The 144,179-nt window shown below is 33.4% G+C and overlaps 3 protein-coding genes across 7 annotated transcripts; all 3 read left to right on the top strand.

The window, feature by feature from the left end:
- Nucleotides 1-2,641: 2,641 nt before the first annotated feature.
- LOC114335449 (tyrosine-protein kinase SYK) lies at nt 2,642-27,539 on the top strand. Its single transcript, XM_028285689.2, has 8 exons — nt 2,642-2,797; nt 6,523-6,917; nt 13,204-13,289; nt 13,389-13,460; nt 22,015-22,250; nt 25,763-25,963; nt 26,095-26,273; nt 27,358-27,539. Exons 1-8 carry the CDS (start codon nt 2,768-2,770, stop codon nt 27,479-27,481), a joined length of 1,323 nt encoding a protein of 440 aa, XP_028141490.2. The 5' UTR covers nt 2,642-2,767; the 3' UTR covers nt 27,482-27,539.
- Nucleotides 27,540-29,645: 2,106 nt separating this feature from the next.
- LOC114335444 (synaptic vesicle glycoprotein 2B) lies at nt 29,646-69,132 on the top strand. Of its 2 annotated transcripts, none has more exons than XM_050654150.1 (10): nt 29,646-29,957; nt 32,906-33,109; nt 33,651-33,813; nt 41,213-41,388; nt 47,390-47,738; nt 51,629-51,779; nt 57,262-57,376; nt 64,551-64,710; nt 68,276-68,403; nt 69,011-69,132. In XM_050654150.1, exons 1-10 carry the CDS (start codon nt 29,873-29,875, stop codon nt 69,064-69,066), a joined length of 1,587 nt encoding a protein of 528 aa, XP_050510107.1. In that variant the 5' UTR covers nt 29,646-29,872; the 3' UTR covers nt 69,067-69,132. The 2 variants fall into 2 exon arrangements, with proteins under 2 accessions (XP_050510107.1, XP_050510113.1); XM_050654156.1 differs by having other exon boundaries at nt 29,699-29,957; nt 32,909-33,109.
- Nucleotides 69,133-69,572: 440 nt separating this feature from the next.
- Nucleotides 69,573-94,709, top strand: LOC114335447 (uncharacterized). 4 transcript variants are annotated; one of them, XM_050654074.1, is made up of 7 exons: nt 69,573-69,727; nt 74,551-74,645; nt 76,921-77,061; nt 78,407-79,848; nt 82,205-82,412; nt 84,600-84,772; nt 90,244-94,709. In XM_050654074.1, the coding sequence occupies exons 2-7, from the start codon at nt 74,591-74,593 to the stop codon at nt 91,135-91,137; spliced, it is 2,913 nt and encodes a 970-aa protein (XP_050510031.1). In that variant the 5' UTR covers nt 69,573-69,727; nt 74,551-74,590; the 3' UTR covers nt 91,138-94,709. The 4 variants fall into 4 exon arrangements, with proteins under 4 accessions (XP_050510031.1, XP_028141486.1, XP_028141488.1 ...); XM_028285685.2 differs by having other exon boundaries at nt 69,706-69,849; XM_028285687.2 differs by lacking the exon at nt 69,573-69,727 and adding an exon at nt 69,868-69,923.
- Nucleotides 94,710-144,179: the final 49,470 nt, after the last annotated feature.

Below are 144,179 nucleotides of genomic sequence, written 5' to 3'. Positions count from 1 at the left end.
GGCCCCGGGGCAAACATGATCTGGAGACCCCCTACCGGAGGGTTTGGGGGTCTTCCGTTGGGGGCCCCCTACCGAGGGCTTTACCCCCAGCTAAAGGGGGCTCGGGAAAAAAGCAGTGGCGGCTCGTATGACTTTAAGTAGGTAGTGCCAGAATTCGGGCAGCTGCCTAAATTTTTAGTGACGGGTTCACGATATTGTCAAAAACGGTATAAAATAGAAATTTAAAAAAATAGGTACGGATACTTTTACATTATGTAGGTATATATTATACCATTTCTGGGGTGTCAAGAAATTTAGACATTTAACATGCATTCAGTGATTGATTTGACATCATGTCCATCTAGCAAGTAAAATCTCCAAAATCTCTCAACTTATCGCCCTTTACACAAATATATGAAAACTATAACTAACTGAAATTCACCAGGGACGCGACGTCTGTCGTTTCATCGGAAATCACTGCAACACAAAGATAATGTTCAATTTCTTTCCTTATTTCCTCGTGATAAACATCTAACATGCACCTGAAGGAGTTCATTTTATGTTGTTTTGAGGTACATACTTTTAAAAGATTTGGAACTTTGAATATGAACCTATGCCGTTGTTTAATTCTTCTAACATTGAACAGTTCCATAAAGATGCCTCTATTTTCCAAATTTTTCTTTTCGTCGTGATTTCTCAAAACTAACTCGAAAGCTCCACAAAACCATATAGATAAAATCTTTAATTTGATTCAAAACATCGATTCTTATCCACTTCTTGTTCATTGTGTTTAATTAGACTATAACGATAAGCTGAATTTAACTGGGGTTTTATTAAAAATTAAAAATTTTAAAATTATTTAAAACTTTATTATTATATTATTTACTATGATTTTAGTAAAAAATATTAGATCTTCCTTGTTGAGCCAGGCACGAATAGTCTCATTTAAACGTGTATTAAAAGTGCAGTATAGCTCTATCTCTGTCACTTACATAGAATGCCCGTAAAATCTTTCTCTTTTCAGGCGAGCCATCTAAGATTTTGGTACTAAGATTTCAGGCGCTGTGAGTGGCGAGGGTTGTATTACACTACACAGTTGCCAGATTTTATATAATTTATAAAGAGAAAAGAAATACGCACAAACAAATGGACGGGCATTAAAACGGTTTAAAGATAAAAAAAATAAGTTTCTGCATAAAAATAAGGTAGTGCCATGGCTCCATGGCACTACCTCACCGGCCGCAACTGGAAAAATGTTTGATATTTAACCCCTTGAAAACGCATTTTAATGCATTCCATGACTGAAGTGTCTAAAGACATACCCATAGAAACTGATGTTACAAATTTTTTAGAAAATGTTCTTACATCTGTTGGCAAATCTGAAACAAAAATGTTATATGGAATGGGCGATTAAATACTCCCCTGAGGCATTCCTTCCTGGACTTGTTGTATCCTGGACATTATTATATCTTTACGAATGGTATCGGGGTCCCCAGCTTAGCCCGGGCCCCTCTTCCAATGACATTTTAGGTTTTATTACGCCGAAATAACTAATTTCCTAAGTAATAATTTAAATTTTTATTGTAGTAAAGAAAGAAAGACGTTTTCACAAACAATTTATTCCCCGTTATTTATTTCACTTATTCCCCGTTAGAGGGCGTTCTAACCATACTGCGGTATAAATAGTTTTATTTTATACCGAGAAACTACGGACGTGTTGGTGTAAATTTGTCTTCTGCAAAGCCTTCTCGACAACAGGTAGACCTAGAAATAGTACTATCGGGGGATGGCAGGAGACAAATTTAAATCAAAAACGAAATCGTAGATTTTTTATTTTTAATTTATTTTACAACTGACGACCGGTTTCGCTGTCTACAATTTGCACAGAATCCTCAGGTCCCGGTTAAAGTAAAATTAAATGCTACAAACAATAAAAAAATCTTATTTTTTTTTTAATTTTCTTATTTACTTTTTTTATTGTTTGTAGCATTTAATTTTACTTTACGGGACCTGAGGATTCTGTGCAAATTGTAGACAGCGAATCCGGTTGTCAGTTGCAAAATAAATTGTTTGTGAGAAGGTCTTTCTTTCTTTGCTACAATAGTATGGACTCACACATGCAACAAATTCATTATTTAAATTTTTATATTAAGGTCTCGGGAGGGACCCAGCTTAGCTCAACCCTCAGTGGCCCCTGCTCTGTTCCAATTTTAGTCGAAAAACTTATTTCCCCAGTGAAAAATTAAAACTTTATGTTGAGGTCTAGGGTGTCCTGTAGGTCTTTTTAAAATTGTGTCATTTGAAAATATTTCGTTTTTCGTTGGAATCGGCTTTTAAAATACATATTTTTATTTTCCTCGTTAAAATCTATGCACGGTCAAACAAACCAGGACCCCTGCGGGGCCCCCTTTGTCCGGGGGCCCCGGGGCACTGCCCCGGTTGCCCCAATGGTAGTTACGGCCCTGTTTGTCGCTCGTGGCACCGTGGGACCCATTTTCGCGCTTCATTTTGATGCTCTTACAGCGCCGTAAATTATCGCTTGTCTGGCCGTAGCCTAAGAGTCCAGTCTAGTGGGAATCACTCACTAAAATGTGTGACTCCCCAATATGCCTAGTGAATTTTAACTCGGATATTTTATTTATAAGATAATCTAGATAGCTGATATATACTCGTATATAAATAGGGAATCTACATCTACATAGGTACCTAGTGCATAATTGATAAACTTTGTCTACATAAATATATAAAAAATTGTTTTAGTGTGTAGCCCCATAGACCCATAGATGAGATGGCTCCAAAGAACAACAAACGTCGTCTGGTAAGATATTATTTGATTAGATTTAAATTTCCTTTTTATTTTCTCTAAATATTCTTATATTTATTACTTTATTTTTACACCATTTCATGCATTTAGCTTTCATTACTAAATCAATCAGTTTCGATTCGTTCTAATTTTTGTAATCACTTCTTCTCCTATGGCACTACAGCCCAAATTGAGCCTTGGCCTCCTTTGTTTTTTGCCTCCACCCTTGCTTGTCTGTGGCTGCTCTTCTCCATACACGGACTCCTAAAAGAGTTTGTGAGTCGCTGTTTACTGCATCTTCCCACCGCTTTCTTGGCTTTCCAACCCGTCTCTTTCCCTGCATTCTAGCGTTCAGTGCTCTTTTTAGTAGCCTATCCTCTTCCATTCTTATCACATGTCCGGTCCATTGCAATCTTTGTATTCTAATGAAGTTTGATAGGGGTGATTCCTTATAAAGTTGATAAAATTTTTGTGAGTTTTCCCTCACAGGTCCTAATGTTCTCCTTTCGAATGTGTCGAGTTTGTTATTGGATGTTTCTTTCAGAACCCATGCTTTACTGACATAGCATGATATTGGTCGAATTAAGGTTTTATAGATCCTCATCTTTGGATCTAGGACGTTTCATCGCCGCCGTTTCGATGCCGCCAGTTCGATGCCGGCCGATTCATCGTCAGTCAATTAATCGCTATCTGATATATTTCCGAATTTTCGACAGTTACAATTATTAGTTATTTTTAGTATTAATTAGGAATTCTAGGAAATGCGAGATATGACGGCGATGAAATGGACTGGCGATGAACCGGCGGCATCGAAACGGCCGGCGATGAACCGGCGGCATCGAAACGTCCCATTTCGCTCATCTTTGTATTTCAGTGAACACTTTTATACCGAAATATATGAGAGCAACGGCGGATCCAGCAACCTTGCAAGGAGGGGGCAATGAAATAAAAATTTTCTCGTCACTCGCGTACGCAGGATTCTTTTTCGGTATGGGCTGTTACCTTATTTTTCTTCATGTACCACGTCCTTTCAGAACGTTGGTTACTATCATAGCTATCTTAATTTTATTCACTGCCACCATAAATCAACCACGGAGTGCTTTTTCGTCCTGGACTGCGTTTGCCTTCTATTTTCACTTTCATAATATTTTGTAGCAACCTATTTAAAACTTCTCATTACATGTCCAGAATACTCCACTTTTCTCTTCTTGATGCCTTCTATAAGCTCAGTAGTCTTGCTGAGACGTTATATTATTGTGGAGTTTTGAATCTTCTTCACCCAAGATACTTTTAAAATTCTTCTATAGAACCACATTTCGAAAGCTTCAAGACGATTTAGGTAAGTAGATCGATTTTATGCACAGTCCAAGACTCGACACCATACAGTAAGACCGAGAACACGTACTTTGGAGAAGGAATTCTGTTTTATGTTTCATTTCGTTATTCAGTTGTCAACAGGACACAAAACTCACTATTTATTTTCAATCGTAATTATCTCTTTCTTAAAAAAAGGCGACACCAGGCGAAGTCTCAAGGAGGGGGCAATTGACCCCATTGGATCCGCGCCTGTATGAGAGAGGGCATAATAAGCTCTGTTTGCATGCGTTATTCTCTTCCGTATTTCTCCATCTTCTGATGCGTCGGCATATACTTATTTCTATTCCCAGGTATGTAAACTTTCCAACCGTTTCAATGTCATCTTCATGTATAATGTTTTTTGAGACTAGATTTCTTCTCGTCTGTATTATTATTTTTATTTTTTCTGTGTTAATTTCCAGATCTAGCCTTTGCGTTTGCGTTTTCAACTCTGCGTATGTTTCCTGTGCTCCTGTTGATTCTTCTTCTTCGTCTAGCCATTCACGTCCACATCTGAACATAAGCCTTTTCAAATCTTCCTTTCCATTGTTTTTTGTTGTACGCTACTTGTAGCCAATTTTTCCCGGCAGTTCGTTTCAGATCATCTGTCCATCTCATAGGAGGTCTGCCTCTGGGTCTTTTATATTGGTATGGTTTCCAGATTAGAATTGTTCTGTGCCATTTGTTTAGATCGCTCCTAGCTACATGTCCAGCGTATTCCCATTTCAATTTTAATGATTTTTGTACCACATCGGTGACTTTGATTGCCTACTCATAATATTAATATCATCGGCATAAGCGGCCAGTTGAACCGTTCGGTACTCCAGTGCCAGGTTAAACAATGTTGGGGCCAACCCATCTCCCTGCTTCAGTCCCTGCGAAAAGTGCTGTAAGCACTTGGCATTTATATTTATTTATATCCGTTTTTCGCGTGTGATCACTCCGCATCTTCTTTGTTTTCTTGTTCTCTTTTTGACCCCCTTCACAGATTTTTGACATTGCTGTGTGATGTCGGCCGATTGGTGATTAAGCTACATTCCTTTTTATTTTCTATTTTAGTTCTTCTGCTAGGTATCTTCATTCTGTTATCTTCTCTGACCTGATTTTTTAAAAGCACTTTTGGTCTCCAGCAATTGTTGATTTCAGTTTTTTTTAATCGATGGATCCAGTGCTTTGTTAAATAGTGTTGCAGACAGGCTGTCACCTTGTGGAACTCCTATTTCTATATTGATATTTCTGGATTCCCCTCGTCTGTTATGGCTTCTGCTAGAGGGTTTTTCATTGTCATTTTCGCTAGTTTAATCAGTTTTGCTGGTGTATTGGATATTCTATGTATACCTACCTATAGGTAGTTATTCGTTTACCTGAAAAATATTCTAGTAAGGAGGTATTCAAACAATGATCAAAGACAAAATCTTGGTCCAATGCTATTTAAATGCATTAATTTTTTTCGAATACTGAGAAAACTAATAAATATTTTTGAAAAATTTAAACGCAGAATAAAAGATAACATTATTACCGATGCCTGAAAGTCCCTTAGAAGAAACCAAAAACTTTCTTTTGAATGAAATATTTGAAATTAAAAATCACACTAAATTTTCTCTTTTATTTTCGCCCCTGTAACTTATTAAAATAAACCTTATAGAAGTTTTCAGGGACTTTCGGCCCTCGCTAATAATGTAATATTTCATTCTACGTTTAAATTTTTCAAAAATATTCATTAGTTTTCTCACGAGTCGAAAAAAAATGCATTTAAATAGCATTGAACCCAGATTTTGCGCCTACTCCTTAAGCGGTATTTAATAACCCAAAATCTTTTGGTTTTTTTGCTTTCACCTAGTTTGGTGAGCACATAATATAATGGTAAACATTCTCCATCATTCATTTGTGAAATATGTTTTATTTTGAAGCACCGATATACTTGCATATGGACACCCATACCGAGCCTCGCTTGTTGTGATTCAGTTGCATGTGTATTCATATTTTCCTTTGTAAATCCCTCAAAATATATTGACTTAATACAATGAATATTTTTTACCTATTTCCAAACAATTGATTTTCTAAATTGTTGTCTCTTTTATCTTATCTTTATAATTTTGTGAATAAAGTAGAAGACATTTTTGAGAGAAGTCATAAACAGATTTTAAGATAAAACGAAGAACAGTTTGTCACGTTTTATTTCGGTGTTTTGATATACAGGGTGTGTCATAAGTAAGGGGACGGTCAAATATTTCTCGAAACAAACATCGGATCGAAAGCTGAAAAGCACTTGTTTAATATTTGTTAAAAATCTATCGAATGCCACCAAACACGACTTCTCACTCCACCCCTTAGGGTGGATACTTTTATGAGTTTTCTTCTTAATTTTATCATTTTATTTGTAGAAAACCAAATCGGTAAATCGGCAAAATACGGTGTCCCAGTGTAACGTCATACGTACGCAGATTATAGATGAAGATAAGATGAAAATGAATACACAAGAAGGTCCTTTTCCAAGGGAAAAATTGGTAAACCAGCAAAGTGACGTTTCACAATCTGGTATCACGAATAATCAAATTATTGATAGAGAAAACAATAAACTTAAGACCTCTAACGAACTAGATTACCAACATGATCTTATTTCTAAAAGGGTGGAAGAACCACACCAAGGAAAGGATGAAGCGGGGATGAAAGATCTTGAACAAGTTGAAAAAACTGAACCTATGAAGACGGATAAGGACTCTGTATTGATCATGCAAAAAATATTAAATATTTGCAACGACTCCAACCAGCTAAAAAGGTACGTATGCAAAAGTTGTTAATCAGTATTCTCTTCACCCTTATTCTTTTGTCGAGTTGGCTTTATTCCTCTATATGTCTCTACCTTGATTCAAGAAATTACACTAAGCGCCAAAATTAACGCACCACCTTAAAAATGGGACATTTTTGATGTCTTGTATTTCCTAAACCTGTTGTCCGATTTTCGTGATTTTTTTAATATGTTATAGTTTTATTCTTCAATAATATCGATGTAATAATATTGTTCTTAAACAGATGTCCTTGTATACCGGGTGTAACAATGATAGTGTGTTTTTTCCTCAAAGTTTGGAACACCCTGTGGAATATTATAGCGTATATAAAATATTGAAATTACAACTCAACTGTAACCTTATAGCCCAGTAAATGAACGGGAAATTCGGCGATACCGTGTAATTTTCAGGGGCAACTCCGAATTGCATGAAAATTTGGATTTAGGTTCTACTTACCATCCACTTCAAAGTTGAAATTGTGCCGTTGGTTGCTTTTACTTGGGGGGTGACAGTCACCCCTTCTCGGGGGTGAAAAAACATACGTTCAAGATAAGACCGGAAATGGATAAATTTTAAGATTTTAAGCAACTTTTGTTCTATAGAGTTTTTTACTTAAGTCAATACTTTTCCGAGTTATTTGCCATTGAAAATGTTGATTTTTAGACAAAAAAACTACGTTTTCAGACGGTTTTTCGCAAATAACTCAAAAAGTAAATATTTTATCGAAAAAAATATCCTTAGCAAAAGTGTAGCTTATAAAAAACCCCAAAAAATGGTGTACCAGTAAAGTCTATCAATCAAATAAAAACAAAGTTGTAGCTCATGAAAAATACGTTCTTATTCGTCTAATTCCAAATCGAATATTTCAAGGTGAAATCACCGAAAAATTAAGCACTTTTCGGGAAAAACCCATTTCAACTTTTTTAAAGTGTTTATAAAAAGCTTTGTTTTAATTTCTAAACAAAAGTTTTAGCATTAAAAATAAGCGAGTTACGCTCAAAAAAAAGTTGGCCCCCTTTTTTTGTAAAACATCATGAAAATATCGCCGTGTTTAGCTCCCCAAATGAAATTAATTGCTATCGCTTTACAAACAATTTACCTACCTATCTATTTTTTATATGATCTGTCAGTCTCACCGGTTTAAATTGTTTATTTTTGAAAGGGTTTAAATTGAGAAAGCTTGAATGGGTCACTAATCACGAGTGTATGCAAATTTTGAACAGCCATATCTTAACAAATTTTTGTCTTACGGAGAAACAAAATAAAACTAGCATATTTATAATAGTAAAATCTACCTTTTAGGTATTTTTGACACTAGATTTATTCTAGTACTAAACGGTACTCCTGCTTTAAGTCAGTAGGATGCACGGTTTTCTGGAAAAATCCATTTTAAAATTTTTCGTTTGTTGAATTTGAAATTTTTTTTTTAAATTAAAAAAAAGCGGTGTATTTGCCGACTTAAAGCAAGAGTAACTTTTAGTACTGGAATACCTCATAATTTAATACTCTACTCTCAAAAATGTCTAAAAATTTAAAGACCAATAAGTTATGAGATAAAATATCCGTTGATCTACCCAAGACGGATGCCTATGACCAGTACTAGAAATTCACAATTGATAAAATCGATTCATCTCTGGAAGAGAAATAAACGTAGCAGTTTTCGTTTTCCTAAATATAATTTTTCTAAATTCTTTTAAACTCAAAAAATCAAAAAACGAAAAATTTTTCAAATCGATTTTTCTAGAACACTGCGTATTCTTCTGAGTTAAAGCAAAAGTACCTTTTAGTACAAAACTATCCCAGAATTTAATAATCCAGTGTCAGAAATGCTTAAAAGTTAGACAGAAAAGTTATTCGATAAAATATCCGTTTCCGTACCCAAAACGGACCCCTATGACCGGTACTAAAAATTGACGATTGATAATTGACATTTGACAATTGACCTCTGGAAGATAAATAAGTGTACCAGTTTTCATTTTTCCAAATAAAAGCGTTCTGCAGCTATTTTAAAGAAACTAATTACAAGACTTCGATATGCTTCTTCTAGACGAAGCATATCGAAGTAGAGGTCGATGCAGACAGCACAGGACATAAATGCATGGAGAAGTCTGAGGGAGGCCTATATCCAGCATTGGATAGATCCGGGTTGAATTATGACGATGATGAATTACAAGACGCCATCTTTAAAGAGCTCTAGCTTTCCACGGAAGCATTTTTGAACTAGGTGAATTGAGTTAAATTTTCTTAAAATTATCTGAGGAATCTCCGGTTTTCGTTTGTTATGAGAGCTTCTGGACACCCTGTATAATATAATGGGTAGGTAAATTCCCTACTATAACCAATAAATTCTAAAAATTGTTTATTTACTTTTATTGCGTTTACTTAGATAAAAATATGACCTAATCACTTAAAATAAAGATGTTACAGTTTGCTATTAGACTTGAAAAGTATGTAAAAATTCCGAGACATTATTCAGGAAAATAATATTTAATAGGATTCGATTGTTTTAATGATATACAAATTAATTTTTTGTATTATTCATCGTTGCGGTTATCCTGCCAAGTTGTAAACGGTTTTAAATTAGTGTTTTTTAAGCATACTCGACATGGTATGACTCAGAAAATTGTGCTGATATGAATATGATTGTATAACACCCTGAAAAAATTTTACAGACACACAATTTAATTTTTTTATACGAAATAACTATACAACCATCCTGCCTCTTTGAAAATAGATTTATAATAACCTTCTTGAGATATGTGCGAAATGGCATGACTTAGAAAATCGTGTAATTTTCCACGAATTTTCTTACAAATTTTTTAACTATATATAGTAAAAAAGGTGTAAGTAAACAACCTGCTATTTTGAATAATGTCTACTGAAATTATTTATTTTATAACAAAATTTATTTTATGACTTAGAAAATCACGGAACCAGAGTGAACATTTTATACAGAATTTTCCAAGAAACAAGTGCAGTTAAACATTAGGTGACGTCATGCCAACATTTTTTTGGACATTTTGAAATAAATATGATTAATTTATTAAGTTGGCAGGACTTAGAAAATTATGAAAATTTCATTATTTTCATTACATGTTTGTATATCTGTATACTCCCTTAGTCCTTTTGCAACCGTCCTGCCCAAAAAATTTTCTTCATAAAATAGATAGTATCCTGTTATTCTATGGATATGGCAGGACTTAAAAATTCATCGCAACTCCCAATTTTTTTTCTCATGGAAAATCTAATTTTCACAAGAAAATGTCACAGGAAACCCGTGGATTTTTCCACAAATTGTAAGTACCTTCTCTAACCTTCCAGTATTGCAAAGGGCAGGACTTAGAAAATCGTGGTTGAACTTCTGTTAATATCTCCCGGTTTAAGTAGCTGGCTGTGTACCATAATTAAAAAATCAAACAGAGGTAAAAAACTTCGTTTGTATAATGATATAACAAGTTTATTAAAAAACTATTAAACTGTCATCCAAAAGGATTCGCAATACTTTTTCGATCTAGATCAGATCATCTTCAGTGCGTTCTGCTTAGTAGATGAAACTAGCACACTATTAAAATTAGTAACATCGAGATATATGATTTACATGTTAATATTATGATAAATATAGCGACTGCAAGTCGATATTAAAAGATTATATTATGTTAATAGTGCTCAAAGGGCAATATGGTTCCCTGCTCAAATAGAACGTGTGGTTCTTGCCAGTTCAGTGGACACAGATCAACCTAAAATATTTATTAGTACTTTTTTGTAGAATGAACAGTTTTCTCAGAAACAATGCTTGAAGCGACCAACGATTTTGAGTAACAGTTTGGCGCGCGGAATCAATGTTTTAAATAAAATTTGTATCAAATCGACGGTTAAACTTCAATATCTTTTAATCAGAGTTTCCTATCGACAAAAATCAAGATGCGTTTTAACGACGTTCTACACTTTCGGCAAAGAATTAAGGATTTGCATGAAATTTTAGTATGTTATAGTTTACTTCAAAAAACTAAAATTTGATTTTTTTAAAATTGTTTTATCTACGACTGATACATAATATATGTATTATACTTGTGGTGTTTGCAATATAATGCCATATAATAATCCCTTAGGGATTAATAATGCGGGATTAATAGCTATTAATCCCTCTGGCACAACAATCACAAAATTCACCACGGAAACAAAATAATCAACCTCAAAAAGTGTCACTGTCAAACGAATAGTATTTTTGACAGTTTGTGTTGAGATGGACGAAAATGAAGAATCTTTTAATTGTACACCACCAGAAATTGTAGAACTAGCTACAGCAACAGCATCTACCTTAATACCTGAAACATCGAAATCCATTTATAATAAAACGTACGCAACCTTCAACGAATGGCGTGTTCGAAACAACGCGAAATCATTTTCCGAAAATGTTCTGCTGGCCTATTTCGCTGAATTAAGTGCAACATATAAACCGTCTTCATTATGGTCATTCTATTCAATGATTAAATCTATGTTGAGAATAAACAATGACGTTGATCTGGAAAAATACGGCAAACTAAGAGCGTTTCTAAAGAGAAAATCGGAAGGATTTCAAGCAAAAAAGTCTTCCACTCTAACCCCAGAGCAAATTAGGAAATTTATTGACAAAGCTCCTGATGAAATCTATCTTTTACATAAGGTAAATATACATATTTAATTTGATTTATTCAAAAACTCATATGCTTATTTGCTTCAGGTAATATTGATCATTGGAATTATGGGTGCATGCCGCTCAAACGAACTTTATCAAATGAATATACAAGACGTGAAGGATCTCCAAACAGATTTATTAATAACAATCCCCAAGTCTAAAACCAAAATTGTACGAAAATTTACCATAAACAGTACGTTTTACAATATTGTGAAGAAATACATCGATCTCCGTCCGTCACATGTGAAAATAAATTCATTCTTTCTAAATTATCAAAAATCTAAATGTACAATACAACGTATAGGAAAGAACAAATTTGCAGATATTGGTAGGCAGATTGCCAAATATTTAAACTTGCCAAATCCTCAAAGTTATACCGGCCATTGTTATCGCAAATCGCAGATCATCTGCCACTCTGTATATTGATGGAGGAGGCGATTTAACTGGATTAAAGCGTCATGGGGGCTGGAAGTCAACACAGGTAGCTGAAGGATACATTGATCAGTCTATGAGAAACAAGGCAACTACAGCAGATACTATCGCTAAAGAGATAAACAGTAATGTACCATCTTCTTGTTCTACAGCAATCGAGATCCCAAATATTTGTATTAAAAACTCTACTTAAGTTAATGATGATTCTCAACCAATTCAGTTTATTAATTGTACTATTACTAATTTTAATGTTTTTAACAAATAAAGTTGTTCATTAAAAATCTTAAATTAATTAATTTGTCGTAGATAAAGTAGAGTATACTACTCGCAATAATGGCTCTCATTCCCTCGGAATGTTACTCCCTCGCCGCTAACGCGGCTCGGTTCGTAAATATTCCTCGGGAATAATAGCCATCATTATTGACTCGTGGTATAATCTACTATTACCGTGCCGTTTAATTACTATTAAGGGTCAAAGTTAAGTTTTAACATGGTCTCTTACGGGAATTCTTAAAAAGTTAATAACTTTTGACCCAAATTTACGATTTTTAATTATTTGTGCTTAAATTAAAGGTTTTTTTGTAAGGAATAACATATTAAAAAATAAGGATTGTTTACCGTACCATTTATTTTTAGTTTATTTATTATAATTAATTCCGTAACTTATTACGTAAATTCCGTAGTTTATTATAATTTATTTTTATAAAGTATTCAATAGTGAAACATATGATTTGAGTATTATGCTATAAATGCATTGTTACCAACTTTCGCTCGCATATAAGTTTCCCCCCTTTCCTCTGAGAGGCATACCCCGCAACGAAGGTGTAGAACGTCGTTAAAGGTGAAGAGTGCCGCTTTTGTTTACATTATTTTCATTTTAAGTTCAGCGAACACGAGAGTGTAGAGAGGTACTTCATGCGACTTTGCTTCGCCTCGGGCTACTTCCATTCTGTGTCGGTTTTTGCGACCGGGTCAAGTTAGTTTCTCCCCGCGCGAATGTGTTCCTCGAAGTTAAACAAGTGTGTAGAGATGCACTTCGGACAACTTTTCCTAGTACTTCGTCGAAGAATTTCGCGAAAGTGTAGAGCTGGTTTATATTTTTCTTTCCTATTAACCATTTTTTTAGAAATAGAATAAATCTCTATAGTTTCCATTTTTTTTGGTTTTAGGGAACTATTAAGTACATTTTCACAATATCTTGAGGATATTGGAGATGATAAATGTGAGCTCTCGTTTGTATCAAAAATATTATCTGGTAAGTAACAATTATTGGCAACTGTGTGTTCTTTATAGACTTAGATAAATAGCAAGAAAAACGAAAATTAATTCTTTGTTATTACTATACCATTTTCAGAACATCTGTTACCAAAGGAGCTTCTTAAACTCATCAATAGAAAATACAAAATAACGGAAAAGCGGCAATGTGGTAAGTTGATCCGAATATTAAATTTTTTCATATTTAATATTAAGATTCAACAGTAGCGATCAACAGGTAGCAACAAACGCCTGATTGACGCCAAACAAGATTGCGCCTGTAATTTTGAATATTTTTGAATTTGAGAAATATATTAGAATGTGTAAATTACTCTGTAATTAAATACAATATTAAAAAAAGGAGCCTGTACCGCCATTAAGAAAAACAAAAAAATAAACTTTCTTCAAATAAACTTTTTTATCCCATGCCTAGATTTTGTGTCATATTGGACCTGGACCTAGTTAAAATTTTTATCTCTAACAAGAAATCGAATATATGTATTATATTTAAATAACTGGTTGTCAATAAAGAGAAAGTGTCACTGTCATTTTGACAAACCTGCGTCAGATTTCTGTTCTGTTATCTAAATAGGAATTACGAACACTCTACGGCGCTAGGGTAAAACAAATGCGTAGACAGTGTGTCATTCAGAGCGAAGTGACGCCACCATCTTTTTTATTTAGATTAGTGCTGTTTCACTCTTACGCATAGTGAAGCTGCTACAGTTGTCCTCCCCTTCCGTGCCTACATTCACACTTAACGGCATTTTAGTTTCTCGATACAATGTGTTAGAAAGAGATGCCGCAAACCAGTCCATGAGATCGTGTCGTCAGGAAGCGCGGAAGGTAGGCTCACTCTATGTTAATATATACCTCTATGGATACGATTCGTATCGAGTGTTCGTAATCCCTATGCAGATAACAGAACAGAAGTTTATTTTTTTGTTCTTCTTAATGGCGGTACAGGCCTCTTTTTTGCAATATTTTATATAGTTATAGAGTAATTTCCACATACTAATAAACATATTTCTCAAATTGGGCTCTGTCCCGCCATTCTTTATTATATAACGAATATGTGTGCCAAATATCTCGACAAAATATTCAAAATTACAGCCGCAATCTTGGACCGCGTTTGTTGCTACCTGTTGATCGCTACTGTTGCCTCTTAAAAGGAATATATTCCTCAACCGTTAATTTGAGTGACGAAATAAGAATATGTTTTATAGTTGCCGTTGCAAGTAGAGAATGGGTTCTGAAATTTATTAGAACGTTATGTTAGTTGGAAGAATGAGATATCCCAACCTTCTCCCATTTTCCTCTTAAGGAGTCTATTAGTCTTGGAGAAAAATTGAAGAAAAATCTTCTGCGTAAAAGATATATTTATTTTAAAAACCCCAAAAAAAGGGCTACAAATACAATACAGAATGTTTTCGCTCCAAAGAGAGCATCATCAGTGTTCTTTGCAAGTTCTACATGCTAAGCCACCAAAAATACATGGGTTAAAACACTTAAAATGTCGTCTAAATGTCTTACATTAAAATATTAAATGCTAAATCCTGACAATGGATGAAATTACTAAGGATCTACCCTAAGGCATTATACAGGGTGATTCATGAGGAACTGTACATACTCCTACCTCGTATAGAGGCTCCTATGGGGAATAACAAATGACCATTAAAAAGTGTCTGCTCCCATTGTTTAATAATATACAGGGCGAGTTTCGCATTTTGACAGAAATTTGTATTCGTCATAATTTTTGAACGGTCAGATCGATGTGATTCTTATTTTGGTCAATCGTTACACTATTATCACCCAATCAACTGATTTAGTCAAACTAGAAAAAATCAGGTCCGGCTTTAAAAAATTAGTTCGTTTGGGTCTTAGAAAAAATTTCACCCTGTATACGCTTTTTGAAAACTCTTATATGAATTTTACAAATTAGACAAATAGACAACTAAAATGGCATTTTTATTTTTTCCCCACACGATTACTTAATTTTTTATAAAAAAATCAAATTTGACTATGAATTAAAAGTTTGGTAAAGTGAACCATAGATTTAAAAAAAATAACTTTTATTACAAAAATTAATTTTTTTTAAACAAATATTTAATTTATGTTACCACCCAATCAACTGATTTATTTAAACCAGAAAAAAATCAGGTCCGGCTTTAAAAAATTAGTTCGTTTGGGACTTAGAAAAAATTTCACCCTGTATACGCTTTTTGAAAACTCCGATATAAATTTTACAAATTAGACAAATAGGCAATTAATATGGCATATTTATTTTTTCCCCACACGATTACTTAATTTTTTTTTATAAAAAAATCAAATTTGACTATGAATAATTATTAAAAGTTTGGTAAAGTGAACCATAGATTTAAAAAAATTAACTTTTATTACAAAAATTAATTTTTTTTTAAAATATTTAATTTATGTTACCACCCAATCAACTGATTTATTCAAACTAGAAAAAAAATCAGGCCCGGATTTAAAAAATTAGTTCGTTTTGTAACGGAAAAGACGAGGTTTGACAGTTGAAATGTGTAGTATGAGATATTACAAAAAGACTACCATCTTGGGATTCATCAATTTTTTAGTGGAAAATTTTTTGAATAAACAATCAAAACGTCAAACTTACTTTTTTGCTCATAACTTAAAAACTTGTTTATTTAGAAATTTGACGTCCACAGATAACTTTTTCAGAAAAAAAGATACATCGAATGAGATACGCTAAATGAAAATCGGTTAATAAACAAAAAAGTTATTGCAAAACGGAAGACAAAATCACTGTTTTTGAATATTGTTAATAACAATTTTATTGCTTATTAGAATATGTTTTAATATAACTAAAATTGAGGGCATTATGGTGTTTGAATGGTGTGCAAAAAATGGTCCAGATCTGTTAAATAGTTTTCGCAAAATTGAATTTGTTTATAAAATTTTTTGAAAAACGAGCTAATTTCTGAGGCTGGTCCAGTTAATATGGCTGAATGTATCTCAATAATCCGGGGCTCATTTCCTTCGTTAAGATGTATACTAACAGCCTATGAAAAAAAAATTTAAAAAAATACATATACGTACACAAAATTATTTGTTAATAAATAGCAATTTTTAAGCTTATAAACAATTACAATAATTTCGTAGACATTAGATCAAATTAAATGGCAATAAAAAATACGGAAAGCTGGTTAAAATACACAACTTGTAAAAAAAAATTTTAGGTCGTACGACCCTTGGGGTCTGAGATAGCCCCTTTTTTTTGAAAAAATCACTGTTACGTTAATTAACAACACTAAGATCTGAAATTAACCAATATTTTATAAGAAAAGTCAAAGTTTTTAACAAAGTTTTTAGCAAGAAAAAATGTTAAAAATTGTTTAAACAGTAGTGTTATAAACAAAAGATATTTTGCGTTCCGACTAAAGTAAAAAATAGCGGGCGTAGTCGACTGACTGAATAGTGGGCGCGGTTGGCGACCGGCAACAACTCCTAAAATTACGTTATACCGACCACAAAAATCAACTTAAAAGTGAATAACAAATTTTCGTCATTCCTTATGTTTTCGAGGTCTCCGAATCCGAATATGGAGTTTATTTTTTTCTAGAATTAGTGGAACATGTTCAAAAATCAAATTTTATGCCAAAATGCGATAAATCAATTTTGATGATTTTTCAATTTTAACTCACTGTATTTTTGGTCGCTGAAAATATTTCCTTTTGAAAATTTTACTGTGTTATGTTTGAAGCATTTAGATAACAATGAGATTTGTCCAAAATGATTAAACACATTAAAAGAGAAGTTGTTAATTTTTAAACATTTTGTCGTCAGATTTCGTTAGTTTCATGCTTAGGTACTTAAAAAAGTTGAGTGACAAACTTTTTAGTTTATAATTTTAACTAACACAGAAATAAAGAAAGTTTTCCAAAAAAATTTAATTTAAAATATGCAATAGGAAAAATGTTATGTGACTTTATAGGCGAGCGGCACACTGGCACACCCCAAAAAAAGCTTATTTCTCGAGATACTGATACTAATTTTGGTAATAGGTACTTTATATTTTTGATGGTGCTGAAAACGAAAATTAGGGTTGTTTTGAATTTTACGTGGGGGAACATTATCAAAATCGCAACTTTACCCTAAAAATAAAAATCACGTTTTTTGCGTTTAACTTGCTACAACTCAGTTCCATTGTAATATTTTTTTCTGAAATTTTTATAGTATATATTTCTCACCATTCTGAAGACAATGGGACCTGCTTCAATATTTCTGTCTTGCTATAAAGAAAGTTATAAATTGTTTGAAGTAAAAGGTGCAGATTCTTGAATTGCAAAGTTTAATCGCAAAAGTTGAGTGACAAAATTTGAAATTTAGCTGTTTAATTAATTTTATGTTAAAATCTAGAGTACAGAGAACAAAATGTTTTATAGAAAAAAGGTGGTGTAACTTTTAATTTTAAGAAAAACGTGATTTCATTTTTTTTATTTTTAGGGTCAAATTTCGATTTTGACAATGTTTCCAAATCTAAAATTCAAAATAAAACTCATTTTCGTTTTCAGCACCATCAAAAACATAAAGTAAGACCAAAATTAGCCATTCACCACAGTGTGGCTGATATCTCGAGAAATGAGCGTTTTCTTTTTTTGGGGAGTACCACTGGTCTATAAGGTCGCGTAACTTTTTTCCGTTGCATATTTTGACTTGAAATTTTCCAGAAAACTTCATTAGGACCTATGTTTTAATGCTGCGTTGATTAAAATTATAAACTAAACAGTTTGTCACCCAACTAAGTTAACAGAAAACTAATGAAAAAATTGTTTAAACAATTTTCCGGCCGCGGTAGCTCTTGGTACCCTTTGGATTTGTTATAAGGAAATTTTTTTTGAGTAAGTTTGTGCAAAAAATAAGAATCGGAATAATTTACCTAACGGGGTCGACGATACAGCCTGGACTACACACGGATTCAAAATAGAGAATAAAAAATGGCCTATGCCTACCAATCGGGTTCTACTGTACCAACTTTACTATTTTTTTTATCTATGGTACCACATTAAAATAATAATGTTTATCTTATTTTCATTGCAAAATTATCCAAAACAAAGCAGCTAATGGGATGTATAAACCTTTTTTAAGTGGCCTTTTTATTGTCATTTTTTAAATTTATTTATTTAAAATATAATTTTACTAAATAAATGTGCAAGATAATAATATTCATAAAATGCAAGTTTCTACCAAAATATATAAATATAATATTAAGCTTCAAATCCGGTATACTATCAATGTTAAAAATGGGCTGCAACGGTCTAGCGCTAGCGAATGGTAGTCCGCGAATTTATTCTCATTCGGCTACGCCCATTATTTTTTTTTTACTTTAGTCGCAACGCAAAATACTTTTTGTTTATAACACTACCGTTTTAACAATTTTTAACATTTTTTCTTGCTAAAAACTTTGTTAAAAACTTTGACTTTTCTTATAAAATATTGGTTAATTTCAGATCTTAGTGTTGTTAATTAACGTAACAGTAATTTTTTCAAAAAAAGGGGCATTTTTTCAAAACAACCCTAATTTTCGTTTTCAGCACCATCAAAAATATAAAGTATTACCAAAATTAGTATCAGTATCTCGAGAAATAAGCTTTTTTTGGGGTGTGCCAGTGTGCCGCTCGTCTATAAAGTCACATAACATTTTTCCTATTGCATATTTTAAATCAAATTTTTTTGGAAAACTTCTTCATGAATTATATTTTATTTCTGTGTTAGTTAAAATTATAAACTTAAAAGTTTGTCACTCAACTTTTTTAAGTAAGCATGAAACTAACGAAATCTGACGACAAAATATTTAAAAATTAACAACTTCTCTTTTAATGTGTTTAATCATTTTGGACAAATCTCATTGTTATCTAATTGCTTCAAAGATAGTACAGTAAAATTTTCAAAAGGAAATATTTACAGCGACCAAAAATACAGTGAGTTAAAATTGAAAAATCATCAAAATTGATTTATCGCGTTTTGGCATAAAATTTGATTTTTGAACATGTTCCACTAATTCTAGAAAAAAATAAACTCCATATTCGGATTTGGAGACCTCGAAAACATAAGGAATGACGAAAATTTGTTATTCACTTTAAAGTTGATTTTTGTGGTCGGTATAACGTAATTTTAGGAGTTGCTGCCGGTCGCCAACGCGCCCCTATTCAGTCAGTCGACTACGCCCGCTATTTTTTACTTTAGTCGGAACGCAAAATATCTTTTGTTTATAACACTACTGTTTAAACAATTTTTAACATTTTTTCTTGCTAAAAACTTTGTTAAAAACTTTGACTTTTCTTATAAAATATTGGTTAATTTCAGATCTTAGTGTTGTTAATTAACGTAACAGTGATTTTTTCAAAAAAAGGGGCTATCTCAGACCCCAAGGGTCGTACGACCTAAAATTTTTTTTAGAAGTTGTGTATTTTAACCAGCTTTCCGTATTTTTATTGCCATTTAATTTGATCTAATTTCTACGAAATTATTGTAATTGTTTATAAGCTTAAAAACTGCTATTTATTAACAAATAATTTTGTGTACGTATATGTAATTTTTTTTACTTTTTTTTTCATAGGCTGTTAGTATACATCTTAACGAAGGAAATGAGCTCCGGATTATTAAGATACATTCAGCTATATTAACTGGACCAGCCTCAGAAATTAGCTCGTTTTTCAAAAAAATTTATAAACAAATTCAATTTTGCGAAAACTATTAAACAGATCTGGACCATTTTTTGCACACCATTCAAACACCATAATGCCCTCAAGTTTAGGTATATTTAAACATATTCTAATAAACAGTAAAATTGTTATTAACAATATTAAAAAACAATGATTTTGTCGTCTGTTTTGCAATAACTTTTTTGTTTATTAATCGATTTTCATTTAGCGTATCTCATTCGATGTATCTTTTTATTCTAAAAAAGTTACCTGTAAACGTCAAATCTCTAAATAAACAAGTTTTTAAGTTATGAGCACAAAACTAAGTTTGACGTTTTGATCGTTTATTTAAAAATTGTTCCACTAAAAAATTGATGAATCCCAAGATGGTAGCCCTTTTGTAATATCTCATACTACATATTTCAACTGTCAAACCTCGTCTTTTCAATTATGTCGAAAAACGGCTTATTTTTTACTAACTTGATTGGTCTATATTTATTTTTTTCCCCACACGATTACTTAATTTTTTATTAAAAAATAAAATTTGTCAAAATCGGAATTTTAACCTAAAAATGAAAAAAAAAAATGAAATCACGGTAACTCGCTACAACTCTGTTCAATTTTAATATTTTTTTTCTGAAATTTTTACAGCACATATCTCCTACCATTGTGAAGACTATGAAAATTGTTGTAGACTTTCAGTCTTCTTCTCGTAAAAGTTATGAATTTTTAAAAATAAAAGGTGCAGATTCGTGAATTGCAAAGTTAAATCGCAAAAATTAAGTGAAAAAATTTAAATTTATCTATTTGATCACGTCTGTGTTAAACTATAGAGTCCAAAGAGAAGTGTATGGGGAGTTTTAGATCTAGATGTGTTATAGAAAAAAAAATGGTGAAACTTTTAATTTTAAGAAAAACGTTGTTTAATTTTTTTTATTTTTATGGTAAAATTGCGATTTTGACAAATTTGATTTTTTAATAAAAAATTAAGTAATCGTGTGGGGAAAAATAAATATGCCATTTTAATTGCCTATTTGTTTAATTTGTAAAATTCATATTAAAGTTTTCAAAAAGCGTATACACGGTGAATTTTTTTTAAGACCAAAGCGAACTAATTTTTTAAATCCGGGCCTGATTTTTCTCTAGTTTCAATAAATAAGTTGATTGGATGGTAACATAAATTAAATATTTGTTCAAAAAAATTAATTTTTGTAATAAAACTTAATTTTTTTAAATCTATGGTTCACTTTCCCAAACTTTTAATTCGTAGTCAAATTGATTTTTTTATAAAAAATTAAGTAATTGTGTGCGGAAAAAAATAAATATGCCATTTTAATTGCCTATTTGTCTAATTTGTAAAATTCATATTAGAGTTTTCAAAAAGCGTATACAGGGTGAAATTTTTTCTAAGAACAAAACAAACTAATTTTTTAAAGCCGGACCTGATTTTTTTCTAGTTTGACTAAATCAGTTGATTAGGTGGTAATAGTGTAACGATTGACCAAAATAAGAGACACATCGATCTGACCGTTCAAAAATTATGACGAATACAAATTTCTGTCAAAATGCGAAACTCGCCCTGTATATTATTAAACAATGGGAGCAGACACTTTTTAATGGTCATTTGTTATTCCCCATAGGGGCCTCTATACGAGGTAGGAGTATGTACAGTTCCTCATGACTCACCCTGTATGAGCTTCCACGAAGCACGTGGGTTGTTAAGTTGAATTCTGTCTTCACACATAGAGAAAGGTAAAAGCCAACTAGGGGCAAACCTACCTTTCTGCATGCTGACAACATACACTTCAGATGGTAAGGTGTTTTTGACCTTACCATGATCAAATCTTTGTAATCTGTAATGTAATTTAGCAACTAACTTCAGACTGTTGCTTTTTCCTGTCTGTGTGCGCGTGCATCCTAAAAATTTACTCTTAACATTTTCCCAATCTCGCCAAAAGAAATATAACTTCAATAAATAGTAAGTCAATTGTAAGTCTTTTCTTTTCTTTTTTACTTATTTAATATGTTTTAACTTTACAGGTGCAGGAGGTTTTGGAGTTATATATCTAGGAAAACTTCGAGAAAGTGGTGGACCTAGAATGGATGTTATCGTAAAAGGTGCTTTACCAAAAAAGGAGAAATACCTAAAATCCGAGGCGATAATTTTAAGCCCGATGGATCACAAAAATATCGTCAAAATGATCTCTTTTATTACAGAACCAATGGAAATCGTGATGGAGTATATGGAATATGGAAGCCTAGATCGATGTTTAGAAGTAAGAAAATAACCTAACTTTAACAATCGTTCTTCTGGTTTATCATCCTGACATTCTTCATCATCCTGGTATTCGCGTTCTTCCTGATTCCTATGTCCTTGTATCTTCCCTTGCTGATCGTAGAGATATCAAAGTGTTTCTTTTTACATTTATTTGAGCATACAAAGGTACCAACTTATTTATAGCAATAACACCATCTTCAAATGAGTATTAAAGATATTTTTTTACATGTTTCTTCAAAAGCCTAATAGTGGTGTTTGTGCCTTTAGGACATCAAATTCTGATTATTTTGTGTGTTTTTTGTTGTCTGTGCAAAGTGTTGTAGCTCCATGATGGCTGGCATGATACATTCAGTTTGTTCAAAATAATTTTGTTGCTTGAGCAACTTCAAACTTCATAGTTTGCTATTTTTATCTTTTGATCTCTTGTAATCGTCTCCAATATTTTTATCTTCATTCCTTCAAAATATTTATACAATGAGCCAGAGCCGGATTTAAGCCTATGGGGGCCTCTGGGCAGAATTGGTGTGGGGGCCCTACCTCCTACCATTAAAAAATATTGATCTACTTTTATAAATATAATTTTAAATAATAAAAATTAACAAGAGCTGTAACAGGAGTTGTAAGAGATATTTTAATTAAAAAATTTCTTGATTATGTGGGACATAAGTTGCATTTAGACATCGTGGCCAATGCTCATTGAAGAGAGATGAGTCTAACACTCTTGGCTCATCATAAACCGAAGTCGATTTTTAATTAACTTAAATTTTAAGAATGATCTCTAACCACTGCAGTTAGTTAGCATCAGACCTAAATATTAACAAAGTGTCACCTCAACATTTGGAAAAGCATCATTCATATTCTTTTTTTTTTTAGCAGTTGGTACATTTGAAATTCTTTGCTTATATTGGATGAGCTGATTTCCTCTTTAAATGAATTAAAGAATCTTACAATCTGTACCAGATGGACACATAAGTTTTCATCTAAATCATTGCTATAAATGTTGGTAAGCTTTAGTGAGTGAGCTTTAATTTCATTCAGAGTTAAATTTTCCAATTTTCCAAAATGATGTAAAAATCCAAAATTGGAATGGATGGAATCCTATGCAGAAAGCCTCTGACTTATACGTAATCTATAATACCGATAAAATTTTGAGTTCTAAACTTCCCCGATGTTCTCATATCTTTCGAAATTGTCACGTCTTGACTGTAAAATTTGTATAAGTGATCTAAGTGCTGCCACTCCTGAATTAAGGTCAATATCCTCTCTGTTTCCAGTAAACACATTCGATTATAGGTACAACAAACCATTTGCAATGAGTTTTAGATTGTTGCTCACAGTCTTCCGAAATTTTGGATATTGCTCCTTTAATCTGAATATAACCTTTAACTAGTTCTTTTGCGGCATCACCTCGATGACCATCTAGTAGTATTTGCTCTTTTAGGAACAATAATATTTTTGGCACGGTCTGTATTGCTGTCGCTTTAAGATGCAGCTTTAAAACATTCTGTTAAGTTGTATCTATATGTAGAGGAAGTGAAAAATATATACTTATAAGCTAGTTCTTCTAAAAAATTAAAGAATGCGGTGCTATGCTAATGCATGATAACACTCAATTGCAGCTTTTGAAACTAAATTTAGAGAGTGAGCGACACAAGGAATCCACAACTCCAAGATGTTAAGGTAGGTATCCATACGTGGGTGCTCCGTGCTCGGTGTAGCAGCTCCACATAGTAGATACGTTGGTGATCGTCAACCAGTGATTTAACCGGTTTGCTGTTTATATGTAGGGGAGCGCATGCCGTATCCATTTAAGCAGATACACCGAGCACGGAGCACCCACGTATGGATATGTACCTTTTTGTTCTATCATTTCAGCCTGAACACCATTGTATTTTCCATTGATATCTGACGCATTAACGTAGAACGGTCTCCTGCAGTTTTTCAGATCGATATCATGTTCTTGCAAAAATGTCATTAGATAATTAAATATATCTTCTGCTTTATGACGGCGATTTGGCAAAAATATGGTAAACCTTTCAACAGGAGTGAAACGTTCTATGTAACGAAATGTCACAGTTAATTGATTTGTATGAACTGAATAATATTTTGATTTCTTAATCCTTGAAACTACTTCATTTAATACGTTTTGACCCATCAGATGTACAATTTCCTCACATATGGTTGATGAAAAATAGTTGACATGTCCGCTTCCAGGATTTGAATATTTATTAAAATATGGTGCTTCAAAAATTGATCATATTCAGCTAATAACTGGAGTATTTTCAAATAATTTTCATTCTGTGATGAACTCGACAACTCCTTTTCGCTGCGAAATGCTAAATCTCGTTCACAAATAAACTTTATAAATCTAAAATTAGTAAAATCAATGGGAAAATCCCAATAGTTGGCTGTATACCATAGTTTAAAAAAAACCTATACAGAGGTAAAAACTTCAAATTGTATTTTGGTATAAAATCGTTTATTTAAAAACTATCTAACAGTCATCCACATGGATTGCAAAACGTTTTCGTTCTGAACAGAACATCTTCAGTGCATTCCGCAAAGTAGTTGTAACTAGCACACCAATGAAGGTGGTAACTTCATAATATATGGCTTACATTATAAATTTTGATAAAATATTGTGACTACAAGTCGATGTTACAAGATTAAATTATGTATGTGCCTAAAGAGCAACATGCTTCCCTGCTCGAAGTACCTTAAGTACCTAGTTTTTTCGAGCAGGGAAGCATGTTGCTCTTTAGGCACATACATAATTTAATCTTGTAACATCGACTTGTAGTCACAATATTTTATCAAAATTTATAATGTAAGCCATATATTATGAAGTTACCTTCATTGGTGTGCTAGTTACAACTACTTTGCGGAATGCACTGAAGATGTTCTGTTCAGAACGAAAACGTTTTGCAATCCATGTGGATGACTTTTAGATAGTTTTTAAATAAACGATTTTATACCAAAATACAATTTGAAGTTTTTACTTCTGTATAGGTTTTTTTTTCTAAAATTAGTGTTTGAGTTAACATTTTCCAATAATTCTTTATTTCTTCGGTCTGTTTTGCTACTTCAGTATCAATACGCCCAATTCTTTCGTGTGCTTTAGACATTTCGTGATCCATAAGCCTACTATCTGCATCTACATGTTTCCTATCACAAAATTCTCTTCTCATCACTTCATGAGAATTTACAAACGAAGCAATACACCCACCCGGTGGAAGGTCAAAAACATAACCATGAACAATGCAATATTATCACTCCTTCGCTCCTTCATTTTATACTTGTCATACATTGTTCCTGTATCTCCTGCCAATATATGTTTAAATGAATCTCTTATGTTTGGGACTTTGTGGGGGCCCCCGAAATGTGGGGGCCTCGGGCAGCTGCCCAGCCTGCCCTCCCTTAAATCCGGCCCTGCAATGAGCCAGTAAATAGAACAAAATAAAGCCTTCTTTGTTCAATTATTATATCAAAAATATATTTTTGTGTTTTTAGCAAAGAGAGGTATCCGAAGAAGTACTTTACGTAATGATAATAGACATTATAACCGGTATGGAATATTTGGAAAAAAATAAAATTGTCCACAGAGATCTGGTACTAAGAAATATTTTTGTGAGTTCAAAGTTTCAGTGTAAAATTGGAGATTTTGGTTTGGCTGTCAAAATTACTAGGCATGATGGAATCTACAAAGAAGAGGTAATTATATTAAAGGCTGTTTTTATAAACACCTATTACACTTTACCGTTGAAGTACAAATTGTATACCATATTTAAAAATACCATATATACCATTTTTAAAATCAGCTAAATCTTTTAAATAATTTTCAGGTCGCACCGATATCAGGATACCATATACCACCAAATGTTTTAATAAGTCAAGAATATTCTAAAAGATCTGATATTTGGGCTTTCGGTTTAATATTATGGCAAATGCACTATATGCAAGATGGTGGTCTTTTGTTTGTATTATATGGTCCTATATTAGATAGATTTAGAATCTTGGGAGAGTGAGTACCTATATCTTACATACTAAATCACCTTATATACCTTCCAAGTCAAAGGTCAAAATCATTTTCTCGGCACAAATTTCCGAAAATAATCAAATTAATATTACTTACAATTAAACTATTTAAAGAATAAAAGTTCTTTTAAGAGATACCGCTCCTTACCTTATTTCCCACATCTAACTGACACACTTAAGAAAATGTTTAAACTGTTATGTTTGGGAGAAATGTATTGTAATTTATAATACGCCAAGTAAATACTGCCATTGGAAATATATTGGTCAAACAAAGACAAACATAAAAGGGCGTATGATTTCCCATAAACGTGATATTAGATGCAATAAGAATTATTGTGCCCTCAGCTCACATTCCCTTACTCTTAATAATCAAATTGATTTTGATAACATTAAATCCTTAGTTTCAGAAACTAATTTCTATAAGACATATTCTTCCTAGAAATGTGTCACATCTTAAGAGAGAAAAGCTTTATGAATAAAAGTACTGATATAGGCAATCTTAGCATTATACAGTAATGAGCGCGCTAATAACCGGCAAAACAGCTCAAAAGAAGGAAAACATAATACATTGCGAAACAAAAAGAGATGAAACTAGTGGAGGTGGAAATTATCGTTATAAACGTCTAAAATAACATTACATTACATAGTTTCCCACCTTTAGACCTATCAGAGGAGTATGACAACTGTCACTGTGACAGTAGAATTTTATAAAATACTCCTGTCACAGACGTCTAAAGGTGGGAAACTATGTAATGTATTGTTAATTAATACGTTTACAACGATAATTTACACCTCCACTAGTTTCATCTCTTTTTGTTTCGCAATGTATTATGTTTTCCATCTTTTGAGCTATTTTGCCGGTTATTAGCGTGTTCAGCACTGGATATCACTCTGTACTTTTAAACAATCCTTAATTTCATTCAGTTATTAAATTTCAATTTCATGTTTCATAAATGAATCCGTTCAAGTCATGGCAGAAAATTTTCGTTTTTACCTTCATCCAAAAATCTATTTACCTAACTTTACCCGTATCATATATTATAAATAATGTATACTGTTTGTTTTTTTAGGTTACCAGGTATACCATCTCTTTCGTCAGAAGTGACAAGCTGCATAAATAAACTGTTCAACATCTACTTATCAAAAAGACCATCCTGTTCAAAAATCAAGAAACACATTCAAAATATTTATTGAAGATATGTAAGATTTTTTAGCTCAATTAAAATTTTAAATACAAAATATTTTAAAATTATTTCCAGTATTTATTAGATAGATATTTATTTGAAGTAGGCAAAACCTAATATACTCGTACATAAATTTAAGAATACCCCCGCCTGGAATGACTGTTAGGTTAATCGAGCTGCTTAACAGTAATTCCAGTCCCAATCCCGGATAAAGGAAAAGGGTTCAGGAAGGCTACCAACCTGCCCTTGCAAAAAAACAGCCTGTTATGAAAACTGCCTATGTTATGAAAAACTGCCTATGAAAGAAATAGAACAGCGGGCAATAGAAACAGCTGAGTACAAACCCAAACTTTGGCTTAGATACGTGGATGACACTTTTATCATCTGAACCCACGGAGAATAAAAACTAAAGGTAGTTTTAGACCACATCAACAATATCCACCATAAAATTCAGTTTACTATGGAACTGGAAGAAAACGATCAAATACCATTCTTAGATGTGTTAATAATAAAGAAACAAGACGGACACATAGACCGTAAAGTGTATCGGAAACGCGACACATACCGACAGATATCTAAATGCTGCTTCACATCACCATCCTGCACAATACATTCAGTCATCAAAACCTTGATTGCAAGTTTCGAGAGACTGACAGACCAAGAACATCAAAATGAATAAATAAATGCATAATGTCAAAACAGCGTTAAGAAAAAATGGATTCTCAACATACACAATCGAAAAACATTAATATATGATGGAAGAAGAATTAAGAACCCAACAGAAGACGAAAAACCGATTGGCAAAACCATTCTGCCATATGTGAAGGCTACAACAAAGAAAATAGGGAGAGTGCTGTGAAAACACAAAATAGAAACGATATTTAACACGGAAAGAAAAATCTTACTATTTTACCAATAGCAAAAACCAAAATATCGTTAGAAAATCAAGGAATATATGAGATTCCATGTGGGGATTGTGAAAAGTCGTACATCGGGCACACCAACCGAAGAATCCATGTTAAACGAGAAGAACACCGAAATGCCATCGAAAAGAGAGAAACAACGTCATCTCTTGCACAACATGTCACAAATACAGGACATACAATAAACCTGAACCAAACGACGATAGAAAATAACCTAAACCTAACATAGAAATCAAAAGAAAACGTGAAATCAGAGAATCGGCAGAAATAGGAAAAAATCCTAATATTCTAAACCAAAGAGACGATGTTCAAAGGCTTCCTACAACATGGAAAACGGTACTGAAGAAAAAGACCAAAATAAATCAGGCAACGACATCGACGCGTATCACCCCTCCTGCCCCTCCAACATATACAGTGCAAATAACAAGAGCTAGGAACCGCGCGTGCGGAGGAATCGCATTACGATTTACTATATAGGTGACTTGACCTGACTTGACAATGGAAAGTGAGACATAACCAAAATTATTCAACGCGGAGTCAAACCCGGAAAACTACAAAAAACATATCTTATTATATAAAGCATATATATTTTTTTACATGTGCTTTTGATATAAAATGTAGTAACAATGCAATATACTGAGACATATTCGCTAAGCAAAAATGAAATATTCTGGTGGTGATGTTGACGGAATTGATTGAAATGAATGTAACAAAACGAACGGTAAATATTTTATTTATTTTGGTAACAAAAAGGTATTGCGCTTAGGTTTCAGAAAAGGGCCGAACGATTGGTGTGTGAATCGTTCACCAGCTGTGTCGTGACTGAAAAGAAAACCACAACGATAATCTGTTTACGTTACTTCCCTCTGACCAGATGACAATAAATCATTTAGGTCTGGCTTATACTTTTGCAGTTTTAAGAAAACGCCCTTGAATACATTAGTGAGTTGTTGACACAATTGTCTGATATAGTACTTAATTTATGAGGGTGCAGTTTGTTACACCGCACAAACTAAAAACAGATGGTGAAGGATACATTCCGTTTTTATTTACATGTTAATTTTGAATGACTAACGTCGTTTCGATTTTGAGAAAAAATAATTAAAAATTAAGAAAAAAATAAAATTAGCAGAAATAGTAATTATAGCGTAAGGCTATAGAAATATTTCCTGCACTATTTTTTAATATGTTAAATCATTACGCGTATCGAAGTCTGACGTTAAATAGTTGAATAATCCAACAATCGAAATAAACATTCTCATTCTACGATTATTGTATCACACACGATTAGTATTAACGAAATAAATGGTATAGTTGCAAAATCATGAATTGATAGAAATCACGCCGTAGCGCACTTTATCTCCCGTTATTGAGTGCTCTACTTCTTATCATCAATATAATTAGTGAATTAATTATATTAATTATCAAAGTTAATGATATTGAGAGTATCGATTCGATTTAGATGATAATGACACAAAATGGATTCAGGTGAAACTAAAATATCTCTCAAAGACGCGGAAGATGAAGAAAAGGAACAGTTTAAGTTATTACATAAATATGAAGGTACGTACATGAATTAAAATTATCTTCCTTTATTTTAGATATATTTTACAAATTATATTCAAGTTAATCCGTCTTTCCATTTCTTTATTGATTTTGCGATGTGTTTAATTTTTCTGTCTTGTCTTCCAGGAACATACCATCTTTATTTCTGCAAAACATTGTGTTTTGTTTTTGTGTCACTTGTGTCTATTTTACTCCCTGATAAAAATTTCCAATTTCTTTTTGGACATAGTTGTCTTCAGTTGACATATTATTTCTAGTTACTTTTTCAGTAATTCTCTCTTCTTTTGTCTGCATAATCCTTTAACTGCTCTCCTTTTGGTTTTATAATGCTCTTTACCTTTTTCTGTATTGTTTCTAATATTTTCCATTTTTGGGTTGTTCTTCTGCGCTAGGATTCTTTTGCATTCCTATCAAACCAGTGTTTTCACTTCTTTTTATGCTTTTCCAATGCTAAGGTCTGCCGCTTCTATCCTGGCTGTTTATTATTTTTCATTCCTCTATGTTTCCCGTCGTGATTCTTCTCAATCTTTTATTTATTTCTTCCTCTGTTCTTTTTGGTACCTCTTTATTTTGGAGCTACTCCAATTGGTATTTTTTCCGTTATTTTCCTTTTCATGGTTGTTTTGAAATTTCTTGCTTTGAAAGTTTGACTATTGTTAATATATTTATGATCACTGTTAATATTTGCTCCTCTGTGGCTTGTACAATCAGTCACGGATCTATTGAGATTTCTTTCAATGAGTACATGGTCTATTTGGTTTCTCGTTTTCCCATCAGGAGAGATCCAAATTATTTTATGTACATCTTTATGATCAAATTGTATACTTGCTATAGTTTTTTCCATTGTCATTACTTTATATTTTCTCTTCGAAGATATCATCTACATCTCGAAAATGGGTCTAGGATATAATTTCTCCCAGGTACCAACAGATTGGGAGATACTACGGTAGCCTATCCTAGAGATATTCAATACCCTGTAATTTTTTATTCTACTCCATCATGCGATATTTTTTAAATTTTACTAGATTTGAATTGAACATGTTGAATCGACATTTTTCTATAAATAAAAAATAATCTACAATCTTTTTAAAAGATAGCCTTGGATATTATGCAATTACATGAGCACTTGAATAATAGATTATTGATTTAACTCAATGATATAAACCACATTAAAAAAGAATTATTATAGCCTATGTCAGCGTTGTTGAGAATAATTCTTGAATTTAAGACAAAATAATTTTTTCTGTGAAAAAGGACACTGCTATACCTCTATTAAAATAAAAAAAATTATCTTACATGCTACTTATAGACCGGAACTGACACTTTGTGATTTCCATTAATGAATAATTTATTAATTAAACGCTTATCTAAATGTTTAAGGTAATAAAAAAAGAATGTGTGTACTTTGTAGGTACGCACGTAAGAAGTTACACTTCTATTATATGATTTCAACGAAATAAATATGCTTTAAACAGTTTATTTTTATTTTATTTAAATATTAAACTAACTTTAATGCTTACCACTTTCCAAAAAAAAAAGGATAGGAATGGTCCGAATTTGAACCCAAGACCTCTCGATCTCTAGCCGAATGCTATACCAATAACGCTACGAGCTCTCTATTTACATAGTCTCGGACATAATGACAATGACAATGCACGGTAACAAACAGACGAAGTGAAGTATAATAAACAAGAATAAAAAACCGCTAAATGCCGTAAAAATGAGTGGCGCATACAATATTCCAGCTACAAAAGATCTGATATGAATATTAAGTACGTGGCGCGAAAATGTATTTTCATTTTGATGCAAAATAAAATTTTAGTTTTATTTTAAACGATTTTTCCATAATATTTGCACAAAAGAGTAACTTTGATACAGTTTGAATTTTGAAACTCTTTTGTGGCGCGTTTACTTCAAATTTAGCAAATATTATGGAAATATCGTTTAAAATAAAACTAAAATTTTATTTTGCATCAAAATGAAAATACATTTTTGCGCCAACTAATATTCATATCAGATCTTTTGTAGCTGGAATATTGTATGCGCCACTCATTTTTACGGCATTTAGCGGTTTTTTATTCTTGTATCAGGAGTTTTTCAAAGTCTTTTATAAATTAAATATATGAAGTTGAATGCAATTTTTCTCGATTACACGTTAAGCTTTATAAATGGTCGCATTATCTCCCAAATGATCTAGTGTCCATCGAATGTACACTAGATTTTTTTCTATTCGAAATAGATTGAAAAAAAAATACTGGGATGACCGGTTAATGAACTCGGATTGCCCGCTGCCAGATCAAATTTAGCGTCGTAACCACTACAACTACATAAACCATTTCGGGAATAATCGTTAATTTTATTATACTTTTGTAGCTTAATAACTTCTAAACAGCTTAACCGATTTTGATCACTAAACATGAGTTTGAAACGTATTGACAAGTAGTATCTGATGCATCTAAGGTCAAGTATGATAACTGAAGCTATTACACGAATTATTGAGCTTGAAAAACCGTTTTCCCATAGGAAATAGATTTGATCATAATTATGAAACCAATAACTTAAAAATTCGAATTTTCCCGGATGTGAGGTATACACCGTCAGATTCGTCTAGAGTCCTTCTACAAACGCTCAGTTATTGGCGCAATTCGTAGATTGAAATTTTGAGTTAATTGAGGAATTAACATGAACAACTCTGAATCGAAACGAAATGAAGCTGTCCATTTAAGCTGAATTATGAAAATAATTCTGCCATGTTTGAAATTCCTTCATTGATTATTTATCATCATTATTTTTCCTGAGTACCAACACGTAGTTAGGTTTAAAGCCTCCCTTTTCTTGCAAAATGCTCGACTATTGGACTGTTGTCTATTCCTTTCCATTTCTTCATATTGCTGTTGTTTATATTATATGTCTAAATGCTTTACTACAGTTATCTTGCTTTATAGCAGAAGTTCCGAAAACTTTTGAAGAAGCCATTTCCGAAACTGGATTTGGTAGGTTCAACTACACACTGTTGGTAGTGATCTTATTTCCATGTGCCACACAAATGGTTGAAACCGTAGGAATGACCTATATAGTACCAGTCGCAGAGTGCGATTTACACCTTACTATTGAAGATAAGGGTCTTCTGAATGGAGTTACTTTTGCAGGTAAGGTACGCTTTTTATTTTAAAATAATATCGTTGGTATTTACAACTTGTCAAAAATAGCTTGACACTTGGTCTTTTTAAATTGGTCTTGGTCTTGGTCAAATAGATCTTCGCAGATCACACTACTAGACAAATAGACTATTGATCTTGGTTAAATAGAGCTTCGCATATCACACTGCTACACAGAAAAACCAACATTGAAACGACATATTTCAACATTGGAGTCCTTATAAAGGTAGAGAACCAAGAGGAAGACCATTGATGAAATGGGTATTAGCTGACGTTAAAGAAATAGCAAGAACACATTGGAAGTACCTATGTTGCTCAGGATAGTGATCCATGGTAGGACTCGGGTGAGGCTTACGTCCAAAAATGGACGATAGAAAGCTAAGAAGACGAAGGAAAACCTATGTTGTACCAAGTTTTAAGACTCTAGGATTTTTCACTCAAGAGTAATTGCGCAGACGGACAGACTGATAATGACAATCATTAAGGACCTATTATGTCCTTAGTAAAGAGAAAAATAGTATTATTATTTCAGGTATGATTTCTAGTGGATTATTTTGGGGCTACCTTTGCGATGCCCTTGGGAGGAAAAAGATCATTGTCTACGGTTACCTGGTGACTGGATTTTTCTCTGTAATGGCAGCTATGTCCACCAGCAAAGGCATGTTGATGGGGGCCAAATTTATGTCTGGGCTAATGTGAGTATATGTACTTTATATTCCTTAAAATTCCTATAAATATACAAGGTAGTTAAAAAGTATGGAAACACGGTAATTTCTCGGAAACAGCTAGAACGATTTTTATAGATTTTGATGGATAAGCTTCTTCTAGTAAGGCCGATACTATAGTGCTAATTACATTGTTGTCAAATCTTCCGTTTTTCTGGAAATCTAATGAACTTTCTTATTTCAAATAGCACACCCTATACAGGGTGAGGCAAATAAAGGGCCTAAAATACAATGTGTTCCATTTAAGAAAACTCAGAAAATATTCATTCCGAGTTTCGACCAACCCTGTATACTAAAATTAAAAATTAGCTGTACTAATGATTTTTAACAATAGTACACTACATTAAAAATCACTTGAACGTAAGCAGAGTTTTTAACCTCAAACTATTACAATTCTACAGGGTGTGAATATTGTTACGAAATTAATAAAAAAACGTAAATATCTTTTAAAATACCCTGTATAATATTACAAAACCTCATTTTTTAAGAAAGAAGATATTGAGGAGAATCCAAAAATGTAAAAAAATACAGGGTGTTCCATTTAAAAAAGCGAAGTTATAAGCAACTTCCGGTATAACCGGAAGTTGAAAATAGATGAAAATATTTTCATTTAATAGATCACCCTTCGAAACCCCTTTATTCCAATTTTCATGATTCTGTTGCCTTTAGTTCTCGAGATATTTCTAATAGGCCAGTTATCTGCCTCACCCTATATATTTTTTGGGTTTTGAAGTCTTTAAGATATACTGATTATTTTCGTTATATTCCCTATACATATATTATGTCATAATTTTGGAGTTATTTCTAGATTTATTAAAAAAAATTTTAACAAATTATAAAAATAAATTTTTTCAACTCGGATAGATATTACTTTAGGTTCTTTGGATCATTGGAACAAAAAAGGTCTGTTGTAATTTTTCTCTACAGTTAATCGTTTCCGAGTTATAAACAATTTATCAATTTAAAACTGAAAAAATCGAAAAATGATGATTTTCAAGGTTTAAAAACACAAGTAAAAAAATAATATTTGAAATTACGAAGTACCCAAAATTCAAGGTCAAACCTTCTTCTATCAGCTTCCGATAAAAATTTTTGACACGTTTTACTCTAAAACATTTTTTTTTAATTGTTAATGAAGCGCATATGTAAGGACGGGAGACCGGGCTGCATTAACAACTAAAAAAACAGTGGTTTAAAATTAAATAAGCGCAAATTACTTATCCGTAGCTGATGAAACAAGGTTTAAACTTGAATTTAGGCCCTTCGTAGTTTCAAACATGATATTTTTTACTTGTGTTTTTGAACCTAGAAAATCGTCATTTTTCGATTTTTTTTAGTTTTAAATTGTTTATAGCTCGGAAACTATTAACTTTAGAGAAATATTACAAAAGACCTTTTTTGTTCTCAATGATCCAAAGAACCTAAAATAATGTCTACTCGGGCCGATAAAATTGATTTTTATAATTTGTTTTTAAATTTTTTTAATAAATATGTGAATAATCAGTATTTCTTAAAGACGTCAAAAAGAAAAAAATATACAGAGTGTTCCATTTGAAATAAGAAAGTTCATTAGATTTCAAGAAAAACGGAAGATTTGACAACAATGTAATTACCACTATATCGGCCGCATTAGAAGACCCTTACCCACCAAAATCTATAAAAAATCGTTCTAGCGGTTTCCGAGAAATTACCGTGTTTCAATACATTTTCGCTACCCTGTGTATTGGTAATAACACCACTTTTATATGTAGAGAAAATACACACTAATCACAGAAAATATCGCATAATTTTTGAAACAGAAAAAAAGTTTAAAAAGAATTTTTAATATTTAGCAGAATGTTAAAATACTCTCACAATAAAACACTGAAAACTTTTGTTTTATATGCTTCCACAAAATTTATTATTTACAACTATGTGACTACAGCTGTTTCGGCAGAGTGCCTTTCTCAAGTGATATAATTTACAATGTGTTTGCCTTTTTAAGTCTCTAACTGAATAGGTTGAGCAGTGGGGAGCTGTTTGTCTCGAGTTGGTCATTCAGAATTATATCTGTATTTTTCAGTTTATTAATTTCCATAGATTCTAAAAAAGATAGCTTAAGGCCTTTATTTTGGATATGCAGAATTTGAAACTCTTCATTGAAAGAATGATTATGATCTAGAAGGTGAAGTGCGTATGTAGAAGTGTCTGTTTTTCTATTGTTGAAAGCCCTTTTGTGTTCTGCTATCCGTTTGTCAAAAGTTCTGTCAGTTTGACCGATGTACGTTTTCGGACAGTCACCACAAGTTAGTTTGTACACACCACTCTGTAGTTGCTTTCTCTTTCGGCTTTTATTGTTCTTAATATATTTGCTTAAGTTGTTGTTATTTCTGAAAGCTGGTATTATTCCTTTCTTTTTTATGTATCTGACTATTTTTGTTGTTATCTTGCCAGTATATGTGAGAGAGCAGAAGGTACTGGGTTCTTTCTGTGGTGGTGGATACACTAATTTCAGGGCTTTCTTATGGAGTTTTTGATTTAAAATTTTGTTAACTGTTTGTTCGTTATAGCCGTTGTTTACGACTATTAGCCGTTGTCCGAAAAAGGTTGCCGACCCCTGATTTAAACAATGTTCCGGACCTTTTTGAGTGGGAGGATAACTCAATCATTATTATATGAGTTAAGTAACGTTTACACGTATCCAGTAACTGGCGCCAATCTCACTGGAATGCGAGTGCTTGACTAAGACAGCGCTGGATAGGTTCGTTTACACGTATCCAGTAACTGGCGCCAATCTCACTGGCACTCTTATTAAAAATCCTAATACGGCCACTGAAACCACAGGTACGACAGCGCCAGCGACTGGAACGCTGTGTTTACACGTGTCTACAACCACTGGCACGGGGTTAGAGGGGACGCGGACGAGTGCCACTGGCACGAAAAATAGACCAGCCTTCTATTCGAGACAGCGCTGGCAGACAGCGCTGGACTGGAACAAAAAAGCGTTTACATGATGCCAGCACTGTCGTTCCAGTGCGACTGGCGCCAGTTACTGGATACATGTAAACGCGCCTTAAATCCAAGCAATTTCTGCAAAAAAAAAATATGAGTCACCTCTCAACATCCATCTCAAAACAAATGCGCCCTGGACTAGTAGACATATGCACAGATCAAATTCTCGAACACAAATACCCAAAATAAATATTCTCCTTTAACAACGTTTTGTTTACTGTTTGTTTTTTCAGCAAAAACACGCTTCAACTTGAAATGTTATTGGTTTGTGGACCAAAATCGTCTATCGTCTCCTAAAGGAGACGATAGACGAGTATTATAACATTTTGCTGAGTAAAATTAAAAATTATTTTAAACTTTTTTTCTGTTTCAAAAATTATGCAATACTTTTTGTGATTAGTGTATTTTTTTTGTGTTTCCAAGATCATGGATTGAACTTGTTTAATTTTAAACAGTTTATTATTCTGGAATTTCCGATTGAAGAAAAAACAATGCAATGAAAAACACTAATTTAAAAACCGCATGGATTTTCCTGACAGTTAAAAACAACTAAATAAAAGGAATTAGAAATCCAAGAAATTTAAATAGATGTTTTTAATGAGTCACGGATTAGATTATTTTAAAGGCATTAATGTCAAAAAAAATTCCCACTGATAACCTGGTAGAGGTGTTAAAGTAATTTTCTGATAACTCGCCAGATAGGTCTGGATCCCGCGTATGAAAAAAAAGTTGATTAATAGCAAGCTGAAAATTTGTTAATAGCTTAAGGGTGTCTAGTCGAATAAACTTTGATATATGGGAACACTGAAACAGGGGTAGTTTTAATTGTGGAACAGGTTAAAAATTTGGAACGGTCACAGCACGAAAACGGCACATTTATTTTGTCCGACAGAACAGACTTAAACTCTCCGAACAGAGATTAAACTCTCTTGAAAAAATCAGACTGCTATTTATTACCTGTCATAATTCCTGTCATTTGACATATTCTACATGTTCCACTCATTAAAACGCCCATTTGGTGATAAATAGCAGTCTGATTTTTGCATGAGAGTTTAATCTCTGTTCGAAGAGTTTAAGTCTGTTCTGTCGGACAAAATAAATGTGCCGTTTTCGTGCTGTGACCGTTCCAAATTTTTAACCTGTTCCACAATTAAAACTACCCCTATTCCAGTGTTCACACATATCAAAGTTTATTCGACTAGACACCCTTAAGCTATTAACAAATTTTCAGCTTGTCACCCATTGCGACATACACTGCGGTGCAAAAAAATCGATCCACTAAAAATTTGGTCATTTTTAAAGTTTCGAATTTCCTAAACCTGTTGTTGGATTTAAGTGATTTTTTACCACGTTATAGCCTTATTCATTGACAATATCGCTCATAATAATATTGTTGCTAGACAATCAAACTGTCATTGTATGCCGGGTGTACGAATCAAACTGTGCCTTTTTCTCAAAGTTCGCATCACCCTGTGGACTATTCTGGCATTTATAAAATACTGAAATTAAAACCTAACTATAGCCCCAGGTTTTCTTAACATTTTGTCTTTCGATTCATTCGCTTATATTGGATAATTTTATTTTATTTAGCGTATGGACTTTTTCAGTACGATAAATACACAAATATAATATATATTATTCAAACACCAAAACATAATGAATGAATCTAAATATTAATGTCCAATTTACATAGCCATTCAATTGCATCTGGGGAGCATTCCACAAAGTCCTGGAGGTTTCCACGGTAGGCACGATTTAGGCAATCTGAAACACAATGACTTATGGTCTGTCTAGGCGATCCACAATCACACTGTGGACTTTCTGCACGACCCCATTTGAACAGAGAATCAGCACATTTACCATGTCCGGTACGTATGCGATTAAGCCTCGCCCAGGTGGGCCGGGGCAGACCCGATCCGATGAAACCCTGGGTTGGGATGGATATCTGAATATAGTCTGCTGCTATTGTTGGCATCCATCTTGTGGACCATTGCCTTTGTATATCATAGGAATCACCAATTGTTCGGGCAGTTCTGATTGGAGGATTTCTAGACCTCAGTCGCTGGTGCTCTTTTGAGATGTCTGGTATGTCTTGATGGATTGATAATTTTATGTTGGCTACAATTTTCTGATACTCTCTCACTAATGCTGCTGTACGGCGTAGATCTGGTGGAACAATATTGCTCAAAGTAGGCAGCCATCTCACTGGGGTTGATTTTATTGTTCCAGTGATTATTCTCATGGTTTGATTAAGTTGGACATCGATTTTGTTTGTATGTGCACTATTTAACCATACTGGTGCACAATATTCTGCCACTGAAAAAACCAAAGCTAGAGCAGAGGTCCGAAGAGTATCTGCAGAAGCACCCCAAGTTGTTCCAGCAAGTTTTGTTATTATATTGTTTCTTGTTCTCAGTTTACCGGCTGCGTTTGTAAGATGGCTTTTGAAGGTGAGTGTTCTATCAAGTGTGATGCCTAGATATTTGGGGTTGTTGTTATGTTTGATAGCTGCATCATTTAGAGTTACATTGAGGGTATCGCCCGCAAGTTGATTCGACAGGTGAAAGAGACAGGTTTCAGTTTTGCTTGTGTTAGGACGTAAGCGCCAGTTCTTAAAGTAGTTACTAAGTGTAGTTAGGTCCTCGTTTAGAGCTCGTTCTCCAGCTTCCTTACTATTATCTTGGAAGCCAATGGCCAGGTCGTCTGCATAAGCGAATTTTCTCGATTTTGTTTCAGGTATATCCGCCGTATAAAGGTTAAATAATAAAGGAGCTAGCACTGAGCCTTGAGGTAAGCCGTTGTTAAGTTTTCTAACGCTACTTCGTGCATCATTTATATATACCTGAAACAGTCTGTTAGTTAGTAGATTGTTTATCAGCTGGCAAGTTTTGAGACAGGGTATGATTTTCATCAACTTATAAATAAGACCCTCTCTCCACACAGTGTCATAGGCAGCCGTAAGGTCTATAAATGTTATGGCAGATTTTTCACGTCTTTCAAAGTCAGCTTCGATGAATGTAGTTAAGGACAGCACTTGGTCACAACAGCTTCACAACAGTTATATTGGATAATGAAAAAGTTAGGTAACTTTAACAACTGGCCATGTTCGTCATCAGTACAGGATGTTTCTAAATAAGTGTGACAAACTTTAGGGGATAATTTTACATGAGGAAATAATCACAATTTGCTTTATAATCATAATGTCCGCAATCGCTTCGATTCCGAGATACGGGATGTTCAATATTTTTTTTACAAACTGACGATTTATTTATTGCTTTAAAACCAGTTGAGATATGCAAATCAAATTTGGTGGGTTTTAAGAAGTAGTTATTGCACATTTTTTGACATACAATTAAAAATTTTATATTCACCATTGGCGAGCAAACGGGTATTGTATTATGACCCATAATATTACCCGTACGCACGCCAGTGGTGAATATAAAATTCTTAATAATTGTATGTCAAAAAATGTGCAATAACTACGTCTTAAAACCCACCAAATTTGATTTGCATATCTCAACTGGTTTTAAAGCAATAAATAAATTGTTAGTTTGTAAAAAAATATTGAACATCCCGTAACTCGGAAACAAAGTGTTTGCGGACATATGATTATTACCCCTTAAAGTTTGCCCCATTTATTTCAAAAAAACCCTGTACTGATGACGAACATGGCCATTTGTTAAAGTACCTAACTTTTTTATTATTCAACATAAGCGAATGAATTGAAAGAAAAAATGTTAAGAAAACCTGAGGCTATAGTTAGGTTTTAATTTCAGTATTTTATAAGTGCTAGAATAGTCCACAAGGTGATGCGAACTTTGAGAAAAAACACAGTTTGATTCGTACACTCAGTATACAATGACAGTTTGACTGTCTAGCAACAATATTATTACAGTGATATTGTCAATGAATAAGGCTATAACGTGGAAAAAATCACTTAAATCAAACAACGAGTTTAGGAATTTCGAAACTTCAAAAATGACCAAATTTTTAGTGGATCGATTTTTTTGCATCGCAGTGTATCTCTCCCACTAAAAATACGGCTGCTAAAATGTTATATATTTCCAGTCTTGCTGTATGGTGCAGAGACCTGGAAATAACGGAACCATTAATGAAAAAGCTAGAGGCATTCGAAATGTGGGTATACCGACGTATCCTCAAAATATCCTGGACGACTCACACCACCAAATCGCATTTTCAACCATTTCAGTCCTTAGCATTTTTGTCTTTTTCTTCTTCTTCATGTGCATTGTCCGTTGCGGACGTTGGCTATCTTCGTAGTAATTTTTATTTTGATCATGATCTGATTAACTTGACATATTTGGTCATGACTTGATCATTATTCATACATAAATATTCATTAATTTTTTTTTTTCAGTTTGAATGGTCCATACTCAGCTACCACTACACACATCACCGAATTCCACTCGTCCAAATACAGAGGGACCGTTCACATGATAAGAGGAATCTTCTTCAGCGTGATAAATCTTTTTTTACCAGTGTTAGCGTGGGCCATTCTACCGAGGAAGATTAACATAACAATCTTTGGTTTTGGTAAAGTATAAAATACGTAAATAAGGATATATTATATAAGAAAAGATACGAAATAATTCTGATGAAAATTCTCTATGTCTAAATTTAAAAGTCGCTCACTTGGTGTTATTAATGCCTAGTTGCGCCAACAAATCTTAAGTTCCAGCTTAGCCTAGCGCAGCTTATTGATAAGGCTGCTTTAAGTCTTACGTTACACCATAATTTTCTTATCTATGCACGTTGTAACTGAAACCAAGTTTAAGATGCAATCCACGTGGCAATTAATTGTGGCAAGCTGAAAATTTTGAGCCTAACGCACCTCTTAAGCTTAAGATCTGTTGTTGCAACCAGGCATAAAACGTAATAATTAGCAGGTTGTTATATAATGTCTTAATTGAAAAAGAGTGATAACCGCGTAAAATCCAAAAGTACACAAATATTGGATCTCAGAAGAAACCTTAAAATTATTGAAAGAAGAAGAGTTACGCTACAACATACTACAAAAATAGGAAACAACACTCAAGAAATAGCGGACGTCAGCAGGAAAGGCTCAAGGCCATAATGCAGAAGTAAAATCCGACGTAGAGAGCATTGCAGAGAGCTAAAAAATTACTGCTCAGGATGATACAAAGGCACTTTAAAAGATTTATCAGCCTGAAAATACAAGAAACATGCAATCAGAGAGGCAGAACCAGTCATTTTACGAGCAGAAGTGTAGAAGGCTCTCAACCAACTAAGAAACAAAAAAATCCAGGAATCGATGACATACTAGCGGAAAATATATAATTGGCGAGATTTAATGCAGTAATGAACGTAGAATATTGGCTGTTATGGACTGGGCGATAGAAATGAAAGGGGAGACTATTTCGCAGATTTTTGCAAAAAACATAATCTATGTATAATGAATACCTTTTTCAAATTACCTAAAAGGAGATTATATACGTGGAAATCTCCAGCAGATACCCCCAATAATATCGTAAGAAACCAAATTGACTACATAACCATCAGTGAGCGTTACAGAAATGCAGTTAAGTCTGTAAAAACCTATCCTGGCGCCGATGTGCCATCTGATCACAATCTATTGTTAGCCGAAATAAAATTAAAACTTAAACGGATAAAACAACAACGATCCTCTAACAAACTGGATACCGATTTTATTAGAAACAACAGTCAGGGTATTTCAAACAATTTAGAGAGCAATTTTGAGAATAGCGAACAACAATAATCCATCGAGGATCATTGGAACCAAATCAAAACGATTATAAGCAACTCAACTCCAAACTTCAAAGAGAAAAATCAAAAGAAGCAACAGTGGATGAACGATGAGATTTTGAATTTGATGGAAAAAAGACGCAAATTTAAGAATCAAAACATCGAAATGTATAAACGCATTAATAAAGAGATAAGGACTAAAATACGAGAGGCAAAAGAAACATACTTTGAAAAAAAATGTTTAGAAATTGAAGAGTTGCAGAGAAAACATGATTCATTTAATATGTATAAAAAAATAAAAGAACTCACCGGTCAGAACAAAAAACATGCAAATAACATCGTTGATAGAGACGGAAAACTGATTATCACTGAATTGGATAAAATAGACAGATGGAAAGAATACATTGAGGAACTGTTTAATGATGAAAGGCCCGAGCTTGAAATTAACGAAGTAGTTACAGGACCTGACATAACTATGGACGAAATTGAACAAGCAATAAGATTAGCAAAGACCAGAAAAGCGACGGGACCAGACGAAATACCGAATGAAATAATAAAGCTCTTCGAAAATTCAGGTAAAAGATCTCTCCTTCATCTTTTTAATAAAGTTTATCAAACTGGCTATATACCAACGGATTGGCCGCTGTCGACTTTTGTGACGATACCTAAAAAAGCAAACGCGAAAAGATGTAGTGACTACCGAACCATTAGCTTGATGAGTCATGTTTTAAAGATATTTCTACGAATTTTGCACTCTAGGATATACGCTTGGTGATACACAGTTTGGATTCCGCAATAACCTTGGGACCAGAGAGGCACTGTTTAGTATTCAGGTTATGGTACAGAGATGCAGAGATGTCGGACATCCGGTTTATATGTGTTTCATTGACTTTGAGAAGGCCTTTGATCGGGTAAAACATACGGAAATGATTGCTATTCTTCAGAAAGTGGGTATTGATGATAAAGACCTACGCATTATCAAAAATCTTTACTGGCATCAACGTGCAAACATCAGGATTGGCTGGGACACGTCTGAAGAACTTCAAATACGAAGAGGAGTAAGGCAGGGCTGCATTTTGTTCCCACTAATATTTAACATCTATTCTGAGTTTGTTTTCAATAAAGCAGTGGATAATGCTCAATGTGGTATCAAAATGAATGGCGTCAATATTAATAATTTGAGATATGCGGATGACACGGTGTTAATTGCGAGCAATTATGAAGAACTTCAACATCTGATTAATAGGATTACCACAACGTGTGATGAATATGGACTCAAGCTAAACACCGCAAAGACCAAGGTGATGGTTGTCAGTAAGACGCCAATACAACCGGAAGTAGTAACAGCTTATGGTGAACAATTAGAGAGAACTAACAGTATCACCTACCTTGGTTGTAATCTAAATGAGAACTGGGACATGAGCAAAGAAATTAGAATACGTATAGAGAAGGCCAGAGCTGCATTCTTTAAGATAAAGAAACTTTTATGTGGAAACAACATTACTTTGAATCTTAAAATTAGATTAGTGAGATGTTATGTGTTCTCTACTCTTTTGTACGGTGTCGAAGGTTGGACTATAACCGATACTCTTCTCAAGAAATTGGAAGCCTTTGAAATTTGGGTATACAGAAGAATCCTACGAATAAGTTGGGTGGATAGAGTTCGCAACGAAGTTGTTTTGCACCGGATGGGAAAAGTCACAGAAGTCGTCAGAACAGTTAAAAATCGAAAACTTGAATAGTTTGGCCATGTTATGCGACACCCAGAGAGATATAATATACTCCATTTAATAATACAAGGCAAGGTAGACGAAAGAAGAGGGCCAGGTCGAAGAAGAACGTCATGGCTTAAAAACCTGAGAGAATGGTATCACAGATCCTCTGCATCCCTTTTCCGAGCTGCCGTTAATAAAATTGCTATAGCCAATTTGATAGCCAACGTTCGATAATCGAGCACGGCACATGAAGAAGAAGAAGAATGAACGTAGAAGGAAATGGAAAAGGTCAAAGACTAGGAGCAAGATTTTCAATACGATGGGCGGATCAAATGAAAACTCTGATAGGAAAATCTCTACATGTGGCGGTTTATCTGGCACAAGATCGCACCCAATCAGATAGAGACAGTAAGATAACAATATTTAAAGTGCCACCACGCCCTGACAAGGGCTCAAGGAACGAGGAGGAAGATTTGGAAGCAAGTATACTAATAAGTGCGAAACACTGACAAAATCGAAGGAACAGCGAAAGATGTGGACTGCTGCAACTAATCTTGCAAGGAAAAGTAGAAGGAAAGTGAGGACCAGGAAGGCGAAGGATTTCGTGGCTGAAAAATCTTCGTACGTGGTTCAACAAAACCACTACAAATATTTTTAGAGCAGCAGTGTGCAAAATACAGATTGCCATGATGGTCGCTACGCTAACATCCGAAACGGATAGGCACTACAAGATGAAGACAGAAAAGAGGATGTGGATAAGATGTTAATAAGAAGATAATTAAACAAGAGAAGAAAAGATATGATGAATAATAAAAAGAAATGAAAAATTTAGTAGGTACACCAAAAACTCGACTATTCGCATCGCATAGCTAATCAATATCAAAATTTTCTAAAAATTAGTATATTTAAAGGAATAATAATTTAATTATTAATAACTTGATTTAACTTTATTCTCCCTTTATAGAACCGATAATGGAAAATAAGTATAACTTGTTGCATATTTAAAGTCCGCCCCCCTAGATAATATTGTCGCAATATCCATTATTCAAGCACATTAAATTTGTGTAACTATTAACGAACTTTGTAGTAAACATAAAAAAATTTAATCAAAATAGATTAGATATTATTGTCGAAAAGAGTTTTTATTCATAGTCTAGTCAATGTAGGATTACTCCGGGTAATAAAGATATCGACGATATCATTTTTAGTACATATAAACGCTTTTGGACAGGGAAAGTGTGGGTTTTGAATTACTAAAATCATATAATACTTGTTCTTCTTCTTAAAGTGCCCTCTCCACGATGGAGGTTGGCTACTACAATTGCAAACTCTTCTCTGTCCTGTCTTCAGCTGTTCTTATTAGCTGTTCAAAATTTAGCCCTGTCCATTGTCGGATGTTTCTGAGCCACGATAGTCTTTTTCTTCCTAGTCCTCTCCTTCCTTCGATTTTTCCTTTCGCTATAAGTTGAGCATATTGGTACTTATTATTTCTCAATATGTGGCCTAGGTATGATGTTTTTCTAAATTTCACTGTGTTGAAAAGTTCTCTTGCCTTGCCTATTATATGCAGCACTTCTTCGTTTGAGGTATGCGATGCCCACGAAATTTTGAAGATTCTCCAGTAGATCCACATTTCAAAGGCCTAAAAGGGCCCATATCTCAATTGCTTAGAGAAAAGTCGACCAGACGTAGCATTTTAATAAACATAGTCGAATTTCTAGTTTTATTCGAGAATCACTAAGCAGTTTTTTTATTTTTTTCGAAAGATTTTCTGGCTTGTGCTATTCTTGATCTTATCTCTAGATCAATATTTACTCTACTATCGATCCCAGGTACTTAAATCTATTGACCTGTTCTAAAATGGGCCCATTTATTGTGCAAGGTTGAGGTACGTTTTGGTTTTTTCAGATTGACCTCACTTTGGTTTTTTAATGTTTATTTTCATACCAAATTACTCACAGGTCGAGTTGATCTTGTCGATGAGTCGTTGTAGACCCAAGTCGGTATTCGCAATCAACACCGTATCATCGGCGTATCTAATGCTGTTGATATTTACGCCATTCACCTTGACTCCATCCTTGGAATCCTCCAGTGTCTCTTTAAATAGAAACTCGGAGTAAAGATTAAATAGCCATGGTGACAGAACACATCCCTGTCTAACTCCCCTCATAATTTCTACTTCTGCGGATGTGAAACCTTCGATCCTAACTCTGGCATTTTGGTTCTAGTATAAGTTTTTTGCAAATTATTGCAAATGTTCTAATAGTAGGTTGTGTCTCACTCTATCAAATGCTTTTTCGAAGTTTATAAAGCATATACATATATCTTTCTGTTGATCGTAGCATTTTTGGGCGAGAACTAGTAAACTGAAGGGGGCTTCTCTCGTCCCCATGCCGGCTCTGAATCCAAACTGATCGTTTTCGATGATTGTTTCTTCATATAATAGGTACTAGAAGAAATAAAAACATCAACAGGATAAATGTTGCGTCCGATAAGAGATTAAATAATTATTTTCTCCTTCTTGGTTTGATCTTAAATAAGGTACGAAAGAACAATTCATAAACATCAGTTCAGCCTTTTGACGAGCCTCTCTGATGACGCGTAAACTTAGAAACACGTGTCAGAGAATGGCAAGAGACTCGAATTGAATCGAAATTCAACTGTCTATGTTTATTTTAATTCATAAATCCTGTGTATCACTACTTACCGTTACAGAGTCTTAAAGCGTTATATCAGCATATCCCTGCATAGTCAAAAACTCGGACTGGTACAAACTTGTAAATTTAGACAGCTCAAAAGTACAAAAAATGATTTTATCAAATCATGTTTCATTTATATCCATCAGAATAGATTGTACTTTTGGAGCTATCCATTTGAAGTAAGAAATAGCAAGAGACATTCCTTGGTTGGTTAGGTATGAGCTTGTATCAGCTCGAGTCTCTGATGATGAAGGGGTATACTGAAATAACGTTGTAAGGCTGTATTCATACTGAAGGTTTGATGCATTGTTCTCTTGTGCGATATATTTGGTTTAAATGCATCTAAGTAAAAGCAAAGCTGTGCTGACACCTATTATATTTTTTTCCTATTTGTAGAATTTCACGCATGGAACGTCTTCATGTTAATTTGTGCCTCTATGACCATAATCTCTGGTATCCTTTATATGTTTTTACCAGAAAGTCCGAAATACCTTATGAGTATGGGAAGGAACAGAGCAGCATTAGTAGTTATGAGGAAGGTTTATTCTAAAAATACCGGCAATCCTCAAGAAGACTTTCCAGTGAAAAAACTGGTTAACGAAGCAAAACAAAATTTCACCTCCAGTAGAGTTGAAATGGCGACAGCTCTAAAAAGCGGCTGGGAAGAAATGAAGACAATTTTACATAGGCCTCATATAAATAATATGATTTTGGCCTCTTTTAATGCATTTTCTGTTGTAATGAGGTAAGGGTTATGCTGTATTTTCATATATACATGTTAGCAAATTAGTATGAGTTGATTCATCATCATGATCATCCAACCAATTTACGTCCACTGCTGGACATAGGTTTTTCCCAACAGTTTTCGCACTTCACGGTTTTGTGCGGATTGTTGCCAGTTTTACTAATCCGCCTGATATTATCTGTTCATCGTGTAGGCGACCTTCCTCTACTACGTTTATCTTTTCTTGGTCTCCATTCCATTAACTTTCGTGTCCATCTTGAATCCTTCAGCCTGGCTACGTGTCCTGCCCAGTTCCGTTTGAGGTTGGTGACACGTTCTAATAACATCTGTGATACCTACCAGATTTTTGTCTCAGATCTTCATTTCTTATTTTATCCCGTAGAGTTACGCCTAGCATGGGTCTTTCCATATGCCTTTGAGCAACCCTCATTTTCTACTCTGTTGCCTTGGTTACAGTCAGTGTCTCTGCTCCATAAATGTCATTACCGGTAGCACACATTGATCAAACACTTGTCTTTCTAAATTGATTGGTATACTGCTCCTAAATATGTCTCTCAGCTGCCCAAGTAAGAGTTAATCTTCTTTTTAAATCGCTCTGAAAATTTTAATTTTATTACTTAAGTAAATGTATTTTTCCACTACACTCCAGGCTGTGGGTGAAAAAACGTGTTATAATTCAGGAATTTTTGAAACCTATCAGATGTTGTAAAGGACGATGCCAGGAATAACTTCTACTAAAATGTAACCAAAAATATTGTGCGCTTTTTTTTTTAATTGCGATTTTCATTTGTTAAATTTGCAATTTTTATTGATTTTTAATTTTGTAGCTTAGGATATTGATTTTAGAGAAAAACTTTTTAATAGAAAGTTGTAGTAAATTAAAAAACCTACAATCTGAGCTATGGTAAGTTTAATTTTGTTAATTGGTTATTGCAAAACAGCCTGCGAAAAGTCCAAAATGGCCGTTTTTTACAATTTCATTATTTATTGTACAAATAACTTTTTTTATTTTTTAAAGCTTTCAAATGAAGATCTTTCAATTCCAAACATAAAAAAAATTGTAAGGCCAGATTAACGAATTTGTTGCTTATATATTATAAATTGTTTATCCCAAGAGGTCAAATGTCGAAGGCTATAACTTTTTGAAAAAAAAATCGTAGAAAGTTGGTTAAACATCCAATCTCTTTCTAACGAGTTATATTTTCATATTCTGATGTAAATAAATGCGTAAAACATTTTTAAAGCTCGAATTTTTAAATTTGAAAATAAGTTGGGCAAATTTCGTTATAAACATTTAGAGCTGAAGCGGCCCTGTACATCCTATAAGTTTTTAACTTACATATTATTGTTGCTGAAGATGAAACGAAGATTTATAAAAAAATAAAAAATATCTACGACCAACTGAAGCCGAGATAATTTTTGGGTTTGAAAATAAGGGGGCAAATTTCGTTATAAACATTTAGAGCTGAAGCGGCCCTGTATATCCTATGAGTTTCTAACTTACAGATTATTGTTGCTAAAGACGAAACGAAGATTTATAAAAAAATTTAAATTTTCTACAACCAACTGAAGCCGAGATAATTGTTTTTTTTTTTCCTAAATCATAGTGCCTTTATTTATAACAATTAAGAAATTATTTTACAGTCATTGACTAAAGAAAGACTTATATTATCTTAAAATAAAAATTACTATAAAATATAATTACATTTATTTATTAAAAATTATTTTTTAAATCGGTGCTTTTGCAAGCGGCCGAATTTTGCAAATCGCCCGGCTCGCTTCAAATCCGCGCGCTCGGAAAATTTTTACTAACTTATATTAAATTTTGACAGAAAACAATTTAATAATATTACCATTATATACACTAATATACAGTCTATTTACCACTGTATTTGTTTTTCTTGATAAACGTTTATATGTGAAATCCAAAAAGAATAGTCACTACAAGAAGAAAAAGTTTTATATTGTATATTATAGTAAGAAGTAACATTATTATTATTATATTTATATAACAATGAAAAAATTAAAAATATTGTTATATATTTCATATATTATTATATGTATCATTTTTGTAATATTATTTCTTCAGAAATGAAATTTCACATATAAAAGTTTATCAAGAAAAACAAATACAGTGGTAAATAGACTGTATATTATAATGGTAATATTATTAAACTATTATTTTCTGTCAAAATTTAATACAAGTAACGTAAAAATTTTCCAACCGCGCGGATTTGAAGCGAGCCGGGCGATTTGCAAAATTCGGCCGCTCGCAAAAGCACCGATTTTAAAAATAATTTTTATAATTTTATAATAATTTTTATTTTAAGATAATATAAGTCTTTCTTAAGTCAATTACTGTAAAATAATTTCTTAATTGTTATAAATAAAGGCACGACGACTTAAGAAAAAAAACAATTATCTCGGCTTCAGTTGGTTGTAGAAAATTTTTATTTTTTTATAAATCTTCGTTTTGTCTTCAGCAACAATAATCTGTAAGTTAGAAACTCATAGAATGTACAGCGCCGCTTCAGCTCTAAATGTTTATAACGAAATTTGTCCCCTTATTTTCAAACCCAAAAATTATCTCGGCTTCAGTTGGTCGTAGAAATTTTTTATTTTTTTATAAATCTTTGTTTCATCTTCAGCAACAATAATCTGTAAGTTAAAAACTCATAGGATGTACAGGGCCGCTTCAGCTCTAGATGTTTATAACGAAATTTGCCCCCTTATTTTCAAACCCAAAAATTAGAGGTTTAAAATCTTTTACGTATTTATTTACATCATAATATGAAAATATAACTCTTTAGAAGGATATTAGATGTTTCACCAACTCTATACGATTTTTTTTCAAAAAGTTATAGCCTTCGACATTTGACCTTTTGGGATAAACAATTTATAATATCTAAGCAACAAATTCGTTAATCTGGCTTTACAATTTTTTTTATGTTTGGAATTGAAAGATCTTCATTTTAAAGCTTTAAAAAATAAAAAAAATTATTTGTACAATAGATAATGCAATTATAAAAAACGGCCATTTTGGACTTTCGCAGGCTGTTTTGCAATAACCAATTAACAAAATTAAACATACCATAGCTCAAATTGCAGGTTTTTTAATTTACTACAACTTTCTATTAAAAAGTTTTTTTCTAAAATCAATATCCTAAGCTACAAAATTAAAAATCAATAAAAATTGCAAATTTAACAAATGAAAATCACAATTAAAAAAAAAAGCGTACAATATTTTTGGTTACATTTTAGTAAAAGTTATTCCTGGCATCGTCATTTACAACACCTGATAGGTTTCAAAAACTCCTGAATTATATCCTGAAATCGACCTATTTTTCACCCACAGCCTGGGGTACTAGTTCTACTTCTTGTTCACGTATAATCAGCTGTCCGCTAGGAATCAGATTAGTCATAAATTTAGTTTTAGTAAAGTTCATTTTCAGGCTTATTTTCCAGCAGATAGCGTCTAACTCATTTAGCATTTCCTTTACTTCTCCTAGGTCATCAGTTATAAGGATTATGTCATCTGCAATGCGAAGATGATTTAACTTGTCTCTATCTATTGTGATCCCTTTATTGTCCCAGTTGAGCATCTTAAAAGCATATTCCTGAGGCATATGCATGAGTTGATTAGAGAAATAATATTTTAAATATATTTTTGATCATTATCATCAACCTGTACATGTCCACTGCTGGACATAGGTCTCCCTCACCTATTTCCATCTGTCTCTGTTTTATGCGGCTTACATCCAGTTACTGGTAGCCCACTTCGGGTCTTCAGTCCACCTGAGTCCATCTAGGACTATATTCATTTTAGTGGATGATATTTTATTTAAATGTTTGCTAAATTTATTATAATCTACACATAGTAAATTTTTCAGTTTAAACACGTTGAAGTTTTGGCTTCCGGGAATCTTCCAATCCATCAGTGACTACCAAAACAACCACAACGGTACCAGTAGCAGCATGTGTGTAATGTTAGGAGAGATGAGTAAACCAAAAAATATTACTTCTAGTCAAGAATGTTCAGTGGTAAGTAATGTTGATGTATGTAAATCTCTACTATCGGTTTCCAACGTACTCCGACGCCTTCCGATTCTTAACCGCCATTTTTCTCTATTTAACCATAGACGTGAAGGTTTTCTCTTTCCTCTATAAAAAAAATAGTTCTTTTTCAATTCCCTCCCTCCAGCTTCATCTCGGCTTTCCTATTTTTCTACTTCCTTGTGTCCACGTCAAAATCTGTTTAGGGATTCTCTGTACATGGTCCTACCATGCTAGTTGTTTTGTTTTTATGTCATCAATTATTGTATGTGTGACTCGCATCATTTCTCGTATTCTCTTATTTAGCATCTGATCTCTTCTTGATTTGCCTGCTGCTCTTCTCCAGAAGTCCATTTCTGTTACTAGTGTATGTAGTGATAATGGGGTCAAAAGGCAATCACAAAGTAGATGTGTGTGTTAAGGTTGCCAAGCCGCTTATCTAAAAAGGGCCCAGCTTATCTTCAAGGGTCCTATCACATTATTTGTTCCCTTTACTATCCTTTTTTTATATATTTTCTTCGTTTCGTCCTGTCCTAGTTAGTTTTATTCCCAGATATACATATTCATTTCAGCTTGCAATTGTCTCCTGTTCCAGGTTCATGTTCTCCGTTCCTTCAGTATCTATGTTGCACTCTTCATCTCTTAAATTTCTTATTGACATCGCCTTGGTGCTGTTTTTCATACATGCTGCGGTCCTAATACCCCAGGCTGTGGGTGAAAAAACGTGATATAATTCAGGAATTTTTGAAACCTATCAGGTGTTGTAAAGGACGATGCCAGGAATAACTTCTACTAAAATGTAACCAAAAATATTGTGCGCTTTTTTTTTTAATTGCGATTTTCATTTGTTAAATTTGCAATTTTTATTTATTTTTAATTTTGTAGCTTAGGATATTGATTTTAGAGAAAAACTATTTTATAGAAAGTTGTAGTAAATTAAAAAACCTACAATTTGAGCTATGGTAAGTTTAATTTCGTTAATTGGTTATCGCAAAACAGCCTGCGAAAAGTCCAAAATGGCCGTTTTTTACAATTGCATTATTTATTGTACAAATAATTTTTTTTATTTTTTAAAGTTTTAAAATGAAGATCTTTCAATTCCAAACATAAAAAAAATTGTAAAGCCAGATTACCGAATTTTTTGCTTAGATATTATAAATTATTTATCCCAAGAGGTCAAATGTCGAAGGCTATAACTTTTTGAAAAAAAATCGTAGAAAGTTGGTGAAACATCCAATCTCCTTCTAAAGAGTTATATTTTTATATTCTGATGTAAATAAATGCGTAAAACATTTTTAAACCTCTAATTTTTGGATTTGAAAATAAGGGGGCAAATTTCGTTATAATCATTTAGAGCTTAAGCGGCCCTGTACATCCTATGAGTTTTTAACTTACATATTATTGTTGCTGAAGATAAATCGAAGATTTATAAGAAAATAAAAAATTTCTACGACCAACTGAAGCCGAGATAATTTTTGGGTTTGAAAATAAGGTGGCAAATTTCGTTAAAAACATTTAGAGCTGAAGCGGCCCTGTATATCGTATGAGTTTCTAACTTACAGATTATTGTTGCTAAAGACGAAACGAAGATTTATAAAAAAAATAAAAATTTTTACAACCAACTGAAGCCAAGATAATTGTTTTTTTTTTCTTAAATCATAGTGCCTTTATTTATAACAATTAAGAAATTATTTTACAGTCATTGACTAAAGAAAGACTTATATTATCTTAAAATAAAAATGATTATAAAATATAATTACATTTAATTATTAAAAATTATTTTTTAAATCGGTGCTTTTGCAAGGGGCCGAATTTTGCAAATCGCCCGGCTCGCTTCAAATCCGCGCGCTCGGAAAATTTTTACGTAACTTGTATTAAATTTTGACAGAAAACAATTTAATATTACCATTATAATATACAGTCTATTTACCACTGTATTTGTTTTTCTTGATAAACTTTTATATGTGAAATCCAAAAAGAATAGTCACTACAAGAAGAAAAAGTTTTATATTGTATATTATAGTAACAAGTAACATTATTATTATTATATTTATATAACAATGAAAAAATTAAAAACATAGTTATACACGGTGTCCCGAAAAGATTGGTCATAAATTATACCAGACATTCTGGAGTCAAAAATAGTTCGATTGAACCTAAATTACCTTAGTACAAATGTGCTCATAAAAAAAGTTACAGCCCTTTCAGAGGTTTTTTATTGAAAATGGACATGTATCATTCTCATGGGAGGAGCATCTTAAAACAAAATTATAGTGAGATTTGTCCACCCCATAAAAATTTTATGGGGGTCTTGTTCCCTTAAACCACCCCAAACTTTTGTGTACGTTCCAATTAATTCATTATTGTGGTACCATTAGTTAAACACAACGTTTTTAAAACTTTTTTGCCTCTTAGTATTTTTTCTATAAGCGAGTTTTTATCGAGATGCGGCTTCTTTTTTAATATATTTATATACAAATTTTATGTGGGTTTTGTTCCTTTAAACCCCCCAAATGTTTGTGTACGTTCCAATTAAACTATTATTGTGGTACCATTAGTTAAACACAGTGTTGTTAAAACTTTTTTGCCTCTTAGTCTTTTTTTGATAAGTCACCTTTTATCGAGATGTGGCTTCTTTTTCAAAATATACCCAAAAATGTACATTATAAATAAATTTTCAGATTATAAAAGGTCTTTATAATCGTACTTAACCATATACAAATATGTGGTGGATTCGACAAATATTCAAAATATCTCGATAAACACTGGCTTATCGAAAAAGTACTAAGAGGCAAAAAAGTTTTAAAAACACTGTGTTTAACTAATGGTGCCACCATAATAATTTAATTGGAACGTACACAAAAGTTTGGGGCGGTTTAAGGGAACAAAACCCTCATAAAATTTTTATGGGGTGCACAAATTTCACTTTAATTTTTTTTTAAGATGTTGCTGCCATAAGAATGAAACATGTTCATTTTCAATAAAAAATCTCTAAGAACTTTCGATATATGAAAAAAAATCGATTTTCATTTTGTAACTTCAAAGGGCTGTAACTTTTTTTGTGTGCACTATTGTATATAGGTAAGTGAGGTTCAATCAACCTATTTTTGACCCCAGAATCGGTGGTATAATTTATGACGAATCTTTTCGGGACACCCTGTATATTTCATATATATGTATCATTTTTGTAATATTATTTCTTCAGAAATGAAATTTCACATATAAAAGTTTATCAAGAAAAATAAATAAAGTGGTAAATAGACTGTATATTATAATGGTAATATTATTAAATTGATTTCTGTCAAAATTTAATACAAGTTACGTAAAAATTTTCCGACCGCGCGGATTTCAAGCGAGCCGGGCGATTTGCAAAATTCGGCCGCTCGCAAAAGCACCGATTTAAAAATAATTTTTAATAATTAAATGTAATTATATTTTATAATAATTTTTATTTTAAGATAATATAAGTCTTTCTTTAGTCAATGACTGTAAAATAATTTCTTAATTGTTATAAATAAAGGCACTACGGCCTAAGAAAAAAAAAACAATTATCTCGGCTTCAGTTGGTTGTAGAAAATTTTTATTTTTTTATAAATCTTCGTTTTGTCTTCAGCAACAATAATCTGTAAGTTAGAAACTTATAGGTTGTACAGGGCCGCTTCAGCTCTAAATGTTTATAACGAAATTTGCCCCCTTATTTTCAAACCCAAAAATTATCTCGGCTTCAGTTGGTCGTAGAAATTTTTCATTTTTTTATAAATCTATGTTTCATCTTCAACAACAATAATCTGTAAGTTAAAAACTCATAGGATGTACAGAGCCGCTTCAGCTCTAAATGTTTATAACGAAATTTGCCCCCTTATTTTCAAACCCAAAAATTAGAGGTTTAAAAATGTTTTACGCATTTATTTACATCAGAATATGAAAGTATAACTCTTTAGAAGGAGAATAGATGTTTCACCAACTCTCTACAATTTTTTTTTAAAAGTTATAGCCTTCGACATTTGACCTCTTGGGATAAACAATTTATAATATCTAAGCAACAAATTCGTTAATCTGGCTTTACAATTTTTTTTACGTTTGGAATTGAAAGATCTTAATTTTAAAGCTTTAAAAAATAAAAAAAAATTATTTGTACAATAAATAATGCAATTGTAAAAAACGGCCATTTTGGACATTTCGCAGGCTCTTTTGCAATAACCAATTAACGAAATTAAACTTACCATAGCTCAAATTGTAGGTTTTTTAATTTACTACAACTTTCTATTAAAAAGCTTTTCTCTAAAATTAATATCCTAAGCTACAAAATCAAAAAATCAATAAAAATTGCAAATTTAACAAATGAAAATCGCAATTAAAAAAAAAGCGCACAATATTTTTGATTACATTTTAGTAGAAGTTATTCCTGTCATCGTCCTTTACAACACGTGATAGGTTTCAAAAATTCCTGAATTATATCCTGAAATCGACCTATTTTTCACCCACAGCATGGGGTATAAGCAAAAAGGCAATATCTCCACAAATGTAAGTTTACTAGTATAAGGTACTTACTGTCTTTTAACTAAGGAATGCCTAACAACAAGTTGAGTTACTGCAATTTTAATAGTATATCAGACCAAGGAATGAACGCTTACTGCTTTGTAACTTTGTTAGGTAGGTATATTAATAATTGTATAAGAACCCATATAAAAGGGCAAACTCAAAAATTTTAAAATTGGAGATACTGACTTACTTGGGACGGCAGCATGTGGTTGTTGTTGCATGGTCTTCTTCGTTTTCGATATGGCGTTTCATTCTAGCACTTTTTTGGGGATTCTTATTTCCTCCATTTGTCTTACGTGACCATACCATACTAACTATTGTCTTAACGATGTCATCTATGATTGTGTTCTTTCTATTCCAATTTGTTGTCTAATGGCGTCGTTTCTGATGTGTTTAGATTTCAGATCTTGCTGACCTCCTCAAAAAATTCATCTCGGTGACTAGTAATTTAGCGCTGTACTTCTTGGTAAATTGTTAGACTTCAGCTACATAAGTTAATACGTTAATTCTGGTTTTACTATTGTGTTGTAAATTCGATATTTTTATTTTCTGTTATTATAATTTTTTTGCCACAGTGCCGAATTCAGGGTTCCTATCACTTGTCTTTCCTTTACTATAATTTCTTTACTATTTTCTTAGTTTCGTCTTGTACTCGTTAGTTTCTTCCCAGATAAGTATACATATTTATTGCAGCTTGCAATTTTCTCCTGTTTCAAGTTCAGGTTCTCCCTTCCTTCCCTTCCTACGCATAGATATTGTGTTTTTTTGGTAACTACCTCCAGATCCCATTTTCTATAACCCTCTATTAGTTTCCTTGCATTATATTTTTAAAATCTTCCTTGTCCTGCGCAAGTACGATTAAAAATGTTAAAGATTTGATTAATTGCACCATTCGACATGTCGTATATAAAAAGCAATCTTTTTCCAGGATCTGGATAATTTTTCCGTATACCTTAGGACCTTTATTGTAGCATCTGCAAGAGTTGGAGTTTTTGTGGTAGCCGGAACTTTAGTCCGACTTGTAGGAGTAAAAAGACTGTGTAGTAAGTATTTGTTCAATGTGAAGTACCGCAAGATCTATTACAAGATTTATTCTAGATACTCTTCTAGACTTATAGGTTTATCAAAAATTAACAAATGGAAATAGTTTCTATGTCTCTTTGTAAAGACAATGAAGTCGACTTTTCAAAGTAACAGGACATTTACTCAACACACATTATACTATAATCTGATTGCTAAATCAACTGTTCCATGCCAATGGCCAATTAGTGTAGGAAACAGAGGTTGAACCTTGCAAAATGGACACAAGTCCGGTTTTATTTTTTTTCTGGCATATCAAGGGGTGCTTATTATAAGACTAACTTTTTCTGAAAAAATTTCGCCCCGGAACCCCCCTTTTCACCCCTTTAAAGGGGGTAATTTATGGTTTTTGCAGAACGTAGCCCTTCCTGTACCTTTTACAAAAAATTTCTTTTATAGAAATATGAAGAGGACTATATTTTCTACGATTTATTTTCGTCAGCATCTCTCTATCATCCACCGTTTAGCAAGGGTGGCGCCCCAAAGTTGACAAGTTTTTAAAAAAGATGTTTTTAAAAAAAATATATTTTTCCCTAACTGTAAAGGAGATTAAAAAGAAATGCTGCGGAAATTATTCACAAATAGATGATTGATTTTTTGGTATAGGTTTCACTTAAGGGTAATTGCCCTTTTTTTAATTACAGGGTGTTACATTTTAAAAAACCCCTTTTTATACCATCTGAACCGTTTATGCTAGAGTAAAAAGACTTTCAGCGATTACCCATGTACTGGTGTTATTTACAAATTTGTATAATGCACCCCCATTTTTTCCCCGGAACCACCCAAAAAAAGAAGAATTAATAAATAAAGTGATTTTCTTGGAATCCTTCACACACAATGCCCTTCATTAATATGCTTCATATATCATTTTGTGCAAGTTATTATTACCCATGCATGGACACTAAAAGCGATTTCCTAGTGCAACCCCTGTAGCCAAAAACATTAAATAAAATGGGGGGTTGAAAATTTTTTTTTGTTTTTTGCTTTTTGATCCATATGGGCATATGCTTCATCAATAGTGCTTTTCAAAAATATATATGGTTAATGCAACATCCCTGCGCAAACCACCCCTATCCTTGAAAATATACTGCAAAACTACTCCTATACCTTATCCAGCATGTTTTTACGATTTTCTCATTACCTATTCATTTTTTTTAAACAAAATTTATACAAGGTTAAAGACCACTATTTACTCTAAAAATTAGGTCGTATTCATTTTTTTCGTTTAAGCAACCGTTACGGCACAGTGGCGCCGTAAACCTCATATATGCTTTGACGGGCTCCAGTTTTTGTTTATTTTTTCGTCATCTGTTTGTTTTATTGATAAAGTACTTATGTAAAATAAAACAACACAGTGTAACCTACAAATCATGACCTATGCACATTTTACATTCTTTGCTCCCCAAAGCTACAGTGGTGGCCCAAAATAAATTTTTTCATATTTTCGCCACCTACACGCATTTTATTGCGTTAATGCTACCTTAATAGCAGAATATTCACCCCTAAGTGGTCGCTAAGCAGTGGCGGATCCAGGGAGGGGTGATGGGGGCGATCACCCCCACCCCTCTCAAACCAAGTGATATTATATTTGAAGATTATAAAAATATTCATTTATTTTTATAGAAATACCTATATTATATTAATATTATTTTTATAAGAATGACTTTTTATGCTTTAGCGACAGTGGCGGATCCAGCATCGTTAAGAGGGGGTGCCAATTGGTTAAATTTCTATAAAAATAAATGAATATTTTTATAATCTTTGACTATAATATCACTTGGTTTGAGAGGGAGGGAGGTGATCACCCCCATCACCCCTCCCTGGATCCGCCACTGCGTAGCGACCACCTAAGGGTAAATATTGTGCTGTTAAGGTAGCATTAATGCAATAAAATGCATGTAGGTGGAGAAAATATGCAAAAATTTATTTTGGGCCACCACTGTGGCTTTGGGGAGCAAAGAATGTAAAATGTACATAAGTCATAATGTGTAGGTTACACTGTGTTGTTTTATTTTGCATAAGTACTTTATCAATAAAACGAACAGATGACGAAAAAAAAAACAAAAACTGGAGCCCGCCAAAGCATATATGAGGTTTACGGCGCCACTGTGCCGTAACGGTTGCTTATACGAAAAAATGAATAGGACATAATTTTTAGAGTAAATAGTGGTCTTTAACCTTGTATAAGTTTTGTTTAAAAAGAATATATAGGTAATGAGAAAATCGTAAAAACATGCTCGCCAAGGGATAGGGGTAGTTTCTGCAGTATATTTTCAAGGATAGGGGTGGTTTTCGCAGAGATGTTGCAATAACCATATATATTTTTGAAAAGCACTATTGATGAAGCATATGCCCATATGGATCAAAAAGCAAAAAAACAAAAAAAAATTTTCAACCACCCATTTTATTTATTTTTTTTTGCTACAGGGGTTGCACTAGGAAATTGCTTTTGGTGTCCATGCATGGGTAATAATAACGTGCACAAAATGATATATGAAGCATATTAATAAAGGGCATTGTGTGTGAAGGATTCCAAGAAAATCAATTTATTTATTAATTCTTCTTTTTTTTTGGTGGTTCCGGGGAAAAAATGGGGGTGCATTATACAAATTTGTAAATAGCACCAGTACCTGGGTAATTGCTAAAAGTCTTTTTACTGTAGCGTAAACGGTTCAGATGGTATAAAAAGAGGTTTTTTAAAATGTAACACCCTGTAATTAAAAAAAGGGCAATTACCCTTAAGTGAAACCTATACCAAAAAATCAGTTAATTATTTGTGAATAATTGCCGCAGGATTTCTTCTTCATTTCCGTTACAGTTAGGGAAAAATATATTTTTTTTAAAAACATCTTTTTTAAAAACTTGTCAACTTTAGGGCGCCACCCCTACTAAACGGTGGATGATAGAGATATGGTGTCGGAAATAAATCGTAGAAAATATAGTCCTCTTCATATTTCTATAAAAGAAATTTTTCGTAAAAGTTACAGGAAGGGCTACGTTCCGCAAAAACCACAAATTACCCCCTTTAAAGGGGTGAAAAGGGAGGTTCCGGGGCGAAATTTTTTCAGAAAAAGTTAGTCTTATAATAAGCACCCCTTGATATAGCAGAAAAAAAATAAAACCGGACTTGTGTCCACTTTGCAAGGTTCAACCTTTGTTTCCTACACTAAATAGTTGTCGAGGCATTAAGCTAAATAAAAAAAATCTTAAAACATTTAAATTTTAAATGAAGTAAAGAAACACAGACTTACTCACAATCATTTAATAATACTTCGACGACCGGTTTCGATCTCTTCAATATTCAGATCATCTTCAGGTCGGCGTTACAAGTAGTTAAATGCTACAATTAAAGAAAGCCAAAGTTAGAACATTGGCTGGTTGTATCAAAATGCAAATAGAAAGCCCAAAAATTTTGAAAGGTATGTAACTGTTGACATTTCAGAACAGCAAACTGGTACATACGTATGCACACATATGAGAAACAGGTACTCATAAGCACGCATACGCACATAGATTCATGCTTTTTAGGACTATTTGTTAAATTAAGTTAAATTTTAAAATTATTAAAAATTTCCAAAAAACTAAAAAACTATATAATTAATTTTGATCCACTTACATGCCGTTACAATGGTTGCTTTGTAAGTTCATCGATAACATGTTTAAACGTCCAGATTATGCTAATAGGATAGCTAGGTGAGGGACTGGGTAAGCGGACATGCTTCGTAGGTCAAAACACAATGAATTTCTGCTTATCCAGTTCCTCACCTAGCTATCCTATTAGCATAATCTGGACGTTTAAACATGTTATCGATGAACTTACAAAGCAACCCTTGTAACGGCATGTAAGTGGATCAAAATTATATAGTTTTTTAGTTTTTTGGAAATTTTTAATAATTTTAAAATTTAACTTAATTTAACAAATAGTCATAAACCGCATGCATCTATGTGCGTATGCGTGCTTATGAGTACCTGTTTCTCATATGTGTGCATACGTATGTACCAGTTTTCTGTTCTGAAATGGCAACAGTTACATACCTTTCAAAATTTTTGGGCTTTCTATTTGCATTTTGATACAACCAGACAATGTACTAACTCTGGCTTTCTTTAATTGTAGCATTTAACTACTTGTAACGCCGACCTGAAGATGATCTGAATATTGAAGAGATAGAAACCGGTCGTCGAAGTATTATTAAATTATTTTGAGTAAGTCTGTGTTTCTTTACTTCATTTGAAAAGAACTTACATATGCAACCCATTCAATATTTAAATTTTAATTTTTAAATGGCCGTCAATTACTATATAATGTATTGAACATTACGTCATTAGTGTTGACGTAATGACTTAATCGACGATTTTTTAAATACAAACCGAGTTTAAGGAACACCTAATTTTGAAAGGTCTGCTAATCGGCTTTGCAACGATGTATTATTCGAATTTTTATTTCTACAGGGTGTTTCATTGGGAAAGTAACATACGTTAACTGTAGAAAGAGGACACTTAGGCGGTCTCAAAAATACCATAGTTAATGGGTCTTACTCCATTAATAACAGAGATACTGGGTGTTTTATCTATTTTGCCATTTCCTTATTTGGTTCATAACTTTTTAACCACACCGTATATTTATTTTATATTTGGCACGCAAATATCCTTTAAAGTGTACAATAAATTAATTTATTTGCAAATGTAAAAAATCCAGGCCCGGATTAAAAAATATTAGAAAAATATTCCGACCCAAAAACAACACCCTGTACATTAAATTTTTTTAAAATGGATTTTTAGTTGAAAAGATGATGAAAAACTAAATTTAGTCGTATACTTTGAATTTTCGGCAAAATGATTTTTCTGGTCAAATTTTGAATTTGAATTCTAAAATTATGTGAATTGCGCGAGCTCTAAGTAGAAAAAAAATTAAATACAACTTACAACTGGTTAACCGCACTGTATATTTATTTTATATTTAACACGCGAATATTCTTTTAGGTGTCCAATAAATTATTTTATTTACAATTATAAAAAATCCAGGTCTGGATTAAAAAATATTGTAAAAATGTTCCGACCCCAAAAAACACCCTGTATATTAAATTTTTTAAAATGGATTTTTTAGTTGAAAAGAGGATGAAAAACTAAATTTAGTGATATACTTTGAATTTTCGGCAAAATGATTTTTCTGGTCAAATTTTGAATTTGAATTCTGAAATATGTATGTAAATTGCGAGAACTCTAAGTAGAAAAAAAATTAAATACAACTTACAATTTGTTAACCGCACTGTATATTTATTTTATATTTAACACGCGAATATTCTTTTAGGTGTCCAATCAATTATTTTATTTACAATTATAAAAAATCCAGGTCTGGAGTAAAAAAATATTGTAAAAATGCTCCGACCCAAAAAACACCCTCTATATTAAATTTTTTTAAAATGGATTTTGCATTTGAAAAGAGGACGAAAAACTAAATTTAGTGGTATACTTTGAATTTTCGGCAAAACGATTTTTCTGATAATATTTTGAATTTGAATTCTGAAATTATGTCAATTGCGAGAGCTCTAAGTAGAAAAAAATAAATGCGACTTAATTTTAATTATTACCATTATTTAATCTAAATTGGTAAAATGTTATTTTTTATTATCTGTGACAAATAGTTTGTGGCGAATATTCATCTTTAAATAAAGAATAAATAATAAAGAGTCAATAAAGAATACAGTAGAACGTCAATAATCCGGATTAGTTGGGACCGGACCCCATCCGGATTATCAAATTATCCGGAATATCGAAATTACCTAAAAAAAGCCAGTATACACATTAAAGTACACAAACGTTTTAAAATTGTATGTTTTCTCTTGTACAGTAAAGTGTCTAAAAATAGAGGTGAAATTAATCAAAACACTTTTTTTATGTTTAAACACTATATTGTAATTAATTTATAATAGCAGCATGTGTACAGTAAAAAACATCAGACATTATTTGGACTTTTAAAAAATGTGTAAAATATTTTTGAACTGCGGTAGAGGTTCGTTTTTCGCACCTAAGTTCTTAATTTATTTTAAAGGAATCAGATATTTTTGCTAGATACAAATCCGGATTATTGACGGTCCGGATTTTTGACGTCCGGATTATCGACGTTCTACTGTAACAACAAAGTATCTAAAAATTATAACAAAACATAGAAAATGTAATGTGCAGAATAACTATCCAAAACTAAAGTACTTATTCAAAATTACCACCATCAAAAATTATTGTTTTGTGTCAAAATGTTAATATTTTACCAATTTAGATTAAATAATGGTATTAATTAAAGATAAATCATATTTTATTTTTTTTTACTTTGAGCTTCGCAATTCACATAATTTCAGAATTCAAATTCAAAATTTGACCAGAAAAATTATTTTGCCGAAAATTCAACGTATACCATTAAATTTAGTTTTCCATCCTCTTTTCAAATGCAAAATCCATTTTAAAAAAAATTAATATACAGGGTGTTTTTTTGTGGTCGGAACATTTATACAATATTTTTTAATCCGTACTTGGATTTTTTTTATTTGTAAATAAATTAATTGATTGGACACCTAAAAGAATATTCGCGTGTTAAATATAAAATGAATATACAGTGCGGTTGACAAGTTGTAAGCTGTATTTCAATTTTTTATACTTAGAGCTGTCGAAATTCACATAATTTCACAATTTAAATTCAAAATTTGACCAGAAAAATCATTTTGCCAAAAATTCAAAGTATACCACTAAATTTAGTTTTTCATCCTCTTTTCAACTGAAAAATCCATTTTAAAAAAATTTAATGTACAGGGTGTTGTTTTTGGGTTGGAATATTTTTCCAATTTTTTTTAATCCGGACCTGGATTTTTTACAATTGTAAATAAATTAATTTATTGTACACCTTAAACGATATTTGCGTGCCAAATATAAAATAAATATACAGTGTGGTTAAAAAGTTATGAACCAATTAAGAAAATGGCAAAATAGATAAAACACTCAGTATCTTTGTTATTAATGGAGTAGGAACCACTAAGTATGGTATTTTTGAGACCGCCTAAGTGTCCTCTTTCTGTAGTTAACGTATGTTACTTTCCCAATGAAACACCCTGTATATATAAATTAAACAAGTTTTTTCTTCTCTTTTAGTTATTTTAACATTCATTAGTGCCACATGTATGTTTTGTATTTACTTTGCTAGGAGTTCACTAGCTGTAACCATTTTATCGGCAGCTGGAACAGCTGTTGGAAGTGTACCTGAGAACCTATTACTGACTATTACTTTAGAATTGTTCCCAACAACTTTAAGGTAAGTTGGTGTTTTTTCGCTGTTTGATTAGTATAATCAATCTATTTATATGATAGAAAAGAAATACTTACACTGAACACACCCAAAACAAGATACATACCTATGTATGTAATGTAGCAGGTACAGAATATGATACTCTTCGACACAACATCTCAACAAGCGATGTAAATGAGTATTAAACAAATAACATGCTAGATTTTGAGCTGCTACGTCTTGAACCAAAATCAGAAAGCTACGAAAAATTTGTATAATTAATTAAAAATGTGCCTAGGAAAGTTATCCCCAGGAGCTGTATACAACAATATGTCCCTGGGATGTCTAGCGTGCCAAAAGAACTAATGAGAACATACGAAACCCTTTATGCAACTGACCCTTTTAGCCAAGAAACAGTTGACTGTGGAATAATCACTCTCAAAGTGCTGAGTCAAGCCAGAAAGGAAAAGTGGATCAAAACCCTGGAAAAAATGGCCATGACACATAGTAGGAAAATAGCATAGAACCTCCTTAAAAAACATAGTGGTGATCTTAAGGAACATAAACCACTTTGCAAGCAAACCAAGTCGCTACCTAACCCTTTATAAATGGGAGAGAGAGAGAGAATATATATGTTTATTGTCAAAGAAAAAATCTTGTTGACAAACACTGTTTAAGAGTTTTAAATAAATAAATTAAATTAAAATATGACTAAATATAAAATATAACACATAACACATTTACATTATATAACAACTACAAAATATGTAGTATTGTCAAAAATAAAAAACAAACAAACTACAAGCTGTAAATATACACAAGATCACAAATACATCAGCTCCAATGGTCCTCAAAAAATTCTGTCAGATCATAATAGGCCCTCTTAGCGAGCAGTCTATCTAATGAATTTCTATACTTTCTAATAGTTTCCAAATTTTTTAATTCACTAGGTAGTTTATTAAAAATTTTGATGCCGTTAAAAATAAATGAGTCTTTGACTAGTGTGCTTATTCTAGGTGTAATCAAAGCTAAATTGCTAGCAAATCGTCCAGATCGATTATTATTTTCATATAGATGTTTATTCTTAAATATAATGCTTGCCGTTTCCAAAATGAAAAGAGATACAAGTGTAAGGATACTGTGTTTAATAAATAAAGGTTTACATGTTTCTCTAGAATTTACCTGGCACAACAGGCGTACTGCCTTTTTTTGAAGCAAAAACACACTACTGAAAAGCTCCTGACTACACGCTCCCCAAAACTGAATTGCGAATCTAAGATGTGACTCTACTAGTGCAAAGTACACAGTTCTTGCTTGGGCAAAACCAAGCTCCCTTCTAGTCGACCGTATTGCATAGCATCCAGATGCAAGTTTTGAATTCAAGGCTTCGATATGCGATTTAAATTTAAGGTCAGGATCAATATTCAGGCCAAGAAACCTGACGGACAGCTGAGGTTCAAGTTCCAGATGTAATTCAGGCATAACATGTTTAAAACACAGAAGCTTGGTTTTAGAAGTGTTTAATGTCAAAAAGTTCGCCGTGCACCAATTTCCAATCATTAAGAGTTCCCTACCTACAGATTGGCGTAAGACATTCAAATCTTTAGCATGCCATATAAGAGTGGTATCATCTGCATAAAGGGTGAAATGAGCAGATACATCAAGGTAGGCTAAATCGTTTATATATACCAAAAACAGAACTGGTCCCAATACCGAGCCTTGGGGCACTCCCCAAGTTACATTCATCAAGTCAGAGTCACAGTCTGTTCTAACAAACTGACTCCTACCCGACAAATATGACTCCATCCAACTCAGTGACTTATCTTTAATTCCGTAGTGTTTAAGCTTCTGCAGCAGCAAACCATGATTGACACAGTCAAAAGCCTTCGTTAAATCACAGAACACTGCCGCAACCATCTCGCCTAAATTAATATTATTGTAAGCTATCTCTAAAAAACTGAAAATCGCGTCGGTCGTGCCAGTGTTACCACGGAAACCAAACAGTTTCGGACTTAGTAGTTGGTTAACCTCTAAAAATTGTATTAATGGATTAATGGAAGAAGTAAGAACCGGCATAAAGACTCAAACACTAGAAGAAGACTAAATCACGAAACAAACCACCTAGGAACTCCATTTACAATAAAAATAACTCCATGACGGTATGAACAGGTTAAAAAACGAGAAAGCTGCAGGTGTGGATGATATATGCAGTGAACAAATAAAGCATCTAGGCCAAGGAGAGGAAATATTTAGTGAAACCTTGAAAAATTGTAAACATGGTGTAGGTACTCCTAAATGGAGAACGCCTAAACAACATCCGCTATGCAGACGACACCGTTATTTTGCAGACAGTTTGGTTTACAGCAACTAATAAACAAAGTAAATGAACTAGGTAAGTGAAAGAAAGTGGACTACAAGTAAACATATTAAAAACTAAATTTATGGTCATCAACGAAAATAAAATTAGAGACGTCCAACTGCTTATCAAGAATACACCATGGGACCGAGTAAAACAGTATACCCTATCTTGGAACAATAGTAAAGGAACAATAGGATCACTCACAAGAAGTAAAATGTAGAATAGAGAAGGCTAGGAGTGCATTCAACAATATGGCCGAACTCTTTAAAAGCCACAATCTCAAACTGGAGATAAAGGTAAGGCTCCTACGATGTTATATCTTCTCAATATTGTACTACGGAGTTGAACACTGGACACTCACTGAGGTGATGGACAAAAAACTTAAAACATTCAAGATGTGGCTGTACAGGCGAATCCTAAGAATATCATGGACGGACAAGATAACCAACGAGACCATACTACAAAGAATGGGAAAGAAAGAGAAGTGATGTATACGATTATACGATTAAAAGGAGAAATATATCGGACACATAATCAGAAACGGCACTAAATACAGATTACTGAAAATAATCCTTCAAGGCAAAGTATTCGGAAAGCTAGGAATTGTGAGAAGAAGAATATCGTTGTTAAAGAACCCGAGGAAATGGTTGTCCACAACAATAACTAATCTATTTAAAGTATTAGCATCAGTTAATAAAATGATTATAGCCAGAATGATCGCCAATATTCGAAACGAATAGGCACCAAAAGAAGTTAAAGAAGAAGGCCAAGGAGCAAAAAATGGATGTTGAATGTCTATAGCACGTCCTGTAAAGCCTGAGAAATTCCAATATCATGGAGAATATCTATAATAATAGCCTTGTTAAAACCAGGAAAAACCCCAGAAAATCCCAGTAGCTACAGACGTTTTTTGGTGTTGTGTCGCTATAGAAAAAAGGATAGAATAGATTAGAAAAAAATGTCGATAAGCACGTCATCCCACAATAAGGAGGATTCAGACTAGGCAAATATTGCACCGGTTAAGTTCTCTCACTAATAGAACACATTGAAGAAGGTTGTGAGGCCTAACATAACAGGTGCTGCTTTTGTAGATCTGACAGCAGCCTATGACACAGTAATACATCCACAAATTGCGTAATATTCTCAATGATAGGGGGTACCCTTTGGATTCATAGGTATGAAGGGTACTCTTTCGATCCATGTAGTAACTAATTTGTACCTATTTATTTTCAGAACAATAGCTTTATCTATTCATCTGACAGCACAACGTTTCGGTACTACTCTAGGAAATGTTATTTTTCCCTATTTGGTCCAGATGGGATGTTTACCCCCATTCTTGTTTATAGGAATATTTGCATCTGGTAAGTAAACTTATATAAATATCAACAAGGAAAAGCTGTCTTTTCCTGTATCTGGCTGTATACCATTAATTACAAAAATTGAAGAAAAATCTTCTGTGTAAAAGGTATATTTATTTTAAAAACCCCAATAAAGGGCTACATTTACAAATCAGAACGTTTTCGCTCTAAAGAGAGCATCATCAGTGTTCTTTGCAAGCTCTACATGCTATGCCACCAAAAATACATGGTATCATGGTTAAAGAAGGCCAGGGAATATCTATAAATTGCATCTCACTTCCTGCCTGTTCAGCGTGCCAAAATTCCAACGAAAATTTGGTTTCGTTTTACAACGAAATTATTATTTTCTATTAGTTTTACTCCTAACTAAGTACGCGGGACCATTTTTCGTTGGAATTTTGCCACGCTGGATAGGCAGGAACTGAGATGCAATTTATAGATCTTTCCTGGCCTTCTTTGTTTCCAGCATTCGTTTGGTTTGTAAATTGTAGAAACCACGAAGGCGTTACCAGAAAATTGGTCTCAATAAAAGTTTTATTTTTAATTTTATTAAAGTAAAACTTGTAAAATTGTTAAAATAAATATATTTAAAACTTTTATTTTGTTTCAGCTACTGGACTATTATCAATGCTGTACGCAAATACAGAAAACAAACCGTTAATTTAAGATTTAACTTAATTTTACAACTATAAGTAGAAATATATTTTTTACAATAAAAAAACTTGTTTATAATTTAACGTATTCCTTAAATACCCTTATGCAGCAATGGGCTTGTGTGTCGCTGTTTGGAATTAGGGAAAATTTTCATCTTATTCTTATACCAATGTTACAAAGAACCCTCTGTAGCAAATTATGCAAAAATACAAAAATTGCTTTGGGCAGGTCATTTTATAAGAATGGATAACGATGAGAGAATTTCAAGTACCTATGACAATATGTTTTGTTGACTACCAGAAGGCATTCGATTAAGTTGGATAAGCTGGATAAACCTTTGGTCCATTTTAATAGAGATGGGTGCATCGATACACCTGCTGGTGACACTTTTTAAAATCTGTACCAGTCCAATATGGTAACAGAGTAGGACTAGATCAGAAGTTCTAAAGCCAATTAATTATTCAGGGCAGAGAGAGGGGTTAGATAGGGATGCGTTTTGTTACTGTCCAGCCGCTGTGGTCATCCGAACTCACCCGTTATTTTAAAGTTGTTTGGTACCTTAATGTTAGACTTCTAACAATACACCCCAAAAATAGAACAAATTTTTTATGTCAACACACAAAAAAGAAGAATGTGCTAATCCAAAAAGTCAAAAAGATAAGGTTATGATTAGGTAAGGTCAAAATAAGTATAATAAACTATAATAACTCAAATTCTGCGTAATTATATTATGGATAATTATGCATAATTGTGTTTTGTGTATAAAAAAGAAATCAGATAAGGGATTTTCATGAGGTAAGTCCAATATTTAGTGATTAATTTGTAAGAGTATGGATGACTAAAAATCATAGCTGGAAATCAGTTAAAAGGTGAAGTTACCTTCCATTCATATCTCTTAATTCTGTCAGTGTTGACTGTGGAATATTGTCTAACTAGAAATGATAATAATTATTCCATTTATTCCTCTTCAGTCTCCTGTTTTGTTTAGATGAAATGAACAGTTTGTTCTATTTGACACATCATAAATTATGGAAGATATACACATTGAAACAGATTGTAGGTGTTTTGGTTTCTGTTACAGTTTTTTACCAACAGTTTTGTACCACTTTTGCAAAGATTAGTTTATAACATGAATGTAACTTATATACTAAAAAATGATGTTTGCTTTAATTTATAGGTTAACTCTAATGTCATTGCTTTTAATCCATATTGGGAATGTCAGCTGTTATATATTTATTTAGTTTTTTAACTGTTACTTTGTTAGATGAAAAACTATTTTGCACAAACGGTAAAGTACACTCTATAGACTGTTATCACCAGAACAGATTGTTACCAAAGAGACGATAAGAGGTATTCGTCTTTGCAATATGATATTGATTTTCTAAAGGCCTTCGATAGGGTCTCTCAATGATTTCTACTACTTGAGCCAAAACGAGCCATACTAAGGCTTGTTTCAAAGCAGCTGTGACATTTTAGTGTTACGTTATAGATTCATACGAGAACTACCTTATGGGTGCCACTGTCGGCTGTAGCACAGTGGTCTCTGTTTTTGATGTACGTTTCATGCTCCTTTATCTTGACACTAAGTGGTCCTGCGGTTTCTCCCATATATAAAAGTTGTTGCATTCACAGGGCATTTTAAGGATGCAGTTCTTTGTTATTTGAACTATCTTGTATGTTACTAGTTTTGATTTTGTACACAAACATTGATTCGTCATCATTCAGTCTCAAAAATAAAATTTTACAAGAACATTTTAATACAGTGGACTCTCTCTATAATGAACACGGATATTATGAGGTTTTGCTTATAAAGAGGTACACTAGATGTCCCATGAAATTCCTATTGAACTATAACACCTCTATAGGGAGGCATATTTGGTTATAACGAGGAAAAATGAAATCGAAGAATATGTTTCTTGACCTGTTTTTAGCACAGCCATGGCTATAAATAAATACGCTAACTGCCTGTATATAGAAATGCCCAACATCTGTGTTATTATCGAGGCCAGTGCTGTAATAAACTTCTTCCTGTTTAACTATATGTTCCTGTAGAGTAGAGTATTTATTGGTAATAATGTACAAATGTACTTTTACAGGTCAGCAATAATTAAAATTGTCTAAAATTACATTAAAAGTTGACAGTACTTCAGTAAAAAAACCTATTACTAAAATTTAAAAACTAAACACTAATTAAATTACAGGACAAAACAAAATTTAGATCTGAAGTACTCATCAAATGAGTAGAAAGCACCCATCAGAAGATAATTTTTAATTTGTCTCTTAAATTGGTTAAAATCAAGACTTTTAATAGATATTGGTATACAGTTATAAAATTTCAATGCTAGGTATCTGGTTCCATTTCTGGTCCTCTCAAGTCGACTGAAGTCTGGTACAAGGGCATCATGATTTCTAGTCTGATAAGTATGCTGTTGTGTTTTATACAGATCTACATTTTGATGAACATACAACAGGCACTGCATAATGTACACAGAAGGTAGTGTGAGAATCCTCAGGTTTCTGAAAGACTGCCTACAATCGTCCCGATAACCCTGACCTGTGATTATGCGAATACACTTTCTCTGCTGACCAAACACCTTATCTATATGGCAAGAGTGTCCCCAGGAAAGGATTGCGTAAGTTAGTCGTGAGTGAAAGTTGCTGTGATATGATGTAAGAAGGGTTTGAAGGGAGGTAACCTTAGATAGGTTTCTAAATAAAAAGAGTTGGCTTGAGAGCTTTTGGGAAAGTTTCAGTATGTGCCGTTCCCAAGTGAGTCCCTGATCAAGATAAACACCAAGAAATTTAGCTTCCTGTGAACAATCTGTTAAAATGGGATGTGTAATGGTGTTATGTCTTAGGGTAAAGTTCACTGTTTGTGATTTTGAGTTATTGAGAGAGAGACGATTTGCCAAAAACCATTGGAACAAACATCCTGTTTAACTATCTGTTCCTGTTTAACTTCTTCCTGATCTATTGACCGATATTGAATATTGTAGGAAATTTACAATTTACGATGGCGAAGTCTTATTGTTCAGGTCAGTCATCAGCACCTAATAAACTACGTAAGAGGCATCAAAACATTTCAATATTAGTGTTATCTGATATAACGAGATCTGCTTATAACGAGGTAATTAGTCTGTCATTTCAGTTCTCGTTATAGAGCAAGTCTACTGTATTGTATAGGTGCTCTCTCTTCAATCCTGACCCCCCAGAGGGAGTGTAGCGGTCAACATGATATCATGTATTGTCTGTCTCCAAAGATCTCTGTCTCTAGTCATTTCTTTTAACTTATGCATAGGTCTTTTGTACAGTTACGATCATTGAATAGTTTACAGGCTTACGTATCTAGGAGCCAATTTTTTTAAATTTCACCTCGTTTAAACACACCTTTTACGTCAAAGTGACGTTACCAGTGGTGTACCTAGATGTTGATTAAAATTAAAAAATCAAAATAATATAAATATATTTTACAAAATTTAACAAAAATGCCAAGGGCCATTAGTTGTCGAGGCATTAAGCTAAATAAAAAAAAATAACAAAATGGAAAGTATACAAAGAAGTTTTTTTTGGAGGAGTTTGATATCGATTTATTTTATTTTTCAACATAAGAAATTTTTGACAAGTATTGACTTTTTGAAATTTTTTGACTTTGACATTTATCAGATGTGTACGACACTGCAACTTTACAGTATTACAATATAAAAATTAAGGTGTAAACTATTCAGTGATCGTACCTGTACCTATGCATGACCTCCTCAAAAAGAAACAAGAACGTAATATTTTAGGCGTTTATATTTATATCGTTTAGAACTTTTGAGGAGTTATGCGTGTGGCTGGCCTCCACTCCATGTAAAACTTTAGAGCGTAGAAACTCCAACGGGCGACCATGGCCCTCCATGGGCTGTCAGCGGTCACTGATGATGATGTTAGGTCTTTTGCATATTCCTGTAATTTGATCTATTCATCTTGTTGGGGATCTTGATAATGAGTCTTTCCATGTTTTCTGTGTTTGCTCTCATAACATGTCCAAAGTATTTTAATTGTTAGAGGTGGACTTTACTGAAGAGACGTTGGCTAACTTTTAGCTCTGTTAAAATTGAATTACTTGTCCTACGGTAGCTCCAAGAAATTCAAGACATTTGTCTCCAACACAACATTGTATACTAGACTTTTACTAATAAAGTATGTGCCTCCTATGGGATATGGGCAACAATACATTTTGCTTATAGGGCAGTCCTTACAGTAAGGATCCTGGCCTATATAGAAAAATTTAGTCAGTGTGGGGTAAACTGTGCTTTGGTTGTATTGTTGGTGTGTTGGGTAAATCGTGGAGAAAAGGGTGCTGATAAAAAAAGGCATTTAGGCATCAAACGTCCAAAAATCTTTTCAGGTCATAATAATAAAGAGCTCCTCCAATATAATTAAAATGAAATGATAGCATCAACTGAGGTAAAATAATGTTCAGGAAGCAAACTGAGCCTCAATTCAGATTTCTGGGTGAGGACTATTCCAGGTGAACACCATTACATATTAGAAAAATTAAGAAACAGTCTTGGAATTTGGGAAGTCTTACAGCTTAAAAGAAGGAGAGTACAAATTACTTGCATTCAAGAGATTATGTGGAAAGGGCGAAATAACTAACTGAAGGATACTAATTGTGGTATGTAGCAAAAAGTAACACTAAGAATTGAGTTGATTGTAGAAGTACGAGATGCAGGAACATAATTATATCGGCAAAAAGATGTCCAAGTGCCGACTTAGGATCAGATCACAGACCAAAATTAGACTTAGAATGAAAATAATTAAACGAAAAACAACAGATGCACAATGGACTATGTACAAATCATGTGAATTACAATCTTTGACATAAAAATACTGTAGTATGTCAAATGTCGCCCCATTTTATTTGTTTGATTACATTATAACATGAATATATATTTTATTGTTTTATTGAAATAAGTTCTTATATGTTAAAGCTTCCATCCAATCTTAGTTTGCATTAACCCACTTGCTGCCAATCACGCACAAGCACGTAATATGGTTACTTCTTCAGTCAGGTGCCGTTCAACAGAATGTCTCCTAGCCGAGTTCCATCCTCTTCGATAGGAAGCGAATGCAATTTTTTCCCAAATTTTAACATAATTTTCTTAAAATCAGATAAATTTTTTATTTTTTATTAATAAATCAACTAGTGATTAAGTTATCTTTATAAAACTTAATTGATCTCGTCTATGAATCCTTATCTGAGCGCTGCCTTGTCTTTATCTACTTTTTCTGATAAATTAAATATGCAATAAAACATCTTTTGCTTGGATCCTTTTTGTAATCCTCTGAAGAGGAAAATGCACCAGCATTATACCACCAGTTTGTTTATAAACAGTTTCTAAACAAAAATATGTAAAAATAAAACGAAAATTTCGTTTCAACTAATCGAAAAGTTATGTATTAGGCCGCATAATCATCAAAATTATATGCTGCTTTCATTTTCTGCTTTAGATATACTTTGGCGATGCTCATATTAGAGTAGAGTTACAAGATGTCAGGCAGTCTCGTAATGCAGAAACCCCCTGTCAGCTCTAAAAATGTTGTTGGTGAGTCATTATTTTCTTTTATATGATAATATAATTCAATTTTGTCATAAAACCACATATTTTTTCCTAGTTTGTAGACTTTTACTTACCAAATGTGTACCTTTTAAAGCTCCGAATAAAAATGTTTCCATTTGACAGCTGTATAATTAAGCTGTAACATTAAACAATCTCCCCTTAAACAAATTAAATTTTTTTAATCATTTTTTTATGATACATTAATAAAAATGACCTTCACAACAATATAATTTAATAAATTAGTAAATCCTTTATAAAAGGTATATATTTAAAATCCCTAAAAAGGGGCTACATCACAATCACATAACTAGTTTTCGACTGGTTTACCAGTCATCATCAGTGCTTACGTGAAGTTTACATGCTAACCACCAAGATATAGTTTAACAAAAATATGAGGGTCAAAGCCCTGTATAAGTGGTCCGTTAAGGAAACATCAGTTAAAAATGCCAATTAAAGCATGGATGTTTAAACTATTTTAATATTATGCCCCAGGTAACATCTGAGCTGTGGTGTGACTTGATTACATGGTGAAAGTCTGGTAGCAAACGACCAGTGTCATTATAAAGAATTTACTAATTTTTTGTATTACATGGTATACAGCCAACTACAGGAAAACTTTTTCCTTGTGGATTAATATAATTTAATGTTAAAGTGGCTGAAAAACATTGACTAAGGAAAGGCTTGTTTTCCTTACTTTTTCGTATTTATTGCTATTTTGCATCAAACCAATTTTTAGTCAGTTGTATCTTATATAAAATTTAATTGTCACGATTTTATTTACGACTTTACTATAAAAAGAATCGTTTTAAAGTTAAAAGCAAGTAAACTAAAAAAGGAAAACGATGCTTTTAATTTCATTTTTAAATATTTTAATTTTTTTGAACGAAAACTTTTCGTTTATAAATTCGCAAAGTCTGTGTGTTATTACGTTGCCGCTTCTGCAATACTTAGAGCAGATTTATCGATGGATTCGTATGTAGTTTTGTCTTCTGAATACAAATCTGAAAACGGCATTTCGATATCTCTAACCGTCTTCGAGATAATCGACCTTAAAGTCTAAAATGTGACGTCAGAATCCTTTTATTTTCTGCCAACACACTAAACGTCAGCTGAAATCGTTGCTAATAAGTAGGCTAGTTTTTTAATCTGAATTTGTTAAGCAAAGCATAGGTTATTTACATTTGAGTTTGACACTTATGAATGTCAAACTAAATTTTAAATTAAGTATTAATAAAATATTAATGACATTTGATAGTGAATTGAATTATTATTTAAAATAAATAAAAGATGTTCAAAAATACAATTAACTTCAAAAATACACATTTTAAAAAGGTTTATACGAGTATACAGCCTCCCCTTTAATTGGAGTACCTAATGATAAATGGACTGTTCCATTTGTTATAAAATGAAAATTGTTATTATAGTCGGTTCGCTAAACTCAGACACAACTGACTAGTGATTTTAGTAGGTAATTTTTTTGTTTTTTGCCAATTTTGCCAAAATGGGCAAAATTACTAATTATTTAGTAATTATTAACTATTTAGTAATTATTTTTTTGCCGAATTAGCAAAATTATTGACTAAAATCACTAGCCAGTTGTGTCTGAGTTTAGCGAACCGACTATATGAAATGTTGTTTGGAATAAAAAATTATGGTCTGATATGTGCAATTACATCCTTCTAATAGAAAAAAATATTTGAAGATTTTTCTCAAATTATGGATACCAACAACATGTTCATTTATAACTCTTTTATTTTTAATTTGACGAAGAAAAGTTATTCTTCATAAAAAGCTCTTCATGGTCTAAGATTTATGATGCAACCATCATATATCAAATTTTATTAATTTTATACGAGGTATATATAAAATATGAATTTCGATCAAGAGTAAAATACCTTTATAGTTCACAACATTTAAATTATAATGATATAATTGCACCTAAAAACAAAATTTTTAATTCTAAACAGCTTTTCATAATAGCAATTCTCCATATTATGAATTAAAATACGTAAATAAACAAAGTTTTCGTTATGATAATGCTCGCATTTTCAGCTTGTTTAATAATATCCCCGACTTATTTGAGAGGAAGGATAAGTCGATTACTCTTACTGAACTTATCGCACAACTTTTTCTGCAAAAATTTATAAAAGTCTAGTCATATAAGTAAAAATAATAAGTTGAAAATAATGCTAATTTCCTCATAAACAACCTCGCAATAATAAACACAAATATTAAACAACAATATATTATTCCGTTTCAGTTATTGATTTAGAAAGTAGGAGAGAAGAAATAAATCCAAAGCTAGCGAAAGTGTTAAAAAAGTTGTTGGATCCAAAGTTTAAACTATACAACAAAGATTATCTTAATCTATTGTTAACACACTTAACCAGCAAGGAACAGGGTAAGCATTGTTTTTATTTAGCATATATTTTTCTTTGTTTGCTTTCTAAAATGAATATGATGAGTAATTAAATAATCTACAGAGTGTGGTATTAGTGCGAAGAATTCCATTTACTGGATAATTTTGCATAATAGTAGACTATATAAAAATGGTTTGAATATGAATAGAGTTTTTGATGTCAAATCTCTACAATTCTACAGGGTGAAATATTGCTACGAAATTAATAAAAAAAAACGTAATTATCTTTTAAAGACAGCCAAAGTCCAAAAATTGAATTTTTTAAGTTTTTTTGGGTTATGATTGAAAATTATTATCTGAAATCTTCCGTTGCCAACAATATTGTATAACGCATTATAGTAGAAAATATCTATGGTTACAAAATTATTTGTTTTTTGAACGTCTGCACTCAACTTACCATGTAGGTACCAGTCAACGGCGTAACCAGGATAATCCTAAGGGGAGGGTGGTACATCTATGAAGTTTCTGGGGGGGGGGAGGTTCAAAGTACATCCCAAAACCCCCCTGGTTACGCCATTGGTGCCGGTAGTTTTCTTTATTGCCTATTAAAGTATTTTATGTTTCTGCAATTTCCCGAATATTAGGTTTTTTAACTTTTGATGTCAAATATCTCTGGATCCTTAGATGATAAAAGGTATAAATTTTTACAGTAGTTCTTGGTAAATATCAAGTTCTTGGTAAAGTTTTATTGAAAAATGTACAAGAACAAGTAAAATAAAAATAAAATCTAAACTTTTTTGTTTTTTTTTGTAAAAATATTTTAAAAAATTTTATAATAAATATTTTTTTACTTTACAAAAATCTACGCGATATTCTCGAGAATATTCTCTTTTTACATCACTAACGCGGAATTAAACAATACATGTAGTTTCAAAATAAAAAAAATTAGGTCTCTAAGTGCTTTGGTTACAGAGATAGTTGACATAATGTTAACATTGTCGTTAAATGGGACTTCGGGTGCCCTTAAACTACCTTGCATAACATTGCAAAATCTGATATTAAGAAAAACAGGAACGTCAAGGAGAGTTAAAAAATGTAAAAAATATACGGGGTATTGCATTAAAAAAAAATAAGTGTGTTCCACCTTGTCAATAAGGGTGACCCTGTATATTTTGAAAAGATTGTTTAAGTATGGTTTTATATACCCCAACTTTTACCGTAACAATTTTTTTCGTATCTCTTACGACACATGAGTATTTGGACTTCCTTGCATTAATATTGCACCCTTTATATTGATTCCGGGTTTATTCGAAAATGTTTTGGATTTTGGACAGTTTTGTCCATGGAATCACATTCTAGTGCCTAATTATTTTCCTTTTTGTTGCAGAAAGTAAATTTACTCCACAACAGATAGAAACACACAAAAAATTCCTGACGATATGGCTGAAAGGTTACATTGTACAGTGCGAAAGGCTTCAGGAACCGCCAAACGCCAGTCTCCTCACGTTCGTCCTAAATATCACCCGATATCTCTGCGAATCAGAACAAATATTCGTCCATCTCAACAGCGATGACATCTTCGAAAGATTGGTCAAGATAATAAAGAAGGTTTCTCAACCTACAGTAACTGGAGCATTTATAAAACTGTTTGGTGACTTTGTAGAACACAAATCTGGCTTGCAGTGGATGATATCCACTAACCATTGGGAGCTTCTAGTGGATATCATCTTAAATAATGAGACTGTTTTCGTCTATAAGGAAGGAAACAAATTCGTGGCCAAAATGTTAGAGAAATCACACAGTTTCAATGTGCCATTCTGTAAAAACGTCATCCAACACATTCTGGTACCTTTAGATGAATGCTACAAAGCTATTGTTGATCATTCCTTCAATGAAAGTCACGAGAAATGGTTGATTTCCACCTTAAGACTTATCAGCGAGATTTTGTATATTCTTCTAGGACCAGAAGCTGCTTCCACAGATAGCGCGGTAATCGCGGTACTAGTAGAGACCTTCCAGCTGAATAAGAGGTTAAAAGAGATCCTAGCTGTCACGACTCATTCCGTAATTAAAGGCTGGGTCTACAGAACAGTGATTTACCTGAGTCTGTATGAACTGAAAATTAAATTCATCGGAAATCAGCGAGCTGGGTCCCATCAGAAAGCAGAAATATCTCCGGTGGTCTTCAACGTACTGTACGATGCCGCCAATGAAATATCAGTGCCTTGCATGCTTCTTCTGTTATTCACCACCTTGAATTGCTGGAATACAATCAAAGCAAGTTTGCCAGCTACTTTGCTTGCTAACCCTAAGGTGGTAAGCTTCGAAGATCAGTTGCTAGCCATACAATTGATGCCTATGTACACGGTTTTTGTTAAAACTATTGGATTTAACGTATATACCAGTGATTCAGGTAATCAGGATAGTTTCAGGTACTCCTTCATCTCAAAACTGGTCGATCGGATTTACCCTAAGACCATCAGGGTAAAATATAAATGGCAAAATTATTTGCTGGAAAACTATTCCATCACGAATGGGATACTGGCACTGAAGTATTTCATCCATTCCAAACAACTGTATTACAAGGAAAACGCTATTCTGGCCTTTCAGATGATGATATATTTGATAGAGGATCTAAATACGTGTTTGAAGGAGAAACCTGAACTGCAGTTACAGTTCATCAATGAGCCAGATTATTTGGACCTACATTTGAAAGTTATCGCTATGATTATCGACGAGTTTCAACTGACGTGGCAAGATACGGTCGAATCTTTATGTGTTCTGTACATTGTTTATCATCTTCTCAATGGACTGATATGGCCGACAAAGGTAATACTGCATTCTAGTGCAGTCAGTGAGGGTATTTGGCTCCGAATTCCGACCTTCTGCATCAATTTAAGTACTTGATATTTTCACTGTAAGTAGGGAATAGCTCAAGCAACAAAGTCTACCCTATATCCTATGGCGCTTTTATATAGGCGCTGGTTCCCATCCCTTCTCGGGGGTGGACAATTTTTTGGTCAGAATAACCATAGAAGTGGCTAAAGAACCCAATTCTAAGCAAAAACATTTCTATAATTTTTTTAAACTCAAATACTTTTTGAGTTATTCGTGGTTGAAAATTTGCCATTTTCATTAAAAAATGTCACTTTTTCGGACGGTTTTTTTTGCAAATACCTTAAAAAGTATGCATCTAACGAAAAAAGCTATATAAAACATTTTTGTAGCTTATGAAAAACCAAAGACATTCATTTTTCATCAATCTTCTAGTTATAATACAAAAAGAGATGTGGTACGTAAAAAATGATTTTTTTTTGGTGCATGCTCAAATCGGTGTGTTCAACTTAAAATAACAGAGAAATGGTCAATTTTATGGGTATAATGCTACCAATACCTTTTGTAGTGCTTGAAAAGACCGTTAAAAAGAGCACTGATAAATGTCGCTTACATTTAAACTAAGCGAGGTGTGTTGCAAAAAAAAAAATGATGACTAATGTATTTTAAGGAAAAATGAGAAGTATATTTAACCCTTTATCCACCAGCATTTAAATTCTATAATACCTTTTATTATAGTGTTTTTATGTTAAAAAAATTGGACGGGTTTAAAATGAATGGTTTTTGAAAAAAATAAGATCAAATTTTTTTTCTCCATGTAACTCAAAAATGATAAGAGATACGAAAAAAGATACAGTACAAAAATGTAGTGTTTTTTTCAGATAACAATTTTGTTTTTCTTTCATTATTGTATCTCTTTATCATTATCAAGTTGCATGGAGAAAAAAGAAGATTTTTAAGAAAATTTAAAAATGCGCTCTATAATTTGATCTTATTTTTTTTTCAAAAACCATTTATTTTAAGCCTTTTCAACAATGAAAAGAATTCATTGTTGAAAATCTTGTCATAAATTCTAATCTATTTAATTCACTTTTGTAACTGTTAACACCTACAGGTGACATTTGCGTACGCCTTTTATAGGATCATGCCAAAAATTAGCAAATGCAATAACAATTACAATTTATTCTTAAATGAACTTTTTATAATGTTAGTTAGTAAATACCAACAGCTACATATGTAAAGCTTTTTTTCGCAGCAATAACAATATTAGAACAAAAAAACAAATACCTACGAAGAAAAAAAGGATCTTGTTCGCCCCCCATTACTTCTAGTAGAACAACAAAACCTGTTTACATTCCAAATGCCTTAAATACATATAAATCATCTTATATAAACGAATTGTAGCCGCCCTCTATTGGATTTACATTAAAATCAAATAAGTCGTATCACAGATATCTGTGTGTAATTACAAGGTTTCGCAATTGCCACCATCAGAGCCGAATGGGTTAAACCCGTTTAACTTATTTAACATAGAAATAACACTATAATAAAAGGTATTGTAGAAGGAATACGATGCTTCTAAATTCTGGTGGATGAGGGGTTAAATATACTTCGCAATTTATCTTAAAATAAATTAGTCATCAATTTTTTTTGCACCATATCTCGCTTAGTTTGAATGTAATCGACATTAAACAGTGCTCGTTTAAAGGTATTTTTCAATACTACAAAAGATATTAGTAGCATTATACACTTAAAATCGATCATTTTTCTGTTATTTTAAGTTGAACACACCGATTTGAGCATGCACCAAAAAAAATCTCTTTTCACCTACCATATCTCTTTTTGATAACTAGATCATAACTAGAAGATTTATGAAGAAACGAATCTCTTTGGTTTTTCATAAGCTGCAAAAAAATGTTTTATATAGTTTTTTTTTTTTTTCGTTAGATGCATAATTTTTAAGGTATTCGCAAAAACCGTCAGAAAAGGTGTCATTTTTCAATAAAAATGGCAAATTTTCAACCACGAATAACTTAAAAAGTATTGAGTTTTCAAAAAAATATATACAACAGTTTTTGCCTAGAATTAGGTTCTCTATCCACTTCCGTAGTTAACTTGACCAAAAAATTTTCCACCCCGACAGGGAGTGGGAACCATCCCCAAGATAAAAGTGCACGTCGGCACAGAGTAGACTTTGAATTAGGAGATGAGTAGAGGCTATTCCCAAAATTTCATTAAATCCATGAAGTAGAACAGACTTCGGAGGTAATATCCTGTTTTTGCTCTCATTGACAATACATAACAATGCATTCCAGTCACTATACAGTTATTTCCAAATATTTTATTTTAGATAGTGGTCACGGCATTGAAATTAGCAGAGAAAGGAATCTCCAAATATATGACTTGCGATTTGGCTCTTCTCATTGATGATGCTGAGAATTCCATTACGCATCTACTTCCTGCGTTGCTACGCGTCAAATTGCACGACGGGGCTTGGGAGGTCAGAGACAGCACCATTGAACTGCTCCAGTCACTTTTCATGACAGCCATCAATACAAGTAAGATATAAAGCGATCTTTAATATCACATCCTTCTTCTTCTTTAGGTGCCGTGTCCATATTCAGACGTTGGCCGTCATCATATTTACACTTTTCTGAATTATCTGAAATTTTGTTAAGATATCGTACAGCACCCGGATCTGGTCTAGGTGCTTTATTAAACTCATGCATTGATTGGTATCTATACAGTCGGAAAAATGAAAGAATACCCATAAACGATCACATCAATCACATATTTTGTATTTGCTGTTTTTTTTTCATAAATAACAAACGAGGGAGATAGATTATTAATAATCTGAATAATATGTGATTGATGTGATCGTTCATGGGTATTCTTTAATTTTTCCGACTGTAGGAAAAGTTAAACAATAAGGAATGCACGTAATTTTCCCCTTGTTGCCATATTCTAAATTTGAAAAAATATATAGGGAATAATCAGATTTTTTTGACATGCCATTCCTATAGGGCTTTTCATTCACAGTCATTTGTTTCGAGCTTCTGTCATGTGTCACATAATATTAATATATCTACGTTATACGTTATTGGTATAGTATATACAATGATAAAAACCAAAGAAGTATGACGTAGATATATTAATATTATGTGACACATGACAGAAGCTCGAAACAAATGACAGTCGATGAAAAACCTTATTACTGCGAGCATTTCATTGGCTGTAATTAGTGACGAGTCTATATGACGTCATTAATATGTTTGGCGAGATTGTAAATGGTAACTGACGTCTGTCATAATATTGGAGGTTAAATATAATGTCAAATTATTGTATTCAAATTATATTTTATTTATTTAGTTTATATTTTAACGACAGTTTATTTTTTAACCATTTCCCTTCCCTATCCTTGATTGGTCGATTAGGTTCGTAACAGTTTTGTTTTATCGTAGGTTTAGTAAGGCATTAATTTTAAGAAATGTTGCTGGCTAAATTGACGCAGCTCCCAAAGGCCTTAAAGAAGAAGAAAAAAATAAACAAACAAAAATCTTACATAACCTTCTGTAGGACAACATGACTTTGACACTTATATTACAGATAATTATCTTTGTTTCACACTGTTAAAGACAAAGAGAAACAGTGTAGTCGGTAGTTACTGTGGTAAATACATACGGTGTGTTTCTTTTTAAATTAGATATACGCTCTGAGCTTCGCTGGTGTCGCTCCTAGCGGACTACTAATTCAACTTTCACCGGTAATTTTTAAATTTATTATTTAATTGTTATCGCTTAATATTTACAACGCAAAAAAGTAATTAAATTGTAATCGATTTTTTTAAGATTTTGCTAATCATTTTGACGTTCTATTGATAAAATATGAATTTCTTACTTCGGATACTTTCACAATTATCGTGTAGATGGCGCTAAAATTAATAGATTAATTTATAATTACATATTACGGAACATTAAAAAAACTGAAATTCAGTATTTAAAACGTAAGTATATTTAAGGTAAAAATATATACCACAGCTTTGACCAACTAATATTTTTTTTAATTAATGTTTTTAATTTTAATTTTAAATTAATCACTTTGACATTTATGTCAAATTTCCGGTAAAGGTTTACAGACTTGTCACTACTGGCGCTCGCGAATTTGTAAATATCCCTTCTACGTACGAGCTCACAGCGTATAGGGGTACACACAATACATGGCAACACTTCTTCCCCGCTTCCCACACCCGAGTCGCGCGGTCTTATTCAGTCATTCGTCGATTCTACAGTGGCAACGCAGCTCATTCGCATAAACGGTGGTGCCAATTTTAGAGGTTCCTTCAGTCGCCTATCTCTAATCGAAAACTAAACGTATGCTATATGTTTATTATTTGACAACAGCGCTGTCCTGCCAAACTTGAGGGTAGCGAAAAAACTAATGTATGAGGAAAAATTTGTTGAATTTGTTTGCCGTCAAGTTTGTACCTGTACGTGCATTCCTAATTGTTTGACTTTTAGTTTAGTACCGTTCTTTTGACAATGTCATATGTGGCCTTGAAGTCGACGAATAGGTGGTGGTTTTCTTATGTTAAATTCTAATGTTTTCTCGCCAACGCCATGGGCCGACATTGGCAAACGTTAGGCGGACCTAATAAGGCACCGAAAGAAGAAAAGAGTTTGAATGATTTCCTAGTAAAATCCATAATACTTGCATTTAGTACTAATTCAAACATTTTCTTGTTCCAGAATTTACTTCCTACAAAAAGCTACTTTTAGAAAATGATCTGCCTTGTTCGGTATTAAGGATGGCCACTGATGATGGAAATCCATTCGTCAGAGCTTCAGCTGTAAGATGTGTCCAGAAAGCAATAGAAATTCCTGAATTCTGGGAAGCTTTAACAAATTCCTTCAACTTCTACGTAAGTACATATAAAGAGCCTTGTTTTAGAAGAAGAAGTTACTATTATGAATAACTCAAACACACTGAAAATATTTATCTAACAATAAAACACTGAAACTTTCGTTTTCAACACTTTTTCAATACACGATCTTTTTCCACAAAATTTGTTATAGTTTATTTATTTTCAGTCTTTAACTGAATATGTTAAGGAGGGGAGAGTTGTTTGTGTATTATATCTGTATTTTTTAATTTATTAATTTTCATAGATTCTAATAAAGATAGCTTAAAGCCTCTATTTTGAATATGGAGAATTTGAAATTGGTCAATAAAAGAGTGATTATGATCTAGAATCTAGATCAGGGGTGGGCAAACTTTCTTTAGTAAGGGCCACAAAATATTTTTGGCCTATTACCGAGGGCCGCAATGTTTGATACATGTTCGAATTTTTAATTAAGTTTTTACTAATTTTGAGTAAGGGGGGGGGGGATATTAAATAAACATATTCAGTACAATTCAATGATTATTAAAAAAAAATCAAGACCAAATATTGAAAAATAAGCCAACGGTGGCAAATTTATACAGGCAGCTCCAAAAAAATGGATTTTGCAGTAGAACTCAAAATTCAAAAAAAATTATTAGCTTATGAGTTTCTCGAGGTAACGCTGTTGAGTTTTTTAGTATTAACGATTTTTGAGTTTTTGGTATCACTCAAATACAAGTCAAAATAACGAAATTTTTGTAAAAAAGGGTGAAAATCAACATATTTATTATTGTTAACCAAAACATATCTCGACAGAGTTACCTCACGAAATGTTTAAAGAAAATCTGTGAAAAATTTCAGGTGGATCTGTCAAGTAGGTAGTTTTTGAGTTACAATGCCCACCGCCTTTGAAAAAGCAGTTTTGAGAAAAACGCGTTTGGTTTGACAACTTTTATTTTAATTTGTTTTTTGTCTGTCAAATCGTAAAATGATGCACGCCGGAATATGTTTTTGAATCGCAGAGTAATTTACAAAAGAGACGGGAACATCTGTTGAACGTTCCTCACGACGCTCAAGCTACTGCAAATCGAGTCGTAGGTAGGGATATTAATCATGCTTTACTCCCGATAATTTTACTCCGGTCAAGCTGAAAATTTTAGAGAGTATTCTTGATGTTTATTTATTTATTTTTTTATGTACTTTCATTTAAAATAAAGTTTAAAATAAATATGGTTATGTACTTTCATTTAAAATAATAAAAAAATCAAAAATTTCAAATTTTTCAAATCGTACCCCTTCCCCCTAAACAGCATTCGCACTTAATTAAGCATGGTATTTCCCTCAAATATATGTGTAATTATATATTTATTTATTTTTATATTATCTATGAACCTATTTCTTTTTTCCCTAATATTGTTCTGAAGCTATTTCCTTGTGACATCTTATGCAATTTACTATTTTATTTGGGAATAAGCCACAATTTAAGTCTGAAATTAAATTTATTTGACGTTTAGATTGCCACTTCGGTAATCGTTATCAAAATACAAAACATTAATAAGTTAGGCATTTATTTAATTAGTTTAATTTATTAATGTTTTGTATTTTGATAAGAATTTCCGAAGTGGAAATGAAAACGTCAAATAAATTTAATTTCAAACTTCAAATTGTAGTTTATTCCCAAATAAAATAGTAAATTCTATTTTCACATTGCTATTAGTTACTTAAATATTTGAAGATGCAAACACGCATCATACGTAATATGCAACACGCGTCATTTAAATCAAAATAAACAAAGTTATAAGTTATAAATTTGAAAAACATTAGATTACCTTCATGGTTTTTGTTTTCTTTGAAAGAATTAAATAATATAAAAATATGCACGATGATTTAATCCTATTGAACGAATAATTAACAATATTAGTTATAATTAAAATGACGTTGGCGTTGACTACTTACAAAACATTTTTGCACAATACCTGCTCATGGGTTAAGCAGTGAAAAATAATAACTGATTTTCTGAAAATTGTAATCTTTACGTTTTCTCAAAATTGCAATATTTGCTCCTCTTAAAAATATGGTGCTCCGTCAGTTGTTACACTTACTAGGTGATTACCGCGCTAATTTAAAATTTTCCAAACAGTTCCAGACTACTTCAAAAATATCGTTTCCATTTGTTGAAATTTCATGGATTTCATTCAGGCAGCCGACAAAACTCTGCCGGAAACCCAAATAATTGCCCGCGTTATGTTGAAAATTTGCGGAAAAATCAATCGCTGCGAAAGTGTTAATTATATTAGCTGTGTTAATAGCTGCATTATCTATATTTATTTATTAATATTAGCAATAATTAAAAAAAAACTTTAAATGAAAATATTTCACTTTTTTTCCGCGGGCCGCAAAAAAATGTATAAGGGGCCGCATGCGGCCCGAGGGCCGCACTTTGCCCACCCCTGATCTAGATAGAAAGTGAAGTACGTACGTAGAATCTATTTTTCTATTATTGTAAGCTATCTTGTGTTCCGCTATACGTTTGCTAAAGGTCCTACCAGTTTCATCTATGTAAGTTTTTGGCCAGTCACCGCATGTAAGTTTGTATCCCCCACTGTGTAAGCGCTTTGTCTTTTAAATTTTATTCTTAATATATTTGCTCAAGTTGTTGATTGTTCTGAAACCTGGCGTTATTCCTTTCCTTGTGGGTTTGGTTATTTTAAATAAAAATTTTAAACCAAAAACTGCATAAGAAGACCTTGAAATTAGTCTTTCCACCACCAGATAAAAACCCAGCTCAACAAAAATAGCCAAAGACATAAAAAAGAAGGAAATAACAACAGGTTTCAGAACAATCAACAACTTGAGCAAATATGTTAAGAACAACAAGAACCAAACGAAAAAGCACTTATACAGTGGGTTATACAAACTTATGTGTTGATTTCCCAAAAACTTACATCGGTCAAACTGGTAGGATCTTTAGCAAACGTATAGCTTACAATAATAGAAAAACAGATTCTACATACGCACTTCACCTTCTAGATCATAATGATTCTTTTAATGAACAATTTAAATTCCTTCATATACAAAATAAAGGCTTTAAGCTATCTTTATTAGAATCTATGGAAATTAATAATTAAAAAAACTGATATATGTACACACACCCAAACTTACTGTGTATTTCAAAGTAATATTTATTTCTTTTGAAAAAACTTGTTATTGTTGCGAAGAATAAACGTTTTTATTGAAAATAAACAAATATATAAGACAATCGGTTAGTACAGCTTGGTACGGTATAGGTTATTTGCTGTAGTTGCAAATTGAACGAAAATAAATAAACTAACTTTTGCGTCCAAAAACGAAACTATGGCTGATGTGGGGTTATATAACTTAAAACGAGAAAAGATTATTGGTCTTGTGGAGAAAGTAATGTTCTCAGAGGGACATAGCTTTAGAGCTAGGCGTAATACAGAGCGTTCTGTCCAAAACCTATGCTAGGTAACAGGAACTAGGAAAGCTCAAAAATAAAGCAAGGGAAAGTCGCCAAAAGTAATAACGGTTCTCCAAGATCGTTTATTGTCCAATCAGCTGGAAGACACCCAACCATTTCTCACCTGCAGCTCCAAAGGCAGCTTTTGGAAGCTACAGGAGTAACTGTTTCAGTTGAAACGTTAAGAAGAAGAGTTCGTACCAAGAATTATACAGCAGGAGACAGTTATGGGTTCCCGAGTTATCCAGGCAGCATAATATTGATCGCCTAAATTGGTGTCTTCACCACCTAAGCTGAAACATTGGGAATTGACAAAATGTGCTATTTTCAAAAAAAGTCAGGATTTGTGTAAAATCACATGACCCATGAGATCGTGTACTTAGAGGTCGAGGAAGACAAGCAAGAACGAAAACTGTCAGATCTGTTCACAAATATTCAAGGGTAAGTGTAATGTTCTGGAGAGGAATTGTGATCCGTAAAAAAACTCCTTTAATTTTCATTCAATCAACTTTAACTGCTCACAGGTATGTTGATAACCTGTAGTCAGGCTCTGGAGAGGTGCAACAGGAGAAAATTTTAATTTTATTGCATGATAACGGACCTCTACATACCATTAGAGTCACTACAGACATCATTGAAGCAGAAGGTATCCCTTGTGAGGGAGACTGAGAGTGGCCTGCTTGCTCACCCGAGCTTAATCCTATAGGATATTTGTGGGATATGCTTAAAAGAAAAATTAGAGCTCGCCGGGATAATCCACAATACATCGCACGGCTAGTACAAGCTGCTCTTAAAGGATGGAGCAACCTACCACAACAAAATGTTAATAATTTGATTAGGACCGTACCCACGCAAACTGAAGCTTGCATAAGGACTAGAGGTCATAACACTGTAACAATTTAAACATTATTCGTTTTACATTGAAATTTTGTATGCTATTGACTTTAAAACAACTACATACTTTCAATTTGTTTCCACAAGGAAAAGAAACAGTTTTCCTGTAGTTGGCTGTATACCATCAATCACAAAATTGGAAAGAAATCCTTTGTAAAAGGTATAAAATTTTTTTTATTAAAAATCCCTTAAAAGGGCTACATCACAACAAAACGTTTTCGATTTTTATAAAAAATCATCATCAGTGTTCGATAAACTGGATGCTAGCTGAGCCACAAAAGAAAATATCTGGGTAAAAACCCTTTACATAAAATATAGATGCCTTAAAAGTGCATACTTCAATAAAAAGGCCTGTGATGGTCACATGGCAAACAAGATAATGCCCTAAGGTAAAGTATACAGGTTTCCCAACACGTGGGATCCAAATTGAGTTGATCACATTTCAATGACTTAATGGCAACTCCATTGGGAAACCTGTATACTTTACCTTAGGGCATTATCCTGTTTGCCATGTGACCATCACAGGTCTTTTTATTGAAGTATGTACTTTTAAGGCATCTATATTTTATGTAAAGGGTTTTTACCCAGATATTTTCTTTTGTGGCTCAGCTAGCATCCAGTTTATCGAACACTGATGATGATTTTTTATAAAAATCGAAAACGTTTTGTTGTGATGTAGCCCTTTTAAGGGATTTTTAATAAAAAATTTTATACCTTTTACAAAGGATTTCTTTCCAATTTTCAATTTGTTTGTTAAATACTTTATTGTTTTATTTAATTGTTATGTATTTGTTATTAAATTGCTTTAAAATAAATATCGTTTGACTTCGTGTGTTTGTTTTTTAAATTCGCACGAAATAGTAAAAAATATCAGATGATTCCATATACGTTTGGGTGTGTGTAATTCTGAATGACCAACTTGAGACAAACAGCTCCCCTCTCCAACTTATTTAGTTACAGACTATAAAGTGTAGGTGTAGACAAATAGTAAAAATTCATTACTTGAGAAAGGCACTCTGTCGAAACAACTGTAGTGACATTAGTTTGTAATGTATTTTGTGGAAGTATATAAACAAAAGTTGTCAGTGTTTTAGCAGTTAAATAGCTCAACACACTGAAAATATTTATTTTGTTGTAGGACATTGTTTTAAGGATATTACAATACGAAACTGAAGGAATAGTTCGTTGTGAAGCTGCTACGTTAGTAGATTGTATCTTCACACACCAAAGCATACCCCAAGACCTAATGAACAGATTCTACGACGTAATGAACCACGCAGTAGTCGCTGACCTCCATTGGGAAGTCAGGGTAAAGGCGTTGAAATTCTGGAAGAACATCATCGACGAACATCTGACGCAACAGGGCATGATCGACGGCTCATTTCCAAGCGTAACCTTCTCAAAAGAGCTCAAAAAGATCGTGACTTTGAGCGATTTGGAAGTTGAGAAAAGGCTAGTGCGTGTTCTGAACGAACTTTCTCAAATCGGGTGTTTGTCGGTATTCTACGAAGCTCTCCAAGACGACTGTGATATTGAAGTTTCCAAAACTGCAACGAATACCATTAAAGAGTTTGTCGATCTGCTCAAAAATCATCAGGTCACCGTACAAAGTCTGCAAAAGCACACTGCGCCTACCACTCCGGTGTCACCGATGATTGAGAAAGTGGTGTTCCCTCCAGTAGCTGTGGCTCAGATTGAAGTAGATGACTTTATGATGTCCACTGTGCCATCTACTCCTCAGTATGCTCCGATCTCAGATTCCATCTTGGAAGATATCCTGGATACCCGAGATCTCAACTTGTTGGAAACTGTGTTTAATAAATTGGATGAACCCAGTTTTAATAACATCGATATCAAGAAGCGGCAAGCTCTAAAGCCGGAGTTGTTCTTGAACTTGGTGTATACTGATCTCGAACGGCGTCTAGTAGAGAAAAGCCAGTGGAGAGAACAAACCGATGGCTTCCAGTCGCTTCTGGATGATATTTTGAAAGAATATGACAATGTAGATGTGAACAGTATGGATTGCTATTAAGTGGTTTATGGAATGAAAGCTTATAGTCCAGGGGCCAGGTCTGTTCTGTGCTAGATTAAAGTCCACTAAATTTCAGAGTATATTTCATAGTGTATTCGAATTTCAAACTTGCTTTTACGTAGGAAGTGAAGGTAATTTGTTATAAACAAATCCTCAGTAGTCCCAATGATTTTCATCCATTTGGTGATTTGTCTCTTGTAGTGTTGGAGAATTCTCGAGAATGAAAAATCGGAGAATATTCCCGAGAATATTCTCGATATAGAGAATTTTCTGAGAATGAACCTTTGACGAGCTTATGGATATTGTTAAAGATGAAATAGGGTATTAAAAATCATTAAATTATATACAAAATTATGAGACGAAACAACAGAAAACAAAATTTATTTGACAAAAAAAAAATGAAATTTTCTTAACAGCAAATACTGGATGTGGTAAGCTAATCTGAAAAAGATAAGGCCTCAGATTCAGAATCTATTTCTATCATTAGACTAAAAGGGGTAGTTCCCTGGGTTGGCTGTATGCCATATAGTTAAAAAACTCATTAACATGAAGTAAAACCACTTCTATGTAAAAGGTATATTTAATAAAATTTTAAAAATCCCCAATGGATTGATTAAAATAGGTTCATTCAGAACGTTTTCGGACCTATCAGTCCATCATCAGTGAATCTAAAATAGAATAAATAATCCCACTATTAAAATTGACAAGATGGTTGAAAGTTAACTTTCAAAAATTTCAACCATCTTTTCAATTTTAATAGTGGGATTACTTATTCTATTTTAGATTCACTGATGATGGACTGATAGGTCCGAAAACGTTCTGAATGAACCGTCCGCAATGAAAAGATAATTTTTTTGAAATTGTTTAAAAAAAATTGTTTAAACAATTTAGGCACCCTGTGGATATGTTATAAGGACCTTTTTGAGTAAGTTTGTGCAAAAAAATCGAATCTGAACAATTTCGCTAGCGGGGACGACGATACAGTTGGACTATAGCGGTAATTGTTAATAATTAAAAATAGCAGCTTTGTAATAAAATAATGACAAAAATCTCTTCAGGACCTGGAAGAAGGGATTTGAAACTTGATTTGGTTACTTTTTGAATTCCATAATAATAATTTTTAATCGAGTTATTAACCCTTAAACGCCCAAGGGTGGGTAAAAAATGTCCACCTAATGCGTATTCCCTTGTAACATATTTATTACGTGTTTAAATTTTTTTTAAAAATTATTTATTGTTAAAAAGCCAGCCCATTATCGAATGTTAATTTGGTTCTACCAATATTTTTGAAAATAAAAGCAGCATCTTGAGTTAAATATGGATGGGCATAAAAAGTACATCCTTGGCAAAACTTGTTACTACAGGTTTCTATATAATTTCTCGTTGGTAGGAAGATAATCCATATAATTATCGATGTATAATTACATAATCTACATAATTATCCGCCAATGAGGAGGCTGAAAGAAAGAATATGGAGAAAATCGACAAATCTGAATTACTGGCTTTTACTGGTATGTTAATTTTGATGTACATTGTAATTTTGTTGTAACGTTTGTAAATTGTTTATATTAATATTTTAGAAGATGCTGTGTTTATTAAGCATAAGATTCTTAAGTTTAATCCATTTTCAACAACTCTTAATAAATATATTAGCTATTTTCGAGGTGGGCATTTTATACCCACCCTTGGGCGTACATGGGACCTAAAAAAGGTTGGGCGTTTAAGGGTTAAGCCTTGAAAATGGCAATTTTCGCATTTTTCAAATTTTTAATGGCATATAACGCGACAACAATCAATTTTAGAGAAAAATGACTTGATACCTTTTTTGCTCAAAATGAAGTAACTTATCTAAAAAATTATTGTTCGAAATGAAAAAATAATTTTTGTGAATTTGTTTAAAAAAAATTGTTTAAACAATTTTTCGACCACGGCACCGCCCGGGACTCTACGGATATGTTATAAGAACCTCTTTCTGAGTAAGTTTGTGCAAAAAAATCGAATCGGAATAATTTCGCTAGCGGGGGCGAGGATACTGCCCGGTCTCTTATTGGATCAACGTTTACTAAACATCATTTTGTAGGTTTCTTTAACAAGTTGGCTGTCATAATGTTAAAAAAAGTGGGTCCCTACGGCTACGAGTCTCCATTTTTTATGCTTTTGACAGAACTATGGTGTGCCACGCGGCTCTTATCAACAACAACATGAGACACAACGTTTATGTTTGACGGCAGCCAACGTGTTAAGGAACAAATTGCATTTTGCAAAAGTGATTTATTATATTTATCATTTTACGAATTATAATCATTTAAGCAATTCAGAATGGTACGGATTTACATCAAATGAACTTTTCAGAGAAGCTGTCTCTAAATAGTCTTCGAATAGCTATGATGATTGCTAGAAGAAGCAATTAAATTGTTTATAACTAATTCCCGTCACTTCCGATGCAAAAGCAGGTTTGAAATTCGAATTAAGCCCTGGCCCTAGATTATTATTAATAAGTTCTAAATGGACATTTTCCTGTTTAGTCATACATTGTGTAAAGTTAAAAATATGTAAACACAAAATAAAAAAAAAACAATTTATTTTAATAAATGAATTTAAAAAATAAACTTATAAAAAAATAAAAACTGATAAGCCATAAAAGGACCATTAGCATCTATAGAGCTATGACTGAAACTAATTTTGAAATTGGTGAAATAAGAATATAGGAAAAACGAAAAATTAACCTTCGAAATAAGTTAGAGTTGGACCCAAAAAGGAAATACTTTGTTTTATGGAAGGAAGCTGTCCAGCAACTCTCCAGTATTTTATTTATTAAGATTCTTAGGCCATAGTTGTCATACCTCTTCCTCTCAATTAATTCTAGATTTGATAGTTCGATGATGTGTGATATATATTCTCCTTCCTTATACATTAGTTCATCTACTACATCATTATGTAATTTGTGTACTACCCTAGATCTCTGTTTAATATCATTCTGAAACTATTTTGGCATTTTAATATAATTTACTATTTTTTTTTGGGAATTAATCATAATTTTAGTTTAAATTTTGTTTGTTTTGACGTTGAAGTGGAAATCGAAACGTGAAAATAAACGTGTTTTAAACTAAAATTTTGAAACACTTTTACTTGACGTTATTTGCTCAAATATGTAAAAAAAAATTATGCAAAAATAAAAAAAAATATTGTATTCTATTCTAAAATTGTTTTTTTTTCTATTATTTTTATGGCCCTGGCATAGCCAATGTATCAATTCCAATGCCATTTTTGTTACATTTCAACTATTTTTTATACCTATTTTATATTTCTAATTCAGTATAATAACAATTTTTTTTTATAATGTTGCCATATTTATTGGAGGGTGTTAAACCATTTTGGGTCCAGACAAACGCACGTTGAACCTCTTGCTATGTTTTTCCAATGAATACTTACTGGGTACTGTATTGATAAGATAGTTTGTTACATGTTAAAACTTTTTTATATCTATTTACTGTTATTGTTTAGATTTAGGTACATAATTACATTGTGATTAAAACCAGTACTTTATACTATATGAATAAAATTTAATCAGATTTTTTTGGTTTTACTCTTTAAGCGAGGGAATAGCCTTTCTTTACTTACTTTTACTTTTTCGTGTCTGGATCCGACTACAGTTTTTCTGTCCAATGTCGGGCCACGTCTACACCCTTTGTATATGCGAGCCATAAATCATTGAGGGTGCACTGTGATGGGCAAAGTCTGCATACTCTCCACATTCACAAAGTGCGTCGTTATCTGTCTTGATGCCCCGTTTAATGAGGTTCTGTTTTCCAGGGGCAACACCTGTGCGTATGCGGTTGAGTGTCCGCCAGGTTCTCCAGTCCAGGTTCATTCCATTAGGTCATTCTGGATGTAGGGGGAACAGTTCGGGTGATTCGACGCTGACATTTTTCATAAACCTTTTCCTTGATTTAAGTCGGCTGGTTCCTGACCGTTCGTCAAACCGGTATACAGTAATCCCTCTTCAACCGCGGGGGTTACGTTCCGAAGAGAAAGGTGCGGTTGGTGAAACCGTGGTTGGCGAGGGATCCACGATCCAAAGAAGAATATGACATAATCCCAATTTGGATACGTATATTAGTACATAGAAATAAATATGATGAAATTGCGTATCTGTGAAATATGTATTATCATATCAACAAAAATAAAGACGCTGAGATCAGCGTCTACATTCGCGGGTATTTTAAACCTTCTGAACTATAAACTAATTGCCGTAGTATTACTACTAAGAACAAGCGCCAGTGGTGTATCATGAGTAATTTAACGCGACTGGTCAAATTATAAAATATATATAAAAATAATAAAACATTCTCATTAAAAATTCAACAGATATCGCAACCGCGGATAAGTGAAACCGCGGTTGATGAGTCCGCGGATAATGAGGGATTACTGTAATTGGTGCGTTTCATCGAAAGTTTGCCTGAACTTCTCCACATATTGTGAGGCGCATCTACGGTCGTCTGGTGATGCGAATCCAGCTGCCCGGTACAGTAATGGTAGAAGGGTAGGCTTCATATAACCGGTCATTATTCTACTGTTTCATTTAACGCCGTGGTGACTTGTTGGGTGTGTCTAGATCTACCCCAAACGGGACAAGCATATTCCCCTGTTGAGAAACTTAAGGCCTCAGCTGTTGACTTTAAGACCTGGGGGTTTGCACCCCACTTGCTCCCTACAAGTTTCCGGAGAAGGTTGTTTCTCGTAGAAACCTTTTGTCTTGTGCTCTGACAGTTGAATTTATACGTTAGTGACCGGTCTAGTATCACTCCATGATATTCGGGCCTATCAGTATGTTCCAAGCGTTGTCCCTCCCAAGAAACATTCAGTTTTACATGCGCCAGATGGTTGTTGATGTAGAATGCACATACTTGGGTTTTTGTAGGGTTTGGTTTTAATGAGTTTTGTTTGTAGTAAGTTGACATCATGTTTAAAGCCTCTTCCATTGTCGACTCCACTTGTGTGAGTGTTTTCCCCTTTACGGCGATACCAAGGTCGTCAGCGTAAACAAAACTCTCAGTCTGAGGGTGCATTGGTTGGTCGTTGGTGTAGATGTTAAATAGGGACGACGCCAGAACGCTTCCTTGAGGTAGGCCATTTTTTTGGGTTCTCCATCTGCTCTTCCCACATAACAATGATGTTCGTATCATGTTCTAAGCATATACTACCAACATTCGTCAGAGTATATTCTTTTTAGTATATGCGTAGTACAAGCATAGCATGTACCTTAAAAAACATTCTAAATTTCATGTTCTTTGCACATACTTTAAAGTATATTCTCGTACCGAATATACTGAGTACATTCGTGTACGTAGTAACTCGGAATATTCGTAAAAGTTTATTCTTAGAATGTACCTTTACCGAATATTCTTAGCACATACTTATAAGTACATTCTTAACACATACTTATAAGTAGATACTATTCTCAGAATATACTTTTACCGAATATTCTTAGCACATACTTATAAGTACATACTTAACACATACTTATAAGTAGATACTTTTAAAATATCTTAAAAATAATATATATGTATGTATAGGAAGAATAATGTTAGCCTATAGATTATCAACTTCGTTAAGAATAATTAATGAAATTTAAAAATTTATGTATGTAGGTACTATTAATTAAACTACCGAATTCATTATTTAAAATTGTTTTAATTGTATGGTAAAAATGTTTAAGAATTAATTGTATTAACGAAAAAGGAGAAATTGTCGTTTCGCTTTCATAACTGAAATGCATTTACTATTTTGATTAAGTTTATTGAGTATTCTTATGAAGAATTTTATTTTTACATGGAATTGACATTCAGGTAAGCTGTGTGGCTGAGCCAAAACCCACAACCGGCACAAACAAAGCGGAAACGACCGCTGCATACCTGCATAGGGGTTAGCGGGTAGGGGGTTGGGAACAAAGGAAAAATACAAAATATGAAAATAGTTACTGAATAGGCATTTGGCATTTGTGTCTACACTTAACACTAACAATGTCTATGCTGTGTTGTGGGGAAGACCAAGTATTTCAACCAGGAATAGGAACATGCATAATTAAACGTTTTATTTTGTTTGCTGTCAACTTAATAAAAAATTCATTTTGGTACTTCAATATTACTTAAATAGTAAGTATGTATATAGGTACATATAAGCAACATATAAATTTTAGTTATTTACATACATATGTTACATAATATTTATTTGGGTACGATAGGTATATGAATATGAATATATAAATTTATATATTCAGCATTTTTATTTTTATATGCACATAATAACTAAATATATATACCTACTTACCTATATAATATTGATATAACTAACTAAAATTTATATAATATTTTATATTTACTTTTTAAGTAATATTGTAGAATGTACTAACTACATTCTCATATGTAATATGTAAATTTAGTAGAAAGTAGAACCTAGGATGAGATTCGGTGATGCTGAAAACATGCTTCTGAGCAATATAGCACTTCCTTGTAATATTCTTCCCATATACTAAAAAGTACATTCTTCCTATATACTAAAAGATGTGAGGTAGTACATTCTAAGTATATAAATAGAAGGTTTATAGCACCTTCTTAGAATATCCTAAAAAGTATATTCTTGGTATATACTGAGAAGAAGTGCGGTAGTACATTCTAAGTATATACATAGAACGTTTAAGTACTGTAATGTAGTATATACTCAGTATGTGCTCTGCACATTCGCAATGGTAATTACGCATATTCTTAGTATATACTTTTTCTGAAAAGTATGTTCTATGAATCTACTAAGAACATGAAATTGTTATGTGGGTTCTTTCCATTTAGCACAACGTAGAAGCGTCTATTACACAATAGTGATCTAACGATATTTACCAGGTCATAGTCAAGCAGTGTGATAGATCTTAGCATTATCTTAGTTAGCAAGGTTCTGTGGTTTATCGTATCATATGCCGCTGTGAGGTCTATCAAGGCTACTCCCACTATCTCTTTCTGTTCAAATCCCTCCTATATGTACTCTGTTAGGTTCAGCACTTGGCCTGTGCATGATTTACCTGGTCTGAAGCCTGCTTGTTGTGGGATTAGTTTTGCATCTAATTTTTCCTGGATGCGGTTTAAAATGAGGCGTTCATACAATTTATACAAATGGCATAGCAGAGATATCAGACTGTAGCTACACAGTAGTTCAGGGTCTCTCCCAGGTTTCAGAAGGGCTACTACTTTTGATTTACGCCACAGTTTTGGAATCTGGTAGGTAGAGCAACAGATGTTAAATAGATCGAGCACCCATTGTCTGGATTTTTCCCCGAAGTGTTTTATCTGCTCTGTTAGTATTTCGTCCACCCCAGGTGATTTTCCATTTTTTATACAGTCAATACCATTTTTGAGCTCTTCGATAGTAAATGGGTTTCGCAAGAGAGTCGTTTCCTGGTCTTGAGTTCTTATGATCTTTGGCGTTTCGCAACGATGGTTTGCTTTGCCATTCAGAAGCAGTCGGTAGGCTATTTGATTTGGCGTTATTGCACATGGCTCTTTCATTGCTGTGGGATCCCCATTAAGTTTTTTGATCATATTCCAAGCCTGCTTACTACTGTGCGTCATATCCATTTTACTTAATGTCTCGCTCCACCGTTCTTGTCTGGAGGCGCTTAGTATTTGCTGCAGTCTCTCCCCTATTTCTGCCGTAACTTCGCTGAATGGGTCTTTACTATATTCTTCAGTGCACTTTGTCATAATGTCTTTTGCTTCGTCATTCAGACCAGATATGTAATGTTGACATCTTCTGGGTATATGTTTACATGAGGTTCTTTTTACAAGTTTGATGAACGCATCATAGTTTTTGGGGATCGGGACTATGTTTTTCACTTGTGTTTCTAATTCATCAGTTTATTTTTCCCAGTTCGCTTTTTTGAAATTAAACCTTCGTTTGAAAGCAATTTTGGGAGCTTTTATAGAGCTATATACGGTTATTCCCACGGGCCTATGTTGTGTCTTTGGTATAGGCTTATATACCTTTCTAACGCAACGGTCCTCTAAAGACATGCTGATAAAGGTGAGATCAGGGTTGTAACCTTTCTTCCACACTTTGCTCTGGAACGAATAGGGCTGTTTTGGGTCATGCAGCAGTGCCAGTTTGTTTGTTCAGCCCACGATTCCACAAGATCTCCATTTTTATCAGTTGAAGCGTAGCCCCAATGAACATTATGACTATTAAAATTCCCGAGAGTGAATCTGATTGTTTGAGAAGCGAAATTTTTTAGAGGGGAGAAAAAAAGTCTCTCCAGGGTGGTTTATACACAGATGTCACTGTGCAGGCTCCTATTTCGACGGTCAGAATTTCAATGTCATTGTAGCATGTTTTTTCAGCTGATGTAACATCAATATCTCTCCTCACCAAGATGGCGCTTCCGTGTTTTGCACTTGGATGTTCAATGATAAACTGCATTCCCTCAACGCTAGGTCTATGTGCTGATATGTCACGGTGAGTCTTTTGTATACATAATATATCACACTTGTGAGTTTTACACAGTTCAGACAAAACTTCTTGATTATTACAAGTAATACCCTCAATGTTTATGGTCATCATTGTCAATGTAGGCTCTGAGAAGAGCCGTTGATTCTCGTTTGTTTCTTCGGATCCAGTGGTGGAAGGATTGGCCGCCCGAGGGGCGTTTCCAGTGAGCGCCAGTGACATTTTATTCTTATAATATCACTTGCGTGGAGGCTCCTTCCGTGCTTCCCCTTTCCAGCCTTTCTTTGAAACTATTAGTAGCAGGAATACAGTTGTTCCATTTTATCTTTGCCCGTGCGTTATCATTCTAGGAACTATCGAGGAATCAACGTTACATCGTTTATGGGCAGACTACAGAAAGACCATAAAGGAAAAATTATAAATAGATATAAAGGAGAAAATCGGAAAAGACCAGAGTTCACAGCGGGAAAAGCATCCTTAGATCCCATCTACACTGTCGACCAACTAGAACTAATCAATGTCAAGGCCTATGACTCGATACCTAGAACCAAGCTATAGGAAGCAAAGGAAGACATCCAAATTCCACGAATATTAATAAAAGCGGTAACAGCACTCTACAAGAATAACAAAGTAGATAGCTATCAAAACGGGCAATAGAATATGCAGTCCATTTAACACGACAAAGTGACCACTACAGGGCTACTCCACATCTACCATATTCAAGAGATTTCTGAAAAACCCTTGAAACCATGGAAAAGAAAGTGCGAAAATGGGCATACCAGTGAGAAAAGAATACCTATATACCCTAAGTTTTGCTGACGACCAGATACTGATCGCACAAGACGAAGATGACCTCAGCTTTATGTTGAGAAAACTGGAACAGGAATACCTATAGGTACAAAGAATGGAATGGAAATAATAGCCCGATCAAAAAACAATCTGACCTCAAAAAAAATAAAGGAAGGATGAAAATGTGGGAACAGGTAGTTGAAATTGTCTATTATTTTATAAAAAAAAGTTTACAATTCTACACCCCCTCCATTTTACAGAAATAGGGAAATAAGGGTTGGTTTTTCATTAAAAGTGCTGTATTTCGGAAAATACGGCAATAATAACAAAAAATTTTATTTAAAAATCATCAAGGTACTTTTGTCCTACCATTTTGACTAAAAACTTTGTTTGCATCTTGATTCGTTTCTAACCTATAGCCCTTTTTAAAGTACTTAACAGGGGCGCTTATTTGAATTGCGCGCGCAGCAAAAATGTCACATTTTAAAAATAACTAACTTTTAAATCGATCATTTGGGGCATTTATCAACCATTAAAATGTACGAAAAAAACATAATACCTTTAGAGAAATATCAATTTTAACGTGAATATATTTTCATTGTGAATTACAAATTATTTAATTTAGAAAAATATGTTTTAAAATATACTAATACAAGTTTTGAGAGCAACACATATTTTTTGTCACAAAAGTTTACATAATCATTTAAATTAAAATTCCTTTTAGATTTACGTTTTAAGATGGCTAATTAACATTTAGATTTAAAATTGCACAACGTTACTTTAAAGGATAAAAATTTGTATGGCGATAAAAAATGGATATTTTTTTGATTTTTATTTTAAATCAATTTTCAAGATTTCGATCAATATAATAATCTTTGTTGAAAATTCATAAAAAACTTTAAAAATATGCTTGTAGGTACTTGAAAATGTACTCTTTCGAAAGCGGTATCTATTTTTCTTATGCATAGAATACTTTTTAAATAAGGCTCACTTATTATAAACAACTACAAAAAAATGTCATATTTTAATAAAATCGATGCCATTCTTTTCTGAAAGCCTTTTTTTAAATGAAAATATGGGAACATATTAAAAAAGGCTTGAATAACATATTACATATATATACAACAGGCCTATTGCAAAGGTAAAAATATATGGGGCACGTAAACACAGGTGAAAAAGTTGCTTAAAAGAGAAAACGGCGCGCTTCCTAAACACAGCAGACGAACATAACCTAAAAAATTGGAGCAATGTTCACGCTGCAATGTTTTGTTATCGTTTTCGGCTGTCAAAGTTTTTGAATTTATAACTTATTTTCAGTAGTAATAACCCAAGGACATTGATAATTGTTCGAAAAAATTTTATAACAGATTTCGAAAGCTTGTTGCTCAGACCGCGTATTTTAAATTTAAGAAATATTTTCCAAAAATTTAATATTTCTAAACTAGACATTACGCTTGCGAGGTGTGAACAGTTTCTGTTTTGCAACAGTTAAAGTTTGCCACTAGTTTAGGGTCTTAACCTAGCTAACAACCGCCGGTGTTGTTGCTTAAGTGTTTGCATATAGGTAAGTTGAGCATTTTTGCTTATATTTTTTTTTCAAGCGGCTTTCTTTTATGCTATTTTGCTTGCTCTTTTTATTTCTTTTTGCTTTCTAGTTATTAATACTTCATTGACTGGTTTTTTCTTACAATGAGTGAGGAAAAGGGGGGCTCAGTCCCCCCTTATCCTGATACTTCTTCTCCGGCTAAAATTGCAATGACTAATAATTCCGAAAAAAATCAAAATCAGACTTCCGACAATAATTCTCAGGAAGAAAAAAAGGTTAATACATACTCCGAAAAAGATCATGGACCTTTTGTAGTATATCTTGAATCTACAAATATACCGAATATAAAAATTGGCACATTCAATACAATTAAAATAGCTCGAGATATATTCAACCTCAAACTTAATGACGTTAAAAAAATAGATAGTAAAGGGCTCAATAGAGTTTCAGTTGAATTTGCCAATTTTCACTCGGCTAACATGCTACTTAAGAACACTCAACTTCTAAATCAGGGATACAAGATATATATACCTTTTAACTTCGTAACCTGCAAAGGTATCGTCAGACAGATTGATACAGATATTGATGAAAAAGAACTTCTTCGGTGTTGCGATACAGGAAATGACATTGAAATTTTACATATAAAAAGATTAAATAGAAGAGTAATTAAAGATGGAGTAACTTCTTATGAACCCACAGGTACGACACTATTTACATTTCGAGGCGTTCTTATGCCCAAAACTGTGTTTTTTTATGGCATACCAAGACTAGTGGACACATATATTGCCCCAGTGACACAGTGCTATAACTGTCTTAGATTTGGCCACACAAAAACAAACTGTAAAGGGAAAGAAAGATGTTTTAATTGCGGGGAAAACAAACATGAAGACGTATGCATGACAAAATGTTTTTACTGCAAGGACTCTCACAAATCTATTGACAAGAGCTGCCCAGAATATACAAGACAAAAGAATATTAAAGAACTGATGGCGTATGAAAATTTGACATTTTTTGAGGCAAGTGAAGCTATTCCAAAATCATACATCTCAAATAATAAATTTATTTATAACCCGAGAGATTTTCCAAATTTTAAAAATAACAGCAGGCCATTAGAAAATACTCCAAGTACCAGTACAAATAATTCTAACACCATAGAACCATCGCAACGAAGAACAAACAATTTTAGATCATCTACAGTAAAACGTTCCTTTCAACAGGTGGTTCTGAATTCCGACAACAAACGGAGAGTCGTGCAAAAACGTCAAGATAAGCAACCAAATGAAAAGAGTATTTATACACAGCAATTAAGACCAGAAAAGCCAACCTCTTCCCCCACTAGCTCATTTTCTCGTTCAGAACCTTTCAAATCAAGAACCTCAGCTAATTTATCACAAAACTCCAATCAAGCCTGGCAATCCAGTGCATCGCAAAACTTTCAAAATATTGATACCTTTTCTTCAAATGACTTTTTAAACTCATGCCTAAATTTTATTAGTAATACATCATCAGAAAACTTAAATTTACTTAAAAACCATTTATTTTCCCGATTAAACGTAGAGTCCTATATGGACCAAGAGGATAAATCTGATTCTGATTTTAATTAATTAAACATATATCAAATCACATAATCATGAATTCAAAAAAGAAATTAAAAATTATTCAGTGGAATATTAGAAGTATTAAATCAAACAGGGAAAACATAACGAACTTAATTTTCAAAGAAGACCCTGACATAATTGCTATTAATGAAACTTGGCTTAAACAAGATTTTAATTTTTCTTTGAAGTATTATAATGTTGTCAGACAGGACAGAGATGACGGATATGGTGGAGTAGCTACTTGTATCAAGAAATCTATTATTTTTTCTACAATTCAGAAATACAACTCAGACCAAATCCAATACATAACAACAAAAATTGGTAACTTATACATAATAAACATTTACTCCAATACAAATAATGCCATAACTCTTCCTTTCTTGAGCTCAACAATAGAAAACATACCTACAGAAAACTTAATTATACTAGGTGATCTAAACTCTCATCATCCCCTATGGGATAAATGTCCTACCAATAAGGGAGGAAAAAATATTTATGATTTTATTTTTGATAAAGAATTAATTATCCTAAATGATGGGTCAGCAACATTGTTTCAACCTCCTAATAATAATCGTAGCGCTGTAGATCTAGCCATAGCAAGTAATAATATGGCTCTATGTTCTACTTGGGGTGTCATACAAGATTGTGGAAATAGCAACCATTTCCCCACCTTTGTCATAATAAACAACTGTGAGTTTAACAAAAATGATAGCATCTATACACAAACATACAAAATGAGAAATATTAAAAGAGCAGACTGGTATACATTCCACACTGGGATGATAACAGGAATGCTTGATTTACCGGTAAACTCTAATTACAATGAGTTTTTGGAGGTAGTTAATCAAGTAGCAGATAACTCAATTCCCTATAAAAACTGTAGAACACAGGGTAAACCTTCAAATCCGTGGTGGGATGAAGAATGTTCACTTTGGATTAAAAGCCGCAAACAGGCAATTCAAAACTTTAAACAATCTGTTTCCTTAGAGAACTATATAAACGCTAAACGTATAATCGCCCAAACTAAACGAAACCTCAGAATTAAAAAAAGAAATAAATTCATAAACTTCTGTGAATCATTAAATAAGGAATCTAACACTACCTATGTCTGGAATAAAGTTAAAAAATTCTCAAATAACAAAAATTACGGCCAGACATTTCATAACCCAGCAGATAACATTAAAACAGAAATTCTACAGAACATGTCTGCAGTTTTTATTGATCCAAATTTTGAGCTTGACGATATAAACGAGCAAGTTTCCCCTTTTACAATCTGGGAACTTAACAATGCTGTAAATAATAAAAAAAATTCGGCACCAGGTATGGACGACATTCCTTACCTTATGATAAAACATCTACCACTACAAGCTAAACATTTTCTGTTGAATATCTACAATAATTGTCTAAATGGTGACAACCTTCCTGAAGATTGGAAAAACCATAATGTTATAAATATCTTAAAGCCACACAAAAATCCACTCTTGGCCAGTAGTTTCAGACCAATAGTTTTATCCTCTTGTGTGCTTAAAACATTAGAAATATTAATCAAGAATCGCCTAGATTGGTCCTTAGAACATAACTGTTCATTCACCAACCATCAGACAGGTTTTAGAAAAGGAAGAGGCACTGCTGACAACTTGACCCTCCTTCATTCCACAATTGTGGAAGCCTTTGAATCCTCCCAATCGGTTTTGGCCATCTTTCTTGATATCAAAGCAGCATATGATAATGTCAATATATACAAACTTTATAGTAAACTAAAACTTCGAAATATTCCATCTGCAATAAATAATATTGTGTTCAAAATTTTACAGAACAGATTTTTATATTCAAGATCTAATGATGGTGACTTTTTGGGACCTTTCATGGCAACTAAGGGGCTACCTCAAGGTTCTCCCTTAAGTACCATTTTGTTTAATATTTATATAGCAGAATTGTTTTGTATTAGCAATAATGAAGTTAAAATATGTGGATATGCAGACGACTTGGTTTTGTATATTAAGGGATATGATATCCAAAGCATGGTAAGTAAAATAAACAAAGAATTGGAAAACACATTACACTGGCTTGCAGAACATGACTTGTCCTTATCCAAAGACAAATGTGAAGCTGTATGGTTCACAAAGGGTAGGCGAAGAGATAATCTAACAGAAATCAAAATCAACAACACAGCCATTCCTCTAAAAAATGAAGTGAAATTTCTAGGCATAATTTTTCATAAGCATCTATCATGGGACTTACATGTTGACAATATTATACTCAAGGCAAAGAAAAATATTAACATCCTACGTGCAATATGTAGAGTCTGGTGGGGAGCTGACCCACGAACACTCCTAATGGTTTTTAATGCCTTGATCAGATCTCATCTCGATTATGGTTCCTTCCTATTCAACCCAATATCACAAAAATGCAACAACAAACTCAATGCAGTATTTTTTGAGGGACTTAAGATATGTTTGGGGTGCATGAAGTCTACACCAAATTTGGCAATCTTGGCAGAGTCTGCCCAAATGGACCTAGAACATAGAAGATTATTGTTAGCCTCTAAATTTTTAAGTAAAATCATCATTATTGAGAATCATCCCATAATATTACTCCTAATTGAAATACGTAAAAGACTTATAAACAAACCTAATTTTTATACAAGGCATAATGTACCATACTTGGTTTCGGCATTAGAATATTTTTTTCCATATTTTAAAAAAATATACAAAAGCCCAAATTTTCCATGCTATGAATTAGACTATGATACACTAATGAATCCACTTCCAATTCTAAATTGTAATATCAAAAAATATGACCCGATGATTAAAGAAAAATTCCTTATGACTACTGAACAATATGGAAAAGACCATACCTTTATATATACTGATGCCTCAAAAAACAAAGAAAGGGTAGGTTTTGGGATATGCATCCCGAGTATTGAATATAATTTCTCCTCAAGACTTCCTGGAGCTCTAAGCATAAGCAAAGCAGAGAGTATAGCAATACATCAAGCGGTGGAAGTCGCAACTACAAAACATCTAAAGAAAGCTATAATATTTTCTGATTCGCTCAATGCAATAACCAATATTAAAACATGTAACATATCTGCTTCAGCAGATATAAGGGCCCTAAAAACAAAGAAACTTATATCTTCAGCCAATGAGAATGGTACCAAAATTCTCCTTTCCTGGATACCTGGACACTCTAATATATTTGGTAACACCCAGGCTGATATACTGGCAAAAATAGGAAGAGACCTGAATGTACCCATGGAAGTACAACTGAATTCCCAGGATGCCCTATCAGTCATCAGAGGAAAAATTACAAAAGAGTACCAAGAAAATTGGAAATCTTTAGTCCAGAAGAAGACTTCGCAATACAAAACAATTCAAGACTTCTTTCCTACAAAACCTTGGTATTCAAATTTTCCATATAGAAATAGAAGACACACTACCACCATCATTAGAATGCGCACAGGCCATTGTTTAACAAAACAACATCTGTATAAAATGAATATAAAAGATAATCCTTTTTGTGAATGTGGTCGTCTCGAGGATCTAAACCACATCTTTTTTGAATGCCCGATTAATGTGATTCCTAATTTTGATATATACACAAAATTTATTTCCATGAACTTCAAAACACCGCTCTCTATATACAATATTCTAAGTTCCTTAACGGAAGAATCAGTCAATGTAATTATGCGTTTTCTTGCAATTAACCAAATAAGCTTATAAACTGCAATGCGTTTTCTAGCAATTAACAAAATAAGCTTACAAATTGCAAAGCTCAACTGTTTATATGTATCCGTGTTATATTATGTTGCTATTTGTCATTTAATTTATGTTTTAATTTTTAATCATACTTAACATGACCCAATTAATCTCATTTAATTATAATCATCACACCTCATCAAAAGCTTCCTTACAAGAACATAGTCAGCGATTTTGGTATGGCTTAGAACCAGACTACGTCAAGATCGCTAATAAATCGTGCTGGTAATCGCCTTGCAGCGAAACCAAAAACAAAAAAGAAGAAGAAGAAGAAAGCTTGTTGCTTGGAAACAGACCGACGCCGTAGGCGGAGGTCTGTTGCCTGTAAGCAACAAGCTTGAGAAAGTTGTTAAAACATTTTTGAGCATTTATCAATGTTCGAGGGTTATTCGGATAGAAAATTTTTTGCTGTTTATGAAAAAAAAAATACAGAGCAGAAACAATTTATTTAAATGTGCAATTAACAATTCTTCCACCGTCCGATTTCCATCTAATTCATATTTTCTATCATTGAAAAAGTCCATAAACGCTTTCCATACAAATTTTTTATTGTAAACAGTATTCTTTGGTATATTTGATTCGATAATTTCATTAATATTCTCATCAGTATTACAACCAAATCGTGACATTTTGAAATATTGAATATTTGAAATGTCAAAATCGAAATGAAACGAAATGTAGGTATCCATAGCTACATGATTGAGTGAAGGATCATTGTATAATGTTGGTTTTATTGGTTGTATTCAATCAGGCTGAATGCAAGAATGCAGGGAAGAAGACCGGTTGGAAGACCTAAAAAGAGATGGGAAGACGAAGTCGATGAGGATGCCAGGAACTTCCTGGGAACGCGTTCATGGAAAAGAACAGCGGTAAATCGAAATGATTGGAGAAGCTTATTGAAGGAGGCCAAGGCTCGATTTGGGCTGTAGTGCCATTGGATGGATGGATTCAATCAGGTGACCACAAATTAATTGATTTCATTGGATTTCTAATTGAGCAAAAAATTTTCAATAAAAGTAATCTGTTTGTTATAAAATAATTGTGTAAATATTTACAATGAGTGCGAACTGAAACATTAAAAAGTGTAAGTTCAGAAAGAAAAGATGATAGACACAAAATGCTTTTGGACTGTGATGAAATTAGAATGTAGACAAAAATATGTATTAAAAAGAGGAGAAACGTTTTCATGCTGCATGCGGAAGTTGTCAAACTGGTAATTGTACAAATCATAAAAAGGAAGATATTATAGTTTCTGATGATTAAGATGATAATAGTTTAGATGGTAGCTGCCAAGAGACCCAAAATTATGATTTTACAGTTGATTCTATTATAAATGAAGTTGATTCAGACACAAATTTTACATCAGACGAAGGTGAAAATGAACTTTGAATAATTTAGATTAATTAATTAAATGTAAACAGTGACGATTAAGGTTCGATATACAATAAACGATTTTTCATTGCACCTTTTATCATTTTAGTACTTCATGCTCATTTGATCCTTTATAACTTAGGAGGCAACATCAGCGCGCCAAAAACGCGTTTTGAATATTCTGGCGAGATATCTGGCACACATATTCGCAATATAGTAAAGAATTGTGGTACAGAGCCCAATTTAAGAAACATGTTGGTATGTAGAAATTACTCTAAAATTAAATTAAATATAAAAAACGAGTCTGTGCCGCTTTAAGAAGAACAAAAAAATACAGTTTCTTCAAATAAACTTTTTTATCCCATGTCTAGATTTTGTGTCACAATGGAATTACTAAAAAACGATTATCTATAACAAGAAATCGAACTTGACTGACATGGCAACATTTAGCGCGCCTATGAGTATAATAATTATTGTTATCACATTACTGTGCCTTTGTTTCTGATAGTTTAGTGTATAGTGTCACTGGCACTGTAGTACTGCCGACACACTGTTGCCGCAGTGTTGAAAGTTCGGAGAACTATCGAAAAAAAAATATTGATGACGCGCTGATGTAGCCTCTTAATAGAGTACATTTATTTTTAATTACGTTAATTTAATTTTTAAATGAACTTTAGAAAACCTAATAAATATTTAGTAAAAGAAATATTTTTTTGAGAAATTTTGATATATTTTCATTTTATATATTTCATCATTCTCTTTGCCTTATCCCTATGCGGGGTCGGCTTCCCTAATTGCATTTCTCCACACAATTCTGTCTTGGGTCATATCAATGTTAATCCCCTTTACCAACATGTCCTGCCTTATCGCCTCCCCCCAGGTCTTCTTTGGTCTTCCTCTCCTACTCCTTCCAGGAATCTGCACTTCAGCTATTCTTCGTATTGGGTGATTAACGTCTCGACGTTGAACATGACCGAACCATCTTAACCTATGCTCTCTCATTTTGGCATCAATTGGTGCCACACCTAGACTTCCCCTAATATACTCATTTCTAATTTTATCCTTCTTTGTCACTCCACTCATCCATCTAAGCATTCTCATTTCCGCCACATGCATTCGTTGTTCCTCTTTCTTTTTCACTGCCCAACATTCAGTCCCGTACATCATAGCCGGTCTTATGGCTGTTTTATAGAATTTTCCCTTCAGCTTCATTGGAATTTTTCTGTCACTCAACACACCACTCGCTTCTTTCCACTTCATCCATCCAGCCCTAATTCTACTGCATGCATCTCCATCTATTTCTCCATTACTCTGTAATACCGATCCTAGGTACTTAAAACTATTGCTTTTCACAATCATTTCACCATCCAAAGATACCATTTTATTTGTAGTAGCTCCATCTTTAAATGAACATTCCAAATACTCTGTTTTTGTCCTACTAAGTTTTAAACCTTTTTCCTCCAGAGCTTGTCTCCACTGTTCCAGTTTTTGTTCTAAGTCTCTTTCACTATTTCCTACTAACACGACATCATCAGCATACATTAAGCACCATGGAATGTTACCCTGTAGTTTCGCTGTTATCTGGTCCAAAACTAATGAGAATAAATACGGACTAAGCACAGAGCCTTGGTGCAATCCTACTTTCACATGAAATTTATCAGTCTCTCCCACACCTGTCCTAACACTAGTCGTTACTCCCTCATACATATCCCTCACAATCTTTACATATTCACCAGGGACTCCTTTCTTATTGAGTGCCCACCACAGAATCTCTCGAGGAACTCTATCATATGCTTTCTCAAGATCAATGAATACCATATGAGCGTTTGTTTCTTTACTCCTGTATTTTTCCATCAACTGCCTTATAATGAAAATTGCATCTGTTGTTGATCTACCCTGCATAAAGCCAAATTGATTCTCGGATATTTCGGTCTCTTCACGTATCCGTCTGTCAATTACTCTTTCCCATATTTTCATGGTGTGGCTAAGCAGTTTTATAGCCATGTAGTTTGTACATTGTTGTATATCTCCCTTGTTTTTGTAAACAGGTACCAGTATACTGCTTCTCCATTCGTCTGGCATTTGTCCGACTTCCATAATTCTATTAAATAGACCTGCTAGCCACCTTGTTCCTGTCTCTCCCAATGCTCTCCATACTTCCCCAGGAATATCATCTGGTCCTACCGCTTTTCCTTTCTTTATTTTTTGAAGCGCTTGAGCCACTTCCTCGTTGGTTATTTTGGTGACCATTGCTGCTACTGTCTCCGTTGACTCTACAGGCTGTCTGTCAAATTCTTCATTTAATAAGCTGTCAAAGTACTTTCTCCATCTCTTTTTGACTTCCCTTTCGTGAACTAGTATTTTATTATTTTCATCTCGGATACATCTAATCTGATTAAAATCTTTTGCTTTCCTTGCTCTCTGTTTGGCTATTTTATATATCTTCGTTTCGCCTTCCCTGGTATCAAGTTGATCATATAGGTTTGAATACGCTTCTGCTTTGGCTTTTGCTACTGCTCCTTTCTCTTCCTTTTTCGCCACCATATAGTTTTGAAGATCTGTGTCGGATCTGGTTTCTTGCCACTTTTTATATAATTTTCTCTTCTCTTTTATTTTGCCTTGTACTTCGTTTGACCACCACCAAGTCTCTTTATCCTCAAACTTTTTTCCTGACGTTTTCCCAAGTATTTCAATAGCAGTCTCTCTTATACTACTGGCCATTTTTCTCCAAATTGTATTAGGGCTTCCTTTCATGTTCCAACATATTTTTTCTACTATTCTTCTCCTGAATAGACCTTCTTTCTCATCTTTCAGCAGCCACCATTTGATTTTTTGTGGTCCTCTCCGATATTTTTTTTTTAGTTTCGCTTTTTACTTCGATGTCCAGAACAAGCAGCTTATGTTGTTGGCTTACTGTCTCACTCACTATTACCTTGCAGTCCTTGCATTCACGTATGTCTTCTTTCCTTATCATGAAGTAGTCTATTTGGGATTGATGTTGTCCACTTTTGTAGGTAATAAGTTGAGTTTCTCTCTTTTTAAATAATGTGTTAACAATCGCCATATCCAATGCTGTTGCTAATTCAAGCATGTCATCTCCAGCTTCATTTCTAGTTCCAAAGCCTAATCCCCCATGTATTGTTTCATATCCTGTCTTGGTTTGGCCCACATGTGCATTGAAATCACCTCCTATTATAACTTTCTCCTCTGCTGGAATATCACTCAGTACGTCTCCTAATTGATCATAGAAAGCTCTTCTTTCATTCTCACCCAGACCTGTTTGGGGAGCATACACACAAACAACATTCAATACCTCTTTATCAATTACAAATTTCACTGACATCATTCTATCACTCGTTCTTACAACTTCTACTACGTTATCTTTCATTTCACTATCAGCAATTATACCAACTCCATTTCTAGTGTTACTACTCCCTACATACCACAATTTGTATCCTTCACCTAGTTCTTTCGCCCTTTGTCCTTTCCACCTAGTTTCTTGAATACAAGCAATTTGAACTCTTCTTCGTTTGAGCGCATCCACTAACTCCAGACTCTTACCTGTAAGACTACCAAGATTCCAAGACCCTATCCTGATTTTTCTAACCTGCAATGGTGTTCCCCCTGAGATAGTCCTCACCCGGAGATCCGAACGGAGGCTCATTTTACTTCCGGAACATTTTACCTCAGGAGATGCCATCATTTCAGTATAAGTTTTTACTGCGTTTGGAGAAGGTCTTTTCATTATTATGGCCTGAAAAGATTTTTGGATATTTGATGCCTGAATGCCTTTTCTATCAGCACCATACCCTGCCCTGCACGTTTAGCCAATACACCACCAATGCAACCAAAGTGCAGTATTACCCCACACCCGCCTGCATTTTTCTGTATAGGCCAGGATCCCTACTGTAAGGACTGCCCTATAAGCCAATGTATTGTTGCCCGTATCCCGCCGCTAGGAGGCACGTACTTTGGTTATTTCGGGATACTTTCATTTTATATGTTTATATTGAAATAATTAACTTAAAAATACAAGTAAGTACTTTAAAATTATAGTTCTTCAAATTATTAACTTAATTCAAAAAGAAAATAATATAGGATATGTGCACACGCATGTAATTCGTTCAGGTAAGTACATACTTACAGGAAAAACCAAAGTTTTCAGTTCTTTTTCCAAAAATTCAAAAAAAAATTTCCAAAATTTTTCCACTGGCCGTAAATTATTTTTGAAAATTTTTGGAAAATCTTAACCTCAAGCCCTTAATAGATCTGTAAAGAGTGTGTTCACCAATTTTCAGATTAATTGATACAAAACTAACCGAATAAGACCGTTTTAAAAATTTTTGGTTTTCAACCCTTATTAAAAATAGGCTATATCTCATAAAATAATCGAGATCTAAAAAAAATTTTAAGACCAATCGTTAAGGTTAAATCACTCTGATGACTATTTTATTTTTCACTGTTACATTTTTTTTATTATTTCATTATTTTTAAAATACAGCACTTTTAATGAAAAACCAACCTTTATTTCCCTATTTTTGTAAAATGGAGACGGTTTAGAATTGTAAACTTTTTCTTATATAATAATAGACAATTTCAACTACCTATTCCCAAATTTTCATCCTTCCTTTAATTTTTTTGAGGTTTTTGTAAAGTTTTGTGTTCCTTGATCGGGCTATAAACTTAAAGAAAACTGAATATTGAACAAGGGAGAATGAGAATATAGAAATAAAATAGCTGGAAGTAGACGAAGGTAAACAAATCAAAGGAACAGATAAGTACAAGTAGTTAGGTTTCATAATATCAAACAAAGGAACAACTGTACTTAAGAACAACAGAGAAGGAATTCCTAAGGAGAAGCTGCAGAATACAAGAAGAGATAAAATAAATGTAGAATTGTAAATATTTTACATTAATTTTTAAATTCCCCTGTATATATATTTTTCTTAATTATTATTACGAGCACGGAATAAGAGTCTCACACATATGGACCTGCGTCGCGTCGGCCCAGATGGGTGGAACGAATTGGGATTACTACGGTAGCCGGTGCGAAATACTTCTAAGTTTGAATCTTTAAGACATAATTAAGTAAGAATAACATTCGCAACTTTGAACCAATTTTAATAGTTTGGTTCTCAGGGCAAAACGGAAAAGAGAGATTAGATGCAAGAGATTTTTATTTAGCGTAGGGGGCGAGAGTCAGTCGATTTTTTAGATTCGAATGAATTCGGGTGTATTTGGTGATAATCGAAAGGACGAAGTTTAAGACGTACTTATATATTAACAAGCCGGTCATATATTAAGTAGATAAACGCGATTATTTCAAAGACATTTTCTTTTGTGAGAACTCGTAAAATTTTAGTCGCAATTACACAAACACTTTTACATTTCGTCAATTTAATAGTATCTATAATTTAGTTATCTATTTTATTAATTAAAACTGTTAAACATCACACGGACTTTTATTACAATTGTTTTTAACGAAACATAGATATTAAGAGAAGAATGGGAATGAAAAACGTTGGATTTATAGAATAACAGTGGAGGCCGACAGGAAGAAGGAAGAGAGGCAGACCCCTAAATCTTTCAGAGATGAAGTGGAAGAAGCAATGGAAAGAAGGAATCTACAGGAATGGGCCTGGAAAAACAGAAAGAACTGGAGAGAACGGTTGAGTGAAGGAATACAGTGAACACTATAGAAATCCTTAGTATATATGCATAAAAAATGTAACCTAATAAAAAAAATACTATTTAAATTTATATTTACAAATCCACGAGGAAAAATTTCCTGTAGTTGGCTGTATACCATTACAAAAACATAAAATCCTTTATAAAAGGTATATTTGTATATACCTTTTATAAAGGATTTTATGATTTTAATTTTATATTAAAATTCAATCAACATTTATCAAAAAATTCTTAATGACTTTTATCTTTATTGTTGTTTTTTATTCCTCACCCACGCGCTGAATATAAAATCATAGATAACACAATCGGACAAAGCCCTTGTCAACGGTACACATAATTCATTAACAGTACAGACCCACATGGTCGTCTTATCCTCCTCGGCGTAAGCCATAAAATGCATAGTAATGAACGCGAGCGCGTTCACTCCTAGTAGAGGACCAGGTGGATGTTACACCCGGTAGTTGCCACTACCAGGTGGGTTGTGGATGATTACCCATAGTCACAAATAAGGAATGTTGCCGATTTTAGTTATTATTTATATTATACTGCTCTTGTTCCATATGTCCTCTTCTGTCTCTTTCTCTCAGCTCTTTGTCTATTCCTTCGCTCCAACTTTTTTCGGTCTACCACATTTTCTCTCTTCTTTAGTTGTCATTTATATTATATTCATATGACTAACCCAGAACAAAGACAAAATAAATATTATAAAGTTAACACTCATACTGCGGACAAACCAGCGAGAGCGATATTGAAACTTTCTACGAAGACAGGCAATATTTGTGTGACATTAGTGACCAAAATTAGCCTCAAACTATGTATGTATACACCGGCATTTAGGCGTCAACGCCTTCCTGCTGGAATCCATGGGGGAGTATCACTGAGCCGCAACTGAAACCTTATCCCTTGCCGTACTGCTTCCTCATAGGCCGATTTGACGCCCGCATATTCTCATCTAAGCTTCAGATTCATATTAGAATTTTATACTAACGCGTTAGCCTTTTTGTTTTCCGTTGACCTGGTTGGGGATTGAACTCGCATTCATCACGGCGAAGTGATGTGCGGCCAACCGCAAAATTTTTCGTTTTGCTAAATCCAAACTAAAAGTACAAATTTCTGAAGATGTAAGGGGCATGCAGAAAAATGACAAATTAGTGTGCCATTTTAGGATATTTATTGATGCCCCTTTGATTGAGAACTGCCGGATACTTTTTGGAAAATTTACATTTTTAATGTTTTTTAGCCCCCTGACAAAATTTCAAAACATGGACTATAGGCCTCAACTACAAGAACAACATCAAAATATGTATTAATTTACATATAGGAATAAAAGGTAGATATCGAGCACCTAGTTTAATTAAATCTTGTCCAAGTATACTTTCGCTAACTTAGCATCATCAAGGGCATTTCGTCAAATCAGGAAGATATCCCAGCGAAATGCAACATTTATTTGGCAAGAAAGAAATTTTTAAATTGGCAACTAACACATAACATAAAATACACACTGTACGAAGGACAAACAGATAAAAAAATAAATTAAATTATGCCAGGTACTACATCTTGGCAAGTCCAATATACTATATGTATATATTGATGAAGCCCTTAGACAATGGAAGAAGAAGTGCAATGGAATGGGACTATCGATAGAGATAGGAGATACGATACTCTACACGCTGCACTATACATATGACCAAATTGTAATTACACAGGACAAGGAAGATCTTGAATATATGACAAGGAAACTAATAGAGGAATATAGAAAATGGGGTATGGAGGTGAATACCAAAAACACAATATCTATGCGTAGGAAGGAAAGAAACGGAGAACCTGAACCTGGAACAGGAGACAATTGCAATTGCTGCAATGAATACATACAGAGTTGGGATAAAGTATGGAACCAAGCAAATATCTTTGAAACGAAAAGAACAATATTTATGAAACTTTGCATGCAAGTACAGTGACGAAAAAGGCATCTGATGCCATATTTTTTGTTACTACTCCACTTCCGATTTCACCGGAAATACCCTTAACTTATTTACTTTAAATGGGACACCCTGTATATTTTTGCAGATTTTAAAAGAACTTGTTATTTTTAATTCATACATACCAAGTTTGGAAGAAAAAACTATTAAAACAAGAAATAAATCTCTTTACAGTTAAAAAATAGGTTAATTTATTTACGTTAGACCAATGATATTAAAAATAAAAAAAAAATAATTTCAAATGTTGAAAATGTTTGCTGTTCACCTCCTGACAACGTGCAAGCCTATAAATAAATTCATGAGTCACTTTTTGCAAGATTTCTCCACGTATTAGTTCACATTCATCAATTATTATTCTTTGTCTCAAATCCTGCAAGCATGTTGGTCGCCTAACGTAAACACGTACTTTTAGATAACCCAAAGAAAAAATCTAACAGGTTGAGGTCCGGAGAACGAGCGGGCCACTCTGTGAATCCTCTACGTCCAATTCATGGATTTGGAAAATTCACTTCCACAAAATGAAAATTCACCATAACCTATTTTCATTAATATTTCAATACGATCTTTTCCACTTAAATGAACCATTTTTAATACAACTTATTTCTGTCAATTAGTTCAGTACCAGTTTCATCTACTATACTAAATTCAAATAAGTCATGCAGTGCATGTAAACAACAATTTAAGTCTACAGTATAGATTATAGATGGTACTCGTTTATTTCCTATGATACGTTGTATTAATACAAAAAATTATCTACAGACACTTTTTAACAAATTTTCTCTACCAAATTTGGTATGTATGAATTAAAAATAACAAGTTCTTTTAAAATCCGCAAAATATACAGGGTGTCCCATTTAAATTAAATAAGTTAGGGGTATTTCCGGCGAAACCGGAAATGGAATAGTAACAAAAAATATGGCAACAGATGCCTTTTGCGTCACTGTACTTGCATGCAAAGTTTCATAAATATTGTTCTTTTCGTTTCAAAGATATTTGCTTGGTTCCATACTTTATCCCAACCCAGTATATCTGGAAATAAAACTAACTAGTACAGGACGAAACGAAGAAACTATTAAAGAAAGGAAAGTAAAGGGAAAACAGGTGATAGGAGTCCTGAATTCGGTACTGTGGTAAAAAATATAAAAATCTTTAATAAAAAACGAATTTACAACACAATATTAAACCAGTGTTACCCTATGGAGCTGAAGTTTTGGAGAATCCCCAAAAAAGTGTTAGAATGGACCCCCACAGAAAAACGAAAACGAGGAATACCAGCAACTACATGGATAAACGGCATTTGCAAGACGACGTCAGAAAGAAATCTAAGAGAGGAAGACTACCACAATAGAAAGGAGTGGCGATTAGGAACGGAAAGGCGTAGAATGCTATAAAACCGATATAAGATAAAAGTTTTTCTTTGTTTTCCATTTGTTACTAATGATAATGTCGGGTTACGTGCTACAAGAGTAACCGACTCAATACACAATAGATTTGATATAATACTAAAAAAAAATTTTAAAAATTCTTAAATTTTGTGGCTGGCTCGTTTACCTGACGCGCAGTGTATATTCTTCAAAACGACTAAAAAACTAACCCACAATGGCAACTCGGGCAAAAAAAGCGACTGTTGTCTCATAGACGACTTCCACCAGGTGGGTGTCAGTCACGGGGTTCGCCGTGTTTAGCTATCGGTAAGTATTACCTCCATGGCGAGAAACCACTCAAGCATTAAGACACGGAATGGATCTCTTCTAGCTGCCGGCCGGGTGTCTTCGTAGGGGTGTGCGAACGATCGAGGAAATGGAACTTTGTTTGGGTGATAACTACCACCGGGCTCGTGCACTAGTCCGAGCGTGAATTTAATTGTTTTTACAAACTATGAATTTTTATATATAAATTTTTATATACAGTGTGTGTCAAAAGTAGCGGTCAAAATATATCGCGGAATGAACATCGGATCAAAAAACTGAAAAATACTTGTTTAATATTTTTCAAAAATCTATCGAATGACACCAAACACGACTCCACACCAGAGACATGTTAACAACAGACCAGACTACCCTAATAGCACACGACGTCCTTTGGACGTCCAAAATAGGTCCATTTTTGGTCCTTACGACCATGGACTATAAACGGACGTCCTTTGGACGTCCCATTTTGGACGTCCTTCGGAAGGAATAAATATGGACGTCCTTTGGACGTCCGACGTTGGACGTCCTTCGGACGGAATAAATATGGACGTCCTTTGGACGTCCGACGTTGAACGTCCTTTGGACGTCCATACTGGACGAAATACGGACGTTTTATGAACGCGTATATATTATATTGGACACATTATACCAATTACGGGATCAAATAGCAAAATAATTCAATAAAATATTAACTTACGCGTTAACTTTACGTTAATGAAATACAGTCAAACCTGTCAGTAACGGCCACTAAAATGAAAGAACTATTGGCCGATATAGAAAGGTGGCCGTTATTGCCAGTTTTTGTAGTCTACATATACAGTAAAACTTGTGTTACTGGCCACCCGATAAAATCGGCCACCTGTACTAACGGCCAGTTTAAATATTCCCCAAACCAATTATATCTAGACTACAAAAACTGGCAATACCGGTCACCTTTCTATATCGGCCAATAGCTTTTTCATTTTTAGTGGCCGTTACTGACAGGTTTTACTGTAATTGGTTTGGGGAATTTTTAAACTGACCGTTAGTACAGGTGGCCGGTGTTTGCAGGGGGCCGGTAACACAGGTTTTACTGTAGTTTAAATCGAAAAGATTAGAATCTTAATTCAAAATTGTATATACAATTATTACAATTATAAACAAACTATATAGTTTAATATCCAAAAAATGTTTTTGATTTTATGTAATGTAATGAAAATCTTATTTGTAAATTATTGGTTACAATGTTTAACAATAGGAAATATTCAAGAATAAATAAAATAAAAGTTTAATCCTAACAACACAAAACATTCCAGGAATGTAGGTACTACCGTTCTATTCCGTGAACATCTATCTGATTAAATTATGGGTGGAAAGTTACCACAAGATATTCTATGAACATAGTACAATGTCTTCCTGGAGGGGTAAAATTTTCCATTACAAGATTTTAAGAGAGGCCATTTATTAATTGTACTGTTCAATTTGCGTTCATTTTCAAATTTACCGCGCGAGTATCTATGTAGCGTCTCGTGGTCATTGGTCATCACATTTCATTTTCATAACATAACCGATAACCTAAAAATTTAGTAAAAAAGTAAAAATTTTGATTGGAAAAAAATGCATCGATAAGGGGGTGTGGGAAATGGAAATTAGTGGCTTTTTTGCTGTACTGTCTGCTCTAGTTTTTGCTCTGGGCTCTGGCTAGATCTCTTGTTTAAACAATTTTGTAAGTATTATAAAATCCGTTTTCAATTTTCTTTATTCTTTATGAAACGAATCATTTATACATGCATATTATTATCTGTAAATAGGTACCTATTTCTTTTGATTTTTAATTGTAAAGAATAGAAAAATTACCGTTCATTTTAATTTTTTTTAGAATCAGCTGAAAGTGGCCTACAAAAAAAACCAAGAAGGAAATGTATAGCCTTGTGGCTATGAAAGGCAAAAGAGAGATATAAAAAGTGTATTGGCTAGTTGGAAGAAAGTCCACATTGTCCATGCATAATAAGTTATTACTTTCTCAACAAATATCAAGAAGATAGCAGGGTCACGAGCATCAACTTCATAAGTTCAAGAATATCGAGAAAATCCAGCTCCTCGATACTAATGGGCAAACTAGAAGATTGAAGAGGACAAATCCTTTTGAACTAGTTTGAGTGATAGGTGATAGTGAAAAACGGAGCATAGTGCTTGTGTGCTGTGCCTGTGTATGTTAGAATAGTGCACGATCTTGTTAGATTAGATAAGAGACGCTATGGGGTAAGCTCTTCATTTTAAGAAACAGTAGTAATTTAGGTTAAATTAAAATTGCTCATTGGTCAGTTATGACCAGATTGTTTTTTTATGTTTGGCAAAAAGGACTTAAGTCAGAATTGCACATTGATAATGTTTTGATGATTTCTGGACCAGAAAAAAACTGTTGTAGATGTAAACTGTATGTACAGTAGAATCTACTACAGTACTGTAGAAATCATCAAAACATTATCGATGTGCAATTCTGACTTATGTAACTGACTTGTAATGTACAATAATTCTCCTATCTGCTTTTTCATGAATTTTGTAGGAGACGAAAAACCATTTTTAGGATCATCTGCTTTCACATGTAAATTTTGACATGTTTTGTAGTAAATAGATAGTTGAATTTACTACAAAACATGTCAAAAAATATATGAAAACAGGAGGTGACTATAAAAAAGTTTTTAGTCTCTCTTACAAAACTCATGAAAAAACAAATCGGAGGTATGTCACATCAGTGACTAAGAATGTCTAAAAAATATACTTTGATGTCCCAAGAACCAAATATAACCTACAGTCCATCTAATTTACTTACTGTTGCACGTCATTATCTATGCCAGAGATCTAAGTTGACATAGTTGCCAAAGTATAAAAAGATCCTGAATCCATTTTAAATCAAATATGTCACATAATTATTGTAAACGTGGATTATACAACAAAACAAATTAATATTCAATGTAAATAAGTAAAAACTTAAGAAATAGAGAACAAGAATTAAGTTATAATCTTTTAAGATTTGCAGTGCAAGAGTTTTTGCACTGCATTGTTAATAATTAAAAAACGGCTCCGAACTCTTGGCAAAAAGCCAGTAGGTTTCTTTGTATAAGTATGTCTACAATAACAACTAAAAAGTTGTCAGATACCTCGATTATTCCAAGTCGTTATAAAATTAGGTGAAATTTATATTTTTATAGTAGAGGATCTTTTTATAGTAAAGTAAATAATAAAAACAGTAAATATAATAAATAAAACAGATACTTATAGTAAAGAATATAAACAAATATGAAGTGTCATCACCGTAACTGTCAAATAAATGTTACCAATTTATTCTAAAATGTCACCTTCGTTCGATTACAGTTACAGTGTGATCCGAACAAATCTGCTTCATAAAAACGCTTTATAATCCATTTATACAAATTAAATGAAACATATTATTGTGTATTTCTTTAGGTTAACATTAATAGAAATCTTCAAATATTATTTCTACGCGTATATAATAAAATATGTCTAGTGGCTGTAATTCCAGTGTACTCGGCAAAGTGATTCTAAAAAAGAACACACCTACCGCCTAAATATTTCGTGTTGGTATCATGCAACCTCACAGGCTACGACGCGAATGACGCGCAACAGTTAGTAAATTAGACGAAGTATGTAGATATATACAGGGTGTAACAAAAATACAGGTCATAAATTTAATCACATATTCTGGGACCAAAAATAGTTTGATTGGACCTAACTTACCTTAGTACAAATGTGCACACAAGAAAAGTTACAGCCCTTTGAAGTTATATATATATAATAGCACCAAGGGTCTTAGAGGCCCATGGCTTGAAAAGTTTGTTTTTTTTCTTCATTTTCACGTTTCTTTATGTACTGAGATCTTCTCTGGCTTGATATGTGATTTTTCTCCATTCCTTCCTGTTATTCATTTTTCTTTTCTGACCCTGTAGCACCATTCTTTCCAAATCTTTTTCGACCTCTTGCTTCCATCTATTTTTCGGCCTTCCTCCTCTCTTTCTTGAAGCTGTAGTGTAGTTTAGTACCATTTTTGGAGTCCTCGTGTTTGGCATCCTTTCAATGTGACCTCGCCATCTAAGTCTCTGTGCCTTTATCATTCATTTGAAGTTACAAGATGAAGTAATTTTTTCCAATATATCGAAAACTATTAGAGATTTTTTATTGAAAATGGACATGTGGCATTATTATGGCAGCAGTATCTTACGAAAAAACTATAGTAAAATTTGGACACCCCATAAAAATTTTATGGGGGTTTTGTTCCTTTAAACCCCCCCCAAACTTTTGTGCACGTTTCAATTTAATTATTATTGTAGTACCATTTAAACACAACGTTTTAAAAACTTTTTTGCCTCTTATTGCTTTTTCGAAAAGTCAATTTTTATCGAAATATTTTGAATATTTGTCAAATCCACCACATATTTGTATATGGTTAAGTACGATTATGGAGACTTGGTAATAATATGCAGACTTATTTATGCTTTACATTTTTAGGGATATTTTGAACCATATTAAAAAAGAAGCCAGATCTCGATAAAATGTGCCTTATCGAAAAAATACAAAGAGGCAAAAAAGTTTTAAAAACATTCTGTTTAACTAATGGTACCTCAGTAATAGTTTAATTGGAACATACACAAACATTTGGGGGGTTTAAAGGAACAAAACCCCCATAAAGTTTTTATGTAGACATGTTAAAAAAGAAGTTGCAACTCGATAAAAACTGCCTTATCTGAAAAATACTAAGAAACAAAAATATTGAATTTAACTAATGGTACCACAATAATAAAATTGAATTGGAACATACACAAAAGTTTGGGAGGATCTAAGGGATCAAAACCCCCATAAAATTTTTATGGGGTGCACAAATTTCACCATAATTTTTCTTTAAGATATTCCTGCCATAATACTGCCACATGTCCATTTTCAATAAAAAATCGCTAATAGTTTTCGATATAATCGAAAAAATCGATTTTCATTTTGTAATTTCAAAGGGCTGTAACTTTTTTTATGTGCATATTTGTACTAAGGTAAGTTAGGTTCATTCAAACTATTTTTGGTCCCAGAATATGTGATTTAATTTATGACGTGTATTTTTGTTACACCCTGTATATACAGCCGATTACGCACCACCTTAAAAATTGGGCATTTTTGATGTCTCGAATTTCCTAAACCTGTTGTTGCATCTAAGTGATTTTTTTATAATATTCTAGCCTAGGCCCTAGGCTATAGGTTAAGTACCTCCTTATGCTTGTCATGCACGGGGAGCTATACTGTAATATATATTATATCACATCGCACTCTATAGTAATGAGTGAGCCTGCACATATGGAACCATTTGTTTTCTGTCTGCAGGCTCACTCATTACTATAGAGAGCGATATGATATAATGTACATATATTACAGCATAGCTCCCTGTGCATGACAAGCTTAATTGAAATTTTATAACTGTATACCAATATCTATTAAAAGTCTTGATTTTAACCAATTTAAGAGACAAATTAAAAATTATCTTCTGATGGGTGCTTTCTACTCATTTGAGGAGTACTTCAGATCTAAATTTTGTTTTGTCCTGTAATTTAATTAGTGTTAGTTTTTAAATTTTAGTAATAGGTTTTTTTTACTGAAGTACTGTCAACTTTTAATGTAATTTTAGACAATTTTAATTATTGCTGACCTGTAAAAGTACATTTGTACATTATTACCAATAAATACGCTACTCTACTCTACTCTACTCTACTTAAGGAGGTAACCTATAGCCTAGGCTATAATATTATAAAAAAAATCACTTAGATGAAACAACAGGTTTAGGAAATACGAGACATCAAAAATACCCCATATTTAAGGTGGTGCGTTCATTTCTTGGAGAAGTGTATTGTAATTTAATGTAAATAATGTAATATCCAATAATTGTAATTTAATATAAGATGTAATATAAGTTCCTTAAAAAATATATTTTTTATTTCCCACGACATTAGATGGATGTTCGGCAGCAAGACATTGGACCAAACTGGGACGTCCTATGAAGGCCCAATTGACGTCCACCGAACGTCCCTTCGGATGTTAAGTGGACCTCCATTGGGCGTTTGGCAACGTGGCATTTGGACCAAAATTGGACGTCCTGTTAAGGTCCAATTCACGTCCCCTAGAACGTCCGGTTAAGGTCCAATTTACTTCCGATTAAGGTCCAATTTACGTCCGATTAAGGTCCCATTTACGTCCGATTAAGGTCCAATTTACGTCCTATTAAGGTCCAATTTACGTCCGATTAAGGTCCAATTTACGTCCGATTAAGGTCCAATTTACGTCCGATTAAGGTCCCATTTACGTCCGATTAAGGTCCAATTTACGTCCTATTAAAGTCCAATTTACGTCCGGTTAAGGTCCAATTTACGTCCGATTAAGGTCCCATTTACGTCCCATTAAGGTCCAATTTACGTCCTATTAAGGTCCAATTTACGTCCGATTAAGGTCCAATTTACGTCCGATTAAGGTCCAATTTATGTCCGATTAAGGTCCAATTTACGTCCGATTAAGGTCCAATTTATGTCCGATTAAGGTCCAATTTACGTCCGATTAAGGTCCAATTTACGTCCCCTAGGACGTCCGATCAAGGTCCAAATTACGTCCGATTAAGGTCCAATATACGTCCCCTCGGACCTTAGATGGACGTCCAATGGACGTTCGGTAGCGCGACATTTGGACCAAAATAGGACGTATAAAGGACGTTCCTCGGACGAAAACGGACGTCCAATGGACGTCCCTAAAGTCCGTGAAGGACGTCCAATGGACGTCCATTGGACGTCCTTGTGCTATTAGGGTAGGGATATGCCACTCAATGCATCGGGGTGTAACGCCAATATCAAGTACAGCGGTCTAGCTATCTTTGTCTGTCGTGCAAGTGTGAGCGTATCTACCAAGAGGTGGAAGTAATGAAACGACACCGACACAGAGGCGGCGACCATCATATGCTAGAGAGAGAAAGCTAAGTGCCGGTGCCGGTAGAGAGAGATAGATAGACCACCTACCCGAACTTCTCCGCGTTACGCTATTTTTCGGACCTGGCCTAATCTACATGTTATCATATCTATGCTCCACACTCCATACTCCTTGAGATGGGGTGGGGGTAACTTTAAAATCCTAAATAGGAACTCCCATTTTTTATTACAGATTTGGTTTTCTCATGAAAAAAGAAGTAACATTTATTCTAGACAATTTTTAGAATTGTTGATAGATGGCGGTATAATCGGAAAAGTACGATTTATTAGCGCCATCTATCAACAATTCTAAAAAAATGTCTCGAAGCAATGTTACTTCTTTTTTCATGAGGAATCTAAATCTTCAATAAAAATGGGGGTCCCTATTTAAGATTTTAAAGTTACCCCCCGCTCCACCCCTGAAGGTGGAGTGAGAGGTCGTGTTTGGTGTCATTCGACAGATTTTTGAAAATTATTGAACACGTATTTTTCAGTTTTTCAATTCGATGTTCATCCTTTCAAACTTTTGGCACACCCTATATAACTATTGTCTATTACTATTACTAAAACAAAATAATGCTGTTTTCAGAAAACCTTGACATATACATACTGTATTCCTCTATAATACAAACCTTTCTTCTTCTTCTTCTTCTTAAAGTACCCTCTCCTCAATGGAGGTTTGTCTGCTATAATTGCAAACTTTTCTCTGTCTTCAGCTGTTCTTATTAGATTTTCCAAATTTAGTCCTCTCTGTTGTCGGATATTTCTGAGTCACGATAGGCTTTTCCTTCCTTATTATATTCCTTCAGTATATGATCTAGGTATGATGTGTTTCTAACATTCACTGTATTGAAAAGTTCTCGTTGTTTGTCTCTTCTATGCAGCAGTTCTTCGTTTGAGGTATACGATGAAATTTTGAGGGTTCTCTGGTAGATTTACATTTTAAAGGCCTTCAATTTACTAAGGGTTGATGTTTTGAGGGTTCACCTTTCAACATCATAAAGAAAAGTAGACCAGGTATAGAATTTGGATAAGTAGTCGAATTTTGAGTTTTATTCCAGAATCACGTAGCAGTTTTTTTTATTTTTTCGATAGATTTCCTGGCATGTTTTATTCTCGAACTTATTTCTAAATCAGGATTTAGGCTGCTATCGATCCAACATCCCAGGTACTTAAATCTATTGATCTGTTCTAAAATGTGCCCCTTTATTTTGCAAGGTTGCGGTACATTCTGGTTTTTTCGGTTTGACATTTTGGTTTTCTTAATGTTTATTTTCATATCAAATTTCTCACATATTGGGTTGGCCCTGTCGATAGCTCGTTGCAGATCCAAGTCTTCTTCTTCTTCTTTTTGTATAGACATGACTCTGTCTGTTTTTTCAATGGGCCTCTAGTAAGTTGTCGTTCCATCGTTTTTGTGGTCTTCCCACTGATCGTCTTCCTATTGGGGAACCGTCTCTCGCTGTCCTGACTACCCTATTTGTTGTCATTCGTCTTATTTGATCATTCCATTATATTCTTCTATTTGTTACCCAGCTATTAATGTTATCCACCTTGCATCCCCGTCGTATATCTGTACTTCTAGCTCTGTCCCATAGAGTCTTATCATCGATTTTTCGAAGGGTTTTCATCTCCGCTGTTTCGATCAATCTTTTTGTCCTTTCTGTATCGGTCGTGTTTCTGTCGCGTATGTCATTATTGGTCTGATGACTGTTTTGTAAATTCTGCCTTTCATTTCTTTTCTGATATTTTTATTTCTCCATATTGTGTCATTCAGGCAACCTGCGGCTCTGTTTGCTCTATTCGCTGGATCTTCCACTTCTGTTTCGAGCCTTCCGTAGCTAGATAGTGTGATGCCTAGGTATTTAGACTCCATCACTTGTTCTATTATCTGACCTTCCAGCTCCAATTTACATCTTATTGGATCTGCTGTTATAACCATGCATTTTGTCTTTTTTGAGGAAATTAACATGTTAAATTTTCTGGCGATTATGTTGAATTGGTGCAGGATACGTTGTAAATCATCTTTACTTTGAGAGATTAGTATTGCATCGTCCGCATAGCAGAATATTTTAAGTTGTTTTTCTCCCATTTGGTATCCTTTTTTAGTTCTTACTGTTTTTATTATTTTGTCCATGATCAGTTTGAACAATAAAGGACTCAAGGAATCCCTCTGTTTTATCCCATTGCCGGCTTCAATTGGGTCAGTTAGTTCATCTTCCACTTTTACTTTTATTGTGTTGTTCTGGTAGATGTTTTTTATCGTTTTAATTATTTCCAGAGGTATCTCTCTCGAGTATAACAAGTGGATAACGTCCTTTAATGTGACCCTGTCAAATGCTTTCTTAAGGTCCACGAAACATAAATATGCCGGTTTGTTGTATTCCAACGATTTATCTTGAACTTTTCTCATTATAAATATAGCGTCAGTGCATGACCTTCCCGACCTAAAACCTTGTTGTTCTTCTGCTAATGTTATAATTCAGATCCAAGTCGAAATCCGCTACCAACACCGTATCATCGGTATATTTAATGCTGTTAATATTTACGCCTCTCATCTTGACACCATCCTTGGAATCCTTCAGAGCCTCTTTAAATAAAAATTCGGAATAAATATTAAATAGCAGCGGTGACAAAACGCATCCTTGTCTAATTCTTCTCCTAATTTTTACTTCTGGGGACGTGGAACCTTCAATATTTTCTAATGCGTTCTGATTACAGTTCAATTTGTTTTAGTAGTTTGATGCCCTTCCAATTTAAGCCGATTTCTTGCAAACCTTCTAAAAGTAAAATGCCCATTTAACGTATATTTGAAAATAATCGTAAAATTTTGTATGCATCCACTGCTGGACATAGATCTCCCTCAGTTCTTTCCATCTGTCTCTGTCTTATGCGGCTTGCATCCAGTTATCGCTGGTTGGTGAGCGTCTTATGTTCCGTAGTGCTTCTTGTCTTGACCTTCACTCGACAATATGTTTTGTCCACTGGTTATCTAGTGATCTGGCGAGGTGTCCTACCCAATTCCATTTCAGTGACGCGATGTTTTCGACATCGTTCGTTGTTTTTGGAGTTATTCTTCTTTAGTCGCGATTGAGAGTAAAATTTCATAAATCTGCGCGCATGCGCACACAGACAGTAATAGTTCGTTGCTAATCTTTCAAGATAGGTATGTATGTATCTGTATCAGCGCAAATAAGTCGTTAAAAGAATATATTAGTGTTTTTAGTAAATGTATTATTTATTATAATGTTTGGATTTTTCTTTCTCTGTAGTAAGATAATAAAATATTATGTATGTAGGTATAACATAACATTTTTATATGTCTATTTGTCACCGTGTTGTGTAATTATATCCGAAACTTACGTGTCACTTAAAGAAGCTCGGTGGCGTAGTTGGTAGAGCGTTGGGCCAATGATTGGAAGGTTGTGGGTTCCAATCCTGGACGATTTATATATTTTTTAATTTGGTTGTTTTAATAAAAAATTTTTGAAAGTGACAGATAAGAAAGTTAGTTTAATATTTAAAAAAAAATACAAGTAACCTGTTAAGTATATTTACTTCGTTGAAATTATATAATAGAAGAATAACTTCTTACGTGCGTACAAAGTACACACACATTCTTTTTTGCTCTACGACTTATTTCTTCGTTTGGGATTGTTCACCACTTTTTTGGGAGTATTCCGCTCCATAAGCGAATACAGAAAACACACACCTGTCAACTATTTTTCTTTTAAGTCTTAAGGTCGCTACATATTATCATGCACGTAGCGTTTCCAGTATGTAGCGTAGTCTCCTAACAACCTGATTTCACTGAAAGGTGTTTGATACGATACGTTGCAAACAGTGTGAATTGTTCATATTTAAAACCATTTAATATTTTTCCGAAACTAAACGCTAAGTGCTGGAAACGCTACATGCATGATAATATGCAGCGACCTATATGAATAGGTCCAATTTAAATACAGTTTAATTTAGATACCCAACGCTGCTCAGGATATTCCTATGAGATGTGGGAGCTCACATTATGTCTGATTATCTCTGCCCAATCGAATTTTATATCCTAAGTAGGTACTTATATGCGATACCGTCTCTTCAATATTCCTTCCATCAACAGAAATACATATTATGATTTAGCTTATTTGCGTCTTGTTCATGTATGTATATTAAAACCATGTTTGCGACCACATCTCTCAATAGGGCTTTTCATTCACAGTCATTTGTTTCGAGTTTCTGTCATGTGTCGTATAATATTAAGATATCTACGTCATACGTTTTTGGTTTGTGTCATTGGTATATACCAATAACGCATGACGTAGATATATTAATATTAGAGGACACATGACTGAAGCTCGAAACAAATGAAAATCGATGAAAAGCGCTTTAAAGATAATTAAAGATTTTATATAAAACGAAAGAAAGCAAAAAGAGTTTACGTCATAATATGCAACAATAGCTAACATTGCGTTATTCTTTCTTGACATTATTTTTTTATAAACTTAAATGAAATGAAACACAATAATGGTAATCAAACTTGCGTTGATATGTTACTCCTATTATACCGCTCGACATCATGTAATTTATCTTCATAAACTATCGATCTTACCTTCTACTGAAAAACCATTTGATTTTTCCTTACTTATATCGATTATCCAGGTGTATAACCTCACAGTTTGGGTGGCGATACTTTTCGGAAAAGCTGAGTCATTCTGCGAGCCGATGATTAGAAACATCTTAAAAAATCTCATGCATGCAAGGCTATTTCATGTGAATAAATATTTTATTCAAAATCGATATTATTCTGGTCCGGTTCGAAATGCGGTGCTACAGAAGAATTTTAAAAGTTTGTTGGGTGGAGAAGATTCGAAACTCCACAATACTAGAACGTCTCAGCAAGACTACTGAGATTATAAAATGCTGGACGGAAGGGCCGCCCGAGAACTTTATCGTACCGATCTATTATCGTTATCGTACTAGATATAGTCCGTTCGCTAAACTCAGACTCAACTGGCTAGTGATTTAAGCTAGTAATTTTGCCAATTTGATAAAATTGCCAAAAAAATCATTACTAAATAGTTAATAATTACTAAATATTTAGTAATTTTGCAAATTTTGTCAAAATTGGCAAAAAACAAAAAAGTTACGTACTAAAATCATTAGCCATTTGCGTCTGAGTTTAGCAAACCGACTATACTAGCATTCTATAAAAATAACAAAGTTACTCGTTATTTTGATATTTTAAAAACACCTTGTATACCTGAAAATATTTTATGGTTCTACGCATCATTAATTCCTGCATTTGAGAAAATGTTCGATGCCATATTTCGGGGACACACTATAGATTATTGCATAAATCAATAGAATATTAGTCATACTTTCATTTCAAATTAGTTCATTTTTCTGAGAAATTAATAGTTTAAAATATTTGCATTTTACTGCATGGATTTTAATGAAATTTTGGGAGTAGCCCAATCTCCTAATTCAAAGTCTATCCTATATACTATATACTATGGCGCTTTTATCATGGGGGCGGTTCCCACCACTTCTCGTGGATAGAACATTTTTATTTTCGAATTGCATGGAGCAAAAGGAAGAATTTTAAGAAAATTTAAAAATGCGCTCTATCATTTGTTCTTATTTTTTTCAAAAACTTTCATTTTAAACCCGTCCAACTTTTTGAAAGTAGAAATAACACTATATTAAGAGGTATTGCAAAAGAAAAACACTGCATTTAAATTTTGGTGGATGAGAGTATGTACTTCTCATTTTTCCTTAAAGTACATTAGTCATATATTTTTTTGCACCATATCTCGCTTAGTTTGAATGTAACCGACATTTAACGGTGCTCGTTTTAAAGGCCTTTTCAAACACTACAAAAGCATGAGCACTTTGAGCATGCACCAAAAAACAAACTCTTTTTACCTACCATATCTCTTTTTGTATTATAGAAAATTTACGAAGGAACGAATCTCTTTGTTATTTTCTCTTTATTTAAAGGCCTTTTCAAACACTACAAAAGCATGAGCACTTTGAGCATGCACCAAAAAACAAACTCCTTTTACCTACCATATCTCTTTTTGTATTATAGAAAATTTACGAAGGAACGAATCTCTTTGTTATTTATAATCTAAAAGAAAATTTATATAGTGTTTTTAGTTTGATGCATAGTTTTTATGGTATTCACAAAAAACCGTCCGAAAACGTGTCATTTTTAAATGAAAATGGCCAATTTTCAACTACGCATAACTCAAAAAGTATTGAGTTCTCAAAAAAAAAGTATAGATCAATTTTTACTTAAAATAGGTTCTCTAGCAACTTCCATGCTTATTTTGACTAACAAATTTTCCACCCCCTTGAAGGGGTGGGAATTGACCCAAGATAAAAGCTCCATAGTATATAGGGTAGATTTTGTTTCTTGAGCTATTCCCTACTTACTGAGAAAATATCAAGTACATCGATGTAGTAGGATGGAATTCGAAGCCAAATACTCTCATTGACTGCCCTATAATAATGCTCTGCTATGATAGCGTGAGAGAGGACACACACAAGATTCTAGCAAAATTTCTATTTTCTGTAACTTTTCGTGTTTTTGAGTCACAGCAAAGAGTTTTATATCATTACAAAGGTAATTTCGCATTCTTTCAAAATATGTAAAAACATATAGCATGAAAACAAGCAGGCAAGCGTTCACCGGGAGGACCACCAAAAAAATGGAGAGATCGCTGGCAGTCTACCTCTCAAGAAATACTTCAACGTCGGAATTAACAGATCAACAGATCTACAACAAGTATAACAAGAAAAAGAAGTTAATACCTACATACTATCTCGATACCTGCATTAGGTTAACGACTAAGAAGAAGAAAGATAGTTGTAAGAAACGTTTATTGTCACTGTAGAAAAAAATCTTATGAGTACATTTAAAAAATGAAGCCTTTCTGTATGTAAAAATTTTTATACAAACAATATCAAATTGACGCTTGCGCCGAATTAATGTATTACCTTTATACCTTTTCTATTCTAGCGCGATTCTTTAGATAAACACACTTTTTTGTTCTCTTTCAAACTTCATTGATTTTCGCCACTACTTAATTTAGAAATTTGAAAAGTATTCTTTTCAATAATCGTCCGAATCGTCAGTTTCTTCGGGCAAGCAGAATTATTAAATTGGTTCATGACACCGATTGTCGCAGTTTGTTGAACATAACGATATGGTGGTGGTGAGCTTGGAGCTTTTCAGGTGCTTTAGTTCGCTTCGAAAGCGCTTTGAGGCACTACCGGGTTTTACCGCACTACTGACGATTTTTGTATAAACGAGGACTCTGATACTTCAAAAATTATCGTTATTTAAAATTTAATGACGCTTATTTTCGTGGCATTTTATTCAACAGTGGCTATTTAAAAGCTGGTAGTGAGTAGTGTTTAAAAATGTTCATTGCTTGGGAAATTTAAACTAAGGTAGGTGCTCTTGTTTGGATTTATATCGAAAATTGAAAAAATTTACCTTACTTGAATTAATCATCATTTATTGTACATGTGTTTATATTTTATTTACTTTAGAAATCTTTCTAAGCAACGATAAATTTACATTCCTTGTTTGGTTTATTTATATCTTGTAGTAAATATGATCATGAATTAAAGAAACGCACGTTATACTTATAAACAAGATATTTACATATCCAGCTAAAAAAATTATAACAAATTTGTTGTATATGTATAAGGTTTAATTTACTTCTTAACAAATTGTCCATTCTTTGCTTGTTTTGTGTCAACATGCTTACGTCTCTTCATGTCACTTCTCTTTTCTCCATTATCTTTCCGATTACTTTATCCCATGTCTGCGTTGGTCTTCCTTTTTGTGTTTTTCAATATGTTTGCTTCCCACAATCTTCTTACTAGTATGGCATATTTCTTCCGATGTGAAAATTGACATCACCAACTCAGCTGTCTCTGTTCTATAAACTCTAATGTGGATTGTATTTTTAATCCCTTCTTTACATCTGTGTTCTTAATTCTATCCATTTTGGTAACACATTGTCTTAAAAACCTTATCTCTATAGACCATATATCTGGCTCTCTTGCGCGTTAGTACCTATGATTCGCTATCAAAAGTCAGAACAAGTCTATAAACTAATTTAAAATCTTTCATTTTTGTATTCCATGATATTTCTTTTCTGCATATAAACTTTTTCTTGACTGTATGATACAGATGTAGCATTATCTCTGCTCTGCTATTAATTTCTGGGTTTCTAGAGATCCCGTTTCTTTTATTATTACTGCTAAGTATCTGTATAAAAGTTTTAACTTGTTCTATTTTTGATTTCAATTTCTGTATTAATTTCTTCTCTTGATTCTTCTATCAGATTAAATTTTATTTTGGTAATATTTATCTTCATTTGTCCTTTTTCAGTTTTTGCAATTAGCACCAAAAGTGTTGACATAGGTGCTACTTCCTTCTTGGACCAACATTTATTGTAAACGTATCTGATGTTGAGTTATTACTTATTGCGGCATTTATTCTCATTGTATATTTTTTGTATCATTATTAGTAACTTGTTGTCCATTACTTTTTCTCTTAGTATTTTCCATAGTTTCTGTGTTGGTACTTTATCGAAGGCCTTTTCTAGGTAAATATTGCTATGTATATTTACTTTTTCTTTTGTAGCACTTTTTGTGTTATCTGTGTTAAAGTCATCAGCCTTCCTTTAGCTGTGTTATTGGAGAATAAATTTCCTGCTGTAATATTCTTGGTATTGGACGATATCTCTCTCTCCTGTCGTTTCCCCATTACTGAGGATCGTGATTTCTACCAATATTCCTAACAATGTTTCTCCATTGGTCTCTATCTTCAGCTGCTCTAAGAGCTTCGCAGAATAAGTTTTCAGCTGAATGCTTTATGTGGTCAGACCATCTAATTGGTGATCGTCCTCTTGATCTTCTTCCCGGAACGTTTCCAGAAACAATTAATCTCTCCAAACTGTCATCACCTCTGCGAACCACGTGACCAAAGAATTGCAGTATTCGTTGCAGATATATTGTGGACAGCATTTTTTTAATATTGAGTTGGTTTAGAATGGAAACGTTTGTCCTATGAGCTGTCGAAGGTATGCGCAGCATTCTTCTTCAGCACCACATCTCAAAAGCATCAATTTTTTGGCGCTCTCATGCGCGAAGAGTCCAAGTCTCTGCTCCGTATAGAAATATTGAAAATACAAGGGCATTCACCAGTCTCATCTTGATATTTTGAGAGATAGATCTGTCTTTCCAAACTTTAGTTAGGCGACTCATCGCATTTTTTGCCATACCAATACGTCTCCGAACTTCTGCTTCACAGTTGCCATCGTTAGTTATACTAGACCCGAGATAGACAAAGGTGTTTACTATCTGGTATTCCTGTAATTGGACGATATAGGACTCTAATATAAGTGATCCTAACTCTTTTATAAATTAGAATATACAAGAATTTAGTAGAATTGTTGGTAAGAGCATATAATATCATACATTTGGAACTTGATCGAGAATTAAATAAAGAAGTAAAAGAAAGAAGTCAATTAAATACGTAAATAATAATTCAACTTCAATAAGAAGATTAAATCGACAAATGAAGATTGCTACATTATTTTATTATTTGTTCCCTAATACTGCTACTACTACTGTTTTATTCAAAATCCCCCTCGACATTTAAATTTGTTCCGTTAGCCAGTAACAGTTTACCTCCTACCCTTTCACAATTTGTCCGCCAATATTCCACGATCAATTTCAGGCAATCAATTGTCCCCGTGAGATGTATATCATTATTGGGTAATTTAAAAAACAGCCGAAACCCCATTTCTGTCCCCTTTTCTACATCGGCACTATCGCACCTGTTCCCATTCCCACCTGACTAACCCATACTTCTGCTACCACTCACTTTATTATTACGTTGTCCAATGCGCCAACTGCTTTTATAGCCTATTATACAGTACGTTTGTATATGAGGGTGTTACAATAATTATCATATGCCCAATTAAATGGAATAATATAACAAATATTTTTGGTACAACTAATAAAAAAATCAAATTATGTTTATTTAAAATATTAGGAATATTATATAGAATAGTAAAGAAGAAAAATAGCAAATAGCATCATAGCTGTATTGGAATCAAACAATATCAGTTTTAGTATACGGTTTGGAATCACAGGCTCTTAATATTAAAAGAGGAGTACGGCAAGGATGCCTCTTGTCGCCCCTGCTTTTCAACGTTTACTCCGAAAGAATTTTCAGAACTGCACTTTCTGAAAAACAAGAAGGAATAATTGGGAACGGTGACGTCACCAATAATTTACGATATGTGGACGACACAGTACTCCTAGCTTCTACTCAAGAAGATCTGGAAACATTACTTGATAGTCTCGTTGAGAGTTGTATGGATCTGAGCATACGGAAAACCAAAATACTCTTAATAAGTAAACAACAGAATATAAAACCGTCTATATATGTAAATAATACCAAACTTGAGCAACTTGATCAAATTGTTTATCTTGGATATCAATTAAATTGTAACGCAGAGAGTCACAGCGAAATTAGATCTAGGATAGAGCAGACCAGAACAGCTTTTAGAGGAATGTCCAATGTATTATGTAACAGAGACCTAAAATTCGCATTGAGAATATTTACAATACTTTACTGCTACGTATTCTCGGTTTTATTTTATGGTGTCAGGTCCTGGACTGTGAATAAAATCGATCTAAATTGCCTTGAAGCTTTCGAAATGTGGTGCTATAGAAGAATTCTAATAGTTTTTGGGTGGATAAGATTAGCAAGAATACTGAGATTATAAAAAGCCTCATGCAGAGAAAGCTGGAGTATTTCGGACATGTAATGAGAGGTCCCAAATATAGGTTGCTACAAAATATTATGCAAGGAAAAATAGCAGGCAAACGCAGTCCAGGGCGAAGAAGAACCTCATGGTTGAAGAACTTGCGAGATTGGTATGATGTTGATACAAGCATGCTATTTAGGGTGGCAGTGAATAAGATTAAGATAGTTATGATGGTAACCAACGTTCTGAAAGGCCAAGGTACATAAAGAAGAAGAAAGAAAAACACAGCTCAAAAATCTTATACAGGATTTTGAAGATTCTAAAAGGTAAAAGTGAGCTTTATTCTCAGTACAAGTCTTATTCCAGAGATCCAGAGACTTCAATTGCGATGTATACATATGTATGTCTGGTTGATTACCAGAAAGCGTTTGATCGAGTACAGTACGTCAAGATAATTCAAATGCTAAAAGAAGCAGGAATTAATAACCAAGATATGAAAATAATTAGAAACCTTTAATGAAATCAGGGATGTTCGGCAGGGATGTATGCTTTTCTCTCTTTTATTTAACATTTATTCGGAAGCCATATTTCAAGAGTCTTTGGAAGATGCAGAGATGGAAATCAAAGTGAATGGGGTATTGGTCAACAACATAAGATATGCTGATGATGCTGTCTTAATTTGTGACAACATAGCAGATCTTCAACAACTTGTCACTATAATCGGAGAATACAGTAAGAGAATGGGATTAGAGATTAATACCAAAAAGACCAAATTCATGATCATCCCAAGAAACTTGGATGCATTTGAAAACTCCACCATAACATTGAATACCATTGAAGTCCATTGAAAGAGTGAGCAAATTTAAATACCTGACAGGGAAGTAAAATATCGCATTGAGCAAGCTCGACAAGCTTTCGTAAAATTCAGGAAGGTACTTACCTGGTCAGAATTCGATCTTACACTGAGACTAAGGTTTACTAAATGCAACGTGTGGTCGGTGCTGCTATATGGCATAGAGGGCTGAGCACTCAAAACGAGGGATATAAACAGATTAGAAGCCTTCGAAATATGGCTTTATAGCCGTATCCTAAAGATACCATGGACAGCGAAAGTCATAAATGTATGTAGATGTCCTTAAAAGAATCAACCAAGAGCGCCAAATTTTCAAAAACATCAAAAAAAAAAAGGAAAACGGAGTATTTGGGTCACATCATGCGAAACGAAAAATACCAGTTCCTTCAACTTATAATCCAGGATAAAATTGAAAGCAAGAGAGGAATAGGACGCAAGAAAATAAGGCAATGGACAGTGATTAACAACATACAATCTCTGATAAACATTGCAAGAAACAGAGAGTTAATGGAAAATGTGATCGCTACCATCCATTAGTGGATTTGCATCTGAAAAAGAAGAAGAATGAAATCAGACAGCAAATCTCAAAGTTGAAAGAAAGAAACTGAAAAAGGTATTCTACTAAACGGATACCGGCTAAACAATATCAGATATGCAGATGACACTATAGTATTTGCGGACAACCTAGTAGGCCTACAACTCCTTATGAACATAATCAAGTGTTACGCTCAATAATATAGACTCAATGGCGGATCCAGCATCGTTAAGAGGGGGGGAGGGCGATTGGCTAAATTTCTATAAAAATAAATGAATGTTTTTATAATCTTTATATATAATTAAAATAAATTAAATCACTTGGTTTGAGAGGGGGAGCTCCTCCCTGGATCTACCACTGTATAGCCTCAATATGCACTTAAAGAAGACAAAGCTTATGATCATTAGGAAGAAAAAGATAACGGAACGTCAACCAAACCCCTGTGGAAAGACATGAGATTAAGTAATCGGAAAGATATTAAAGAGGAAATGAGACATGGACAGACCCGAAGATGTTGACACGAAATTCCCCAGAATGGAAGAAATGTGTTAAGAAGTAAATTAAATCTGACATCATTATATTAGTCCATTGAAATGTTACATTTAGTGTGCATTTCTTAGAGGAGTCAATTTTATTTTTTTAATGTGTAGGGGGGTTCAGTAGAAGCTTAAGTTCAAGTTTTTGGGGTTGAGGCCCTTGTCCCCCCGCCGCCATCTTGGAAAAAGAGGTGCAAAGGGCTTTCGCGCTGTATCTCGTAAACTAGCTACGCTACAGAAAATTTAATTTCACATAAAATGAAGCAAATTTAATTTTCTACAATTTTATATCTATTACTTTTTATCGTAAAGTGACCAACAAAAAAGTTATAAACAAAAATAAGAGAAAATTTTGTAAGAAATTTCCTTTTGGAGGTTATAACTTTTTTTACGTTCATTTCACAATAAAATAACATCATAGCGATTTTGTAGAGGATTTTTCAATAAACAATTTTCACTATAAAATTGTTTAATTTTATTTATTATCTAGGTTTTACAGCGCTCCAAACTTGACCAGATTCTCGAATTCTGGTAGAAAAATAGTGCTTTTCTATCTATATTATATTAGACGAGCGGCATTAACCGTTATGCCAACCACGAAAATCAAATTTAAGGTGAATGATCAATTTTGGTCTATTTTTATGTTTATGAGGTCGCTGAATCCGAATATGAAGTTTATTTTTATCTAGAGTTGGTGGAACATGTTAAAAAAATAAATTTTATACAAAAACGCCAAAAATCAATTTTGATGATTTTTCAAATTTACCCCGCTGTATCTTTGGTCGCTGTAAATATTTCCTTTTAAAAATTTTACTGTGTGATCTTTGAAGTACGTAGATAACGATGAAATTTGTCCAAAATGTTTAAACACATTAAAAAAGGAGTTGTTAATTTATTAACATTTTGTCATCATATTTCGTTAGGTTCATGTTTACTTAAAAAAGTTGAGTGACAAACTTTTTAGTTTATAATTTTAACCAACACAACAATAAAATATAGTTCATGAAGAAGTTTTTTGGAAAATTTTAAGTCAAAATATATAATAGGAAAAAAGTTATGTTACTTCATATACAAGCGGCACACCCCAAAAAACGCTTATATCTCGAGATCCTGACCACGGTGTGGTGAATGGCTAATTTTTATTATACTTTATGATTTTGATATCAAAAATCGTTTTTTTGCTCTGCTTAAGAATTTTGCATTTTGCGGTTGCGTCATTCTTCTTCTGAAGCGGCGAATTTGTCCTCAAACAACTTCTTGGGCCTTTTCTATATACCTATGCTTAGAGTTATAAGTTTTATAGTGGGAAGAAAGGTCAAAAACAGATTAATAATAGCATAGGAATGTTAAAATCATAATAAATTGTATGAATAAAAAATATATATTGATAGAAAAGTAAGCCTAACTTTAGTTTTTATTATATCCCTATGAGCATTCGAGAATCTGGTCAAGTTTGGAGCGCTGTAAAACCTATATAAATAAATAGAATTAAACAACTTTATAGTGGAAATTGTTCGCTGAAAAACCCTCTACAAAATTGCTATAATGTTATTTTATTTTAAAATGAACTGAAAAAAAGTTATAACATCCAAAAGGAAACTCGTTAAAAAAATTTACATATTTTTGGTTATATCTTTTTTGTTGGTCACTTGACGATAAAAAGTTATAGAAAGAAAATTGTGTAAAATTTAATTTGCTACATTTTATGTTTAATTAGATTTTCCATAGGGTTGGTAGTTTACGAGATATAGCGCGAAACCCCTTTGCACCCCATTTCCAAGATGGCGACCCCAAAAACTTGAACTTTAGCTTCTACTGATCCCCCCTACACTTTAAAGAAATAAAATTGACTCCTCTAAGAAATGCAAGGTACGGCTTAAAAAATGTAACATATTAATGGACTATACAATATGGTAGAAAGGTTTTTTATGATAAGCTTTGTCAAATCAAAAACCGTGCCAGACCTGTTTCATTCGTCGTTATTTCCTTTCTCTTTCTATTTTTTTTCACTTTCGTCTATTTTCCAAGACATCATTAACAAGATACAGCGTGTTACAATTACCTACACCTAATGCAGCTTTAATAAATGTTCTGACATATTTTTGTTGTCCCAATAGAATTCTTGGAAGTGTTCACCGTAAATTAATTTCCAACGCCAACGTGATAGACGATCGTTAGGTTTAAAGAGAAACAGGACAGGGGTGTATACTGATCGTTATATCACGCATAGGGCAATGTTGAGCTGAGCCCACTAAAATATATAGTTTACAATGTGTTTTTTTGGAGCTAAGTAACTTTAAAATGAATTAAAAACCAGATTAGTGAACATGAAGTTTCATTGGATACACGATAGGTATACATGCATTTAAATTCATCACCGTTACAAATAAGTAAATCAGAGATGGAAGAAATAACCAAATCCCTGAAAAATGGAAAATCCCCTGGTCCTGGTAACATCCCTGCAGAATTAGTGAAAGCCGCTACAGACAAACTCAGGAACAGTTAAGAAAACTCTTCGAAGATTGCTTAAATGGTGCCCAATTACCAAAAGAATGGAAATTGTACAATAAATATATTATACACGGCTCACTAAAATAATTAGTTACGCCCCTGTACTACTGATTACTTAAAATTCAAGTAGTATTTATGTAACCTTTCTGGAAACTCCAGGTTATTGTTGAGACTCGCATTTGAACCCCTCGCCGGGGCAGATCGTCAAAAGCTTCCTAACGAGAATCATCTCTAATCTATCGACGCTCCCGCTATTCGTAAAAAGGCCGCATTTTACCGGCTTTTTTTGCTATCGTTTTATACCGCTCAGATAATTCAATCTGCTCAGTATTATCGACGATGATTTATTTAGCGTATTAGTGAGTGCCTTACAAATGAACCAAATGGATTATGGAATTCAATCAGAGCTCTGATGTGACACGTCATCAAGGAATAAAACTGTAAGTACTCTACATGTATGTGAACATAACTTATTAGTCGTGATACTGTATGCATTTTGAACCATATACCTCTCGTAGCAAATATTCTTTGTGCCATTTATGCAGATAATACTTTAAATTACATATGAAAAATCGTTATCTACTCTTAACCAGCTTACCTATGGGAATATACTCTATAACCGTACAATAAGTATAGGTTACTATTGTTAAGGATACTTTACGTATTGCCTAAACATTTCTGGTCCTTCGAGCCGGATCATATTAATTATTTATTAATTAAATCCTCAAGGTCCTTCGTATTTGCATATTTTGATAATCTCTATTCTGAGAATAACGGTTTTTCATTTATAGTGTCTTTCTGTTGCATTTGGAAATTTCCAAGCCACGCCGCCCCGGCACAAAAATAAAATATTCCTCTCTTTCTGCACTCAAATTCTCAGTATTTAACCCAGCACGTCTCTACAATAGCTGGTAGGTTGTTAAGCCCGGTCTACACGTGCAATTTCAGAAACTACTTGCTTTGTTCAAATAAAGGAGTCGTTTTGTTTGTATGAAAAAATATTTGCATATATTACATTATTTTATTTTCGTAAATATATTTTTCTGTTTATAGTATACAAAAAGTGTACTCATTTCTTGGCTGATAGTACGGGTGTTATAATTTTAACATTGTTTGTTCAACCTTTTGATTTAAATTAAATTTATAATTTTGAATCCGATTAAGCCTGGTTCACAGGTTACAAAAATTATTAAAAATAATTTTGTTTTCTTGCATAAATTGTAAGTTTTTGCTACATTTAGCTTCGCTTAAGCTCATTTTACACTTCTAGAAAACTATAGAAAATAAATAATTGTTTTTTCCTTCAATTTAATTAATTTAAATACTTGTTAAGGGTGTCTCACACTTGCTGAAAAATACCCATTTTGGAAAATTGCATATATTTTGAAATTTTATAGTTTTGCATTTCATATACTAATCTGCGCTCATACAGGGTGATACTATTAAGCCAATCTCACACTATTAAACGTGTAATATATAATATATTGTACATATTCTCTCATTTTCGCATCGATTTATAGGTTTAGACATTTGCAAATAATCTATCTAATCTCACATTCTCGCAACATGGCTGACCGATCAAAATATAACCGACAGAGGCTCACCGCAAAACTTGATATAACCAAGTTGGCTGATTCGGTTCCCACAACTCTTAATTCTCTAAACAAATATAAAATTCGTGAAATAATTTCACAACTCAAACATTCTTACGGACTTTTCCGCGATGCTCAAAATGTGCTGGAGACGATCCCCGAGGAACCTACCCCCTCTACTGATTCCTCTGTGGTTTTTGATAAATATTTGGATACAATTTCTCTATTGGAAGAAAGGTTAGAGGTCATTGAAAGTTCTAATGTGACTGCTACCCCCTCCCTCCAATTTGACCCTAATTCTTCTCTAACCTCACAGTCTATGGCTAGGCAACGAACAGTAAACCTCCCTCGTATTCAGTTAAAACCATTTAGTGGCTTAGTTACTGAATACAATTCATTCATTGAGACCTTTGATACAATAATAGGATCTGATACTACATTAAGTGATCTGGAAAAACTCATTTACCTCAAAAGTTTTCTAACTTCCGAGCCTTTGACGCTTCTCGAGCATATCCCACTCACAGGTGACAATTACAAAATAGCCCGGGATAACCTGACACAAAGGTACGCCAACTCTAAATCGCTTATCAAAACTCTCATCTCTCAAATTCTTGATGCGCCTCCTATTTCTGGAAACGCAAATCACTCACAATTAAGAAATTTTCATACGGTCATGTCAAATAATTTCAAGGCCCTATTGAACTTGAATAGGCCCCCTTCAGATCTCTTGCATTTACTTCTCATACATATCGCTACTCAGAAACTCGACGCACCTACCATTAGGGCTCTTGAGTTCCAATCCGGTGGTAGCCAAGCTACCCCTGATTTTGTCCATTTTCTAGGGGAAATCGAGACACGCGTTGTTCATCTTGAGAATATTCAATCTCAATCAAAACCAAAATCGACTACTACTTCCAGACACTCTTTACACCTAGCCTCAGACACTTCTACCAGTAACCTTTCGCCTCGCTTAGGTCCTAAGAAATGTTCCTATTGCAACGACTCTCACTCGATCTACTCTTGTCCTCAGTTCAAGCAGTTGAATTCTAAAGAACGTTTTAGTTTTGTCAAACAAAATAAATTTTGTATTAATTGTCTTGGGTCTCACATGCTCGATCAGTGTAAATCCAAATTCTCTTGCATAGTTTGTAAATCTCGTCATCACACGTTGCTCCATTTCGACAAAACGGGTCATAGTAACCCTTCCGCGGCTGTTGGCCAACACAACTCAAATAATCATAATAAAACCGCTATCTCAAATAACTCCCATACACAGGGTAATTCACAACAGGGGCCCTCACATGTTAGAGCTCCTGAAACGGAAGTTAATCTTCAAAATTCGACTCCACATTCAATGGCTCTATCTGCAGCCTCGCTTGATAATCATTTGGTGTTATTAAGCACACTCCAGGTCTATCTTGTCGCTCCTAGCGGCAAGAGGGTCTTCGCAAAGGCACTTTTAGACTCGGCCTCACAGGTTTCATTTATTAGTGCTGACCTCGTAAAGGAACTGTCACTCACCACTAGAGATGGAAAATTACGGATCAATGGAATTAACTCCACCTCATCCTCGTCTCAATCTATTGTAGATACAACAATTTTCGCTGTCGCTAACGACGTTCCTTTTGACATCTCGTGCTCTGTACTCCCAAAGATAACAAATCCGCTTCCTCAAATTTCTATTTCGGCGAGCAAACTAAACATACCCTCAGAGATACCATTAGGTGATCCGATGTTCCATGTAACATCCCCAATTGGTATCCTGCTCGGTGCAGACCTGTATAACGATATCATTCAACCTGAAATAATTCGTTTGGGAAAAGGTCTTCCCGTTCTTCAACGCACTCTACTCGGGTACACGATATCAGGGTCAGTTCCAGACTTTGCTCTTAAGTCGAAAAATACTAAAAAGGCTTTGGAATTTTATTCAAACTCTCTCGTTACTTGTTGTTCTCATAACACTCCTTCCGCCGTAAATGAGCCGGTAGTGTCCAACGAGGAACTATCCGATCATTTACAAAAATTCTGGGAGCTGGAAGAAGCCGCTCCTCAGAACACCGATCTCATTAATGATCACCCCGCTGAAATTAATTTTGTAAAACATGTTAATGTTCTCCCCAATGGACGATATGAGTCCACACTCAATCTCAAACTCCCTATCGAAGATATAGACATGGGAAATTCGTTTCTCTCGGCAAAAAGACGTTTTCTCAGTCTCGAGAAACGTTTTCAACTCAACCCTGATTTATTGGAAAAATATCAGGACATTATATCGGAATATCTCAATAACGGACAAATAATTCAAGTGCCGTTAAAAATGCTA

Source organism: Diabrotica virgifera, chromosome 1 (genome assembly GCF_917563875.1).
Source record: "Diabrotica virgifera virgifera chromosome 1, PGI_DIABVI_V3a".
NCBI classification, from domain to species: domain Eukaryota; kingdom Metazoa; phylum Arthropoda; class Insecta; order Coleoptera; family Chrysomelidae; genus Diabrotica; species Diabrotica virgifera.
The sequence above is the reverse complement of the archived record's forward strand: the minus strand, read 5'-3'. Positions and strand labels throughout refer to the sequence as shown.

What these genes read in the sequence shown, in the direction of transcription:
- LOC114335449 (XM_028285689.2), top strand. Translation starts at nt 2,768, where the DNA reads ATGGCTCCAAAGAACAACAAACGTCGTCTG. An exon ending in TGTATCAAAAATATTATCTG is followed by an intron (nt 13,290 to 13,388) that starts GTAAGTAACAAT and finishes TACCATTTTCAG; the next exon opens with AACATCTGTTACCAAAGGAG. An exon ending in GCCTAGATCGATGTTTAGAA is followed by an intron (nt 22,251 to 25,762) that starts GTAAGAAAATAA and finishes TTGTGTTTTTAG; the next exon opens with CAAAGAGAGGTATCCGAAGA.
- LOC114335444 (XM_050654150.1), top strand. Translation starts at nt 29,873, where the DNA reads ATGGATTCAGGTGAAACTAAAATATCTCTCAAAGACGCGGAAGATGAA. An exon ending in CTAGTCAAGAATGTTCAGTG is followed by an intron (nt 51,780 to 57,261) that starts GTAAGTAATGTT and finishes ATCTTTTTCCAG; the next exon opens with GATCTGGATAATTTTTCCGT. An exon ending in TTGTTCCCAACAACTTTAAG is followed by an intron (nt 64,711 to 68,275) that starts GTAAGTTGGTGT and finishes ATTTATTTTCAG; the next exon opens with AACAATAGCTTTATCTATTC.
- LOC114335447 (XM_050654074.1), top strand. Translation starts at nt 74,591, where the DNA reads ATGTCAGGCAGTCTCGTAATGCAGAAACCCCCTGTCAGCTCTAAAAAT. An exon ending in CAGCTCTAAAAATGTTGTTG is followed by an intron (nt 74,646 to 76,920) that starts GTGAGTCATTAT and finishes ATTCCGTTTCAG; the next exon opens with TTATTGATTTAGAAAGTAGG. An exon ending in GACTGATATGGCCGACAAAG is followed by an intron (nt 79,849 to 82,204) that starts GTAATACTGCAT and finishes ATTTTATTTTAG; the next exon opens with ATAGTGGTCACGGCATTGAA.